The sequence below is a fragment of the Budorcas taxicolor genome, chromosome 4 (assembly GCF_023091745.1).
Source record: "Budorcas taxicolor isolate Tak-1 chromosome 4, Takin1.1, whole genome shotgun sequence".
NCBI classification, from domain to species: Eukaryota; Metazoa; Chordata; class Mammalia; order Artiodactyla; family Bovidae; genus Budorcas; species Budorcas taxicolor.
In genome coordinates this window covers 116,756,929-116,901,107 of record NC_068913.1, presented here as the reverse complement: position 1 = coordinate 116,901,107, position 144,179 = coordinate 116,756,929, and the positions used below count along the sequence as shown (strand labels likewise).

The 144,179-nt window shown below is 48.4% G+C and overlaps 2 protein-coding genes and 1 long non-coding RNA gene across 4 annotated transcripts; 1 reads left to right on the top strand and 2 right to left on the bottom strand.

Moving 5' to 3' along the window:
- Positions 1–1,807: 1,807 nt before the first annotated feature.
- LOC128046364 (histidine-rich glycoprotein-like) lies at positions 1,808–2,734 on the bottom strand. Its single transcript, XM_052638437.1, has one exon. The coding sequence runs from the start codon at positions 2,732–2,734 to the stop codon at positions 1,808–1,810; it is 927 nt and encodes a 308-aa protein (XP_052494397.1).
- Positions 2,735–65,778: 63,044 nt separating this feature from the next.
- ACTR3B (actin related protein 3B) lies at positions 65,779–135,484 on the bottom strand. Of its 2 annotated transcripts, XM_052639214.1 has the most exons (12): positions 135,363–135,478; positions 113,821–113,876; positions 102,029–102,153; positions 101,224–101,334; positions 89,244–89,339; positions 88,173–88,280; positions 84,535–84,678; positions 81,374–81,547; positions 79,834–79,926; positions 68,738–68,863; positions 67,421–67,504; positions 65,779–66,770 (listed from the first exon to the last, which is right to left on the bottom strand). In XM_052639214.1, the coding sequence occupies exons 1-12, from the start codon at positions 135,404–135,406 to the stop codon at positions 66,675–66,677; spliced, it is 1,257 nt and encodes a 418-aa protein (XP_052495174.1). In that variant the 5' UTR covers positions 135,407–135,478; the 3' UTR covers positions 65,779–66,674. The 2 variants fall into 2 exon arrangements, with proteins under 2 accessions (XP_052495174.1, XP_052495175.1); XM_052639215.1 differs by lacking the exon at positions 113,821–113,876 and having other exon boundaries at positions 135,363–135,484.
- LOC128047022 (uncharacterized) lies at positions 133,931–139,973 on the top strand. The gene is made up of 3 exons (XR_008199280.1): positions 133,931–134,049; positions 134,298–134,382; positions 139,613–139,973. It is a non-coding gene; the product is annotated as an uncharacterized LOC128047022 (long non-coding RNA).
- Positions 139,974–144,179: the final 4,206 nt, after the last annotated feature.

Below are 144,179 nucleotides of genomic sequence, written 5' to 3'. Positions count from 1 at the left end.
TTCGATAAAATTTTAAAAAATTTAAATAAAGAACTGGAGTGGGCAATCTCAAGATTCCCAATGTTCAGGTCAGACATCATGCAAAACTGGGCAGAATGAGGGTTTTGGAGCATACATGCAAAGCCAAGCATTGGTCATTTTTGAGACTTGCACACAAAAATTATAAAGATGGGTCCATGCAGGGGATTAATGTGGGGAGCTAAAGAGTCGGGAGTGTGGGGAACATACAGGAACAGGCGAGGGAGAAGGGCAGACAGGAATCAAGAAATCCCTAGCCCAACACCCAAATGCAATGTCCAGAGTCCATAAAAACCAGGCAGGAGCACACAGTCATTCACTAGAAATATTTGTTAGTATTATTATGTTCTAGACACAGAGCTAGAAGATGGTGCAATCTATAAAAGCCAATGGCAGCGATGCAGACAGCAAGCTGATAAGGGTTTGGAAACCCTAAAGATCACTCACTGTAAGTTCAGTCACTGAGAGAAATCAGTTCCCCCCAAAGACCAGCGCACAAGACCAGGCATGCCGATGGGAGAGCAAGATGGGCCCCTCATGAGTGTTTCGCTGTCACTTGTCAGGCTCTGTGGTCCTTTTCCTGCCTTGTTGCTTCCACTAGGCTTTCCTTCCAGACTGACTCTCGCTGAGCTCACATAGAGCCTGCACTCTACAGACAAACTATTGGCCCTGCATGATGGACTGGGCAATGGATGGATGGAGACGTTGAACTTGTAAACCAAAGAGTGAAATAACCCAGTCTAGGGAGTAAGATCAGAAGTCACCTACAGGTGAAGGTGAAAGTTGCTCAGTTGTGTTCAACTCTGTACAGGCCATGGAATTCTCCAGGCCAGAACACTGGACTGGGTAACCTTTCCCTTCTCCAGGGGATCTCCCCAACCCAGAGGTTTAACCTAGGTTTCCCTCATTGCAGGTGGATTCTTTACCAGCGGAGCCACAAGGGAAGCCCAAGAATACTAGAGTGGGTAGCCTATCCCTTCTGCAGCAGATCTTCCAGACCCAGGAACTGAACCAGGGTCTCCTGCATTTCAGGCAATTCTTTACCAACTGAGCTATCAGGGAAGCCCCAGCTATGGGTATCAGGATCTAGTGGAACCAGCAGGAAGACCAAAAGACTGCTGAGCTCAAGGGCAATTCCTGAGACTTCCGATTCCTCAACCTTAACCAGGAAAGAATCCTTTACTAGAGGGTTGCACAGAGGATATTAAACATGGTACTAAGGTGTTTAGCAGAGCACTTGAGTCGTAGTAAAAGCCAGATGTGGTTACGGTGGACAGGGAGTAATGGCGGTGGCAGTGATAGGGACAGCAGTAGTAATGGTGGCAAAGGTGGTGGCAACAGCAGAGGCGGGGTGGGAGTAACAGTACTAGAGGCAGTGGCATTTGTGGTGGTAATGCTGGTAGCGGCTGCAACAGTAAGAGAGGTAGTGATGGTGGTGACAGTAACGACAGCAGTGACACTAGTGGCAGCAATACTGATAGCAGCGGCGGCCATGGCGGGAGTGGTGATAGTAGTAGTAATGGAAGTATTAGTGGTAGCAGTGATAATGGTAGTGGTGGTAGTAGTAGTGACCATAGTAATGGCAGCCATGGTGGTTGCGGTAGTAATGATAGTAGCAGCGCTAGCGTCAGTAGAAGAGGTAGTAATAGTGGTGGTAACGGGGGTAATAGCAGTAATGGTAGCAATGGCACTAGCGATAGTAGTAGGTGTGCTGGTAATGGTAGTAATCGTAGCAGTGGCAGTGACGGTGATGGTAGTAATGATGGCAGCAATAGCAGTGGCCCTAGAGTCAGTGGTAGCAATACTGATGGCAGCGGCGGCCATGGCGGGAGTGGTGATAGTAGTGGTGGTAGTAACAGTACTCGTGGTAGCAGCCACGTTGGCGGCGGTGGCCGTAGTGATGGTAGTAACAGTGCTCGTGGCAGCAGCGGCGGCGGTGGTACCGGTGGCGGTAGTAACAGTGCTCGTGGCAGCAGCCGCGGCGGGGGTACCGGTGGCGGTAGTAACAGTGCTCGTGGCAGCAGCCGCGGCGGGGGTACCGGTGGCGGTAGTAACAGTGCTCGTGGCAGCAGCCGCGGCGGGGGTACCGGTGGCGGTAGTAACAGTGCTCGTGGCAGCAGCGGCGGCGGTGGTACCGGTGGCGGTAGTAACAGTGCTCGTGGCAGCAGCGGCGGCGGTGGTACCGGTGGCGGTAGTAACAGTGCTCGTGGCAGCAGCGGCGGCGGGGGTACCGGTGGCGGTAGTAACAGTGCTCGTGGCAGCAGCCGCGGCGGGGGTACCGGTGGCGGTAGTAACAGTGCTCGTGGCAGCAGCCGCGGCGGGGGTACCGGTGGCGGTAGTAACAGTGCTCGTGGCAGCAGCCGCGGCGGGGGTGGTGGCGGCGGAGGCGGTAGCAGTGATGGTAGTAACAGTACTCGTGGTAGCAGCCACGGCGGAGGCGGCGGCGGCGGTGATGGTAGTAACAGTGCTCGTGGCAGCAGCCACGTTGGCGGTGGTGGTAGCAGTGGTGGTAGTAACAGTGCTCGTGGCAGCAGCCGCGGCGGGGGTACCGGTGGCGGTAGTAACAGTGCTCGTGGCAGCAGCCACGGCGGTGGTACTGGTGGCGGTAGTAACAGTGCTCGTGGCAGCAGCCGCGGCGGGGGTGGTGGCGGCGGTGGCGGCGGCGGCGGGGGTCGTGGCGCCTTGTCTGCACCATCTGACAGCACACCATCGCCATCGCTCCCTTGGTTTGCCTGTATCGTGTTCTCCTGCAGAGCTCATCCAGTGAGAAAGAGTCCGCGAGTCGATGGCTTTCTTTCCCGGGGCTCTTTCCTCATTAGTCCTTCCTCTGCGGTCCCCACACCGTCTCAGGCTGGGCAGCTGGGCGAGACTCTTCCGCACCCTTGAGTCGCTCAGCCAAAGACCAAGAAGCTACGCGCCCGCTCCTTCCATGCAGCTTCTACGGATGTTTTTTGTCCTGCTCTGAATGTAAGCAGCAGCTCACCCTCTTTTCATCACCTTCCCACGGATAATTCTCTGCACTTCTGTTTGTCGTACTCTCCACCCGCAGCCTACAGAGTTCGGCCCGTTTATTTCCTTCATCCTCCAAGATGCCCCTCAAGTTCCACTGCTCCACTCAGAAACCTCCCGAAACACCATCTGTTCATGAGCAGTTCCATTCTCTCCGTCGAAAACTGACTCACCCTGTACCTCTCCCCCTCCTAGAACGCACAAGAAAAGACCAAGAAAGGCACAAGAGCAGGCAGGATGTCAGGTGAGTAGAAAGTTGTGATGGCGGCAGGGGTGTGTGTGTGTGTGTGTGTGTGTGTGTGTGTGTGTGTGTGTGTGTGTCAGGTGAGTAGAAAATTGTGATGGTGGCAGGAGTGTGTGAGTGTGTGTGTGTGTGTGTGTGTGTGTGTGTGTGTGTGTTGAAGTCACGTGTCAGCCCGCAGGCATCACGCATGCCCCAGTCAGCACCACCCTCCGCTGCCCATGGCAACCCCAGGCCCCTCCCAGAGCCAGGCTCCCCCGGGCTGGTCCAGCAACTGAAGAGTCCTAGAATCACATCAGAGGGGTGGAGATGCTGCTGAACAGGCTGAGCACAGCATGGCCGCGAAGGAGGGAGTCAGGAGCCAGTGGGCCAGAGTGTGTGTGTGTGTGTGTGTGTGTGTGTGTGTGTGGTGTCACGGATGTGAGTGTGTGTGTGTGTGTGGTGTCACGGATGTGAGTGTGTGTGTGTGTGTGTGTGGTGTCATGGATGTGAGTGTGTGTGTGTGTGTGTGTGTGTGGTCATGGGTGTATGTGAATGTCCAGGAAGGAAGAAGAGATAACTCCTGGCCAGAAAACAGCTGTCTGAAAGCAGAGGAACGGGTCACCTTGGTGCTGAATCCTCTCGCACTGAGTCTCACTAGTGCGCAGTCCTGCCCCCGCCTCCTTTGGAAGTGGTCTGGCCCATCTCCCCTGTCCAGAGAAGGACCCCATGGAGCAGGCTGGAGGGGAGGGAGGAGGCTCGCCCAGTGCCTGTGCCAATAGGAAGCCTGGAGGTTAAAGACACATTCAGAAAACAGAGATTAAGTTTGCCTAGAGTATGGCCTAGTGTGGGAAAGAAGGGAAACGCACACAGCACGTAAAGCGAGGTCTTTGCTCCACATCTAACACATACAGGACTAACATTTGGTCTAAGAAGTTGTATTAAATGTGGGAACACCATTAACACCGTCCACAGGAGTCATGAAGCTTTGCCAGTCAGATGAACAACGGCCTCCTGCTGTGCAATGGGGAAGAGGAGATTGCTGTAACAAGCATTTTTCCTGTTGATTCTTCTACATGAAATAATTGATAACACGTCAAGCTTTTCCTTTAAAGCATCCATCTTGTCCATGTGCCTCACAGGAAGATATTCTCAGGCTGCTCAATGTCCGCCTGCAGCAAAGCAATTATTTATTTTAACATTTGCATTTAAACCAACTGGTGTTAAAATTCATCAAGGTGCCATCGCTGATGTTACAAAATGGAGGGCGACGCTCTCCCAGCCCAGCTCTATCCTGAATAATGAGACAGCCTGTGGTCAACACAAGTTATACTGACTTTATCACATTTGCCATTTAGATATGATAACACCATTAACCAAAAAAAAAATCCAGCAGCAGAGCTTTCTATCAACAGTGAAGTCAATCTCAAGCGATAGTGGGCCGAGAACATTCCCTTTGCTTTAAGGACACTGTGTCCATTTTGTTAGATTACATTTTTTTTTTTTAATTCTAAAGAAAACAGCAATGTGCCATTTCTGCAGCATCACTTACAACATACGAGCGCTTACAACACACAAGTGCAAGAGTCTCACTCAGCACCAAGGAGCTTGAGCTCCAAGAAGCCTTCACCCTCCTTCAGCAAAGCCGCTTTCTAGGACCTGCCAGGGTCCAAGAGCTCTTTGTATTCAAAGGAACACTTCCTCGGTGAACTCTAACTAGTGGTGAAATATAATCCCCAGATAAGCCAAAGAGGATGACAATTTATTCTTCTAGGATTCAAATCAATACACCAGGAGCTCCCAGACAGCCCGGATTTGTATTTATTGTGTACTTGCTTCTATTTCATTTCAAAAGCAGAAGAGTCTTTTGGAGGAGGGAAGGCAACCGACCACACGCAGCCCCTGCTATTGAGAAGGCAGTTTGGAAATCGAGCGGCTGGTGCGCTACTTTCTCAGATTAAAAACCCTCCCCGCCTGCTTCATCGGGGGTGCTCAGGATTTGTGCATGAAGGCTCGGCATCAGAAGCTCATCAATCCCTCACCAGCTCCAGCATCTTCTGTTTGTTCTCCAGCAACATACCAGAGAGAACAAGACCAGGAGTTTCACTAAGACCGCCGGAGTGGTTTTCTGGGCCACAGTTATGACAGCCATAATGAGGAGATCCATGTGGGCAAAACAAGCCTTGAGAGCTTTAAACTGAGTTTATGCCATGAGATTTGTGTTCCTGCTTCCAAAGGTCCCTTTGGACCCTTTCCCAGTTATAGACCCAAAGGCAGCTCAATGGCCATCAGATCTGCTCAGTGTAGAGAGGAGAAATCCACCCAGAGCAGCGATCACAGGATGGAATCAGAGGTAAAGTGTTCCAGCTTCCCACCTGGAGCTCCTTTGCCAGAGCCAGAGCCAGAGCTAGAAAAAGCAGCTCTTGTTTCTCTAATCCGACTCATTTGGCATCTGTGATTGTTAACCTTAATTTCGCTTCGGTTCAGTCGCTCAGTCATGTCCGACTCTTTGCGACCCCATGAATCTCAGCACACCAGGCCTCCCTGTCCATCACCATCTCCCGGAGTTCACTCAGACTCACGTCCATCGAGTCAGTGATGCCATCCAGCCATCTCATCCTCTGTTGCCCCTTCTTCTGCCCCCAATCCCTCCCAGCATCAGAGTCTTTTCCAATGAGTCGACTCTTCACATGAAGTGGCCAAAGTACTGGAGTTTCAGCTTCAGCATCATTCCTTCCAAAGAAATCCCAGGGCTGATCTCCTTCAGAATGGATTGGTTGGGTCTCCTTGCAGTCCAAGAGACTCTCAAGAGTCTTCTCCAACACCACAGTTCAAAAGCATCAATTCTTCGGCGCTCAGCCTTCTTCACAGTCCAACTCTCACATCCATACATGACTACTGGAAAACCTTAATTTGGGCTGCTAAAATACTAACTTGAGAGTCCCTTGGACTGCAAAGAGATCCAACCAGTCCATCCTAAAGGAGATCAGTCCTGAGTGTTCATTGGAAGGACTGATGTTGAAGCTGAAACTCCAGTACTTTCGCCATCTGATGCAAAAAGCTGACTCATTTGAAAAGACCTTGGTGCTGGGAAAGATTGAGGGCAGGAGGAGAAGGGGACGACAGAGGATGAGATGGTTGGATGGCAGCACCGACACAATGGACATGGGTTTGGGTGGACTCCAGGAGTTGGTGATGGACAGGGAGGCCTGGCGTGCTGAGGTTCATGGGGTCACAAAGAGTCAGACATGACTGAGCAGCTGAACTGAACTGAACTGAAAATACTAACATTAATTTTAAAAGTAAATACAAAACTTAGTTTTGAGTTTTCTGACAATTATAAGTATAGGGCTTTGTGACCCTGTGGACTGTAGTCCACCAGGCTCCTCTGTCCATGGGATTCTCCAGGCAAGAATACTGAAATGGGTTGTCATGCCCTCCTCCAGGGGATCTTCCTGACCCAGGGATCAAACCCACATCTCTTTTCATTTCCTGCATTGGCAGACAGGTTTTTTTTACCACTAGCACCACCTGGGAAGCCATTAATACAGAAAGAAATTCGCTAAAAGATGGTCTGAGCAAGATTGCAGGATGTTATTTAATATTTTAATCAGAGTGTGTGTGTTCAGTTCCTTGGTCATGTCTGACTATTTGCAGCCCCATAGACTGTAGCCTGCCAGGCTCCTCTGTCCATGAAACTTTTCCAGGCAAGAATACTGGAACGGGTTGCCATTTTCTCCTCCAGGGGGTCTTCCTGATCCAGGGATTGAACCCATGTCTCTTGTGTTTCCTGCATCGGCAGGCAGATTTTTTACCACCTGGGAAGCCCTAATTAGAGCAATTCATATATTTATTATATGTTATATATGACATATAATGAACATATAATAACTAACATATCTAATTTAATAGGTCAGACCACCTAATTAACATATCTAATTTAATCAACATTGCCAGGAGAAATATCAACCACCTCAGATATGTAGATGATACTACTCTAATGTCAGAAAGTGAAGAGGGACTGAAGAGCCTTTTGATGAGGTTAAAGGAGGAGAGTGAAAAAGCTGGCTTAAAACTCAACTTTCAAACAACTAAGATCACAGCATCTGGTCCCATCACTTCATGGCAAATAGAAGGGGGATAAGTAGAGGTAGTGTCAGATTTTCTTTTCCTGGGCCCCAAGATCACAGCAGATGGTGACTGCAGCCACGAAATTAGAAGATGCTTGCTTCTTGGAAGGGAAGCTATGACAGACTTGCGTTGAAAAGCAGAGACATCACTTCGCCGACAGAGTCCGTCTAGTCAAAGCTATGGTTTTTCCAGTAGTCATATATGGATGTGAGAGTTGGACCATAAAGACGGCTGAGAACCAAAGAACTGATGCTTTTGGATTGTGGTGTTGGAGAAGACTCTCGAGAATCCCTTGGACTGCAAGGAGATCCAACTAACCAATCCTAATGGAAATCAACCCTGAATACTCTTTGGAAGGACTGATGCTAAAGCTGAAGCTCCAATACTTTGGCCCCCTGACTCGAAGAGCTGACTCACTGGGAAAGAGCCTGATGCTGGGAAGGACTGAAGGCGGGAGAAGAGGGTGGCAGACAATGAGATGGTTAGATAGCATCACCAATTCAATGGACATGAACTTGAGCAAACTCTGGGAGGTAGTGGAGGACAGGGAAGCCTGGCATGCTGCAGTCCATGGAGTTTTGAAGAATTGGACATGACTTTGTGACTGAACTACGACAAATTTAATAGGACAGACTATTTTTGAGTATTAAAGGAACAGTTAATATAGTATAAGCCAAAATCAAGTTCAAATCATTGCGAATGATCCATTCACTCATTAAAACAGAGCCTTGGCGTCTGTGTGAGGAACACCTGGTATTTTGCTAATCTCACTAGTGTTTTGTGCTCAGAATCACGGCCCCAGAGGAAGCAGGGAGTGAGGCTTCCAGCTGAAGAGACAGACACCAGTCCACTGGCCTCAACATTCTGGATTTACGATGATCGTGTGAAAACCACCAATTATTGGGGCTGCATGGGGCCATGACGTTGAGCAAAATGATATAGAAGAGATGGTAGAAGGATCTGACTCCCAACCTTGAGTTGCTCACGATCTGGTTGGAGACCTTACACTGCCCACCCTGGCCCATCTTCTGATCCTGAAGCTGTAGCTCATCTGCTTGACTTTCAAAATTATAAACTGCTCTCTAGTAGGTTTCCTGGAGTGGTCCCCCACCCCCACCCCCCTGCCTGTCTCTGAATCTTTGGCTCTGGGCAATAACTCCTCGTAAAGCTTCCTGTTCTGCTGAAATTACATCCATTCCTATATTTTGTGTTTATTCTCCATCTATCAGCATGCTCTTATCTACTACGCTGGCGGTTTCCCAGTTCATCTCCCCGCTGCTTTAACCATCAGCGACTCCTGCTTCTCCCCTGTCGCCTCGTTTCATAACACTTCACAGCCTTTTTCTGCGGAGGCTTGAAAGCAGTGAAATTATTCAGGCAAACGGGAAATATTCATGAGGCATCGCTTCGTGTGTGCAGAGACGCGAGGGGCCCACCCAGATCCAGGACCACCTGTCCCCCTGTGTCTGCAGCCCCTGGTGTTGCTGTCTCTTCCTCTGCCGGGTCCCGCCCCTCCCCAAGCTCCCTGTCTTCATCATCTCAGGCTGCAACGATGACAGAATTCCAGACTGGATGGTTAGAAACAACAGAAATGGGCTCCTCCTAGTCTGGAGGCTGGAAGTCCAAGATCAAGGTCCCAGCATACGTGGTTTCTAGTGAGAACCTGGATCGTGGTTCACAGACAGATATCTCCTCACTGTCTTCATGGGTAGGAGGGAGTTCGTAGGATCTCTTTTATTAGGGCATGAATCCCATTAGCGGGGGCACCACCATCAGGACCTCCAAAGGCCCCCCTCCAAATACCGTCACTCTGGGGGTTAGGTGTCAACATGAGTTTGGGTGGGCATGTCATTCAGTCCGCAGCACCCACCTCGTCCTTGACCACCTGGTGTCCGGCGGTCTGCCTCTGCCCACCTTCCTCCAGTAGAACCTGCTCTCGGGCAAATGCTGAATTCCATCCTTTTCTCCTCTCCCCGGGAACCCACAGCGGCTCTTCCCTTCTCGCTGTGTGGAGGGGCCAGGCGCCTGGACAAGGCAAGGACAGCTAGCCCAGCCTCTCGCACGGCCTGTCCTCACGCCCTGCTGTCAGGAGGGTACTGCCCAGAGACGTGGACGGCGACAAAGTGAGCCATCGTTAGCCAGAAGTGTGTGCGTACCAGACTCAGGTGGGAGTGTACTGGACTTGAATAACAAAAAGGACAGCAGAGTTGGCTTGTAAACTGAGCACAGTTCAGTTAAGTCCCCTACATATGAACCTTCAAGTCGCAAACTTTCAAAGACGCGAGAGTACGTTCACAGGTCCAACCACGTAAGTTACTCTAATGTCTGGCATAATCGTCGCCTGCGTGCGCCCTTCCTAAGCACCTGTGCTTCTGGGTACTTTACTATGTCGTACTGTATGGAGCACAAGCCCAGGATGTCTGGGGGCTAGTGTTTCAGCAGCAGTGCTGTAGCTGGTGTGTGTGCACGCTCAGTTGCTCAGTCGTGTCTGACTTTGTGCAACACTGTGGACTGTAGCCCGCCAGGCTCCTCTGTGCATGGGATTTTCCAGCCAAGAATACTGGAGTGGGTTGCCATGCCCTCCTCCAGGGGATCTTCCCTACCCAGGGATCGAACCAGCATCTCCTATGGTTCCTGCATTGCAGGCAGATTCTGTACTGCTGAGCCACCAGGGAGGCAGTGTAGCTGGTACTACTGTGCCTTTCAAGATACTGTACTGTACGATTGAAAATGTCTTCTTTTGTGTTTCTTGTTTATGTGCTATTTACATGAAACGGATTATAAACCTATTAGAGTACAATACTATATAGCCGACTCTGTTAGTTGGGTACCTAAGCTAACTTTGTTGGACTTATGAACAAATTGAACTTATGGATGCTCTCTTGTATGTAGGGGACTTACTGTACCTAAAAACCACCAATTTCCAAATGGCCCCCTAAAACCCCTTAAAGCAGCACCGTAATCAACATCAATGTGTCGGCTCCCAGAAAATACAGCACAGCCCTGCGCCCACCTTGGAAGAGGCCACACGGGAGTATTTGTTTAGAGACTTGCTTGGCAGCTGCTGCAACATATGTCTCACTGTTGTTGGTCTTCAAAACCTTTGTAGGTCACTTATCAATCAAATTCATTTGCCTACGAGACTGGTGTCACATGTCAGAGTAGAGAGAGTTCAAGTTTCTGAGATTTCTCCCACTTACGCATTTACAATTCGGTAATTCTGGTCCTGGGTGTGGGTTTTCCCCCAGGTGCCTCTGAATCTACATACACACGCACACACACACACACACACACACAGGCTTAACCAAACACCGTGCAGCTCCTGGCACTGCCAACACCTCCTGAGGCCAGGCACCAACACATCATTCCGGGTGCCATGCTGGTGACGGGTCACTGTGATCCATGGCTGACTCATGCGGCTCCTGTTAGGGGCCCTCAGCTATTGATCAAAGGCAGCTGGTCAGACAGCGAAAGGATGCAATTGATCATCACACAGAATGCCTGAGACAGAATAGACAGGGCACAAAGATGGCAACCGTCAAGATCAAACACTGTACATGGGAGGCCTGAGACAGCCCCTCACTTCCTGCCAGCGATCCCAGCAAAGCGGAAGAGCCAGCTGCCGGGTTTGTTTCCCAGGAGACTCTGTGGGACCCCAGTTGTCAACATCTGTGAGCGAGAATGGCTGTGGGCAGTAAGCACCGAGAACTGACTGTGGAGACCCCAGAAAGGCCTCCATGGAGGATCCCCCGAACCACAGGGCCAAAGAGGACCCTCCAGCAAACCTTAAATGCCCTCTGTCTCAATCTGTGTCAGAAACCACAGTCTCCCCCCGTTCTCAGTCCACTGATTGAAACACTAACCTCGTCCAGAAGCACCCTCCCAGACTCACCCAGGAAAAGCGTTTTGCCAGCTGTGTGGGAAACCCTTAGCTGGAAAGGAGCAACACTGTGTGTAACCAAAGCGTAAGACAAAAGGGGACAGTGGGGCCTGGGGTGCCATGGAGACCCTACCTGAGCAACCAAAAGTATTCCAAAAACTGCACACGCAGTCCGCAAGAAACACTCCTGGGATTTCCCGGGTGTGGCAGTGGAGGGAACACAGGTTCGATCCCTGGTCTGGGAAGGTCCCACACGTCAAGGAGCGACTAAGCCTGAGCCCGCGCTCTAGGACCCATGAGCCTCAACTACCGAGCCTGTGTGCCCAGACCCTGTGCTCCACAACTGAGAAGCCACCACAATAAGAAGCCCACACACCGCAACAAAGAGCCGCCCCTGCTGACCGCAACTGGAGAAAGCCCATGGACGGCAACGATGGCCCGGTGCAGCCAAAAATGAACAAACGCTCCTGCAGGTCAGCAAGTCTGGGGCTGCATGACCTCTGGAGCCCGCTTTCCACAACATTTCTCCGTTCTAAGGTCGATATGAGGTAAGGTCGACCATCTCCCAAGGAAACCTGTTTTAATCGGAATATATTTGGTTGTCTGGAATGTAAATCCAAGAAGGCTTGCTCCAGAAAAGAGGATTTATTGTAGGTTGTGGGTTTCAGGGATCCCAAGAATCGCTGGAGAAATGGAGTAGGGGCACCTCCAGAGACCTCAGCGCAGAGCCACACTCTCGCCGGACAGGCAACACGGCGGATGCTGTTTCTTCCCCAGCCCTCTACCCTTAGCTCCGTCTCCACGTGCCCGCTTTCAGATTCCAGAGGGAAGGTACCCAGGCCTGTCTTAGACTCAGTGTCCATCCTTGACCAAGCAGCCATAACCTGGTAGGGCCGGGTTTCATGGTCCAATCACAGTCATGCAGGCTTATCTCTTCACTAGACAATGGATGAGGATTCGCAACAGAACTTCCCCCAAAATGGAAAATACCGATGTTCCCAGTGACGCTTTTCCTGGCCAGCGGCATTTCCGATCCTTCCTTTCCAGGGGCACTCTCTGGCTAGTTTCTGTCTTCTTCCTTCTGCAAGTTCATAGATAGAACTTCTGTCCCTCTGCCCTTTCTCTAGCTTTGGTTCCTCCCCACCCACTGAGGACATGCCCGCCCTGGGTCTCCTCTCTGCTAGGTGAGAAGGGAGCATAAGAAGGTGGGTCCAAGGATAAGCTGTCCTCCCATGACCAGGAGGGTGTAGGGACACAGAGGAGCTTTGCCTCCTTGTCGTTCATTCTCGGCACATATGAGACGTTGTGGGACTTTATGAGTGCTAAATCAGTTTTATCGCCTGTATGATTTGATTGATCTTGTTAGACCTGACAAGAAATCAATTGGAAAAAAATATATGTACCTTCCCGGAATGGGCTCTCCATCTTAAGGTAAAAAGAGCAATCTAACAATCACAGAAAAAGATCCAAGAAAAAATATCACCCAGCCCATGGCCCAGGGAGGGGCCCACTTTCTGACCTCCAGAGACCAGAAGGAAGTGAAGAGGGAGACGGATGGAAGGGATCCGGTAAGTTCAAGGATATCAGCACCAAAGGGACCGCAGAGCCTCAGAAAAGGTGAACTGTGTGCCCAGGGCATCCACGAGCCTCTGACTGCAAACACTCATGAGAGTGTGTGCGCTAAGTCGCTTCAGTCGTGTCCGACTATGTGCAACCCTATAGACTGCAGCCCGCCAGGCTCCTCTGTGCAGGGAATTCTCCAGGCAAGAATACTGGAGTGGACTGCCATGCCCTCCTCCAGGGCATCTGTGAGGCTGATCCCACAGAGCACCCCACACAGCCCCAGGGAATTGCAGGTGCAGCGCAGCCTCCTCACCTCCTCCCATCACCAGTGAGAAGGGCAAGCCCAGTGCTGGCTCAACACAAAGGCAGAGTGGCTCAGTGAAAGAACCTGGGCTATAGACCAAGGTTCACCCTTGGGTTCTGACCACCTAACTAGCCGTGACATCCTTGATTCTTTGCCCATAAAACTTTGTGCAGAATCACTTGTGCTATACCAGTCAGCTCTGGCTGTTGTAAAAGAATGCCCTCAACAGGTGGCTTAAACAGAGAACTGTATTTTCTCAGCGCTCTGGAAATCGGCAGTCCAAGATCAAGGTGCTGGACAGTTTGGATTCCAGAGAGGCTCTCCTCCTGGTTTGCACACAGCAGCCTTCTGTGTCCTCACATGCTGGAGAGAAAGCAAACCCTCTCCTGTCTCTTCTTATAAGTTACTAATACCATCTGATCAGGGCCCCACCCTTCTGAAGCATTTATCCCTACTTACTTCCATAAAGGTCCTGTCTCCAAAAACAGTGGGTGATGGGGGCTTCAACATATGAGTTATGGGCGGAACCCAATTCAGTCCAAGGCAAGTGCTTAATGAAAATACAGATTCCTCTAAAAAAAATGATGTAAATGAACTTGTCTACAAAATAGAAACGAGCTCACAGACTTTGAGAAGAAGCTTGTGGTTGCTGGTAGGGGGCAGGGGAGGGATGGAGGAAGAGATGGTTAAGGAGTTTGAGATGGACAGGAACACACTGCTCTATTTAAAATGGATAACCAGCAAGGACCTACCTGTAGCACAGGGGACTCTGCTCAATGTTACGTGGCAGCCTGGATGGGAGGGGAGTTTGGGGGAGAATGGATACATGTGTAGGTATAGCTGAGTTCCGTGGCTGTTTACCTGAAACAATCACAACATTGTTAATCAGCTGTGCGTGTGTGCATGCTTAGTCGCTTCAGTCGTGTCCGACTCTCTGCAACCCTATGGACCATGGCCTGCCAGGCTCCTCTGTTCATGGGATTCTCCGGGCAAGAATACTGGAGTGGGTTGCCATTTCCTCCTCCAGTTAATCAGCTATACTCTAATAGCCGACTCTAAAAAAGAAAGTTTAAAATTTGAAAAATAAAATGGATGACCAATAAGGACCTACTTGTAGCACAGGGGACTCTGCTCAATGTTACGTGGCAGCCTGGATGGGAGGGGAGTTTGGGGGAGAATGGATACATGTGTAGGTATAGCTGAGTCCCGTGGCTGTTTACCTGAAACTGTCACAGCATCGTTAATCAGCTGTGTGTGTGTCCGTGCTTAGTCGCTGATTCTGTGACCCTATGGACCATGGCCTGCCAGGCTCCTCTGTCCATGGGATTCTCCCACTGGAGGGGGTTGCCATTTCCTTCTCCAGTTAATTGGTTATACTCTAATACAAAATAGAAAGTTTAGAGTTTGAAAAATAAAATGGATAACTAACAAAGACCTACTTATAGCACAGGAAATTGCCCTGAAAGTTACGTGGCAGCCTGGATGGGAGGGGAGTTTCGGGGAGAATGGATGCATGCACAGGTATGGCTGGGTCCCTTGTTTGTTTGCTGAAACTGTCACAGCATTGTTAACTGGTTATACTCCAATACAAAGTAAAAAGTTTTTTAAAATGCTACATGGCCAAAAAACCAAGGCATACAGATTCCTAGGCCCCCTTGAGGCCCATAGAATCAGAGCCCACGAGGGTGAGGCCCAGGAAGCTGAATGATGAGTGAGCCTCTCTTTCCCACTTCAGGTGCCGCCCTGCACAGTTTGAGAACTGCTGAGTGTGTCAGAGGCAGGCTGGGGCCACCCTGTCACTTGCTCACAAAGCAGAGGAGCCCTTTACAAGACGGACGGAACTACCCAAGAGTCCCCTGTCAGCCCCCCATTTGCCAGCAGCCATATTTTTAAAAATGGAAACTGTGACAGTTTGAGCCCATGTTTTCTTGGGCTCCAAAATCAGTGTGGACAGAGACTGAGGCCATACAATTAAAAGATGCTTGCTCCTTGGAAGAAAAGCTGTGACAAACCTGCGCTTAGTCGCTCAGTCCTGTCCGACCCTTTGCAACCCCATGGACTGTATCCCACCAAGCACCTCTGTCCACGGAGATTCTCCAGGAAAGAATATGACAAACCTAGACATCATACTAAAAAGCAGAGATATCACTTTGCCAACAAGGTTCGTATAGTCAACGCTGTGGTTTTTCCAGTAGTCGTGTACGGATGTGAGAGTGGGACCATGAAGAAGGCTGAGCGCCGAAGAATTGAGGCTTTGGAACTGGAGTGGTGCTGGAGAAAACTCTTGAGAGTCCCTTGGACTGCAAGGAGATCCAACCCATCAATCCTAGACGAAATCAGTCCTGAATATTCATTGGAAGGACTGATGCTGAAGCTGAAGCTCTAATACCGTGGCCACCTGATGCGAAGAGTCAACTCATTGGAAAAGACCCTGATGCTGGGAAAGATTGAAGGCAGGAGGAGAAGTGGACAGCAGAGGATGAGATAACTGGCTAACATCACTGACTCAATGAACGTGAGTTTGAGCCAACGCTGGAAGACAGTGAAGGACGGGGAAGTCTGGCATGCTGCAGTCCGTGGGGTTGCAAAGAGTCGGACATGACAGCAACTGGACAACAAGAGAGCAACTTATATGAAAGGGCTCCTTATGCTGCCACTGGGGAGCCTCTGTGTGTTTGAGAATAAAAGTCAAAGGGAGCTTTTAGAGACCTCATCATTTCAGAGGAGAAAGGTGGGAAGAAATTAAAAGCAAGCATGGTTCAGAGGCCAAGCCCAGGACAGCTAAACGCATCGACAGCCTGCTCTGTGGCAGACACCCGTCACCCCACCCACCCATCTGCCAAAACTCTGCCAGATTTATTCAGTGTTTTTTCACCTTTAATCACTTTGGTCAGATAAGACTTTAGAAATTCATCCTTAGAGTTCAACAGGAACTTTTTATGGGGGAGGAAGCAGAGAACTAAGAGATCTAGGAATTCTGATTTTAAATTCGTTAGGGTCTTTAGCAGCAGTATTCACACTGAACAAATGAGAGACCAAGAATGGGAATATCTAGAGAATTCGGGGTTTATCCATCCATAAACATGCCTGTGAAATGAGCACGCAGAGTCCTTTCGATTCTAACAACCCCCAAAACAGCCGTGTGGATGGAGGGAGTTTGGGCAGGGGAGCAGCTCCCTGGAGGACACCTCTCACGACCCCCAGCCTGGGCGGAGTCACCCAGGGGTCAGCAGACCCCTAAGCTGTCCCAAGGGTCCTGGGGCCGTGTTGGGTGGGGGGGGAATAGGCTGGGAGATGGGAAGAGGTGCAAGGAGAGAGGGGACAGGTTAGAGAGAGAAACTCGCTGAGATCCCTTTAAAACCGCCTCCAATGACAATGAGATGTCAGGACACATGGGATGCCAGTGGGAAGGCAGAGCGGTAGCAACTGACATCGTTGCTGGTGGGAAGGCAGCCTGGGCAGCCACCTGGGAAGGTGATACGCGAGGTCTCAGAGAGCTCAGCCCTCTCAACCTGCGACCACACCTGCCCCGCGCCCCACGGGTGCCCGGCTGCTGCCTGGGGAGCCGCCCCACCACCTGCACCCCGGGGCTGTCCCCGCGCTGAGCAGACACGGCCCGGCCCGAGAGGGGCCTGAGAGTCAGCAGCAAGGGCTCCTCCACGGACCAACGCCCGGCGGCCAAGTCAGGGCCCCCTGCCGGCAGTAGCCCTCCTGAGAATGATAACAGCCGGGCCCTCTGCGTTCCTGCCCCGCACTCCCCAGCCCCTAGTCAGCCCCAGCAGCGACCCGAACCCACCGCCTGAAGCAAGTCACACACACGCACGCAATACCATCATGCAGACCAGTGCACACACCACTACACACACCAACTCACACCCCACCTGCACACACACTAACTCACACACCACCTACACTCACACACCACCTACACATACACCCCAACTCACACACCACCTACACACACACATACCAACTCACACCCTACCTACACACACACACCCCAACTCACCACCTGCACACACACCCCAACTCACACACCACCTACACACACACCCCAACTCACACACCACCTGCACACACACCCCAACTCACACACCACCTGCACACACACCCCAACTCACACACCACCTACACACACACCCCAACTCACACACCACCTGCACACACACCCCAACTCACACACCACCTGCACACACACCCCAACTCACACACCACCTGCACACACACTAACACACACCACCTGCACACACACCCCAACTCACACACCACCTGCACACACACTAACACACACCACCTGCACACACACCCCAACTCACACACCACCTATACACACACCCCAACTCACACCCTACCTATACACACACACCAACTCACACACCAACACACCACCTACACACACAATTCATAGACCATCTATACACACACACACCAACTCACATACCAGCACATCACATACATACACACCAACTCACACACCACCTACACACACAATTCACACATGATCTATACACACACACATCAATTCACACACTACCTACACATATACATACACACCAACACACACCAATACACATTACCTACACACACACATACACACACCAACTCATACACAGCAACTGACACACACCATCTACACACACATAATAACACCCACGCACACCCCAATTCAGATACCACGTGCATGCATACAGGCACACACCAACTCATACACTCACACACCACCTGCACACACACACACACACATACCAACTCACACATACACACCAACTCACACACTGCCTACACACAAAACATCACACACATACCAATTTACATGCCACCTGCACACCCATACACACACCAACTCACACACCCACACACCCCTCACATACATACCAATTCACACACAACCTACACACACACACACACACACACACACACACAGGTGCCTGTGGGAGTTAAACTCGGTAAAATTGGACATCATGAGTGGTCTTGGGGAAGACAGACTTCTAAAAGGCAACCTTGGGGAAGCACATGGAAAGGGTGTTCCACCCCACACACAAGATGGCATTTGCAGGTTAGAGAAGGGGGGCAACATAGTTTTTTGGAGCATACACACAGACACAGCGAGGCTCATCCCTCTCTACGACCAGCCTCCTACCCCCAGGCCCTGCGGCCAGCCGGGGAGCCAGCCTCGATCCTCAGAGAGGGAGGCCGCTCCAGGGCCGCCTCCTCCGTGTCCTTGGACAGGAGCTGGCCGGGCTGGCGCTGGCCCATCGCTGAGTGACTCACCGACCAGCGCTGCTTCCTGCAGGACCAGCCTCCCGTGGGGGCCCCGGGAGCCAGGCCCGCCCCCCCAGCACAGCCCACCTGCTCGGGGCAGCCCTGCTGGCGTGGATTTCATTTTCAGTCAATCGGCACCATCACAGAGATCTTTTTCACCAGGCAACAATATATTTCAGGCCAGGGGTGGTCACCCATTTAGTGTATTAGTGCTTTGGGTCTAAATCAGTGGCCGTGGCCTGGGCTCGGTGTGTGTTCGCTCTGCTTCAGCGGGTGATGTATTTGAGTCAGGCTGATGAATCTGGTTTAGGAGGTGATCTATTTCCATTTCCAGCCAGTAATTATGTTTTAATGTGTGATATATCCCTTTCTGGATGAGGTATATTAAACCCCTGATGACTGTAGTATTTATTTCAGCGTGTTATATATGCACACAGCCATTCATACACATTTCCAAGTTTAATGCATCCGCTCTGTCATGCCATATATATTCCTGAATCCTTCTGAAGTTTTGGACTGAATGGCACCTCATAAAAATGCCACTTCATTAAGAATCAACAGGAATAAGCCAACCAGAAAAAAAAAATTTTTTTTATTGATGAAGGTTGAACAGAGAAATATCAAGTTCACGTCTCACTTCCCACAGGGGAACCAGACAATGAAATCTTTATTGGGAGATTCTGGATGTCAAGAATGCACTTCATCTTGTCAGGGGTTGTACAGCCAGGGAAAATAGATCGCCTGAGGTGAACTGTGGCCAAAGAGGCCTTCTCAGCTCAGCGGCTGGGGTGCCTTTGTGTCAAATGGCCCCGATGTTTCCATTCCTGAGTGGCCTCTTTTTGTCAGTGGGCCCTGCATTCCAGTCCCTCCCGAAGCCCTTGAACACTGAGGGTTGAGCCTTCAGAATCCTCTGCTCCCCATCGCAGCCAGCTTTCCAGGAGTGGATGCTGTGATGGCGTCCGAGGGGGGAACCTGGTGGGCATGATCACATGTGGAGGTGGATGCTGCAGTTGCCCCACAGGACCCACTGGCAGTGCCTGTACCCCCATCACTCCTGGAGGTAGGAGGTGGTACTCAGGATGGCAGCTGAGGCAGCTCTGCAGCCAAGGCAGGACCCGAAGGCCTCCTAGTATCCAGGGCTGCAGGACACCCCACACCTCGGGGCACTGGGCAGCCACCTCCCCAAGCCCCTAAACACACAAAATACACACCAGCTCCCCTCCCTCTTCCCTGGTGGCTCAGCAGTAAAGAATCTGCCGCAATGCAGGAGACCCTGGGTTGGGAAGATCCCCTGGAGAAGGAAATGGCTACCCACTCCAGTACTCTTGCCTGGAGAATCCCATGGACCAAGGAGCCTGGCAGGCTACAGCCCATGGGCTTTCAAAAGACCTGGATATGACTTTAATGAAGACTAAACCACCACCACTCCCTCTAACAAGGCTCTCTCCAGGAAGTTCTCCAGCAATCCCCACCCTGTTGGCCTTTTAACCGACAAGGAGAATGCTGCAAACACTCTCCTGGTGGGTGGGATTTTGGTCAAGGTCAGGCTGATCTTTCTCAACAAATACCATGTAATATCACTTACATGTGAAACCACAAATAAGACACAAATGGACAGATCTGTGGAGCAGAAACAGACTCACAAACATAGAGAACAGACTTGTAGTTGCCAAGGGGGTGAGGGGGTCGGGGAGGGACGGATTGGGCGTTTGGGATCAGCAGATGCTAACTTCTGTATAAAGGATGGATAAACCACAAGGTCCGACTGTAGGGCACAATATCCTATGATAAACCATCATGGAAGAGGAGATGAAAAAGAACATACATGCGGGTATAAGAGTAATTTTGCTGTACAGCAAATCGTTAATATTTAATATGTTGAAATTAACATAGCATTGTAAGTCAACTTCAAAAAAACTTTTTCAAAATTAATCTTTTTATTCATAAAATCCATTCTAGATTTTTTGAGAAGTAAACAAGCACTCCTGCTTCTTCCCTGGGGGACTCACCATTGCCAGATACCCTGGTCCTGCCTGTCACCAAAGAAAGATGCTACCTTCAGCATCTCCAGAGGAATAAGGAAGGGGCTCCCGTGAAGGCCAGGGCAACACGCAGCAGAGAGGGACTCCCGGGGGCGGGGAGCTGGCTGCACCCACGGGGGCCACCCCAGCCTTCATCTTTTCTTGAAGGTCTTGAGTTTTAACTTCCTGAGGTCGTGGGCTCCCTGAGCCGTGAGAAGGGATAGAAACCCCTCCTCCTTTACCCTCGGGCCCATGAGCCCAACAGCTCTTGGTGGTGGGGTTGCTTGTACATTTTAGAGTGTGGGCACCTGCCTAGCTTTTACCCACTAGATACCACCTCCGACCCAGTCATGACAACCAAAAACGTGGTGGCCAGGTGTCCCCAGAGGCAAGACTGTCCCCTGGATGAGCCTCACTGCTTTAGGCTTATTGTTATCAAATGGAATATAACAAAAAACTGGCTTAAAAAAAATAAACATAGTATATAGTGAATAAGTCAGAAAGAGATACGGAATCTAGGAAGATGGTCCTGATGGACCTATCTACAGGGCAGCAGTGGTAATGCAGACACAGAGAGCAGACCCGTGGACCCAGCTGGGGAGGGAGAGGGCAGGGCGAATGGGGAGAGGAGCAGGGAAACACGTACACGACCATACGTGAAACAGACGGCCGGCGGGAATTTACTGCGTGAGGCAGGGAGCTCAAACCCGGGGCTCTGTGACAACCGACCGGTGGGATGGGGTGGGGGTGGGGGGGGGGCAGGGAGGTTCAAGAGGGAGGGGTCGTCCGTATACCTGTGGCTGATTCTTATGGATGTGTGGCAGAAACCAACACAATATTACAAAGCAATTATTCTCCAATTAAAACTAATTTTTAAAAAATTTTTAAGGAGGAAAACACAGTAAGTACAGAAAAGATGAACAGCATGAAAAAACCAATCTAAAACTCCGGGTTTACATTCTAAGAACCTCATTCAAAACCTCCAAGGACTGCAGGCCACCCAAACAGCCTCCTTCAGGGACAGCTGCCTCCAGCTGCGTCGACACAGCTTCAGGGTCCCCGCCCCCAGCTGTGTCTTCTCACATAGGGCCAGCAGGTTCCACATTCCTCTTGCCTTTACCATAAAGAAATGCCCACTTCCCAGTTCCTTCAAAAGCACACTAAGGAGGAGGAAGAGGTGAAGCCAGAGGAAAAAGGAAGAAAAACTACTAGAATCATTTCAAAGATTTTAAAGACATTTCAAGGATAATTTTTCTCATTTCAGTGACTCATCTCCCACCCCATCAGTTCAGTTCATTTCAGTCGCTCAGTCGTGTCCGACTCTTTGCAACCCCATGGACTACAGCACGCCAGGCCTCCTTGTCCATCACCCACTCCTGGAGCTTGCTCAGACTCGTGTGCATCAAGTCAGTGATGCCATCCAACCATCTCATCCTCTGTCATTTCCTTTGCCTCCTGCCTTTAATTTTTCCCAGCATCAGGGTCTTTTCCAATGAGTCAGTTTTTCACAGTTCTTTCACAGGTGGCCAAAGTATTGGAGTTTCAGCCTCAGCATCAGTCCCTCCAATGAATATTCAGGACTGATTTCCTTTAGAAGGGACTGGTTGGAACTCCTTGCTGTCCAAGGGACTCTCGAGAGTCTTCTCCAACACACAGTTCAAAAGCATCAATTCTTTGGCGCTCAGCCTTCTTTATAGTGCAACTCTCACATCCATACATGACCACTGGAAAAACCAGAGCCTTGACTAGACGGACCTTTGTCGGCAACGTAATGTCTCTGCTTTTTAATATTCTGTCTAGGTTGCTCAGAACTTTTCTTCCAAGGAGCAAGATCTGCAGTGATTTTGGAGCCAAGAAAATAAAGTCTGTCACTGTTTCCAGTTTCCCCATCTATTTCCCATGAAGTGATGGGACCAGATGCCCTGATCTTAGTTTGTTTGTTTTTTTTTGTTTTTTTTTTTATTATTATTATTATTTTTTTTTTTTTTAATTTTAAAATCTTTAATTCTTACATGTGTTCCCAAACATGAACCCCCCTCCCACCTCCCTCCCCATAACATCTCTGTGGGTCATCCCCATGCACCAGCCCCAAGCATGCTGTATCCTGCGTCAGACATAGACTAGCGATTCAATTCTTACATGATAGTATACATGATAGAATGCCATTCTCCCATATCATCCCACCCTCTCCCTCTCCCTCTGAGTCCAAAAGTCCGTTATAGACAGCTGCGTCTTTTTCCTGTCTTGCATCCAGGGTCGTCATTGCCATCTTTCTAAATTCCTGATCTTAGTTTTTGAATGCTGAGTTTTAAACCAGCTTTTTCACTCTCTTCTTTAACTTTTATCAAGAGGCTTTTTAGCTCCTCTTCACTTTCTGCCATAAGGGTGGTGTCATCTGCATATCTGAGGTTATTGATATTTCTCCCGGCAATCTTGATTCCAGCTTGTGCTTCATTCAACCTGTCATTTCACATGATGTACTTTGCATAGAAGTTAAATAAGCAGGGTGACAATATACAGCCTTGACGTACTCCTTTTCCTATTTGGAACCAGTCTGTTGTTCCATGCCCAGTTCTAACTGTTGCTTCTTGACCTGCACACAGATTTCTCAGGAGGCAGGTCAGGTGGTCTGGTATTCCCATCTCTTTAAGTATGTTCCACAGTTTGTTGTGATCCACGCAGTCAAAGCCTTTGGTGTAGTTAATAAAGCAATTGGCATAAGCATTTGGCATAGTCAATAAAGCAGAAGTAGATGTTTTTCTGGAACTCTCTTGCTTTTTCTATGCTCCAACTGGAGAAGGGAATGGCAAACCATTTCAGTATCACCCCCATCACCTTCACACAAATAGTTTAACTTTTGTGCATTCGGTGTGGACTACATGTATATTCTTCAGTGACTGTATATCAACTACATGCAGATTGGTAGTCCAATTACTTTACTTCACCTTGTACTATAAGGCTACGTTAACCGCTTCAGTGGAGTGGTATCTGACTCTTTTGCGATCCCATGGACTGTACCCCACCAGGCTCCTCTGTCCATGGGCTTCTCCAGGCAAGAACACAGGAGCAGATTTCCACTCCCTTCTCCCCAAGATGCTTTATAGGTTTAGGATTATAAGCTGTTCATAGTTGAGCAATATCTCAGTGGTGGTAAAAACAGGTAGGATAGGCTCAGTTTTGCTGTGATTAGGATCAATTCCAAACCATCCCAATGAGGTCTATTCTGTGCTCACTCCAAGTCCATGAGGGTCCACGAGGGTCTGAGGACTGTCCAGCAGCTGTCCCTGTGGATGGCCTGAACATTGTGACCTCCCATGATGACAACACCAGGGGAAGAGGCCACGAAGAAGCCCCAGCAGCTTTACCTGCTGCCCCAAGTGGCCGGGATCAGTTCCTGCCACGGGGGTGGGAAACACTTCCCAGGAGGGAAGGAGGGGCTGGAAATTCTGTGCACCCGACGTACATAAGGCTCCGTAGGTGAACTCTTCACCCCCATCAGTTCAGTTCAGTTCAGTTGCTCAGTCGTGTCCGACTCTCTGCGACCCCATGAATCGCAGCACGCCAGGCCTCCCTCTCCATCACCAACTCCCGGAGTTCACTCAGACTCACGTCCATCAAGTCAGTGATGCCATCCAGCCATCTCATCCTCTGTCGTCCCCTTCTCCTCCTGCCCCCAATCCCTCCCAGCATCAGAGTCTTTTCCAATGAGTCAGCTCTTCACATGAGATGGCCAAAGTACTGGAGTTTCAGCTTGAGCATCATTCCTTCCAAAGAAATCCCAGGGCTGATCTCCTTCAGAATGGACTGGTTGGATCTCCTTGCAGTCCAAGGGACTCTCAAGAGTCTTCTCCAACACCACAGTGCAAAAGCATCAATTCTTCGGTGCTCAGCCTTCTTCACAGTCCAACTCTCACATCCATACATGACCACAGGAAAAAATGCTCACCCCCATCGCTGACCTTTATTTTCAAAATGGAAAGTCGCTCAGTCGTGTCTGACTCTTTGTGACCCCATGGACTGTAGCCCACCAGGCTTCTCTGTCCATGGAATTCTCCAAGCAAGAATGCTGGAGTGGGTTGCCATTCTCTTTTCCAGAGAATCTTCCCAACCCAGGGTTTGAACCCAGGTCTCCTGCATTACAGGCAGATTCTTTACCATTTGATCCACCAGGAAATCCCCCTTATTTCCAAGAGCAACGTTTTATGACTCAAACTGCCTAGTCTCCATAAGGAACTCTCAGTTACTTAAATCCTTGATCTCAGATTCCACTGATCATCAGAGATACCTGGGGTGCGATTCAGAAGGTATGGAGTGGGAGCCTAAGAGTCAGCATTCTGAAAGTGGTTCCCTGACAGCCAGCTTGGGGACCACAGCAGTTACAGGTAATTTTCAAGGCAGTGGTGACCAAGGCCTCAATTTCCAGTGATCTATGACAAGGCTTCCCAAGCCCAGAGCTCTGGGTCCTTGCTGGGAGCCTGGGAATTAATTACAAGAGGTCTACAAATCTGTGCTCAAACCAAGCTCTGACTGAATACTGAGTAAATAGTATTGATTGTGCATACTATTTGGGGAATGGGTGTGATGCTATTGTGATTAATAAAATACAGATGCATTAAACACACTCCTGCAGATAGAGTATATTTCTGACTTTATGAGTTGACTGAAGATCGACCGTATCAGTCAGAAGGGTCCCAAAAGGAACAGACACACAAAGCTGGTGACTGAGGAGTTTAACAAGAGGAATATTAATCCAGGGAAATCCAAGAAAAGATGGGGATGGTCCCCAGAGCTAAGATTGGTGGAGAATGAGGGGACAGGGGAGGGGCTGTCACCAGAACCCGAGGGGGAGGCCCGGGGGCAGCAGAGGGTTAGCCAGCCAGCAGCTCCACAGCGGACGGAGCTGGAGAAATCAGTACAGTGACTGCACCTCCCTCTAGGCTCCCCCGAGCCTCATGGGAAGCTAGAGAGCCGAGTGACCTCTGGCTCTGCCTGTACTGACCTGGTGAGTCAGTACAGGGCAACCTCCCAGGGCTCAGAGCAGACGGTGAAGGGCAGGGAGTGTATCCGAAAGGCAAAGGCCTTTGGCACCAATACTAAACGTACCACTGTTATTATGTGAGCACCTTTGGCTTCCCGGGTGGCGCTACTGGAAAGAACCCACCTGCCAAAGCAGGAGACTTAAGAGACACAGGTTCAATCCCTGGGTTTGGAAGATCGCCTGGAGGAGGGCATGGTAACCCACCCCAGTGTTCTTGCCTGGAGAATCCCATGGACAGAGGAGCCTGGCAGGCTACAGTCCACGGGGTCAGAGAGTCAGATTCCGCTTAGTAACTGAGCAGCCCAAGCAAAGACTCCGGTGGTTCATCATTGCCTAGAGAGCTCCATTTCCAGCCGCGATATGGTGGGGGGCGGGGGGGGGGGGGGGTCTGTGTGATACAACTGTGCCAGGGGGTCCCCAAGGCTACTTTCGAACTTGATGATTCACTCAAAGGCCCCACAAAACTCAGCAAAAGCTGTCATTCTTACGGTTATGGTTTATGACAAAGAAAAGGAACAGATTAAAACCAGCAATGAGAAAAGGTCGTGGGTGGAGGAACCAGCCACAAGCTTGCAGGTGTGTTTCCCAGAGCAGTTACAAGTGAAAGTCGCTCAGTCGTGTCCCACTCTTTGCGACCCCATGGACTATACAGTCCACGGAGTTCTCCAGGCCAGAATACTGGAGTGGGTAACTTTCCAAGGAGATCTTCCCAACCCAGGGATGGAACCCAGGTCTCCCACATTGCAGGCAGATTCTTTACCAGCTGAGCCACCAGGGAAGCCCAAGAATACTGGAGTGGGTAGCCTATCCTTTCTCCAGGGGGTGTCCCAAACCCAGGGTCTCTTGCCTTGCAGGCAGATTCTTTACCAGCTGCGAGACACACAACTCCCAGCAACAGCATGTGACAACTCAACACGCGGGAAGTGTTGCCACCCAGGGAATCTTGTCTGTGCTGTGGTGTCCAGAGACTTACCGGGGTCTGCCATGGAGTCCAGGCAGCACGTCCACAGGGAAGAGACAGCTAAGGTTGCCAGGAGCCACCACCAGCCAGGAGAGAGGCCTGGGATGGGTGATTCCTCCCAGATGCAGAGACCAGCCCTGCCCACCCCTGGATCTCCTCCATCCAGCCTGCAGACCTTGAGACTAATTTTCTTGTGTTTGCCACCCTGTTGGGAGAAGGCAATGGCAACCCACTCCAGTACTCTTGCCTGGAAAATCCCATGGATGGAGGAACCTGATAGGCTGCAGTCCATGGGGTCGCTGAGGGTCGGACACGACTGAGTGACTTCACTTTCACTTTTCACTTTCCTGCATTGGAAAAGGAAATGGCAACCCACTCCAGTGTTCTTGCCTGGAGAATCCCAGGGACAGGGGAGCCTGGTGGGCTGCCATCTATGGGGTCGCACAGAGTTGGACACGACTGAAGTGACTTAGCAGCAGCAGCAGCAGCATTCCGCCCTGTCTGCAGTGCTTTCTTTGTTCAGCAGCCCTAGCAAGCCAGTACAGCTTGAGGGTCTATTGCAGAGACCCCAGGGACAGATCCTTTTTTTCACATAACATTCTCTTCCTATACAAGTTTCCGACGAGTGCTCTAACAAATCATCACAAACCTTGAGCTAAAACAGCACACGGATCTTCTCCTACAGTTTTGGAGTCAGAAGTCAAAAACCAGGGCTGGGTTGGGACTTCCCTTGTGGTCCAGCTGTGAAGAATCTGCCGCCTTAAGAACCTGCAGGGCGTACGGATTCCATCTCTGGTCAGGGAACTCAGATCGCACGTGCCTTGGAGCCAGTAAGCCCAAGCACCACAGCCAGAGAGAAACCCAAGCGCCACAGCTAAGAACATACACCAAATAAATAAGTGAAATATTTTTTATGAAAACCAGGACTAGGTCAAATCAAGGTGCTGGGAAGGCCATGCCCCACCCAAGGCTCTAGGGGAGAATCTGCTTCCTTGCTTTTTCCAGCTTCAAGAGCGTCTTCCTTCTGGAATGTTCCACACCCCCTTCCCTCCTCTCTAAGTCAAGCAGGGTAGCACCTGGAGTGGGTAGCCTATCCCTTCTCCAGGGGGTCTCCCCAACCCAGGGTCTCTTGCCTTGCAGGCAGATTCTTTACCAGCTGCAACTCCCAGCAACAGCGTGTGACAACTCAACACGCAGGAAGCGTTGCCACCCAGGGAAGCTCATCTGTGCTGTGGTGTCCAGAGATTTACCGGGGTCTGCCATGGAGTCCAGGCAGCACGTCCACAGGCAAGAGACAGCTAAGGTTGCCAGGAGCCACCACCAGCCAGGAGAGAGGCCTGGGATGGGTGATTCCTCCCAGTCGCCACATCGCCTTCTTCTGCAGCCTGGTGATCTCCCTCTGACCCCTTCTTACAAGAGCATTTATGATTCACCCAGGGTCCGCCTAGATTATCCCGGGCTTCCCCAGTGCCTCAGATGGTAAAGAATCCACCTGCAATGCAGGAGACTTGGGTTCAATCCCTGGGTCAGGAAGATCCCCTGGAGAAGGAAATGGCAACCCACTCCAGTATTCTTTTCCTGGAGAATCCCACGGACAGGGAGCCTGGCCAGCTACAGTCTGTGGGGTTGCAAAGAGTCAAACACGACTGAGTGACTAACACACTCACACACTAGATTATCCAAGATAATCACCCCATTTTAAGGTATCAATTTAACCATATCTGTAACGTCCCTTTTGCCATATAAGGCTAACATTCACAGGTTCCAGGGATGAGGGTCTGAAGATCTCTGGGGGTCATTTTTCACCTTCCTTACTTCTCTCCTGGGTCTGCAAAGAGATTTTATTATGGATTAAACACCTAAATGTAAGACCTGAACCATAAAACTTCTAGAAGAGAGCGTGGGCAGAACACTCTGACATAAATCATAGCAATATTTTATTGGCTCTGTCTCCTACGGCAAATGAAATAAGAGCAAAAATAAACAAATGGGATTACACTGATTTTAAACGTCAGTCTCACATTCCGGGATAAATCCCTCTCGGTCATGATGTGCTACATATTTATATATATTTTTTAGATTCAGATTGCTATGTTGTGCTAAGAACATCTGCATCCACGATGGCTATTAGTTGGTGGCTTTGTATTTTCTTGAACTGTCTTTTTCTGGTTTGGATATCAACAGGATGCTGGGTTCAGAGAATGAATTGGAAAGTATCCTCCTCTTCAGTTTTCTGAAAGTCTGTGTGGAATTGATATTATGTCTTCCTTAAATATGCTGGAGTGGGTAGCCATTCCCTTCTCCAGGAGTCTTCCCAACCCCAGGATCAAATCTGGGTCTCCTGCATTGCAGGCAGATTCTTTACCGTCTGAGGCAGCAGGGAAGCCCCACAGTTTTAATAAACTTCACCAATACGTCTATAGCTCTCTTTATGTGAAGGTTTTTAACTATAAATTCAATTTTTAACAGATGCAGGGCCATTCCGTATATCTACTCCTTCTTGGGTGAGTTTTGATAGTTCGTGTTTCAAGAAATTTATCCATTTTATTTCTAAGTTGTGGAACTTTGGGGCACCATCAGTTCATAATATTCTCTCATCGTTATCAGGTAGAATACTTCCCTCTCATTCCTGACAACGGTCATTTGGGCCTTATCTCTTCATTTCCCCATCAGTATTTCAAGACATTTATCAATTTGGTTGACCTTCTCCAACCACCAACTTTCGGTGTCACTGATTTTTCTCTATTATTTATCTGCCATCTAGTTCACTGATTTCTGTTCTTGTCTTTCTTGTTCCCTTAATTCTGCTTAATTTGAGTTTCCTTTGCTTTTCCTATACTAGTAAAATGCGACTTCTATATCATGTGGAAAACAGTCTCCAGGCTGCCGCTTAGCCCTGGCTCTTTCATGTTATATACCCACATCCTTTGCAGCAGAACAAAACATATCCCTGGCCAAGGAAGACAAAATTTGCTTTAAGGTCAAATGGAACACGCTCTGTGTCTGATCATTATCAGTCTCCATCTTCAGAGAATTTGTCCTCATTCCTTACCTATAACCTCAAGTTTAGATTAACTTGAGGTTCCCTTAAATGCTTGTTAGAGGAAACTGTATGTGTTGGAGTATGTTTTTGCAGAAAATCATGCCTGTCCTCTAACAGTCAGGAACAATGTTTGCCACAGAAAATTAAATTTACTTACCAACTTGCTATACTTAACCCAGTCATTTTGACCTAACCAGTCTCTTCTGAGTAAAATTGCCTCCATATGAACTGAATCGATTCTCTTGCTAGTTTACAAAGTATCTCAGATTATGGGTCCAGATCTTTCTTCTTGTGAGCTATTCAAGTGAAATTAAAATGGAAGTGTGAGCATTCATTTCAGAAAGCTACAGGACATATACTTTCACCGCATGCACCTCGCCAATGGTCCCCCAGGAGTGGGGTCTGGGGACTGTCTGGTAAATAGTCCTCCACCAGCAGGGCAGTTTTCTTTCAAGTTTGAACTCCCCTGAAGCCCGTGGCAGGGGCCTGGTGCGGGCCCACAGGAGCAGGGAGCTTCAGGGGCTGCAGCCTTGAAGTGAAGCAAAGTGAAAGCTGCTCTGTCGAGCCTGACTCTTTGTAACCCCATGGACTGTAGTCCATGGAATTCTCCAGGCCAGAATACCGGAGTGGGTAGCCTATCCCTTCTCCAGTGGGATCTTTCCGACGCAGGAATCAAAGCGGGGTCTCCTGCATTGCAGGCGGATTCTTTACCAGCTGAGCTATCAAGGAAGCTCGCTGCAGGCTTGAGGGCTGACAGTCCTCCTTGCGTGCCCTTTGCCCCTGCGGGGCCCTCCTGCTACTGTGCCCACCACCAACCCCAGCTCCATGGGCTCTCATGTGAGATCGGCTTCTCTCCTATTGCGCTGCCTGCCTGCCAGGAAGTCAGGAAATCTGTAAAGACCTCTGGTGCCAAGAAACTACACAGGTGTCTCTGCCAGTAAATTTGGTGTGACAAAGAGATACGAGGGAGGAGGAGGGGGGTCGCATGAGGAGAAGACTGGCCTCACCTCTGCTCCTTGGGTGTGTTGGAGCTGCAGGAAGTCGTGGCACCGTCTCCTTCCATGGCACCATGTATTTAAGCATAGTGGAGTTATCCTGGCCTGTTAATTTCTAGTATATAGCAAAGCGGTTCTGTTACACATATATATATATAAACACACATTTTTTTCAGATTCCTTTCTGTTACGGTTTATCACAGGGTATTGAATAGAGCTCCCTGTGTTATGCAGTCAGCCAGTCAGTTCAGTCGCTCAGTCGTCTCCAGCTCTTTACAACCCCATGGACTGCAGCACACCAGGCCTCCCTGTCCATCACCAAGTCTACAGTAGCACAACCTTACGATATAGCAACTATTACTACCTCCATCTGACAAGTTAGAAAAATGAGGCACAGAGGTGAACTAAGTTGCTAAAGATCTTTGGACTAGAAAGAAAGAGCCAGTCTATGGCCATGCCATCCTGAACACACCTGGTCGCGTCTGATCTCTGAAGGTAAGCAGGGTCGGGCCTGGTTAGTACTTGGATGGGAAAGGGAAAACGCCAGACTGTGGCCCCATCCCCGCTCCAGATCCCCACCTCTTGGGGCCCAACTATGTGCTCTGCATTTTCATTGTCACTTAATACATGTTACTGTCACATACAAGAGTGGGAAACGTTATACTGATGTCTAGGAGAAAAACACAGATGGCCACCGCTCGGTGCCACCTCACCAGCCGTTCCTTCTGCAGGAAACTCTGTTGCAGGAGATGGTTTTCCAGGAACACGCCTGTCACATAAAGCAAGGCCTGGCTGTGCTGGAGTTTCAGGCCCACGGCCACCCTATGGGTCAGGGCCAGCCAGGGCTCTGTGACAGTGACAGGCCCAGAAACACAGGACGCTCGGAACAGCCATGGGTCAGCGGACCCAGCACACGACGATGGAAATAAAGGGAAACCAAGCCCATTCACCGTCAGGCTGGTTTACGAAGATCACCCTTCCTGTTTGTCATAATCCCAACCTCAGAAGGTCAGCGCTTCCCGAGTCTGTCAGATGGCTAACTACCTCCTGGGGCCCTTGGGGGACAGGGGATGGTAAGGTTTGGAAGAAAAGGCGATGGGGAGGGCCTGGAGCTGGTGAGCCCGCCATGGGGTCTGAGGTGGGGATGTCGAGGCCACTGTAGGCACAGGGTCCTGCTTGGCGAGCCTCCAGCTCTCCTGGTGTCATCAGCTCAGTCCAGCCGCTCAGGCGTGTCCGCCTCTTTGGGACCCCGTGGACTGCAGCACGCCAGGCCTCCCTGTCCTTCACCAGCTCCTGGAGCCCACTCAAACTCAAGTCCATTGAGTGGGTGATGCCATCCAACCATCTCATCCTCTGTCATCCCCTTCTCCTCCTGCCTTCAATCCCTCCCAGCATCAGGGTCTTTTCCAAGGAGTCAGCTCTTCGCATGAGATGGCCAAAGTATTGGAGTTTCAGCTTCAGCATCAGTCCTTCCAGTGAACACCCAGGACTGATCTCCTTTAGGAGGGACTGGTTGGATCTCCTTGCTGAACAAAGGGCTCTCATTGTCATATCGTGATTAACTCTCTTGCCATCCTAACAGGCCACAAACTCACGACACAGATGTGATTGCGCCCAGGAAGTGTGGGGAGTCACAGACTACATTTTCAGAACGGAGGTCCGTGCCTGGTTGGAACACCTGCTGGAATACAGGAGCACGTGAAGGCAGGCCGCACAGGTGGGAGACACGTGGACCAGCCTGGAGCCCGGTGCCTGCTCACCGGGGCGGGTCCAGGAGTCAGGAAGGGCCTCAAGCCCCCAGCCCCGCCCTTCTATCCCCTGCCCCACGCCTGCCCACAAAGCCCCGGGGCCCACGTCACCCCCACAGGGTGGCAGGGCTCCCCCAGTCTGCCCAGCCCCCACCACCCCCCCAGGGCTCCACTCCCACCTCCCCTGGGCACCTGCACTCCCCACAACCCCACCCCATCTTCACCTGCCCCTCCCCCCCTCACCTTCACCCCCACCATCTTCATCCCCCTCCCTCCCACTTTCACCCCCTCCCCCATCAACTTCACCCCCCTCCCCCCCACTTTCACCCTCCTCCCCTCCCCCACCCTTACTCCCCCCCACCCCATCCACTCACCCCTCCAGTTCTGTTCCACCCACCTCTTGCCTCTTGAGAGCATCACTGGCTCCCAGGACACCTCCCTGACCCACTGGGCTCCCCTGAGGCTTCTCCACCCCACACCCCCACTTTCAGGTCCACATGACAGACCGCTCCCTCCTTCCTGCTCCCCCCACCCACTCCGCTCCCCCCATCACACAGGCCCTCTCCCTCCCCAAAAGCAGAAGCCAATAGAGCAATGGAGACTCAGGGAACCTGGTGGGCATTTTCAGGGATGTAAATCAAGTAACTAACGCAGGAGAGGGGGCGGTGGCTTTGGGGGAGGGGTCTCTGCAACCACCCTCTGAGCACCAACCCCGGGGAGACCCCCACGACGACAGTGCAGTAAGCAGGTGACTTCAGCCAGACACAGGCTCAGCCCCAGATTTATTCCCAGCACACTTGCCAGGGAGAGAGGGGACATACAATCGAGAATCTTTGCACAAGGAAGCAGTGGGTTCTCAGAATCCCTTCAGAGGCTTCTGGTGGAAAATTCTAGAAGCATATAATTCTGAGGGAACTGCACAGCTGTCTGAGAGCCGGTCAAGCAGCCTCGGGTCTCGCAGTCCCTGTGAGCTCCTCTGATGATGGCGGGGGTCCCCCGGGGGCGATGGACGGGGCGGGGCCAGCACACCCAGCCCCGCCTCCCCGGCGCCCCTGGCGGCTTCTTACAGATCCAGTTCTGAGTAGATCGTCCTGAAATGCGGCTCGAAACCAACACACCTTCTGTGACTCAAAAACGGGAACGTTTGGACAGGATTTCATTTTTTAAACAGTTTAGCTTACGCTGGCAGGAGGTTTCCAACAAGAAGAGAAAATTTGCAAACGCATTCCTAAAGTCAGGCACTCCCCTTGCCTTTGGCAACAGCTGCACCTTTTGCCCACCCCTCTCTAGGAGGAAATTCCCCAGGAAGGTGCCTGCTCCTTGCTGGGTCTCCGCTAGGGAGCGGGTGGTCCGGCCCCCACCCCCTGGAGGAGTCGGGGAGGGGCTGCACGTCACTCAGCACGTGTTCAGTCCAGTTCAGTTGCTCAGTCGAGTCTGACTGTGACCCCGTGGACTGCAGCAGCCAGGCTCCCCTGTCCATCACCAACTCCCGGAGTTCACCCAAACTCATGTCCATTGAGCCAGTGATGCAATCCGACCATCTCATCCTCTGTCGTCCACTTCTCCGGCCTTCAATCTTTCCCAGCGTCAGGGTCTTTTCCAAGAAGTCAGCTCTTCGCATCAGGTGGTCAAAGTCTTGGAGTTTCAGCTTCAGCATCAGTCCTTCCAATGAGCACTCAGGACTGATCTCCTTTAGGATGGACTGGTTGGATCTCCTTGCATTCCAAGGAACTCTCAAGTGTCTTCTCCAACACCACTGTTCAAAAGCATCAATTCTTCAGCACTCAGCTTTCTTTATATTCCAACTCTCACATCCATAGGTGACTACTGGAAAAGCCATAGCTTTGACTAGATGGACCTTTGTTGGCAAAGTAATATCTCTGCTTTTTAATATGCTGTCTAGGTTGGTCACAGCTTTCCTTCCAAGGAGTGTCTTTTAATTTCATGGCTGCAGTCACCATCTGCAGTGATTTTGTTAGAAGCACTGATACCAGAGAAGATGTCCTTGACTTCAGACTTGACAGAAAAGGTTCTTTTTATTATGGAAAGGACACACAAGAGTGATCTGAGCCGTGTTTAAGGGTTTGGAGTGGTGGGGCCCCCAGCTCCGGAGAGAAATTAAGGTCCAGGGGAGGGACATCCTTTACGGGGGGTGGAGGGGGGAACTCCAGAGGTGTGTGATCTGTGGGCAGAGGCCCAGCAGTGCCAGCCACCCTGCGTTTGCTTGGCTCTTCCCGGGCTTATGAGTCACGATGCTGACCTGTTATAGTAACGAAATTCCACAGGTCGCTTACATGGTCTTGGGAAGGGTGCGCCTGCTGTTGCAAATTTTATGGATTTAGGCGTAGATATAAACAGACCAGGGCTTTCCAGGTGGCACTAGTGGTAAAGAATCCGCCTGCGATGCAGGAGACTCAGGCTCAATCCTGGGTGGGGAAGATCCCCTGGAGAAGGAAATGGCAACCCACCCCAGTATTCTTGCCTGGAGAATCCCATGGACGGAGGAGCCTGGCGGGCTACAGTTCACGGGGTTGCAAAGAGCAGGACTGACTCGAGACTTAGCACACGCGCATAAACACGCACAAATATGAATCAAGGGACTTCCCTGGTGGTCCAGTGGTTAACAGTCCTCCTTCTGATGCAAGGGGTGTGAGTTCGATCCCTGGTCAGGGAGCTAAGATCCCACGTGGCCAAAAAACAAAAACAAAACAAAACAAAACATATATATATAGAGAGAGAGAGAGAGAGAGTAACAAATTCAATAAAAAGACTTTAAACATGGCTCACATCAAAAATTTTTTTAATTTTTTTAAATTATTTAATTTTTTTAAAGAAATGAATAAACATAGACCAAGACCCTGAGATACACGGGGAAAAAAGGAGAAAGGGACCTCCTCCCCTCACCAGCTGCTGGGGATCAAACTGGGTCCTCCCCAAAATGGAGCCTGACCCCCAGGACCTCACCATGTGACCTTATCTGGAAATAGGTTCTTCACAAATCAAGATAAAATGAGCTCAGTGGGGAGCCCTCCTCCGAGATGGCTGGCGTCCTTATCGAAGGGGGAAATTTGAACAGTCAGACATGCACACAAGACACGCAGACTCACATTTCCGGGAAGATGAAGACCCACACCTGTGAGCCAAGGAGAGAGGCCTCAGGAGGAACCCACGCACCTCCACCTCGATCTGGGACTTCCTGCCCCAGGACCTGGAGATAACTCATCCGGGTCATCTGAGCCGCCCGGTCTGCACTGGTTTTTAATGAGGGGCCCAGGAGACTGATGCCTTGGAGGATAATAAGTTCTCAATAAAATCTGAAGATGAAATAGACCACATAGTGGTAGCAACGGGGGAAACCCCAACAGGGATGGACGACCGCAGCTGTTGTGTCACCCTTTCTCCTCCCTCCAGAGCCAGTGACACCAACAAGCTGGCAGCAAGGCCCACCAGGTGCCAGCCTTCGTCCAGGAGAGGAACTCCTGCTTATCTCCCAGTTCCCAGCCCCTGCGTGTTCTCTCTGATGCGTGTAGACTGGAGAAAAGAAAGCGGTATCTGGATTTCTCCAACACTGACCATCTCTGCTCTGAGAAAAGTCACAGATTAGGGAGAAATGAACCCTTGTGTTCTGGATAAGGCAGAGAGGTTGTCCTTGGTTTTCACGTCAAGTCTCCAGTTGCTGAAAACACGAGAGAAATGGAGAGACCACTCCCCGCCATATGATGTGTTGACAAGGGGCCAGGCCTCTGTCTGAGGCCCTCTGCTGTTGTTCCGTGTGCACCCTGGGGACAGCACTGTTCAGGCGACACTGGGTCCCACCCTCTGGGTCCCCACCTGGAAGCAGGGCCAAGACTCAGGACAAGCTGGAGACTTTGAAGCACTGCCCGTAACAGAGCACAGAGGGCCCTGCGGACACATGAGCCAGCTCCAAGATACACACCTTGGTGTCTGAAAATTTCTCTATTTTGTGATTAAAGAAAGGGTATGATCTGCTCCAGAGAGCAGAGGCAGCTTCAGATATGGCTCACCCTATCGCCACTGGAGATGGTGACTGCAGCTGTGAAATTAAAAGACGCTTGCTCCTTGGAAGAAAAGTTATGACCAACCGAGACAGCATATTAAAAAGCAGAGACATTACTTTGCCAACAAAGGCCCATCTAGTCAAGTGAAGTGAAGTCGCTCAGTCGTGTCTGACTCTTTGTGACCCGTGGACTGTAGCCCACCAAGCTCCTCCGTCCGTGGGATTCTCCAGGCAAGAATACTGGAGTGGGTTGCCGTTTCCATCTAGTCAAGGCTATGGTTTTTCCAGCGGTCATGTATGGATGTGAGAGTTGGACTATAAAAAAAGCTGAGCACTGAAGAATTGATGCTTTTGAACTGTGGTGTTGAAGACTCTTGAGAGTCCCTTGGACAGCAAGCAGATTCAACCAGTCAATCCTAAAGGAAATCAGTCCTGAATAGTCATTGGAAGGACTGATGCTGCAGCTGAAGCTCCAATACTTTGGCCACCTGATGCGAAGAACTGACCCATTGGAAAAGACCCTCACTCTGGGAAAGACTGAAGGCAGGAGAAGGGGATGACAGAAGATGACATGGTTGGGTGGCATCACTGACTCAATGGACATGAGTTCGAGCAAGCTCCAGGAGTTGGTGATGGACAGGGAGGCCTGGCGTGCTGCAGTCCATGGGGTCGCAAAGAGTCGGACACAACTGAGCGGCTGAACTAAACTGAACTGATAACCACTAGCACACCCTCTAGCCAGTGGTGATGAAGAACTTTCAAACAGCTCTAGATTGCCAAGAACAAAACTGCTCCCCCCAAAGGCGTAAATCAGGCAGAGCTGTGTGCACTTCAAAAGCTGCAGCTCTGTGCCTCAGACGTGTGTGTGACACCTAAGTCTAAAGAACATGGCCCACTAAATTTTCTGGCTTTGGTATTTAAAACCTGGTGTTTAGATGGATTAGATGCTCTTTGGGAAGAACTCCGGTTAAAGCTGCTGGTCAGTCTGGGACTCCTGTGAAGATAAGTGGAAAAGACAGGCGGGGTCCCAGTCCTATACCTTGGTGCCCTGGGCTGTTCTCTAGAGGAAGGTGGAGTTTGTGTTCTCAGCTCTCCCTTCAGATCAGAAGTGCTTCTTGCGGCTTCCTTGGTGGCTCAGTGGTAAAGAATCTGCCTGTGAATGCAGGAGGCACGGGTTCGATCCCCGGTCCTAGAAGATCCCGCATCCTGCAGCAGCGAAGCCCGAGGGCCACCACTCCTGAGCCTGTGCTCTCGAGCCCGGGAACCACGACTGCTGAAGCCGTCACCCCCTAAAGCCCGTGCTCAGCAGCAAGAGAAGGCACCAGGACGTGAAGCCCGCCTGCCGCAGCTAGGGAGCAGGCCACATGGCCATGAAGACCCAGCACGGCCAAACGAATCAAAGCACCAGCCACAGGTATGAACCAGATTTAAAGAGTGCCTCGTGTAAAGGAAGTCTGTCTACATCATCCTGCTGGTGGGCTGGGCGCACTGCCACTGGCCCTCAATCCCTCCAACCAAGAAGAACGCCAGCCCCAACACCCCACCTGGGCACCCCTCCAAAATGTTCCACCTGACAGTGAGCGCCCAGCCAAATACCATCTTTCCACTCTCAGGTCTCGTCTGAAACGCTGCAGCATTTGCGGATAGATCAGAGGCTTAGCCTTGGTTACATATTAACATACACAGTTTGCAAAATCTCAAGGGTCGAGAAGGCACTGAACACCACCTTCGGGGCACCTGTGTGTTCAAGGGAAGATGGGAAGGCAGCTACAGCTGGTCAGGGCGGTGGTGGGTGCCCTGGGGTGTAGCAAGGGAAGGACAGGCTTTCTGCGATCCGGGCTCACACGCTACAGTGCAAAGCAGGTGTCAGAAACACGGTTAGGACACAGCGCTTTCCCTGCCAGGGCGTGGGTTCAATCCCTGGTCAGAGAACGAAGACTCGGCAAGGTGGACAGCTCAGGAAAGACGGGAAGGAAGGAGGGAAGAGGGGAGAGGTGGAGAAGGGGGCGGACAAGGGGGCACTGCCGGCAGGCAGAGGGGACGGGCCCTCCTGCCCTCTCTGCATCCCCACCCACCACCTGTGCCCACCCCATGAGAACCGGGGGCACCACAGCAAGGTACAGAGGACCCTCGTCTTTACAAATCAACACACAGCTCCTCGGTCATGGGCCCCCGTATGTGCAAATTCCAGGTGACTCCATTAGTTTCCAGCTGGCGCTAGTGGTAAAGAAGCTGCCTGCCAATGCAGAGGACACAAAAGATGCAGGTTCGATCCCTGGGTCGGGAGGATCCCCTGGAGGAGGAATGGCAACCACTCCAGTATTCTTGCCTGGAGAATCCCATGGACAGAGGAGCCTGGCGGGCTGCAGTCCACGGGGTCACAAAGAGTCAGATGCAACTGAGTACCATCAGTTCCATTCATTCATTTACGAAACCTTCTTTTAACCGTTTTAAGCTAGAAACTTTCTTAAACTGCCGACACGCCTTTGAGTCTGCTTAGTGCGTATGGATCCTCTTTCGCCTTCCTGGCTTAGAATCGCCATCGTGTACACCAAGTCCCGTACTGAGCTGACCTCTTGCTCACCATCGGGGTCAGTCCTACCGCTGGAGGGCAGCCCCTTCCCCTACTCTGATTTGTGGCTTCTGGTGGGCAAGATGCTGGGTAATGTGTGTGTGTGTGTTTATGTGAGAGAGAGAGAGAGAGAAATTGTAACTCTGAGAGAAAGAAGCCCCCAGACCCCCTAGCACGAGGGTTTGGTGAGGTCACAGTTCTCCTGGGTTCAGGCACCTGGGCACCACGCCCCCAGGCAAATTCCACACAGTGAGGCTGCTGGGTGTGTGGCCAGCAGGGAGACGGAGCGCCCTGGACCCAAGCTTTCCCTTGGCCCTGAGTTCTTGTTCCCAAAGAGTCGAAAGGATCATATGGGCACACTCTCTCTATTCCCTAAAGCCCAGCTGATTCATTACCACTCCCTGCGGTAAGTCCCTTGGACATCAGGAGGTCACAAGTCAATCCTAAAGAAAGTCAACCCTGAATATTTATTGGAAGGACTGATGCTGAAGCTGAAAGTCCAATCCTTTGGCCACCTGATGGCAAGAGCCAACTCACTGGAAAAGACCCTGATGCAGGGAAAGATGGAGGGCAGGAGGAGAAGGGGGCAACGGAAGATGGGATGGTTAGATAGCATCACTGACTCAACGGACATGACTGTGAGCAAACTCCGGGAGATAATGGAGGACAGAGGAGCCTGGCGTGCAGTCCAGGGGGTCACAAAGAGTGGGGCACGACTGAGCCACTGAACAACTGTGATACGGTTTTTCAATAACTCGGAAGGGTTAATGCATGTAATTTGTCCTCTGTGCTCTTGGATTTCAGCTTGGAAGTGACTTCTGAGGATGGATAATGAGGTCAGCACTTGGCAGCCACATAGGGCCCACCCCCAGCCCCACTCCCCCACCCCGCACTCTCCCAGGTCAGCCTGGAGCCAGAACCCGCCAGCCAGAGCAGGACCAGAGCGGTCAGTGGTGCTGGGGCGCCCTCTGGTGCCCACTTCTGGGACAGGCGCTGGAAACCTGCTTCCAAGGGTCAGAGGAACCGTGGCCACTGGCATAAAATCACACATCTCTTACCATGACGACAGGTATCTCTTCCACTTGCCGACATCCATAAAGAGTGTCCCCTAGAGTCAGAAGAGCAGACAGGTGCCCCCTCTGGTGCCGACTGGGCACAATCAGCCCCTGCATCTTTGGGGTGATTTCTGAGGCTGAGTACAGGTCAGGAGGAAAGATCCCGGCTGGCAATTACACCGGATACCCCGGGCCCGAGAGATGACAGAGACAGAGAGGACTGGAGGTCAGGTGTGGGTCAAGGCTCTGCAGAGAGGCAGGCCCAAGAGGAGGCGAGCATGTGTATGTGGGCAGGGTTCCGGGGGGGATTTATTTTAAGGAATCTGCCCACGTGATTGAAGGGGCTTGGCACATCTGAAACTCAGAGGGTTGGCTGACCATCTGTGAAGTCAGTAGCAGATGGTGTCACAGTCTCGACTCTGAAGCCTGCAGGGCAGCTTGGCCAGCTGGCCACTCGGGCAGGACATCTGTGTTACAGTCTAGAGGCAGAATTACTTCTTCTCCAGAAACCCTCACATTTTGCTCTTGGAGCCCTCGACTGATGAGATGCGGCCCACCCACATTATGGAGGGCGATCTCCTTAATGTCAGTGCACACAGATGTGACTCACATCCACGGCACACCTTCCTGGTAACGTCTAGACTAGTGTGCGGCCAGGCAGCCGGGCCCCAGAGCCCAGCCAAGAGGACCCATGAAATGTGCTGTCGCGGGTGCCCTGAATCTCCCTTCCCTGCTTAGAAAGGGCTGCTCATCTAACCTGTCACTGACTTCATGTACCCTTAGAACAAGGCTGAGGCCGTTAGATTCTCAATGGGGCCACTTCTGAGTCAGACTTCTTCATTGGTTTTCTTTTTTTTTTTATTGAAGTATAGTTGATTTAACTGCAAAATGATTCTGTTATAATTACATACACATTCTTTCTCATGTTCTTTTCCATTACGGTTTATCCCAGGATACTGAACACAGCTCCTTGTGCTCTGCAGTAGGGTTGCTGTTTTTTCTATATATAGTAGTCTGCATCTGATAATCCCGGACTTCCAGTTCCTCCTTCTCCCTCCCCCATCACCTGGCCTTGGAAACCGCAAGTGTGCCTCCATGTCTCTGTGTCTGTTTCTGCCTCACGGATAGGCTCATGTGTGCCTTATTTTAGTTTCCACACATAATCATATAGTATTTGTCTTTCTCTCTCTGACTTACTTTGCGGAGGTTTTGACAATCTCTAGGTCCATCCAGGGAGCTACAAAGGCATTATTTCATTCTTTTATACGGCTGGGTAATATTCTTCATTGGGACCCCTTCTTAACAAACTATGGAATTAATAAAGTCGATGCTTGATTGTAGAATTTAGAAGCCTTGAGGAATTTAATAACTCCATAAGAAAGTTCTTAGAGGGCCCAAGACACGTCTGGTGAGCATCTGGTTCATTCCCCTGAGCTTGGAAGTCTCATATTCACCATTTTTAAACCCAGAAGAGACTCCTCCCCGATGCCTGAGAAAGGAGAAGCAGAAAGAGGATTTACAGGAAAAATGGAAGGTAAAATCCAATATGCACTAATAGCTTAATAAGCTAGAATAAATTGATTTTTCCATTAGAAGCCAAAAGGCAACAAGCTAAATAGGCCTCTGCCTGCTTATGGCCTGTACACATGGTGATGTGTGGAGGCAATAAGGCTTAACTGGTATTGTTGAGATGGCAGAGAAGAAAAAAGTACAGACCCCAACCGCCAGCCCGGATTAGAACCTCAGGGAAACACGCCACCCGCTCCCGCCACCGCATTCGGATCTTCGTGGTCAAATCTGTGCGCCCAGCCATCCCGGTGAGTCCTCCGACGGCCCGCCCACCAGATCTGTACGATTAGGCCCCCCCTTGCACATGGCCACGGACGCCCAGTCTGGGCTGACGGGCGGTTGGGAGCCCGTAAGGACACCTCTGTTTGCTTAGCTTTGTGTCTCCAACTCAGACTCTCACTTCCTCCCTGAAGGCTTCCCCAGCGACTCCTGGTGGTGCAAGTGGTAAGTAAAGAAACTGCCTGCCAATGCTGGAGACCCAGGTTTGATTCCTGGGTGGGGAAGATCCCCTGGAGAAGGAAATGGCAACCTGCTCCAGCATTCGTGCCTGGAGAATCCCCATGGACAGAGGAGCCTGGCGGGCTACAGTCCAGAGTCGCAAAGAGTCAGACATGACTGGAACGACAGCACACAGCAACCACTGGTGCCCCCGTGATCTCTTGTCATATTGACCCCAGAGCCCCTGACCCATAGCTGCCTCCACTTACACATGACTTACGTTATTTAGGATGTGTTGTGGACATCTCATCTCTGCATCAGAATTACGAACGTTTAGAACAGCAGTCTATCTTACCACCCGTTATTTTGGTCAGCAAATGTTCCGTGAATGATGCTTCTTATACAGACATCTGCCGAACTCTAGACACCATCACAGCAGCAGTGATTGAACAGATGGCATACCGAGCACTTCTACACATTACCTTATTTGATTCTCCCCATATGATATGTCCCTGTAACATATGTGGCTTGATTTCTCATGTTGTCAACGGGAAACTGAATCTCGTGTCTTCAGCTGCGGATCGTGAAGGTCCGCACAGAGCTTGTCCATCAGCTCCAGCCTTCTGAATCTGAATTCTGCTCTTTCACACCAAGCAGCAAGGACCTGATTTCCAGAGCTCTGGGGTGGCGGGGCGGGGGGGGGGGGGGGGGGGCGGGGGGGGGGCGGAGGGGGGAGGGGTCAGCATGAAAACGGTGGCAGCTTCCATTACATTTCGCCGATCTGGGAGAGACCAGATGGCAGCTAAGACGTGTCCCCCCCCAAGTCTTCCCCCTCAGTCTTGCTTTCCTTATCCCTCAGGGGAGAGGACAATTGTCACTTCTGACTTCTGTCCACTATTCCAATACTGGCGTGGGAAGCCTGTCCCTTCTCCAGCGGATCTTCCTGACCCAGCAATCTAACCGGGGTCTCCCGCATTACAGCGGATATTTTACCAACTGAGCCATCAGGGAAGCCCTTTCAAGAAGCTGCTGCTGCTGCTAAGTCGCTTCAGTCGTGTCCGACTCTGTGCGACCCCATAGACAGCAGCCCACCAGGCTCCCTCGTCCCCGGGATTCTCCAGGGCAAGAACACTGGAGTGGGTTGCCATTTCCTTCTCCAATGCATGAAAGTGAAAAGTGAAAGTGAAGTTGCTCAGTCGTGTCCGACTCTTCGTGACCCCATGGACTGCAGCCACCAGGCTCCTCCATCTGTGGGATTTTCCAGGCAAGAGTACTGGAGTGGGGTGCCATTGCCTTCTCCGTTTCAAGAAGCTAACTGTCTCAATAAGAAATGTGGGGGGGGGGGGAGGGGGTGTGGTGGTGATGATGTAATTTCATTTAATACTTTATTGATCATAGTCGAGTTACAATGTTGTGTTAGTTTCAGATGTGAGTCAGTTATGCACATACCTACATCCATTCTTTTTCAGACTCTTTTCTCATACAGGTCATCAGAGATGCTGGGTAGAGTTCCCTGTGCCACCCAGTGGGTCCTTATTGGTTTTCTACTTTATGTACGGTATCGTGTATATGTTGTGTTCATCCCAAACTCCTAATTTACCCCACCCCTTTCCACCACATTTCTGCTTTGGCAACCATAATTAAAACATTTGCCTCTCAAGTGAGTTTTTCTAGTTATAAAATGTAAAACTTGAATCTATCAAACTGTCATCCAAAAGTAGTGTACACCTTAAGCTTACAAACTGCTGTGTGTCATTGAAAGTGAAAGTCGTTCAGTCATGTCCAACTCTTTGTGACCCCATGGGCTGTAGCCCACCAGGCTCCTCTGTCCATGGGATTCTCCAGGCAAGAATACTGGAGGGGGTTGCCACTTCCTTCTCCAGGGGATCTTCCCGACTCAGGGATCAAACCCGGGTCTCTCACATTGCAGGCAGACGCTTTACCATCTGAGCCTCCAGGGAAGTCCCATTGTGTGTCATTACATCTCAATAAAGCTGGAAAAAAAAAAAAGGTAGCAAATTGGTGGGGGGCGGTGTCAGCTGGGTGTTGTAGAGGAAGCCCTCCTGGGCTTCTTCTTGACTCGCTGGCCCTGGCCTGGGGCACCCCGCCTCGCACACCCCCGCCCACTGCCCGGCTAGACTGCAGGGTGCGACCCACAGCCACACCGCTCTGCACCTCTTGTCGTGACCGCCCTGGTCAGGCCGATGGAGGCAAGTGCTGGGCCCCACACCCCTGCCGCAGTGAAGCCATCTTCCAGCTGGTTCTGGCTCAGTGGATAAAGAAGCTGCCTGTAGCGCAAGAGCCGCAGGAGACTCAGGTTCAATCCTTGGGTTGGGAAGATCCTCTGGAGGAGGAAATGGCCACCCACTGCAGGTTCTTGCCAGGAGAATCCCCATGGACAGAGGAGCCTGGCTGACGACTCAGGGTCTCAAAGAGTCGGACATGCCTGAAGAACCAAGCACACCTCTCGGAGAAGGGTGGGCCTTAGTCCCACATGGCAGGTGTCCTCATCAGAAGGGAAGAAGAGGGAATTCTCTCTCTGGCGGGCCAGTGCTTAGGAGTTGGCACTTTCTCCACCCCAGGTTCAATCCCTGGTTGGGGAACTAAGATCCTGCAAGCCGTGTGACACAGCCAAGAGAAGAAGGGGAAAGACATGGGAGAAGGCCGTGGGAAGTCAGACCCCAGAGGGCAGGCGGCCACTCTGCCCTCCGTCACGGCAGGGGTGACGGAGGCAGAGTTTGGAGTGATGCCGCTGCAACCAAGGAGGGCAGAGGACCCGGGGCCGCCTCCAGAGTCCAGAAGGGGAGCCTGGCCCTGCCGGCACCATGACCTTGGACTTGCGGCCTCCAGAACTGAGCAGCAGAGATGTCTGTAGTTTAAGCCGCCCGGGCTGTGACAGTCTGATGGCAGCAGGCCTAGAAGACTCATCCAGGAGCCTTGTTTTCATTTGTTTTGTTTGCTTTAAACAGCAGGGAGAGGGCAGGGGGAATAAGGAAGAGATCGATAGCCTAAGATTAAAATGAAGGGTCTTCTAGTAATTTCTGTCACCTCATTCCTACTCTCAACGGTCCAAATAAGACAATGTTAGCTGTGTTGATGGAGAATTCAAGGCCAGCAAAGAGCATCCTCCAGAAAAGTGTCCTATTTCCTTAAGTTTAGATCAAAGAAAAGAAGCATAAAGACCCACTGGTGCGCTTTTAAGCCACCGGCCTGACTGTTGGGAAATAGAACTTGATATCAGCACATGTAGCATCGCAGGGCGGGGGCAACTCTGAAATCAGACCAGGGCAGGAGGCCCTATTGTCCTTGATGTCATCGATCCTTCAACTCCGCTGTGGCAGAGACGGCTCATCACTGCCCAACGTCCACCCTCCTGCTTTTTAATCATGAAACACTGATTCTTAGCTCAGCCCACTGTCCCTCAGCCAAATGATTACATTTACCAGCATCCCTGGTAGCTGGCTGTCACCTTGTTCAAGCAAGCTCAAGAAAGTGTTGGGTGGTGCCTCTGTGTAGTACCCTGCAAAGGGGGCACTCCCTTTCTTGTCACTTTCTTCCTCCTGCTGACTGGAAAGGAGGTGTGTTAGCTGGAGCTCCAGCCACCACTTTGGGCTATGAGGACCACGGCCACACTCTAGGGACTGTAGGCCAGAACACTGGGAGGAGCGCGTCCCAGGGGCACTCAGGTAAACTGCAATGCCAGCTATGGACAGCCCGCCTACAGGAAAAAATAAAACCTTATATATTGAAACTACTTTTGCTACTCGTTTTTTGTCACAAGCAGTCAAACTAACTAGATCCTTTTATTCACAAATAAAAACTCTACTCTTTCACTAGACCAATAAGTATATTGAGGGCAAAAAATAGGCTTCTACATGAAGTGTTTTAAACCAACCTCCTCTACTTCTGAAAAGCTTGTTTGTAGATAATTAGATTCATGAAATGGGACTATTTTCTTACTTGCCTGACAGGAATCATTACTCACCCTAAAGAAGGCATAGACCTACTACCACGAGTGCAGCTTAAATTCTTTCTGTTTTTTTCACTGTTCTAACCCTTAGTACGTCTGATACGCCTGTCTAACAGTAAAATTGAGCCTCTGTCTTCAAATCACCCGGGCAATTTCTGCTTATATCTCTTAGTCACTGGATAACATTTCCATTTCTAAAATGGCTAAAAGAATCTGATCCTATTAAAAATACAATTGAACCAAATTTGAAACTAGCATTTCTGTCTCTTCTGACAAAGGGGACAATGTGTGTGTTGGGGGTGGGTGGGGGGTGGCTTTCCAGCTTTTTCCTTCCCACGTGATGGTGTCTCTGGTTCTTTCAGCTCTTTCCTTGTTCAGCCTCTTCCCACCTACTGCTTCCGGAAAGGAACTCAATTTGCTTTTATTTTAACTGCCTCACAGCCAGAGTTCAGATGCAGAGACAAAGGGCGTAAATCACCATGTTTAGGATCAGACTGGTGAGGAAGCCAGGCAGAAAAAGAGCTGGGGTCTGAGGAAGCCTGCAGTGAACCGCGCAATTCAGCTGCCTTCTCCAGCAGAGGGCAGCGTGAGCCCCCTGCCCGGGAGGGCACCTTTCCCACGTGGTCTCGCAGCCGGCGTTCCCCGTGGGACCAGGTCTGCCCCGACAGAAGTCAGCAGTGGGGAGGAGCGGCCCCACACCACGACGGCATCTTCGGCAGCACAGGCGTGCAGGCTTGTGTTTATTTTTCGGGCGGTGGCAGCAAGGATGCAGCTACGTGCTGCGGCGGGCCGGTGCGGCACTTCCGGTTGGCTTCCGGGCATTTCTCCTCGTGACTGTGCGCTGGTCCTCCTCGGTTTTCTGAAACCATCAGCCCTCTTGTTCTTGTAGAATCTAACTCGGTACAGTCATTATTTTATAATAATTTTAAGTGGAGGATGAAAGAGAGTCGTGAAAGTATTAGTCATGTCCGACTCTTAGCGACCCATGGACTGTATGTAGCCCACCAGGCCCCTCTGTCCATGAGAGTCTCCAGGCCAGAATACTGGAGTGGGTTGCCGTTCCCTTCTCCAGGGGATCTTCCCGACTCAGACACTGAACCTGGGTCTCCTGCATTTCAGGCGGATTCTGTACCATCTGAGCCACCAGGGAAGGCCCTATACTAAATTCTATACTAAACCTATATATTGGACTGGCCAAAACATTAGTTCCGGCTTTTCTATAAGATCATAAGGAAAAACCCAAATGAACTTTTTGGCCAATCCGATATTATTCTTCAAGCTTTCTGCTGCTGATTACATTATTTAAATTTGAAAGTCTCAAGAGCAGAAGCAAGTTTTGAAGCAAGTATTTCTTAAAATCCCCTCCCAACCTAATTCTGCTGAAATAACTTATTGTGTTTTCATTGTATCCTATCTGGAGATAAACCACATGCTTTGCAAACAGGAAATGAGAATAATCTGTTCTGAAGGACAACCTCAATTTGGTAAAACTCATGGCTCAGAGGGTAAAGAGTCTGCCTGCAAGGCAGGAAACCCTGGAGATGCAGGATCAATCCCTGGGACGGGAAGATCCCCTGGAGGAGGAAATGGCAACCCATTCCAGTTTCTTGCCTGAAAAAATCCCATGGACAGAGGAGCCTGGCAGGCTACAGTCCAAAGGGTCGCAAAAAGTCAGACACGACTGAGCGACTAAGTGCACACACACACAGGCACACACACACACACACATAACGTTTATTAATAGAAGACTCTTTATGGGGGAGAAAAAGACAATCTTGTGGAAGTGAAAGGTAGATAGATATTGTTTGAATAGATCGATAGTTTATAGATGCTCTTGCCTGAAATCCATGGACACGGTGGCTCTTGCTGTCCTGAGCTTGCTTTAGTTCATGGACACTCTCCCTTCGGAAGTGTTCAGTTCAGTCACTCAGTCATGTCTGAATCTTTGCAACCCCGTGGACTGCAGCACGCCAGGCCTCCCTGTCCATCACCAACTCCCGGAGCTTACTCAAACTCATGTCCATCGAGTCGATGGTGCCATCCAGCCGCCTCATCCTCTGTCTACGTTCCCTGGGCCCCTGCCAAGTGTACTGAGTGTATGATAGTCATGATGCACCCTCGCAAATGCTTTAATTCTTCACTTGCTTTTGTCTGGCACAAACACAAGTTTAAGCAGGATAATCATCTGTGCTTGACCAGGAGAACAAGATTTGGTAGAGAAGCAAACTGGGTCCATCAATAGGAGTGTCCCTGTCCCAGGGCTGAGCCACAAGCCACAGGTCTGCCCCGCCCCGCACTCAAGTTCCCCCCTAAAGCCTGAACTTGGGCCCCCCACCCCCAGCTACCCCGGAGGGAAGACCAGCGGGCCCTGCCAGGCCACTCTAGTTGACTGTCCCAGTGTGAGGGTTTACCGGGTGCCCTCAAGAGCTCAGAATGTGTTTCCTGGCCACAGTTGTTCCTTCTGTCCTCGGCTTTACAGGAAAACTCAAGAATCAGTAAACAGCACAGGCAAGCCCTGTGGCAGACTCGCCCCTGGGCGGTCTCACCCGGTGCTCCCCGCGGAGGAACGCAGCCTGGTGGTAACGCGCATCCTTACCAAGGACTGGGATTCCTCCCAGGGGCCTGCGCTCTCCCCCCAGGCGGGGCTGCCCCTCCATCAGCCCCTGCAAGGTGGGCGGGCCACGCTGCGTCCAGCTGCATCTCCGCCCTCCTGCACACGGCTGCTTCCCCAGATGTCGGTGGTCCTTTGGGCGCCTCTTCCTGGGAAACTGGTGGCTGCTTGATCACAGGGACTCCGCGCTCAGCCTGAACAGCTTGCTCCTGCCATCTTGAATTCTGAATCATTTTCACACAGGGGTCCGCGTTCTGCTTTCCCACAGTGGTCCTGTGACCACTCAACGAGGGGCCTGGTGACAAGGCACAGTGTTCCGTGTGCAGAGAAGTTTCTTCACGAGGCCCTGCCCTCAGGAACAGAGCCCCAGGGAGACGGCGAGGAGCAGCAACGTCCACGGCCCAAAATGAACTTGAGAACATTGATTGCCAACTGCTTCCGGGAGAAGCGAGGCCTGAGCTGGGCCATCCACGTCTGCAAGTGTCTGGGAACGCAGGCCGGGCCGTCAGAGGTAGAGGAAGCACTTCCTCCGCTGAGCCCAGACACCCGGTCCCTTAGTGAGACGTGCTCTTTCACTTTCCGCATGCTGATCTTTGCAGTCCTGCAGACTAAGGGCTTCTGGTCACATTTCTAACAGCTCTTCTATCCCAGAAACTGTGTTGAGCCCTTTCCTTTCCACCTATTCCCTCTTCAATCCTAAAGCACATGAGGTCTGCTGCCGGGGTCCAGCCCCCGCAGGATCCAGGGGAACCCGAAGGAAAAACGGCGTTGGCGGATGATTTAGAGAGAGATAAGGAAAGAATATTGTAGATAAGAAAATAGAGGAGAGAAAGAGGCTGATATTCCTTGGTTCACATAGAAAGCCAATAAAACTTCGAGACAAGAAGTTTGCCCTGTGCACGGAGGCCACAGGCGCCTTCCCGGTCTCCCAAGGGAGTGAAGACGCAGAAGGTCTTCCCGTTCAGGTCTTAGAAACCCGGGCAGATAAGTGAACGCAGGGAGCCGCTATGCTCCAAGGGATCAGCCTGAAAAAGAAAGTAGGAGAGAAAAAAGAAAAACACGGGGTGACCAAGCTTCTTCAAGCGAGGCCCATTGTTTTTATTTTCAAAAGGGTCTTTTATACCTTTACTTGTAAATAGAGGGAAATGAAAGGTGCAAAGTCATACAGAGTCAGCCCAAACATTGCATCTGTTTTGTCTTTATCGAAACCAGGATTTTTTCTGCAAACCTTTCCCAAAAACAATAGTGTGTACGTTATCTTCTGGCCTTGGAGGCCTGTGAACATTTTATGACCCTCTTTTGATAAAGGCTTCTCAACCAGAAAACTTATTTTCCCTTGAAATGTTTTTCCTTATATTTCTAATCTATGTCAAAAAGTATTAAACAAATTACATTTCTCACACAGCAAAGGTGCAGTAAGTTACAAGAAAGAAACAATTAGCTCAAAAGTTTGATGTGGTTAATTTCAAGGCTACACTTGTTTTTCTTACTCTCCAACTATGTTAACTAATGCACTCCCAGGTGCACAGTGGATAAGAGATATGGGAACTTAGCAACAAGCATTGGCCCAATAATGAAATCCTATGCCTAGCACTACTCTAATAACTTTTAACTCTTTAAAGGGTTCTATGTTTTAGGCTTTCCATGCCTCTCACAGTTGGGAGGATGTAAATAATCATATGCGTAGCTGCAAGAGTCTGGATATACCTGCCAAGCAAGCTATAATGCTAACAGAGAGGGTTTGATTGGAAATATTCCTCTCATGTCCAGGAGACTTATTAGCTATAGCCCTAAGTTAATTTTTTCCAGAGAAAGGTGGTCAGGAATAGCCCCCTGTTAATGTCAGAGGAATTGGTGAAAGTCATGAAATAGTAAAACAGACAGATTCTGGTTTTGGGGTAGATGCTCGAGAAAGCCTAGGGAGCCCGTTGAGTTCTGAGGCCTTGCTTAACAGTTCTTTCCCACATGACCTTGTCATGGGTGGGATCTCCCATGGTGGCTCCCAGCAGTCTGCCTCACTACCCTCCTCATACAAGTGGGGAGACTGCCTGGGTAACGTGGCAGAGTTGCCTGCGGAGACCCCAGGAGCATGGCAGACAGACACCCACCAGCCCCAAGGAACCCAAGGCTCATGTGTTCAGGGGTCTCGTTATGCATTAAATGGCCTCCCCACAAACCCATATGTCATTTTCCTAACCTCCAGTACCTCAGACCATGGTCTTACCAGGAAATAAGCAGTTTTTTGTTTTTCTCTATCTCTCTCTTTTCTTTTTTTTTTCTTTTTTTTTGGCTCACCAGCATGCAGGATCTTAGCCCCCAACCTGGGAGGGAACGCATGCCCCCTGCAGTGAAAGCACAAAGTCCCAACCACTGGACCACCTGGGAACCTCCAGGAGATACGTAGCTCTGATGATGTAACTGTCATGTTGGAGCAGGGCGGGCCGTTCACCTGAGATGACTGGTACCCTTAGAGGAAAGGTGGGCCCCGCCAGGCCAGAGGGAGAAGGCCACGGAGACCAGGCGTCCTGCGGCTCCCAGCCCAGCCCTGCCAACACCGTGATCTTGGGCCCTCGGCCTCCAGACGGTACGACAGCGCATTTCTGTGGCTTTCGGCGCCCCTGCTTGTGGTCCTGTGTCAGCACAGCCCCGGGAAATGGATGCAGGTCTCCCCAGCTGCTTCTGGGTTTCACTGTGTCATCACAAGACCCCAGAGAGACTGGGACCTCATCATACCCATCCCCAAGGCCACCAGCGGCCCAGGGATGGGCGATGCTCATGGAACCACAGAGCACAGCCGGAGCAGGGCAGGGCCAAGCACTCCGGCGCAGCAGCTACATCTGGGGGTCTTTTTGCCATCACCCAAGTCTTCTATGGGAAAATGCGGTCAGTGGTAGAAACGCTTCAAAGGCTTCATTGCCTTAAAGTGATAGCAGCACGCAGAGCAGCATGGACTCCAGATTGGGCAGCCAGTGTGCGTGCTTTGGGGAAGGGAAGAATGTAGACTGGACCATCCACACATTACTCAAAATTTCACCTTCCTATTGAAAAACTAAACACACGACCTGACGGCCATCAGACCGGATGCCACAGCCTGCCCCAGGCCCACAACCCGCAGCAGGTGAAATAAAACTCATATTTTATGGCAAGACAAGAACAATCTAAACATGAACATTCTTCTCTGCCCTTTGACCTCTTCCCTCCCCCCACTGCCCGACTGCTGTGCATGTGTATACACATTACGTATGGATCAAACCTCTCCCATTGGCAGAAGCCTGCTCAGCTGAAAAGAGCAACCCTGGGACTTCCCTGGTGGTCCAGTGGCTAAGACTCCACACTCTTAATGCAGGGGCCTGGATTCCATCCCTGAGCGGAAAACTCGATCCCACACGCCACAGCTGAAAAGATCCTGGGCACCACAACTAAGACCTCGTACAGCCAAAGCAACAACGATAACGAAAGCCCAGGACAAAAAGACCAACATTCTCCCAGCATCAGCAAGACAACTCCTAAACGTAGCATTCCTCCTTGATCCTGTAAGGGATTCCCTGGTAGCTCAGATGGTAAAGTCTGCCCACAACGTGGGAGACCCAAGTTCGACCCCTGGGTTGGGAACATCCCCTGGAGAAGGAAATGGCAGCCCACTCCAGTATTCTTGCCTGGAAAATCCCATGGATGGAGGCACCTGGTGGGCCATAGCCCATAGGGTCGCAAAGAGTCGGACACTACTGAGTTGGACATGACTGAGCGACTTTACATTCACTTTTTTGATCTTGTAAAGTGGCCACATGACCCACCCTGATGGTGCTCAAATCTGGATTATGTAAACTGTCAATAACACATCGTTTGATGTACAGCCCTCTTTCTCAAAAAACTTCTGTAAACTGTGTCTTGACTTCTAAAGGGTGGAACGGTTCTCAGAGCCTTCCAAGACACACTTCCCAGGTTATAATCTTCAAATATGGCTTGAATAAAATGTTCCAACTCTTCCTTAGATCGACTGATTCATTTTTCATCACGTGTTAGCCCAGGAGGCCAAACCTCAGGGACAGCTTGTGGCTGTGTGGTTTAGCTGCTAAGTCATGTCTGACTCTTCAACCCTGTGGATTGCAGCCCACCAGGCTCTTCTGTCCGTGGGATTTCCCAGGCAAGAATACCGGAGTGGGTTGCCATTGCCTTCTCCAGGGGATCTTCTCGGCCCAGAAATCAAACCCGGGTCTCCTGTATTGCAAGCAGATTCTTTACTATCTGAGCCCCCTGGGAAGCTCAGCAACCAGCCCCAACTGGCTAGGACTCCATCAATAACAGCTTCTCTAATCTCTGCCCTGACTTCCAACTTAGGACCAACTGGAGAAAGCCTAATACACTCCCCTAACAAGTCACATAGGGAAATCAGCTGCCCCAGGTCCCCCTCAACCACAGCCTCCACCCCAGAGCCCCCTTCCCCACGATGGAGCTGCCCTGCCAAGCACACAGGACGGTGGCGACCCCCAAGCTCCCACAGCTCTGAGTAAGCAGCCTCTTACTTACTTGGGTCTTCATTTATTTCCATATAACAAAATTTTGTCTTCTGTACTACCAATTATTTTTCCCCAAACTAAAAGGAAAGCAATTTCCATCTTTAATTTTCCTTTACCTTCTCCAGAAGTAAAACTACATTCTCACGAAGAAAAACAGCAAGAGGGCAGGGCCGGGGGACAATCAGAGACACCCCCACCCTCACATAACAGGAAGCACCTACCTAATGGAGAACTGATCACGCTCTCCAAAGTCCTGAATCAAGAAAACATCCACAAGTAAATGACCTTTAGAAACTCCTTGCACTAACCACAAATGCGATGCCCACTACAACTATTAAATTGAAAAAAAAGATTATTATCCTCTTTAAGAATATCCACCTCCCCCGGCCCCCACAAAAAAAAGAATATTCTCCAAAACACACAACTGTGACTAGAGATTAAAATAAGGAAAACTGGGACTCCCCTGGAGGTCCAGTGGTTAGGAATCCGCCCACCAATGCAGGGAACATGGGTTCAATCGCAGTCCAGGAACAAAGATCCTGCATGCCTTGGGGAAACTAAGCCCCACAACTACTGAAGCCTGCACACCCTGGAGCCCACGTTCCCCAAAAAAGCCCCCTCAATGAGAAGCCCCTGCCTGCAGCGCCTGCTCTGGGCAACTAGAGAAAGCCCACAAGCAGCAAGGAAGACCCAGGAGCCAAAAGTCAAATAAAATTTTTAAATAAAAAATAAGAAAACTGGCGATTCCTCACGCGAGAACAAAAGACGAGTGAGCACAGCATCACACGGCTCTTATTTTCAATCATGCTCATAAAAGGAGTTTGTTTCCCCTAAAAACCGGAAACTGATGTCGCGGTGAGCACCACACTGTGAGAACCACACTGTCGGTCCCCAGCCAGCTAGCACGGCAGGAACCACTAACACCTCTAGGTCCTTTCCCTCCAGGAGTTTTGCTCATATTTTAAAGCAAATTCCAATAAATGGAAATCATGTCCTCACGGGAAAACTGCACAAACGCAGCATGGAGAGGGTAACACCCTCTTCAGATAGGAGCGTGAGAAATGAAAACCCACAGGAAGGAATGCCAAACAGCCCATTCTGTGACTTAGAGTCTTTCTGCAAAATACCCTCCGTAACTTCCATTTTCCTTAAATTTTTTTTATCACCAATGACCATCAGAATCACAATTTTCACTTCTATTCAGTTCATAGTGAAAAAAAACATGATTCCAAAGGTAAAAAAAAAAAAAGAAATCCTTTTTCGAAACCTCAATTTCTCTCACCAGGTCTACCAAGAGCAAGATGAGAGACGGCCCTCCATGGACAACGGCCTCTGAACACAGCTCTCCTCGGGGGATCCCAGTAGGATGGGTTCCCCAGACTCTGTCCTCTGGACAAGTGGCGCTCAGAGGCGTTCCTATTTTAGGGATAGACACCAAACGGAATGCAATAAACAGTATCCTGCTCAGGACACTACGCATCCCAGCATGTTAAATGCTCTCATCTCCCGGGTCGGGAAGACCCCTTGGAGAAGGGAACGGCTACCCACTCCAGTATTCTGGCCTGGAGAATCCCATGGACTGTATAGTCCATGGCGTCACAAAGAGTCGGACACGACTGAGCGACTTTCACACTCCCAGCGAGTAAAGCAGCAGGCTTGGGTTTGGGGTTTGCCCTGTCTGCGCTGGGCCTTTGCTGCTGCACACACAGGCTTTCTCCAGTTGCCGTGAGCAGGCGTGACTCTCGTTGTGGCGCGTGGGCTTCTCACTGCAGTGGCTGCTCTTGCCACGGAGCACGGCCTGGTGGTCGTGGTGCACTGGCTCAGCTTCCCCGCGGCATGTGGGATCTTCCCAGACCAGGGATCGAACCCGCGTCCCCTGCACTGGCCGGCATGTTCTTAACCACTGGACCGTGAGGGAAGTCCAAAATATGCTTTCTAGAAAGAAAGAAGGAAGGAAAGAAAAGAAAGAAACATGCCTCCTCTAACACAAGGCTTCCTAAATATACTTGAGATTGGAACTTGTTTTTCATTTCTCTGTTATAACAAGCACCTCGGGAAGCCACAGGTCACTTATGAAAAGTCCTGAGTAGTTTCTGTTGGTCTCCACAGGGTCTCTAGTTCGAGTCCTGTGCAATCCAGTAAGGCCAATGCTGTGCAGTGGACACAGGCTGGAATTTTGATCACATCTATCACTTCTCATCCTTGTTAACAAGAGGATCTGGCAGTGAGGAGGGTGGGGAGAGACGAGCTGGTTGGTCTAAAGGTCTGTCACTCTGTCATCCCCACAAACCCATCTCTGATGCTGAAGTCCACTGACCATTCTGTTCATGCTGGCAACAAGCCTTCCCCGGGTAAGGAACTGAATAGGTATAATTTCAGTACGTACAGTCCAAGGCTTCCTACAGCAATCCACTGGAATGGTAGAGTTAAAGATTTAAGAAAAAATACATATGCTCAAAAATGTACAACTTTCTGTGTGAGTGTATCAGTGATGTCTTCATTGGAGTATAACTGCTTTACAGCGCTGTGTTCTTTTCTGCTATACAATGAAGCGAATCAGCCGTATGCATAGACATGTATTCCCTCCCTCTGGGACCTCCCTCCCACCCACCACCCATTCAGCACCTCAAGATCATCCCAGACCACCAAGCTGAGCTCCCTGTGCTGGGCAGCTTCCCACTCCATTCAGTCACTCAGTCGTGTCCAACTCTTTGCCTCCCCACGGACTGCAGCACGCCAGGCTTCCCCGTCCATCACCAACTCCCAGAGCTTGCTCAAACTCATGTCCGTTGAGTCGGTGATGCCATCCAACCATCTCATCCTCTGTTGTCCCCTTCTCCCACCAGCTATCTATAAACAAAACTCTTAAAAACTATTCCAGGCTGTGGTTATTAAGTCCTATGGACATCGTGATTCCATTTTCATGTAGCTAACTTCCTAACGTGACACTGTGAAACAGGGCACCTACCTTCCTGTGTCAGGAACGTAACAGCCTCTCAGGGCACTGACACAACTAACTCAGCAGATGCATCACTATCAGAGGCTTGGGAATCACCACCCAGTCACGGAGGACGCTCCCTCTTGGAAAGATCACTACTCATACCAGCTCAGCACAAGGGCCGTCAGCTCTTTAAAAGTTACTCAACTGTAAATCAACCCAGATGTGAAGGGCATATTACCGGAAAGTTCAAAATACTATTCATCTTTGCAGCAGGGACATTTAAGTTACATATACTATTGTAATAGCATTCTTAAACTGTAATTCAGAGCTCTGTAATGATATCAGGCAATAATGTTCTGATTACCTATAAAGCTTAATTTATCATGGACATAATAGTTAATGGATGAATGTTAAAACATCCTGATTCAGCTCAAGAAAATGACTGCACAATCAAACTGCAAGTTCAGTACACTATCCTTATTAAGAGGAGACATGTCAGTGGAAAACACCAGTCGTTTGTACCTTTATAGCTCACAAACTTATTTCTCTTGATAGTTTATGTTTAATGACTAGTTAGAGCACCTAACCTATACTGTGTTGTATCATAAATCCTTCTGTAAGAGCTCTCAAATGCCACCGATTGTGGACAAATCACAGAAGCTCTTTTTCTGCAAAAGGAGAAAGCACAGCGCTAAGAAGAGTGAAGAACGCCTGTTACTTTTTTTTCAATTGGAGGATAATTGCTCTACAATGTCGTGTTAGTTTCTGCTGTAGAACAACGTGAATCAGCTGAACGTGTACATATATCCCCTCCCTCCTTGAGCCTCCTCCCACGCCCTCATCCCACCCCTGGAGGTCACCCCAGAGCATGGAGCTGACTGTGCTGGGCCGCAACTTCCCGCTTTTTTCCACATGGTAGTCTGTATGTGTCAACGCTACTCTCTCAGTTTGCCCTCCTCTCCCCCTCGGCGTCCACACATCAGTTCTCTACGTCTGTGTCTCTATCCATGCCTTGGAAATAGGTTCATCTGTACCATTTTCCTATTAATATAATAAAAAACACATCCCATATACGGGTGTTAATATACAATACTCGTGAAAAACATCTACCACTTTTTAATTCAGCAGGAGAACATTTTTAGTTTTAAACATTTTTAATTTTAAGTGTGAATTTTAAATTTTCAATTTTAAAACTGAAAACTGGGCTTCCCTGGTGGCTAAGCGGCAAGGAATCGGCCGGCCAATGCAGGAGACGCGGGTTCGATCCCTGATCCGGGAAGATCCCACGTGCTGCGGAGCAACTAAGCCCGCATGCCACAACCACTGAGCCTGAGCTCTAGAGCCCAGGAGCTGCAGCTGCTAAGGCCCGAGCGCCCTGGAGGCCATGCTCCACAACGAGAGAAGCCACCGCAGTGAGAGGCCCCTGCACCTCAAGTAGAGAGTAGACCCTGCTCTCCACTAGAGAAAAGCCTGCACAGCAATGAGGACCCAGCACGGCCAGAGTAAAGAAACAGATGAACATCTTTTAAAAGACCGAAAACTAACTGCGTCCACACAGCCGTGCGGCCTACTTCCCTAGACCACCAAGAGCCCACCCTCCACCGTCCTCTGACAGCTCTGATCCCCTCCGCCTGCTTGCTGGTCTGCAGGGCGAGGCGCGAACATCCTGCAGCTCTCAGCCGGCAGCCTCTGCCAGACTCTGGTCTCATGAGTCCGCTCTCCCAAGAGAAGACTCCTGAGCAGCCCTCATGGCCGGCTGACCCCCTCTTCTTCCTCCTCTGCTCAGTCTCCAGAGAAAAGCTACAGCCCTCGGCTGCAACTTCCAGGCCCGCCTGCACCAGTCTGATCACGGGGTCTTCTGTTTACAGTCTTGTGACGTGTAAACAGAGGGCTTTGTTCTGGAGAGAAAGACCAAACTCCTGCACCCAGCCCCACCTTGAGGGCCGTTACTCCATCCACGCCAGGTTTGTGTGTCTTGAAAGTGAAGACCGCTAGTTGTGTCCGACTCTTTGTGACGCCATGGACTACACAGTCCACGGAGTGCTCCAGGCCACAGTACTGGAGTGGGTAGCCCTTCCCTTTAGGAGTCGCAGCTCCTGGGCTCTAGAGCTCAGGCTCGGTGGTTGTGGCATGCGGGCTTAGTTGCTCCGCAGCATGTGGGATCTTCCTGGATCAGGGATTGAACCCAGGTCTCTCACATTCTTTACCAGCTGAGCCACCAGGGAACCCCAAGAATACTGGAGTGGGTAGCCTATCCCTTCTCCAGCGGATCTTCCCGACCCAGGAATCGAACCAGGGTCTCCTGCACTGCAGGCGGATCCTTTACCAACTGAGCTATCAGGGAAGCCTGGCTCATGGGCACTTAGCAAACGTGTGATGACAGAATGGGGGCTTAGCACAGTACCCAGAGCGCAGCAAGCCCGCAACAAATGATGGCTTTTCCTGGTTAAAAAAAAAAAACAAAAACCTGAGGCAACTGCACAATCTGAGAGGTCCACGGAGAGCTGGACAACAGCCTGCTGTTGTTTCCTTGACAACGTCCTCATCTCATTTTTCCAGAAACTCTCATCACTGGAGTCGTCCAGTGGGATCCTGTGGTCATTGACTCCTCTGGCCCACATCACCACTTCTCAGAAGGTGAGGAGGAGACAGAAATGAACAGATGTTAACAAGGACCAGCAGCAAGCCAACAGCGATGCCAGAGTCGAGAGTCAGGATTTCAGGCGGCCGGTTCTCTGCTCCATCCCCGCGTTCAGCCACACTGTTCTGAAAAGGAACACCAAGAGCCTTCCCTCAGATCCCCTTCTCATCTGATCACCACGGCCAGACAAGCTAGAAGCATGAAGAAAGACTACTCGAGGCCAAAGTGTGCCTGATGGGAAGCCATTAAAAATTTATCTGCAGTAAGTGCTAGTGTAGCCATGACTGAATTAAATGGAGATCTGATCAATTACTGCAGCTGATCTGACCCCTTAATATTGAAAATATAACCAATGGCATATCATTTAAATTTTATTGGACACCATAAACTCTTGGGTTGGTGATTATTAATTTGTTAATAATTTATAACTGTATTTCCCTTTTATCAATTAAAATTTTTTGGAATTCTTTATGGCAAATACTATTCACACACACAGACACACACACACGTACATACGTAAATGTTGTTCAGTGGCCCAGTCGTGTCTGACTCTTTGTGACCCCATGGACTGCAGCACCCCAGGCCTCCCTATCCCTCACCAGGAGGAATATATACATATGATCCTGTGTATGTGTGTGTGTGTGTGTGTGTGTGTGTGTGAATGCTCAGTTGCTCAGTTGTGTCTGACTCTTTGGGACCCCATGGACTACCAGGCTCCTCTGTCCACGGGATCTTCCAGGCAAGAATACTGGACTGGGCAGCCATTTCCTCCTCCAAAGGATCTTCCAGACCCAGGGCTGGAACCCGGGTCTCCTGTGTCTCCTGAGTTGGCAGGTGAATCCTTTACCACTAGTGCCACCTGCATACACGCTCATAGGCAGAAATAATCTGTAGCATCCCAGGCTAAAAACAATGACTAGGCCTTCCCTGCTGGCTCAGTGGTAAAGAATGTATGGATGTGAGAGCTGGAAGGCTGAGCACCGAAGAAAACTGATGCTTTTGATCTGTGGTGTTTGCGAAGACTCCTGAGAGACCCTTGGACTGCAAGGAGATCCAACCAGTCCATCCTAAAGGAAATCAGTCCTGAATATTCATTGGAAGGACTGATGCTGAAGCTGAAGCTCCAGTACTTTGGCCACCTGATGCAAAGAACTGACTCATTGGAAAAGACCCTGATGCTGGGAAAGACTGAGGGCAAATGGAGAATGGGACGACAGAGGATGAGACAGTTGGATGGCATCACCAACTCAATGGACATGAGTTTGAGTAAACTCCAGAAGCTGGTGATGGACAGGGAGGCCTGACGTGCTGCAGTCCATGGGGTCCCAGAGAGTCGGACACAACTGAGCAACTGAACTGAACTGACTGAACTGAACAAATGCAGGAGACACAGGTTCGACCTCTGATCCAGGAAGATCCCACGTGCCTCGAAGCAACTAAACCTGTGAACCACAACCACTACATGTGCTCTGGAGGCCCGAAGCCACAACTACTGAAGCCTACGCACCCTGGAGCCCGTGCTCCACTACAAGAGAGGCCCACACTCTGCATCCAATTTTTTTCAAATGGATAAAACCTGAGAAATCAGTCTTCAAAGAATGAACAGCTGCTTACTTTTGAGACATAATACAGGGTAGAAGGAATTCATATTTTAACATTATAAAAATCCTTCCATGATACCAATATCAAACTACAGGACTTTTCCTCTTTTTAATAAACGAGATTTATTTCCCTCCAACTAAGTGAAATCGATGTAACTGCCAATCAGAACCCCACACAATTATTTTGCCATTTAAGAATCCTGACAGTTACTTTTAAAAGAAACACTATGAAATATATTTCAACTAAGTAAAGAATTATTTAACAGATAAATATTCTTAATGAGGCTCTCTTGTGATTTTAAATAAGCGACACACTCAATTAACCTCACAAGCTTGTTTGGCACAATGGTGCTTTTTACAAATGAGATAAAATGGAGGGATCATACACAATGAAATCACAAAACTCGGGGTGCATCCATTAGAGACGAGCTCATGATTCAGACTAGTTACCTTGGAGAATGAACTGGTTATCACTTCCATAAAATCTGCTTGTTTTCAAGATTCCTGGGGGGTCATTTCTTCTGCTGGGCTCTCTCCCTGACCACACTGCAGACAGTGACACGGTGGAAGGAGGTCCACTCACACGCGTGTTCCACTGCATTGCACACCTGCCTCTCAGGTTTCCAGCATATTTACTGGGGTTACACTTTAAGAGCTGGATTTTTTATTTTCTGTTAAGTTTTTATCAGCTTTACTGAGATATAATCCGCATGCTATAGAATTCACCCACTTAACGCACGTATTAGGAATTCAGTGGCTTTACTGTACTCACAGCTGTGCCACCCTCACTTCAGTCAAGCCTGCACACTTTGTGTGTGCGTTTAGTCGCTCAGTCATGGCCGACTCTTTGCAACCCCATGGACTGTACCCTGCCAGGCTCCTCCATCCATGGGATTCTCCAGGCAAGAATAATGAAGTGGGTTGCCATCTCTAGGGAATCTTCCCAACCCAGGGATCGTACCTGAGTCTCTTGTGTCTCCTGCATTGGTGGGCAGATTCTTTACCACTGAGCCGCCTGGGAAGCTCCCTTGGAGGGTTTACTCATCCCAGAAAGAAACCCCGTTCCTACTGGTAGTTACATTTCCTCTCCACCTTCCCTACCCCTGCCCACAATCCTCTCCCAAGCAATCACTGATCTGTTTGATAGAAGAGCTAGACTGGGTGGATGCAGTTACTGTAGACAACCTTATTTTCTCTTTAAAAAATGTATTGTAGTGGATTTATTCATACACATTCAGTTAGTTTCAAGTATACAACAAAGTGAATCGGTTACACACATATCCACTCTTTTTTAGATTCTTTTCTCACATAGGTCATTGCGGACTTCCCTTGTGGCTCAGCTGGTAAAGAATCTGCCTGCAATGTGGGAGATCTGGGTTCGATGCCTGAGTTGGGAAGATCCCCTGGAGAAGGAAAAGGCTACCCACTCCAGTATTCCAGCCTGGAGAATTCCATGGGCTGTATAGTCCATGGGGTCGCAGAGTCAGACACGACTGAGCGACTTTCACTTCACGCAGGTCATTGCAGAGCATCGCGTAGAGCTCGCTGTGCCACAGTCGGTCCTTCCTAGTTACCTGTATTATACACAGCAGCGTGCACATGCCAATCCCAACCTCCCAGTTTAGCCCCCCTTACCCCCTGGGAACCAGAATTCTGCTTTCCACATCTGCCACCCTCTCTGTGTTGTCAATAGGTTCATTTGTACTGCTGCTTTAGAGTCCACATGTAAAGGATATCATAGAGCGTGTGTCTCTGTTTTACTTCACTGAGTACGACAATCTCTAGGTCCATCCATATGGCTGCAAACAGCAACACTTCCTTCTTTTTTATGGCTGAGTAATATTTCATTGTATATGTACCACATCTTTATCCACTCACAAGCTAAATTTTATATTGTTAAAAAATCTTAAAATAACAATGGTTAGCACCCCACACTTCCAAAACCCAGCTTTCATCTAAGATTACCCAAACACACAATGCTTCTCACACGCAGCCCAGAAAAAGGGATAGAGTCTTCACTTGAAAAGAAACTTCATTCAATATTTACTGGGTACCCACCATGTGCCAGGCATAGTGAGGGTCCTGGGGGCACAAACGTCAGTCCCATTTTCAGGAACCTCAGTCCAGTGAGGGACAGTGGGCACAACTGGTGTCTGGGTAACTAGAGATTGACTTGGTGGGGAATGTCAGAGAAGGCTCCCCACACCGGTGATGCTGCAGCTGAGGGCAAGGGCACTCAGAAAGAAGCCCCTTCTGGGTGGATCCCTTCAGGATGCTGTGCACCAACCTGCTGCTGAAATAACGCCAAAGAGTAACTGTCAAATCCCAGCATGTTCAACTGAAGCACGTCTATGGAGCATGTACAGCCAACACTGAGCATCCTCACGGTGTCAGAGAGAGACAGCTCCCAGAACCAGGGGAGGAGACAGCCGCTGTGAAGGAACAGCATAGCTTTATCACATGGATGATGAAAATGATTCAGTTATATCAGCATCATGATTAAAAGAAAGGACCCAGCAGTATTTAGATTCTACAACTATATACTAATACCTTTTTTAAAAGAAACGCCTTTTTTAAAAATACTCGGCTGTGTTGGATCTTAGTTGCTGCACGCTGGCTTCCTTCTAGTTGTGGCACGTGGCTCAGTAGTTGTGCCGAGCAGGCTTATTAGCTGGTCTGAGGCATGTGGGGTTTTAGTTCTCCGACCAGGGATCGAATCTGTGTTTCCTGCATTGCAAGCTGGATTCTTAACCACTGGACCACCAGGGAAGTCCTGTAATATCTTTTTAAAAAGTACCTTCTTACTCAAAGTCCTAAAGGCCGTTTAGTTCATGACCCTAAAATTTTATTTTCCCCTACTCAATTACAATTTTAAAAAATTTTAATACAATTTTATTACAATTATGATGCAAAACGCAGACATCACTTTGCCCACAAAGGTCCATACAGTCAAAGCTATGGTTTTTCCGGTAGTCATGTGTGGATGTGAGAGGTGGACCATAAAGAAGGTTTAGTGCCAAAGAACTGATGCTTTCAAATTGTGATGCTGGAGAAGACTCTTGAGAGTATCCTGGACAGCATGGAGATCAAATTAGTCAATCCTAAAGGAAATCAACTCTGAATATTGACTGGAAGGACTGAAGCTGAAGCTTCAATACTTTGGTTACCTGATGTGAAGAACTGACTCATTGGAAAAGACCCTGATGCTGGGAAAGGCTGAAACAAAAGGAGAAGGGGGCAGAGGATGGATGGTTAGATAGCATCACTGACTCAATGGACATGAATTTGAGCAAACCCCAGGAGACAGTGGAGGACAGAGGAGTCTGGTGTGCTGCAGTCCACGGGGTCGAAAACAGTCAGACACGACTCAGCGACTGAACAACAATATGACGTCTCAAGACACAATAACTGCCTTATAACAATAACAAAGGCTAAGATTTACTGAACACTTACCATGGTCCCATTGTTGCTCTCTTTTATCTTACTTGCCTTATACAGTCCAGTCAATGCACATGACAAATATACAGCCACAAAGCCTTACGAACGAAAATGAAAATAATTTAACATCTAAACATCCTGGATCAGCAACTCCCTAGCACACAGTACATACCAAGGGGTTTGGATTAGAGGGGGAAATGTTCACACATCGGTTACCAACTTTTAAGTAAAGCATCCCAATAATATGCTTATCATCGTAAAGTTGAGATCATGTCTACATCTGTCAAATAGGGTAACATGATTTCTTATGCCATCTAAAAGCTTAATAGTTGTTAAAAAAAAAAAAACTATTGACATTTTAGAATATGTTCTGTGAAAGTGTGAATTCATTGAAATTTTTTTTTGTAGAAAACTGTTCACTGAGAGCTACAAGGCATTTTCATCATAGAAGGCTGATTTAACCCATCAACCAGTAATCCCTAACTCAGGATATTATGATCTTGCACTAATTCAATCTGAAAAGGTACTTATAGACTCTCTTAAAATTACCACCATAACTCTAAGCATTTATCCTCTTTATCGAACGACCAATGCACATTGCAGGTGGCTCAGCTGGTAAAGAATCCGCCTGCAATGCAGGAGACCTGGGTGATCCCTGGGTTGGGAAGATCCCCTGGAGAAGGGAACGGCTACCTACTCCAGTATTCTGACCTGGAGAATCCCATGGACTGTATATAGTCCATGGGGTCACAAAGATTCGGACGCGACTGACTTTCACTTTGACATATGGCATCTGACAGGTTGATTGAAGAAACAAAAAATGGTAACTCCAATCTACTTGGCGCCTGGCCAAATCAAGGCAAGGTGGGAATGGAAGGAGGGAGGAGACATGGCGTGTTCACAGTGAGAAGCGCAGAGACCGGGAGGCTGGGGAGGCAAAGGGCCCACATGTGAAGACGCCAACTGATATGGAGATGGGACAGGGGAGGGGCTCCCCGGGTCCCGTGGTTTCTGAGCAGAAGCAGAAGTGGTGTCAGGGGAGGTGATCCTGCCAGTATGCTGTCTGGTACACGGCGGGGGCGCTGCTGAAGGAGACACACCCACCTGGGCTTGTGACAAAGTGGTGGCTGGAAGATTCAAACAGCAGCCCTGGGGCCCTGAGCAGAGCAAACCCCAGAGGGAAAGTGGAGAAACTGTCTGGACAAAGGAAGAACCAAGTGGCCTGAGACCCTCCCCTGAAGGGCCTGGGTCACTGACCATCAGGAACAAGTGGCAGGGACCGCCTACAGCCCAGGAAACCCAGATTTTACCATACTGAGCACAAAGATTCCTTTATTATCCCCAACGTCATCTTAACCTTAAACAATAAAACGAAATGTTTCCTTACAGATTCAGATCTTTAGAGAAAAAAAAAAAAACTTCATGACCTAGAAGAAATGCCATAAAATAACAGCTTAAACAGGAACATAAGTATTATATGAAGAATGGGCTAAAACTAAATCCCTTAATTTAGCAATCTACTCAGCAGATGTCAGAGTAGTTGCTCCAGTTTTAAAGCCATGAATTCTGAATTCCTGGGAAGGGATGGTGGAAACCATCAGGATCACCCAAGTCCCCACACTCGCACAAGTTCATCCAGCACCATCCACACCACTTTGAATGACGGAGCGGTCCCTGCATCACAGGCATTCCCCGCCGTTTCAGGAAACTTCCTCCCCAAACTTCGTGTTATCATCACAGCCTCCGCTGTTGTGAAACAAATTTCGATACTCTTTGAAAGAAGCACAGGCTCCAGGAGGAAAACCCAAGGACCACCACAGCACCACAGGAAATCTTTATAAAGAGTCTAAGTGCTTTTATTACAATAGTGCAAGGTAGTATTTCACCCAACGCTCACCAACAGCACACTGGCGTCTTCTATAAAACAGTTTCAGAAAGTTCACACAGGAAAAGGAAAAGATACATTGTCTGTAATGATTCTCACATACAATACTGCTTAGTGGTTAAACTTCATGTGGCTCAATCAAGTGTAGTCGTTTTCTAGCAAACATGTGACAAAAACGTTTTGCTCTGCTTTATTCTGCTCGCCTACAAACACGTCAGAACATGCCTCATGATTAGAAACGCTTTATGACGACACTCCATGACACCAACATCTACGCGTGCTCGCGGTCAAGCCAGTTGTACCAAAGAACCATAGAATACAAAATGATAGGAAATATAAACATCAATTTTGTATTTCAAGTTTATAACATTTTATTTACAAAAATAGTCTGGGAGGAAGAGGCTTTACAGTCCCATATTCTGCCTGGGCAGGGGGGGTGGGGGGTAGCTATTGTCACGTTCTAGGGTTTTCCCTACCTATTACTCTTAAGAGCCGCAGCTGAACTCCAGAACCCAACTGTGGACTAGAAGCTCGGGTGGAGAGGAGGGCGAGGGGGCGGGCCGAAGGGCGGGGTGAAGGGGGGGCAGAGCTGTGTGAGGGGCGGGGTGGGGCGGGGGCGAGGGCAGGGTGGGGCGGGGCAATGGGTGGGGCAGGGTGAGGGGCGGGGCGAGGGGTGGGGAGCAAGGGCGGGGCGGGGCGAGGGGTGGGGAGCAAGGGTGGGGCGGGGCGAGGGGTGGGGAGCAAGGGCGGGGCGGGGCGAGGGGCAGAGCTCTGTGAGGGGCGGAGGTGGGACGATGGGTGGGGGCGGGGCGAGGGCGAGGGCGGGGTAAGGGGCAGGCACAGAGGAGCGGGGCGGGGAGATGGGCAAGGTGAGAGGGGGCGGGGGTTGGAAATGGGGTCTGGGTGGGGGGGTGGAGCGAGGGGTAGGGTCGGGCGAGTCAGAGAGGTGGGCGGGGGTGAGGGTGGGGAGATGGGTGGAGCGAGGGCGGGGAGGTGGAGCGAGGGCGAGGGGTGAGTGGGTGGAGTGGGGCGGGGCGATGGGCGGGGCGAGTGGGTGGAGTGGGGCGGGGCGAGGGCGCAGATGGCTTTGCGAGCTGTCCGGCGGGCGGCGCCGCATGCAATGGGACACCACGCTCGCGCTCTATGTACAGGGCCCGTCGTCTCCGGGTCTGAAGGACACTTGCGCTCCGATGACACCACTGCGGGAGCGGTGCCCAAGCCGCCACTAAGACATGACCCCGAAGACGGGGTTGTGACGGCAGATGCTCGGGCCGCACTCCTCGTAGTCCTTCTTGGTGTGACAGACCTGCAAGAACTCCGGCTGCGAGAGGAGCGTGTACACGCGCCGGCAAGGGAATAGCATCAGACAGATGACCAAGCAGAGGAGACAAACCCCCACCCAAACCGCCACCCTCTCTCCTACCTCCGCTGCGGACTTTGTGAGCCTGAACTGCCAAACGGGAGTTTTATTTCGTTTTTTAAAAAACTTGCCCGCATGCTCAGGCGCTCAATCGCGTCTGCCTCTTGGCAACCCCATGGACTGTCGCCCGCCAGGCTCCTCTGTCCATGGGATTTTTCAAACTTATTTAGCTTCTATTTAGGAACAACTATGCTTGTTCGCCCTAAATTAGCAATTTGTTAGCTAGTCACAAATTTGAGGAGAAAAAGCAGTAATTACTCAGAAAAATTTCTGGAATTAATGATTAATGCGACATTGTAGGTTATTTTCAGATTCATTTATCTACAATATCTGTAACCACTAATTTGCAAGGATATTTATGAATTAGTGGTACTAATTTGCACCACTAGTGGTCATTAAAGTATTTTTTTCTATCTCAGAATTACATGTGGGGCTGTTTAGAGCCACACACAATTAGAGCACACAGCATTTCATCTTGGGTAAGAGAGTATTAATTCAAACTCAACAGAGAACAGAGCTGGAAAGACAGCACAATCCAGGAAAGGACTCACAGTCGAAGCCAGCATGGAGCCTCCAAACCACACGGCATAGCGCTGCATGTGGTGCGTTATCACCTGGACCTCCACGGGCTTGGGCTGCAAGGGAAGTGATGCCAGCTGACTGTCCTGTGCAGAGGGCACCCGGGCGCCTTCCCACGGGGGGCCCTCCTCCCCCCCCGCAGGCCCCACCCCCTCCCTGAAAGGAAGGTGCTCAGCCCTCGCACGGCCAAGTCCAACGACCCCCAGCCCAGGTGGTGCAGAGAGAAAGAACACAAAGCAAGGGCAGCTTACCTCAATTTAAAGGCGTTTTCATGCAACTAACTAGCTTATTTTTTAAAACTAAGCAAATTAGATGTTTTCACATCTAGAGATGATTCTAAGAAACACTTAAGAAAGATAGTGCTAAGTGGTGTCCAACTCTTACGACGCCATGGACTGTTGCCCGCCAAGCTCCTCTATCCATGGGATTCCCCAGGCAAGAATACTGGAGTGGGTTGCCATTTCCTTCTCCAGGGCATCTTCCCAACCCAGGGATCGAACCAGGTCTCCAACATTGCACACAGATTCTTTACCAACTGAGCTACATGAGAAGCCCAAGTGAAAGTGAAAGTCACTTAGCTGTGTCTGACTCTTTGCGAGCCCATGGACTATAGAGTCCATGGAATTCTCTAGGCCAGAATACCGGAGTGGGTAGCCTTTCCCTTCTCCAGGGGATCTTCCCAACCCAGGGATCAAACCAGGGTCTCTGCATTGCAGGCAGACTCTTTACCAGCTGAGCTATCAGGGAGACCATGGGGCAGTAACATGTAGGTGTCCCCAAAACACTCTAAGAAATGATACCACCATGGGGCGATCCCAGGAGGTGAGGACACGCGGGTTTGCTCCCATGGGCCCCACACCGAACCCAACCCTGTAAACCCACCAGCTGGTTAAGGGTTATGCCCTTAAGGAACACACTGGAGTGCCATGCTCACACCAGTGATGAGAGCCTAATCAGAACGTTCCAAAGGACATTAGAGTTCCTCACTGACAAGTGATCCACCTCCTTGGGGTACTGGTCATCACAGGACACGCCTGATCTCTGACAACAGGGAAGAAACCACTGGCAGGCGCAGGGGGCAGCGGGGGGTGGCGGGGCTGGGAGAGAGTTGTGTTGCTGCATTGGGAGGTCCGCACCTGTCCTAACTGCACAGCTGGAGGGACTCCGGGCAACAGACCTCTGACTGTAACTTCACAGTGTGGCTAAGAAAGTGGCTCCAACTCATGTTTACCCCTCACGGCCCAGACCAGCGCGGTGTCCAGCCCCGCCTGGCTGCCTGGAGGCCTCACCTTTATCCTGCCGCCGCTGAGCTCCTCGCTGAGCTTCAGCCTGGCGTCCACCACCCTCTTTAAGTCTCTCTGCAGGCGACGTCCAAAATCCCTGAACATTGTCGAACCTCCCGAAAGAACGACATTCTAAAAGACACAAAACAGGTTTCCTCTCATGAAATCACCTGCCCACAACACACTCCCCACCCACCCTTCAGTGGTCTGAGTAATACACTTCAAGCTATATGAGAAGCTAATCACTGAGGCAAAGTCAGCACTATCAAGGAAGAAGTATGAATCAGGACTTCCCTGGTGGCCCAATGGTTAAGAATCCACCTTGCAATCCAAGGGACACAGGTTCAATCCCTGGTGGCGGAAGGAAGAGCCCTAGTGCCTTGGGGCAACTAAGTCCATGCCACAACTAGTGAGTCAGTGGGCCAAATGTACAGAATTTCTAGAAGAAAATACTTCCTTAAAGTTTTCATAACTATGACATAGGCAGAGGAGAGGACGCACTCTGCTGGCTGTTTTCAGCGTACCTTCTCCAGTGGTAATGGGCTGGTTTCATGGAAATAAGACTGGTTCGCTAACTAATGTTTTATGACCATAAGAATGTTACATGAACTTATTATTTTCAACTAAAGTAGCTGTTCAGAGTTATCCTGAGAGTTTAAATTTAGCTGATAGGCAGTGTTGGCTTTGGTCTATTATCACCTATGCTCGTTCCACTTTCAGAGTGGTGAAAAAAAACAAAAATAGAGAAATGAGTGAAATTACCAATACATGGATGCTGTCCATCTCATTTCAAGGGAAGCAACAATGCTTATCTTAATGATTTTGCACCTTAGAAATGGGAACATTTAGCCTCACAGGATTCTTAATCAATTTCCATACAGAAAAGTAAGCAGATATTCTTCTAAGAGAAGTCTTTCAATACAATATCACAAATAGTAAAACTTTAATACTGTAATTTAAGCCCTTCATTCACAGGAAGGAAACAGCCTCCTAAGGCAGACACCACAGATGTGTGTACAGAGAGCTCTCAGCAGAAAGCCCGGCTCAGAGAAAGCATTTCTAATGCCCTCCTTAACTAATACCGTCTTTGAAGTCATGAGAGAACACTGTAACCCCCCACCTTACTTCACTGTTTGTACAGCACAGGCCAACGCAAACTCTTAAAATAAGGTTTTTTAACTCAGCGTTTAACAGCTGAGTAAATGTGTACTGAGGCTCCCTTTGGAAATCCTCATTTCACTAAGGCTCTCGTCTTACGCTCTAATCCATACACACGCCCTTCCCATCTCACCCCAGCCCACATTCCCACCTCCTCCCTGGTCTCACCAGGTTCTTTCAGGCGCTGCTCTCCCCACGGAGACCTGTGTCTCAAAGGTCCTGGCCCCCTGCCCTCCGATCGAGGGGCCCCACCTTCCCTGAGTGTGAACAGTCAGGGGTCAGGGACTCATGAGGCACTCCGCACGCTTATCCGTTCACACGGCCCCACACGGCCTGAGAGCCGGCCGTTGCAGGCACAGAACCTGACCTATCGCAAGAGGGGAGACGCAGACCATACACCCAGATGAACGAGGAACAGAGGTGTCACCCTGGCAGGTGGCACACGCCAGGGAGGAAGCCCTGAAGCGGGAAGGGGGAACGGAGCGTGAGGGGGGCTGAGATGGACCTGGATCGGGCTGCCCGGGAAGCCTCGCTGGAAGCCGACAACCCAGCAAGGACGTGAAGGCGTAGAGGAAGTGGGTCAGGGACGCGCCTGGAAGAGCTCCCTGGCAGGGGCAGCAGGTGCAAGGGCCCTGGGGCAGAAATGTGCTCAGTCTGTCTGTGAAGCGGCCAGGAGAGAAACAAGGGAGGCTGGGGTGCGGAGAGGTGGACACGACCTCCGTGACCGTCCTGCTGGACCCTGACATGACTTCCCAGTGGGCTCCCCAGTCCTGTCTTATCTCCCCAGGCGACTCCCAGCACAGCACCTTGGTGACCAGGATAAAGCTTGTCACCCAGTCACTACTCCTGCCCTCAACCTCCTGGACAGCTTCTCGGCGCTCTCGCGCTGGGAGCTGAAGCCCTGCCATTAGCCTCCATGGCCCCGGGCCGCTGCATGGGCTGCTCACTGCACAACTCCAGGCCTGCCGAGCACTCAGGTCAGGGGCTGGCACCTCCCTCCAGGCACCAGTCTGTGCCACTGACTCCTCTAGTACAACCTGGGGGATGCGGTAGGCATGGCCTTCCCGTTTCTGAAAGGTTTTGGGGTGGCAGGGCTATCAGTGGGATTTACTGCACACTGAATAAGTGAGTAGGTTTGCTAGACCTTGCCGTGCCCACTCAGACGCCATGCTCACCTGCCCGCGTCTGCACACAGGTCTTCTTGGCCTCAGCCGCCCTGTCCTTCACCTGTCCACCTCTACCTGGACCTTCTGGGAATCAACTTCAGCTGAAGGGGACCCTCTCTCCTGTACTGCCATCATGCACAGTCTTTATGAAGGTCTTTTAAGAAGTAAAATCTCAAAATGTATTCACCTGCTGAAAGTCTTAGCAAGTCTGATTACGGATTTACTAAATTACATAATTCCTCCCTTTTCCTTAACTGAGTCAATTCAAATAATAAAAAATGCATATTTCAACAACTACTTTATCAGAATAAAATGTTTTTAAAATGTAGCATTTTCTGAACTAAACCAAAACTCAGCAGTGGCCACAGGACTGGAAAAGATGTTTTCATTCCAATCCCAAAGAAAGGCAATGCCAAAGAAAGTTCAAACTACCGCACAATTACACTCATTTCACAGGTGAGCAAAGTAATGCACAAAATTTTCCAAGCCAGGCTTCAACAGTACATGAACTTCCAGATGTTCAAGATGGACTTAGGAAAGGCAGAGGAACCAGAGATCAAATTGCCAACATCCGTTGGATCATAGAAAAAGCAAGAGAATTCCAGGAAAACATCCACTTCTGCTTCACTGACTATGCCAAAGCCTTTGACTGTATGGATCACAACAAACTGTGGAAAATTCTCAAAGAGATGGGAGTACCAGACCACCTGACCTGCCTCTTGAGAAATCTGTATGCAGGTCAAGTTAGAACCAGACATGGAACAACAGACTGGTTCCAAATTGGCGAAGGAATAGGTCAAGGCTGTATATTGTCACCCTGCTTATTTAACTTATATGCAGAGTACATCATACGAAATGCTGGGCTGGACAAAGCACAAGCTGGAATCAAGACTGTCGGAAGAAATATCAGTAACCTCAGATATGCAGATGACACCACCCTTATGGCAGAAAGCAAAGAGGAACTAAAGAGCCTCTTAATGAAAGTGAAAGAGTAGAGTGAAAAAGCTGGAATAAAACTCAACATTCAAAAACTAAGATCATGGCATCCAGTCCCATCACTTCATGGCAAATAGATGGGGAAACAATGGAAACAGTGAGGGACTTCATTTTCTTGGGCTCCAAAATTACTGCAGATGGTGACTGCAGCCATGAAATTAAAAGATGCTTGCTCCTTGGAAGAAAAGCTGTGACCCACCTAAACAGCATATTAAAAAGCCAAGACATTACTTCGCCAACAAAGATCCATCTAGTCAAAGCTTTGGTTCTTAAAGTAGTCATGTACAGATGTGAGAGTTGGACCATAAAGAAAGCTGGGTGCCGAAGAATTAATACTTTTGAACTTTGGTGTTGGAGAAGACTCTTGAACATCCCTTGGACTGCAAGGAGATCCAACCAGTCCATCCTAAAGGAAATCAGTCATGAATATTTACGGCAAGGACTGATGCTGAAGCTGAAACTCCAATACTTTGGCCACCTGATGCAAAGAACTGACTCACTGGAAAAAAGACCCTGATGCTGGGAAGGACTGAAGGCAGGAGGAGAAGTGGACGACAGAGGATGAGATGGTTGGATAGCATCAGCGACTTGACAGACATGAGTTTGACCAAGCTCTGGGAGATGGTGACGGACAGGGAAGTCTGGCGTGCTGCAGTCCATGGGGTCGCAGAGTCGGACACGACTGAGAGACTGATCTTATCTGAAGAAGTAAAAACTCAAAATGCACTAACTTGCTGGAAGTCTTAGCAAGACTGATTACTCATTTACTAAATTAAAGAATTCCTGCCTTCCCTTAACTGAGTCAAATAACAAAAATGCATATTTCAACTTTATTGGGATAAAATTTTTTAAAACACCGCAGCATTTTCTCTGAACTAAACCATAACAATTATGGTGTCATTTCAAATTTCTGGCCTCACTATGAACAGTCCTAACGGTGACCAAAAGCTTATTTAACAGGTGTCGGGTGATGGTCGCTGTCCCACATCAGTAAGCCTCACAAGGCGTTATGAAGCAGGGGTTGCCACACCATTTCACAGATAAAAGAGCAGGGCCAGCAGTCAAACCACAGCCCGGAGCCACACAGCAAGTAAGCTGCACGCCTGACCGCACAGCCCGAGCTTGTGGCCATGACGTTTAGAGAGCCTAATAAAATGGCGGCAGTTAACATTCACAAAGTGCGGCCCACAGCCAGGCCCGAGCTCTACCCTGCGCATGCGTTCCCTAAGCGAATCCTCGCGAGAGTTCTGAAGAACTGTTACGCTGATCGTACCCACCATGCTCCAGGGCAGGCGGCGGCTCTGAGAGCGCGAAGCGTCTCTGCACCAAACTGACGCCGCAGGAAGAAACCCCGCGGTCTTGCTCCGGAGCCTACACTCTTACATGTTACAATACAAAAAATGACGCTCCTCGAGAAACTTTCAACAAAAGCCTAAGTTCAATGTGATTCATTCTAAAGAAAATTTAAAAGACCAGGTGATCCTTTATCACACGGAACAAGAGCGGTGGGTAAGTTTCCAAGGTGCGGGTTTCTAGTAGTCCGCCCTCCTCAAGAAAGACGTTCCCCCAACACCCAGTTACCCCCTCCCACCACTCCCGTGGGATCCTGGCTGGAGATCCTGACGAGCTCAGAGCCCGCTGACCCACACGAGTATCTCAGCATGTCGGAAGGCGTCGGCTCCATCCCGTCAGCAAATACTCAGACCGGAACCCGCCCATCAAGAAGCATCACTAGTCAACACACCACCAAGTGTGTCCTGGGAGAGAAGGAAAGCTTGACCTGAGCTAGAAAAATATCAAAAACTTAAAACGCAGGCAAAGAAGCTGGACACTGAAGCAGATGAAGGGTGGAGCATTATACCATAAAAAAATGATGCTTCTGAAAAATGTTAATTCCTTAAGACAGTGTTCACAACACAATGCTAGGTTAATATACAAGATACTAAATATAAATACAGCATGATATATTTACCTACCTATATTTCAAGAAAAGGAGAAAGACAAAGTGATAACTGCTTTATTAAAAATTTTGCTACTTCTCAAATTTTCTAAATGTATTTTAATCTGGAAATAGTCATCTCTGCTCATCCACAGAGTCTAGGTTTTCCTCACTGTGTTTTCACAGTGCTGTCCACTGACTTGCTGAAAGGCCACAGACCCCAATCTGCACAGCACACCTTTCACTCATCTGCTGTTGAGACCCCCATAGTGGACTGGACTTTTCAACAAGTCCTTACTTTGCTACATAAATGTCTATTCCATGATGTGAAATAAAAAGTCTCAGTCATAATTACCTCTATAGAAGGACAGGCCCTGTCTTTATGCCAGTAAAAAACATCCTGGCCAACATCATCATATACCCTACCCAGACCTTTTTAAGTAGAAACACAAAGTCTGTATTAATAGTAAAGTCCACTGAATACCTTATATGGGATTAAAAATGACAAAAGTTCCACTCCTGTAACATTAAGTGTATTTTGTGCTAGAGGCTCTATCCTTATTCTTCATCCAGCTTAACAGATTTGCAGCGCCCCCACCCACCATCCTGTGTACCTCAGCCGGCTTCCTCTCTAAACTGTAGACACAAAATAGCTGCATGTTTTGTTGGGATCGCAGTATTTGGGTTCCTCTTGGCTCAGCTGGTAAAGAATCCGCCTGCAATGTGGGAGATGTGGGTTCGATCCCTGGGTTGGGAAGATCCCCTGGAGAAGGGAAAGGCTATCCACTCCAGTTTTGTGGCCTGGAGAATTATACAGTCCATGGAGTCATAAAGAGTTGGACAGGACTGAGCGACTTTCACTTCACTTCTTCACTCGTCCCTGAAGAGATCTCCATGCCAACTGCTCCCTACAGGCTGGGAAAACCTCAGAGTGACTAGCTGCTAACAGTAGTTCTCAATTCAGCTGCACATCAAAATCATCTAGGAAGCTTTTAAAATCCAGATGCCCAAAAAATTGTATCAGACTCTCAGGGTGAGACTCAGACATCTGTGTACTTTACTGCTCCTGGGATGATGCCCACAGACAGGGCCAAAAACATCTTGTTTCCAGCAGCATCTGCTGCCTGGAATGATGGCCTCGTGGGGAAGTCACAGGCCAAGAGCTCTCACATGCTAGTCCTCTCCAGACCCAACTTCATCACACTTAGAGACTAAACAGAAAAAGGGGCGTGTGAATACCCCTTTTAAAAATTAATTAATTTTAAAATTTTTCATTTTCGCACAGGCTTTCTCTAGTTGCAGCCAGCAGGGGCTAGTCTTCATTGCAGTGTGTGGGCTTCTCACCACAGTGGCTTCCCTTGTTGTGGAGCAAGGGTTCAGTAGTTGAGGCTCGCAGGCTCAGTAATTGTGGTATGTGGGCTTAGTTGCTCTGTGGCATGTGGAATCTTCTTGGACCAGGGATTGAACCCACGTCCCTTGCACTGGAGGCAGATTCTTACCCACTGGGCCATCAGGAAAGTCCCATGAATAACCTCCTTATCTACAGGACAGACTGAAATAAAAATTAGATTACGACTAATCCTTTGGTCTAAAACAACTGTTTGGCTTTTTTGAAGTTTCTCAGTTTTCAAAGGTACATTGTGTTCTCCACCAACTTCTTTTTCTTGCCTACTAGCCTTAGGAACATGTTAACTCAAGGCCCGAGGAGATCTCGGGGGTTTTCAGTAGGGCCTATAATAAGCCTTCTGCTCACTTCACATACAGTTTCTGCGACTGGGCCTGGGAAACACAAGAAATCCTGGCCCTACTGGTCCGGGTGGTGCCTTGGGAGCAGGTGAGGCAAAGGGGAGACACCCTCCTCTGAAGCCAAGGGCAGGCCTCAGGGCCCCAGGGAGCTGCCTCAGAGCCTTCCCCGCAGGTTCCCCGATGGCCCTCTCCACCACCAGAGCTGACCATCTGAGCCTGTGGGGACTGGAGGGACCAGGCACGAAAGCAGAAGTCAGGAGCCCAGCCTCCTGCAGGGCCTGGTGCCTGCGTGGGTAACCCAACAGGGCTCAGCAGACAGCAGTCATGAGTGTGTGTTGGTGCAAACCTGCTTCCTGCTTCCTGGGTGGTTTACTGAGCACTTGGCAGCCCCATGGCAGGTGCCTGGGACACTGACAAGAGTGGGCCCAGCAAGCAGGAAGAAGCAACAGAGAAGGAAATGACAGTAAGACTGGAGAGGAAAGATATGATCCCAAAGACATGCTCACTCAGCTCTCCAGAGCATGATGCCCGTGTGTTCTGCAGAAGCATTTGTATGTAGCATGTCTCTAACCAGAAGAGGGCTTTAGAGTTACTCATAAAATCCCACCAACCGTACATCCATGCATTTCATGAACACAGACGTCATGGTGGAAGGTTCTGTCCACAGCAAGCTCATGTCCACGCTCACAAGGAGGAGCTGACGACAGGAAGCAGGACCACAAGTACAGAGTGAATCCGAAGAACAAGGCTGCCTACCCGAGAGCCTATAGCCCAGCGTGACAGCCTCCGGAGACAACGGGCAGAGCAGTGGCCGGTGGAGGCCACAGGTCTCGGGGACAGAGAAGCCTGACAACCACACTAACTCAAAAGATACAAGCACACCTATGTTAACAGCAACTTTATTTACAATTGCCAAGACATGGAAGCCATCTAAGTGTCCATCAAGAGATGAATGGATAAAGATGTGGTACGCATATACAATGAAATGTTACTGAGCCGTAAAATGAATGAAATAATGCCATTTGCAGCAACATGGATGGACTCGGAGGGCAACAGGCTAGAGGGATAAGGCAGAAAAAAAAGTACTGTATGGTATCACATATATGGAACATAAAAAAATAAAACTAATGAACATAACAAGAAATACGACACAGCTACAGAAATAATCTGCTTCCCTGGTGGCTCAGCTGGTAAAGAATCCACCTGCAATGCGGGACACCTGGGTGATCCCTGGGTCGGGAAGATCCCCTGGAGAAGGGAACGGCTACCTACTCCAGTATTCTGACCTGGAGAATCCCATGGACTGTATAATGCATGGGGTCCCAAAGAGTCGGACACAACCAAGCAACTTTCACTTTCACTTTTCATAGAGAACAATCAGTGGTTACCAGTAGAATCAGGGGAAGAGGCAAGACAGGGGCAGGGGATTGAGAGATACAAACTATTCTGCATAAAATAAATAAGCTACAAAGATACTGTATAACTCAGGAAATATAGCCAGTATTTTATAATAACTACAAGTCCAAGACCAGTTTGCTCCATTTAACCTGGGTCCATCTAGTTCTGGGGCTCAGGGTCGTCCTCTGTTAAGTAAGGAAGGAGCTCAGGCTACCAGGCCATCTCTACTTCCTATAAGTCTACTGAAAGTGAACTCAACTGTCTAAAGAGAAAAATCTCACCCCATCATGAACCTTTGTAACCACTGGCACAAGTTTCACTTCCATTACAATGGAATGAAGACTAAAGAGAGCACAACTGTTGCGTGCTTTCATGGACATGAAGACACAGCTAATGCCAGGTGAGATTTAAGAAGTAAAGAGAACAAGGCATGAATTTTACTAAACTTAATACTCTCCTCTGTCTCTAGTTTCCCTTTCTTGCACATCTTATTGGAGGAGAGAGATGTTTAATTAAGCACATGTAACAATAAAAATCAAATCCCACTGGCCTCCAAAGTCAAATTCCCTGGGGTTCTCAGTCCCTTTGCTGGATCCCCAGGTTGGGAAATCTTTTGTGGGTCCTAGAACTTTCTTAACAGTGCGAGAATTTCTTTGGTATAACTGTTCTGCCTCCTGAGAAATCTGTATGCAGGTTAAGAAGCAAGAGTTAGAACTAGACATGGAACAGTGGACTGGTTCCAAGTTGGGAAAGGAGTATGTCAAGGCTGTAAACTGTCACCTTGTACATCATGCAAAATGCTGGGCTGGATGAAGCACAAGCTGAAATCAAGATTGCCGGGAGAAATATCAATAACCTCAGATATGCAGATGACATCACCCTTATGGCAGAAAGTGAAGAGGAACTGAAGAGCCTCTTAATGAAAGAGAGTGAAAAAGCTGGCTTAAAGTTCAACATTCAAAAAATGAACATCATGGTATATGGTTCCATCACTTCATAGCAAATAGATGGGGAAACAATGGAAACAGTGAGAGACTTTGTTTTCTTACAGACTTTATTTTCTTGCAAAATTACTGCGGATGGTGATTGCAGTCATGAAATTAAAAGATGCTTGCTCCTCGGAAGAAAAGCTATGACCAACCTAGACAGAATATTAAAAAGATACTACTTTGCTGACAAACATCTGTCTAGTCAAAGCTACAGTTTTTCCAATAGTCATGCGTGGATGTAAGAGGTGGACCATAAATAAAGCTGACCACTGAAGTATTGATGCTTCTGAACTGTGGTGTTGGAGAAGACTCTTGACAGTCCCTTAGACTGTAAGATCAAACCAGTCAGTCCTAAAGGAAATCAGTCCTGAATACTCATTGGAAGGACTGAAGCTGAAGCTCCAATACTTTGGCCACCTGATGCAAAGAACTGACTCACTGGAAAAGACCCTAATGCTGGGAAAGATTGAAGGCAGAAGGAGAAGGGGACAACAGAGGATGAGATGGTTGGATGGCATCACCAACTCAATGGACATGAGTTTGAGCAAGCTCTGGGAGTTGGTAATGGACAGGGAGGCCTAGTGTGCTGCAGTCCATGGGGTCGAAAATAGTTGGACATGTCTGAGCAACTGAACTGAACAATAAAAATCAAATTATAATTTGTTTTCACCCATAAAAAGCTGTCTACATAGGAAAATGTTCCTACATAGGAAATAATAAAAATAATATTTCTTAACTATAAAATTTCAAACAATTTTAAAACACAAAAAGTAGAAAGTAAAAATCCATCTCCCAACCCCAAGGTATTTTATTTTGAGTCTGGCATATATCATTCAAAACCTTTTCAAATATATATGTATGTATGTATGTATACAAACTACATTTTAAATCAAATCATAGTATATATAAATTTTACCATTTGCCTTCTCACTTAACAGATACTATAACGTCTTTTCATTTGCATTTTCATTGATTGGCCTCATTCTTTTTGAAGACTGCACAGTACTCTACTGTGTACGCCCTCACTCCTGAGCCTGATGGCCTCCTCTAAGCTCAGCCCCCCGAGCTGAGAAGGTAAGACTCGGCAGAGGCTGCAGGCCCAGAGCATGAGGCAGAGAGCAACCACAGGTGAAGAAGGGCCAGCTGACCAACACTTTCTGCTCTCAATATCCAGCTGTCAGCAACACCTCCTTTTATCCTGTAATTACAGAGACTAGCCTTTTCTCATTTCAGGTTTCAAAGCTCCCTGGTCACACAGAATCCTGGACAACATTATCACATGGGCATTTCCACCCAACGCTTCAGTCAGGATCTGACTTCTTTCTGACAAGAGCGCATGTGGGACAAACCTAAACACGCATGAAGCAAGACCAGCAAATTCATGGAGAGCAGGCGGGGAAGGGGTGCTTTTATCTTTTGGTCACTATGCAGGGTTAAAATTGTCCAATTTAAAATACAGCTGGCCAGATAAGAATAAAGATACAAGAAGACTTAAATTAAAAACTTCCGGTTAACTGAGTCCTATTTCCAAACATTTACATCATCGCCACTCCAAGAATAATATTTCACCAGTATGTTGGTGTTTAACAAATCCTACAAGACCCCGGTGAGACAGGAACGTCTGCACACTGATGTTAAGAACCTATTCTAAGAATGCTGGGCCTTAGGCTGTGGGATGAAACCCGAGCGCCTCCCCCAGGCGGCTGATACCTTATACAGTGGACGGCGAACGTCGATGGGGCAGTTCTGTATGACTTCATCAACAACCTCCGAGATGGACTCCATGAAATCCGGGTTGGCAAACTGAATTTTGTCCAAACATAAAAGAAACATTACATATTTCTCTCAATAACTTTTTTTTTAAGTGACTTTAATAAATACAGAATGTACTGTAACTTTTAAAACCATCAGGCTGCAATGACCACGTCAAATATTGGTATGTCAAACGAACCCAAGTGAGTGTGCGTGGGGTGACTGACGGTGACTCGTCCCGGCGACACGTGTGGGCTCAGTGAGGGGAAAACATCACACAGGAGCCAAGAGAGCCCGGCCCTGCATCAGGGGACACTGGGAATCCTGCTGCCCGAGACTGTAAGTCACATGTGTGTGACGTGTGTGATGTTATGGAAATACTGTGAGTACAGAACAAGTGTATCACTTATGAGTATTAATGTCATCTAAGAATCAGCCCAGGATACAAGAGAAAACACAGCCAGTGAATAGTCACACTGTAAACCTGAGCCAGAAGCCTGGTGGAGGCGCAAGGGCGATGGCTCGAAGGGGTGGCTTTTTAATGAAACTATGGTAACGGTCACCTCACTGCGTAAACAGTCTGATTCAGTTCTGTAAGTCAAATAAGGTAAAGTGTAAAAGAATTCAATTTTAAAAATTTGAACTATGCTTTAAAAATCAAGGACACCTTTAGTGAACTCAGGAAGGTAACACGGGGTGCCCTCCAGCTGTTCACTGGCCATGGTCAGGTCCGTGCCTGTTTTAAATCTATAATATCAAAAGGCACGAATGAGGGTTAAGATTGTGGTGAGGCAATACTGTGAGCCATCTCCCTGCACGAAAGGTCACACACACCTGGAAACAGGCAGCAGCGTGTAACCGACCTAGCAAAAGCAAACTGAATTAGAAAAATAAACCAAAATACGAATATAACCCATTTTATTACATCTTAAGAAGCTGTCTCTCCATTACTGTACCTGCAAGAGTTAATAATAACTCTCTGTGACTATAGTTAACACAGCGAGGCCTGTAATTCCTAAAGCCCGTCTAACTGCTGGAAAGGCTGCTGCTCAGACAGGAGCTCTAACTTTAATTTGCAGCAGGAAACACGGCAGGACCCACTGTCTGGGGTTCAAAACCGGAGTTGGGGCGGACGTTCACAAAGCATGGAAAGGTCACGTGCCCTCCTACACCCACACTGAGGGTCTGCCGGGATCAACCAATTTTCTGGTTACTGTGACAGCAACTCCATCTCCACTATCTTCTATTGCTCTTAACCTTCTGATTAAGCGTCTTCCTAATCACTTGTTATCTATCTTTTCAACAGAGAGCCAGGTCTAAAGAGGGCAGCAGTCAAGCAGGTGATCACACAGGGTGCTGTAACAGCTGCAGAGGGTGGGGCGGGCGCCCGGCGGTCCTCACGGGAAGGCGGCCCGAGGACTGCTGCCTACAGACACCAGGGGGCAGCATCGCTCCACCACACACGCGGACTTCGCTCTCCGAAAGCCCGCCTCTTTACCTCCGGGTGAAAGAAAATCTCAGGGCCCAGGAACCTTTCGTAGCCGACATCTATGACGAACTTCTTCTGGTTGATGGCGTTGATCCCCGTGTACTGTTTGATCCACTTCCGAGGATCCACGTCGTACTTGGCGAACTCCTTGACTATATCAGGGCAGATGTAGCAGTATTTCTCCTGCAGACAGACACACACACACACACAAAGTCACCAGAGTCTGCCTCTGACCAAGACCCAGTAACCCCCAGCCCTGGACACCCCGAAACCAGTCCTGCCTGCTCATCACAACTCCAGTGCGGACACGGCCAGGCCTCACAGACTTTTCATGACTCTGCTCCGGACTGTGAGTGAACCTGCTTGCTTTACAGCTCAGCTACGCATCTTAGCCTTTCCCTCGTATTCTGCTGCTGACCAGCTGAAGTACTGTCTGGCGGCATGTACTAAGTATCTCGTCTCCATCTCCTGTCTTCCCATTCCTCGTGGGCCCCACACGGCACCTGCCCGGGCACTCACGGCCGTCCACCCTGACCAGCAGACCTGCGCCGCAGCCCCACACTGAGCACGGCCGACTTCAGCCGGATGCCGAACACGGCTGATCCCGGGTCGTGAACCTGCTGTGCAGTCTGACACGGCAGGGCCACCAACTCCACAACATGGACACACTGGACTCACAACAAAACACACACACACCCCTGCCCACTGGAGCACACACTCCAGCGCAGTCAGGAGAGTAAGCAACGACCGTGGCGAATAAGCAGACCACACGGCACCTTACAAGGTGCCAGGTGCCACGGATGAAAGAAGAGGCCGATGGGCAGGACGGAGCGGCCGCGCGCTGCGGCCTGAGAACCGCTCCTGGTTTTCACCCGGAGACCAGCACCAGCCTGAGACGTGCCCAGTGTCTCCCTGGCGTCTGGTGGTGCTCCCCTGGGGATCTCTGGTCAATCACCTGTCCTGAGAGCTGACCTCAGCAGAGCAGCAGGTGGCTCTTGGGTACCAGATCCTGAAATAAAGCTCCCTGTGGGCAACGTGGGCTGTGTTCACCACCAGGCACAGAGCTCATGCTCACCGCACATTTTAGGGCCTCTGAAGGTGGTTTCACGATAGTAAGTTTGAAGTGTCCTAGAATCCGTGAAACAGACCCTAATGCCATCCTTGATATACTCTGTCAAATTATGAGCTCCACAACACTGTGCTCGTTAATATCACAGTGAGTCCACGCGACTGCCAGTCTGCAGACTGCAGAAACACGCCGCTGCCCTGGAGGCCTGCTCAGCGTCTCAGGGCACCGCAGCTGCTCCAAGCGACGGCACGAACACCTCCGTGACGCTGCACGGGGCACGGCCGTCTCTGCACTAAGCTCGGGACCCCTGGAGGCCTGCTCAGCGTCTCAGGGCACCGCAGCTGCTCCAAGCGACGGCACGAACACCTCCGTGACGCTGCACGGGGCACGGCCGTCTCTGCACTAAGCTCGGGACCCCTGGAGGCCTGCTCAGCGTCTCAGGGCACCGCAGCTGCTCCAAGCGACGGCACGAACACCTCCGTGACGCTGCACGGGGCACGGCCGTGTCTGCACTAAGCTCGGGACCCCCGCTGCCAGGCCCGTGAGTGCCAGGCCCACCAGCCTCAGGCCTGCGGAGACCACCCCCATGGGGTGCAGGGGCCGCACCACCTTTCCAGGACACCCCCACCCCGGTCTCAGGGAGGAGTAAGTGGAGGACTAACCACAGGCCAGGCAGCTGGCTGGAGGGACAAGGGTCTCTCAGCCCCCACCTCACAGCTAAGCCACACACTGTGCGGCCTCAACACACCAGACCCAGGGTCAGGGTCAGCACCAGGTTCCAGAAGGCCCGCGACGAAGGAAAGGCCACCACCACAGGGACCCGGAAAGCAGCCCCCTAGTCACCGCTCAGGGCTCTGCTCCCCCACATCCACCCCAAGGGCCGGTCACGTGCGTGACAGAGGGGGCGGGGAGGGGACGAGAAGAAAGGCGAGGAAGGGAGGGCAAATGGGGGAGGTTTCAGTCTAAAAGGACGCTTCCGTGAGCTTCCCGGGGGAGAGGGCGGATCTGGGGTTGGGCCGGGGCCATGAGTTCGGCTCTGAGGCGCCCCCTCCCTGGAAGCTCCTGTCCTGGACACCCAGGGCAGCAGGGGCCCCTCCTCGCAGGAGCCCCAGCCCCAGAACACCTGTGCTCACCGAGGGCGGGGAAACAAGGGAGTGCCCCCTTGCTCCCTTTCCTTCAAGCCCCCTACTGGGTGCTTAGTGGGGGACAGGCAGGGGAGGCTGAACTCCCCGAGGTTCAGATGCTGTGTGCTCTATGAGAAGGGGAGACGCCCAAGGCCCCCTGTCGCCCCCACACTTAAATGCTTCTCTGTAAACAAAACCCTTGCTCTTCATCTGTATGACAATCAGCCTTGTGTTATGAAGACTCTCTTGCATTTTGGCTATAATAAAAAACAGTAATTTGTCCTGATTTTCAGTAATTTGTCCTGATTTTCAACCTGGAAAGAAAGCTCCTTTAAAAAGGGTCTATCAGCTGCTACATACAGAGAAACACAAAGACCAGACTGATGAGCCCGGTCAAGCAGGCACTTTTAGAAAGGCTCGGTAGGACGTTTTTCTTCTCATCTTACTGATTTGATCTTTAAAGCCCTCTGAAACCTTTCCAGCATGGTCATTACAGTCTAGAAACGACAGGGGGCGGGGTGGGGGGGGCGCCGATCAATGACCCCACCCTGGAACAGCATTACTCTGAGCTGTAATTCACAGGGCTCAGAACCACACTCTACAGGTGCTGGAAATGCGTCTGAATGCTGGCTGACTTCACCAGACTCCTGACGTCACTGCTGCTGCTCTCTAAGCTACAGATGAACTTGGAGGGAGGGGAAGCAGACAGGCTCAGCTAACTGAAGTTCTAACCTAATTAGGCTCCTTGAAATGATGCTGGCCTGGGTCTGGGGTTCAACCCCAGCCACCAAGCTGCCCTCATTAACAGCAGGAACCCCCACAATCATAAATGGTTGGAGACACACGTTCTCTCGGGGAGGGAGGAGGAAGGAAGATGAAGCTGGGGGCAGGGGCGGGGCTGGGGGCAGTGGCAGCAAGGGAACCCTCCAAACACCATTTCTCTCTCCCCCAGACAGCCAGCCCCCGCCTGTCTCTACCTTGATGGCTTTGGCGGTCTCCAGCGACTGCTCCGGGGGGATCCCCGCCTCCCGCTCCCGCAGCAGCTGCTGGATAAAATAGGTGATGTCCCGCCCTGCGATCGGGATGTGCTTGATGCAGCTTCCAATCACGTAGCCTTCTGCCTAGGGAAGGAGGGGAAAAGCCAAGGGAGAGGCCTGTGAGCAAGTCCAGGAGGCACAGGCTCCCAGCGCTGCCCGCCCAGCACCACGGCGTTTCCTGCGGCCACACGCACTGTCTGCGGAGGGCTCGCTCGGGCCTGGAGCCGAGTGTGGTTCTGTTAGTAGAACCTGACGTTTTCATCAAGAATGTGAAGAGAAAACCCTATAAAACTGTTCATTTCCAAAAAGTACGGCTGCCAGTCAGAACAACAGATGAATCCTCCTTTCATTCTCTAACAAAAAGGAAAAAGTTTTATTTATAAGTGTTACAGCAACTAGAAATGGACCTGTAGTGAAAAGTCAGCAATCTGGTTAGCAGGCGGGACGCAGATTCCAACAACCTGGACTCAGTCCGGTTCCACAGGCGTGGGCTGAGGGACCGTGGATGCTGGTAACACGTTTCAGCCTCGACGCCCTCATCCATAATGTGGGGCAAATGGGGTGGATGTTGGTGATAAAGCCTTCATGGGTAAGTCCAGCACCTAGCCTGTCCCAGGCAGGTAGTAAGCGCCCAATAAGCGGTCCCCTCCACCGTAGAGTGAGCGGCACTGCTCAGGGATGATGACTGGTTAGCCCACCTGAGCGCTCCGCATGGGGGACCACACTGGGAGGGACTGGGCTGTCCTCTGCCAGTGCCAGCTAGGAGCTGAAGCCCGGTGCCCCTGCCCACTGCCCTGCGGGCACAGCTGCCACAGAAGCCAAGCTGGGCGCCTCCAGCTCGCTCCAGGGAGCTGACGGTTAGCGAGGAGCCCGACCCCAGCTTCCTCGAGTGAAGAAGGTACCCTCAGAATCTCCCGTGAAGCCTGGTCTCCTGGGCCACGAGCCCCTGGGACAGAGCAGACAGAGGCTGCTCCATGTTACGGCGTGTCAGCCCTAACAACTGTAAGCACAGACACCATCACAAGTTAAGCTGCAGGAACAAGTCCCTGAGCTCCCCTTGGGGTTTCTTCTGACGTAACTCCATCTAGCAGAGAAGCTGCGGCCTTTCCAAAGAGTCCAAGCCATTTATTAAATATTTTAAGATCAAGATAAAAGATATGAACAAATTATTGAAATAATAAAGATCAATATAAACACTCATAAGAGTATGAGCTCACTCTGACACAAACCACTCACAATTTTTATATTCTATGCCTTGCGTTAGTCACTCAGTCTTTGTAACCCGCCAGGCTCCTCTGTCCGTGGAATTCCCCAGGCAAGAACACTGGAGTGGGTTGCTGTTCCCTTCTCCAGGGGATCTTCCTGACACAGGGATCAAACTCAGGTCTCCCACACTGCAGGCAGGTTCTTTACCATCTATGCTTTATATATAACACGTTCTAAAATGAATTCAACCAGTGTTCAATCAGCTTCATCACAGCATTAAATATATTAAAACGCCCCACAAAACCAACAACAGGAAAATAAATGAGTGATGCTATACCCAGAGGGTGGGCTATTACATAGTGACTATTTTTTTCACAGAATATTTAACCATACATTAGGGATAAACCAATATGCAAAATGTAAATTTAGGATTACACTGCACAATCAGAATACAAAATCAGACACAAAATACTCTAATTCTGCTTAATATACATGCACGTGTGTTTAGGAGCTTAGAAAGACGTAACCAAAAGCATAATGCAGTCCTCTGGGTGGGTATTACAGGTCTTTTTTTCCCTTCTCTATTCCTCCAGATTTTGTTCAACAAATGTAATTTTTATAATCAGGAAAATAATGGAAATATAAAACAGATAAAAAGCTGAACAAAAGCTTTCTCTGTGGGCCTGAACACCATGTAGAAGTTTTCTTTTCTTCTCCTCAACCAGGTGCCAGAGGGAGGCAAAGAGCAAGGTACCGTCCAGACCCAGGTCTGCCCTGTCTCTGAGGGCGTGACCTCCTCAGCGGTAACCTCGAGGGTCTCCAACACCGGTCATGGCCCTCAAGAGCAGGGAGGGCTCAGGGCCCAGCGGAGGGTGCTCCACCGGCACAGAGAAGGCTCTGCCTCATCTCTCCTCACCCCCCGCCCCCGGGGCTGGGGCACGCTGGCAGGAGGGCAGGCAGGAAGAATGCGGCTGTATCCTCCTGACTGTGGACACAGGAATCTTCCCCTGCAGTGAACGCTGGCCTTCCAGGAATTAAAGCTTTAGCATATTAGTGTATCACTTCTCAAATGCCTGAAATGGAATGGTGACTATTTTTTCAATCAAAGTAAATGAATTACTTTTAAAGAAAACACCCAGTTTGCACTTTTAAAAGTTACACACACACACACACACACGCACCCATATATGCAGAAAACACACGTGCAGTATCCATTGATAACTAGTAACAGGGCTGAATCTGAGTCTGGAGGAGGTAGATGAGGAATCAGAGAGGGTCTGACTGTCCACCGTGCGCCCCCTGCAGGCAGCTTCAATTCATCTTTAAAAGAGCAAACCAAATAATTCGCTTCCCCGGTGGCTCAGCTGGTAAAGAATCTGCCTGCAATGCGGGAGACCTGGGCTCGATCCGGTAAAGAATCTGCCTGCAATGCGGGAGACCTGGGCTCGATCCCTGGGTCGGGAAGATCCCCTTTGGAGAAGGGAACAGATACCCGCTCCAGTATTCTGGCCTGGAGAATTTTATGGAATGTATAATCCACGGGGTCACAAACAGTTGGACACGACTGAGTGACTTTCACTTTCAAATAATTAATTTAAATAGTCCACTGGACTGAAAGAAAAAACAGATAGTGTTCTCTTAAAGCCTGAATTAAGAAATCACTTCTCTAATACTTTGAAATTTAAAACCAAAAAGTGACATTACAGGGTATTCTGCAGGCCAAAATGAACAATCATCCCCGGAAAGTGAAACTCAGTCATGTCCAACTCTGCAACTCTATGGACCGTAGCCCCTCTGTCCGTGGGAGTCTCCAAGCAAGAATACTGGAGTGCGGCGCAATTCCATCCTCCAAGGAATCTTTCCAGCCTAGGGACTGAACCTCGGTCTCCTGCACTGCAGGCAGATTCTTTACCATCTGAGCCACCAGGGAAGCTCCCTTTCTTGGCTCTTAAATAAGAAGCAAGAAGCAATTCCTCTAAAGCAGGAGCTGGGTCAAGCTACCCACCTCTTGTCACACAGCAAAGAGGTCATCCTGAGCTACTGATACCCAAGCAGACAGCTCAGAACGTGAGCCAGGAAGACCCCCTGGTAATGTACCACTGGATCACGTGGAGCCCAGGAGACCCCAAACCACCGCTGACATTCTGACTGCAGGAACCGCCCACTGCAGATCCCACACTGCCAGCACCACGGACACTGGGCGCTGTCTTCTTTCTCACATTCCTAGGTTTAAAACTCCTGCTACCTTTGCTGAGTACAGCCATGTCTTCTAAAGTGGTGTCTTAACTTCAGAAGGGTGTTTTCCCTTCGTCTCTTCCCTCCCCTCCGATCGGGTGAGGCCCACAGAGTGAAGCCCTGAAGATGCCGCTTACCACTGGGATGGCGTGGGTGACCCCGTCCCCGCTGTCGATGACAATCCCCGTTAACGTGCGTTCGCCCACCTGGCGCGACGTCCACGAAGCGGCCAGAGCCAGCACTGCCTGCACGGGAGACACGGAGACCATGAGCCTTCAGGGAGACTCTTCCCAAGGCCTTCACCTGCGGGTTCTCAGGCTCAGTCAAGCCTTCTCCTGCTCAGCAAGTCTGAGTAACTCCTTCCCTTCCCCACCCTCCATCCTCCCCCCAGAATTCAGATCCCAGTCCCATGGGGGACTAGCATGCAAATTCTGTAGGCTTCACCTGAGGAGTCAAGCCTTCCGCAAAATAAAGCAGAGTCTTGCTAAGAAAAGCTGGTGAGAACCACCAGAGGTTGGGGCATGTGCTGTCTCCCAGATTAATTTTCTATGTTAACTCCTCCTCCTCCTCTTCCTTAGAAGTGAAGGACCAGAGTATGCAGAAAATATTTTGGGAGATACGTTTTAAAAATTTATTCCCAAAAATCTCAGTTTCTTTATATAGAATAGCAGGTAAACAACAACAACCAAAACCAACAAAAAACCCACATTAAGAACAATTAGCTTCTACAAACTCATGGAGCCCAAATCCCAAAGCGGGGACCCTCTAGAGACCCTTGTTTTGTTTTTCAACAAATTCTATAGCATCTTTTCCTTTTTATGATCAGAAGTGAAAGAAGCCAAAAAAGAACCATTGTCTCAAGCTTGTCACCCACATACCTTAGATGCTAATGTATGTGAAAAGACAAAAGCTGGACAACTCCATACCAGCAATAAAAACATAATCGATCCCAGAACATGTTTGTACAGCATTTGAGTTCAAACCCAAATACTGTGTGTGTGTTTGTATGCGTGTGTTTCAGTATGTCAGGGTGTGTGTGCGCGTGTGTGTGCGTGCGTGCGTGCATGCGTGCGTGCGTGCGTGCGTGTGTGTGGAGGGTGCAGAAAAGGAAGAACACACGGCAGTCTCACAACAGGGGCCTTTAGGATCACCTCCACTATGAGACAGCCAAGGATATTTATGAATCATAAAAATCACTCTGCTTTTACCTGAACTGCAATGTAGAGTCCTGGGACATTAAACGATTCAAACATAATTTCTGCGAGATACTCTCGATTTTCCGGTGTATTCAGTGGTGGTTCTGTCTGTAAGAAAACATTCACTATATGTAGCATTCACTCAAATTTCATGTCACTACAAGAGAATCGTAAAAACGTTACCCTAAAAGCATGATAACTAGGCTGCTGTACCATTTCCTAATTTCACAGGTAAGGCACACCCAGGGAATACTCTAAAGAAATCTGTACTTTAAGAAACAGGTCTTACAGCTCCTAATGTCTTAGGAGCTTTGACACAGCAGAGCAAAAACCTCTCTAAACACTTCTGCTCTTACTAGCCACCCCCAAAACAAGAACCAGACACAGAAAAGGAAACTCTATCTTCGATAATGCAACACCCACACACCCTGAAGCTGAGGAGACCTGTGGCGAGTTGCCACGGGCAGTAACCCCACTCCCACCCCCCGAGACAAGAGAGGACACCAAGAAGGGGAAGGACCGGTGACTCCAGATGGCAGGCCAGCCACGCGGGTCTCCAGAGAAGAGCTGAAGCAGGGCGCCCCCGCGTGGAACAGACCAGTCTGAGCAGAGAAGAGCTGAGAAGCCTCCCTCCCCGGAGCCCCAGCTGCTGTGAGAGCACAGGCCACAAGGTCAGATGAGGCAGCTTTGCCATCAGCTTCGAGGCAGAAAGACCCACGCAGAAGCGGCTTCGCCCAGACCCGCTTCACCCGCGCCCGGCCCAAACTCACACGCAGAGCTGTCCAGAACTCCCTTCATTCCAAGATGAGGAAAGAACTCAAAGAAACCAGCCAAAGGCCGTGTAAAAACACCGCAAGAGAAAGGGAGGGAAGACAGAAAACTAGCAGGAAAAACAAACGGCAGACAAAAAAACATTTACCCAGAAAAACAGAGAAAAACGAAGCAGGTGAAAATCACAGTAAAGACGTTTCAGAAAATTGAAGTATCTGTTTTAAAATAGCCACCATTATCAAAGAGGAGGAAGTAAACAGGATCACAGAAAGAGAAAAAGAATAAACCTGCTTTTTGTCATTCAGCAGTATGTTGTGAACACTTTTCCATGTCAATAAATATGGACATACATCATATATTTAAGCTGCAAAAAAAGAAAAGAAAGAAAAAATAAATATATAAAAATTCTCTGGGCCTTTAGGCAAAATTCCACGTTACCCTTTGTTATAGACTGAGCTGTGTCTCCCAGAATTCCTGCGTTGAAGCCCCAACCCTTGTGTGAATGCATCTGGAGACGAAGCCTCTAGGGAGGGAAGAGGGGTACATGAGGTCATAGGGGAGCCCTAATTCCACAGGGTTAATGTCTTTGCAAGAAAAGGAAGACACACCGGAGAGCTCTCTTTCACACCAGCACAGAGGGAAGACTGTGGAGGACATGAAGAGGTCAGGAAGAAAGGTCTCACCAGACACCAACCTGATGGCACCCTGACTTCAGACCTGAAGCCTCTAGAACTCTGAGAACACTGTGGGATTTTACCACGCTTAGTCTGGAAAAGCAGCCCCTTCATGGATCACAGATCTGTCATGGTGGAGGGGCTTGCGTAACTCAATGAAGTGATGAGCCGTGCCCTGCAGGGCGACCAAAGATGGATGGGTCATGGTGGAGAGTTCTGACAAAACATGGTTCATTGGAAGAGAAAATGGCAACCTACTCCAGTATTCCTGCCAGAAGAACCTCATGAATAGTACGAAAAGGCAAAAAGATATGGCATCAGAAGATGGACCGCCCCCCCTGGTCGAAAAGTTTCCAATATGCTACTGGGGAAGAGCTGAGAAAAGCTCCAGATACTTTGGCCACCTGATAAGAAGAGCTGACTCAGTGGAAAAGACCCTGATGCTGGGAAAGCTTGAGGGCAAGAGAACGGGATGACAAAGGATGAGATGGTTGTATGGCATCATCAACTCTACAGACACGAGTTTAAGCAAACTCCAGGAGATAGTGAAGGACAGGGAAGCCTAGCGAGCTGCAGTCCACGGGGTCACAAAGAGTCAGACACGACTTAGCGACTCAACAACAACAAATGTTCAAGCACACTAGAACACCCTTAAAGCACAGAAAGTACAGCCAGCCTCGGCCATCAACACAGACATGTGTGTGCCACTGGGTCACTTACAGGGTCTTCAGGGCAGGAAGGTGTGGCCACACTGCTCACCAATTGTGTTGCAAAAACAAATCTTCCCTGAGAGCTCAGCTGATAAAGATCTGCCTGCAATGCGGGAGACCTGGGTTCGATTCCTGGGTTGGGAAGATCCCCTGGGGAAGGGAGTGGTTCCAGTATTCTGGCCTGGAGAGTTCCATGGACTGTATAGTCCAACGGGTCGCAAAGAGTCGGACATGACAGAGCAACTTTCACTTTTAAACATATAAGAACCTGGGAGAATCTCATTCCTATGAAGCTTTCCTGAATTAACTATTAGGAGATAAGCTTTAGCCAAACAATAAAAATGCAGAAAGTACAACCAATGACTCACAGTGAGCAATTAATCCATTTAAGGTGTAGAAATAAAGATTTTTCTTTTCTGAGAATTATAGCTATAGAACAGAATGTAAACACTGTAAATTAAATCAGCAGGACCAGTATTGAGTTGAGAGGTATACATGGAAAGGAGGAAAGAATAAAAAGACATTGATACCCTCGTATCATGGAATCAAAAAATAATTGTTTTATTGACAGAGTATCACATACATTAGTATACATAACGTTACAGACGTAAATATTAGACTGTTTAGTCAAAGTGTTAGTTGTGTCCAACTCTTTGCAACCCCATGGACTACAGCCAGGCTCCTTCATCTGTGGAATTCTCCAGGCAGGAATAGTGGAGTGGGTAGCCATTCCCTTCTCCAGCGGATCTTCTTGACCCAGGGATCGAACCCCAGTCTCCTGTACTGCAGGCGATTCTTTACCCTGTGAGCCACCAAGGGAAGCCCAGTGTTCAGTAACAATCAGTCCAAAGCAAGTGACAGAGGAAAGAAAGAGAAGGTAAGAAAAATGTGGAAATGTAACAACCTAGTCACTAAGCACAGGAGGAAGTAGTCACCCCTACAAATATAAGTAAATACGCAAAAGTATAGCTACATTAAATTTTTTTTTTAAATACTGAGTCTTGGGACAAAAAAAGGGAAATACCAGAAAAGTCCAAATCTGGATTGTGGATGAGTTAGCAGCATCACATCAATGTTGATTTTCTAGTTTTGATAATTACATTGCGGTTATGAAAGATGTTAACAGGGAGCTGGAGGAAGAGTATATGGAAGTAATCTGTAAAGATTTTTTTTAAACCTTCAAGTCTAACGTTCTTTCAAAATAGTTTAAACTGTACAAAGTAACTAAAACAATTTTTAAAAATCACTGAATTATCAGGAAGAACTCACCCAAGAGAAATCAAAGAGGAAAATCAAACCTGAGTTTTCAAACATGAATTCACAAACAAAACACATCAAAACCAGACACCACAGCAGGCAGCAAAACAGCTGAGCCGAGGCCACACCAGCCTGGCCAAGAGGAGAGTTCTGTGGTCCACACCCCGCCTTCAATTTTCCTAAGTTTGGAAAGTGACTTCCTCTCTCTATGCACAATTAGCACTGACCTCACAGGAGCCTAAACCGAGGCAGCACCTGGCATGTGGTGAGTTATTGTTACCAAAAGCATCAGCAAGGAGCAGTGAGAAAACGCCTACTAGTGACACAGTCTCTTGGCTGAGACCACGAAACAAAATCACATTACCCTGTCCAGGCAAAAAACAAAAAGTGCCTCAGAGAGGCACTGTTCCTAAGATCGGAAAAAACGTAAATGCCCATCACTAGTGGCACCCCACTCCAGTACTCTTGCCTGGAGAATCCCAGGGAGGGGGGAGCCTGGTGGGCTGCCGTCTCTGGGGTCGCAGTCGGACACGACTGAAGCGACTTAGCAGCAGCAGGAACTGACGCAACAGATGACACCACGTCCATAAACACAGCCTTCCGCAGCCATTAAAAAGGGTGGGCTCCATGGGTGCTGATACGAAACACTCTCTCGAATGAGCTGTTAAATGAACACTCCTAAAAGTTCTTCTGTGTCAACAACTTCAAGAAAAATAAAAGAAGGTGTGTGGTGGAGAGGAAGGGGAGCTGCTTGAAGGGCAGAGTGTCAGATTATGAGATGGGAACATTTCAGAGACCTGTCACAGCACAGGGTTAAAACAAGCAACACCGCTGGACTAAACACTAACATATGGTTAAACAGGTTCATTTCACACAATGCTTTTCATCACAATTGAGCCTAAAATAAAATTTAAAGCCCAAGATGTACAGCAGTGTGTGTATCTTGTTACCACGGTACAAACAAGCCCATGTGCAGTCCCCATGCCTGCACACTGAGCTCTCTGGTTAAGACCCAGGAAAGGGGGGGTCCTCTCAGGAATGTGTCCTCTCAGGATGCAAACCTGGGAGGCAGCGCAGAGCAGAGAGGAGACCCCATGGACTGGAAGCCCTCTGCACCTTCTGACCCCGCGCTGTGTGCTGTCTCTTCAAACAAGTCAGTCTGGCCGTCGACGGCGGGCTTTAGTTCAGACTCCTGTCTAGCAACTAAGGCAAAGCTCAAACACAGTGCCTCAAGCAAGTTTTAATCACTGTAATTAGAATCAGTATATTCCCCGGATGGGAGAGAGAACACAATCTTAAGGAAGAAATAATAGAGTCATCAAAAGCAGACTGTAAATAAGGGATCTAAAAGTCACCCAGCAACATGTAACTTATTTTAACGTGCCAACCTCAAGGTGTTTCGATTAAACCTGTTACTCCCTTAAAAAAAAAAAAAAAAGCCCCAGCACATAGTCAGCACAGTGCTACAACTCCTGTTTTACCATTTCTTTCATTTAAAGCACATGAGTAATAGCTGCAGGTTTCAACAGTACTGGCTACCAAATATCTCCTTAAAGTACTTCCTATCAACCTGAAAAACAAAGGCTGTTGGTGGGGTTAAATAACTGGGTAAATACATGCAAACGCTGAGTGGGGGAGGGGCAGGGCACAGAGGAGGGGCTGGGTAAACGCCAGCTCTACTATTGATAACCTAACTCACACCAGAAGAAATTATATATATTAACTACAGAGATCTACAAAATCTTTTCTCACCTTGAAGAGGAATGCAAGCACCTTAATAAGTACATTTTATAAACAAAGCATCTAAACTAAAGTAGAGGGGAAAAAGGATCAGGAAAAGACGAAAACTGCATGAGAAGTGTGCATGCTAACAGGGAGTGTTTCTCGTCTCCCGGCCAAGAGCTGCCTGTTTGGTCTGAAGCAAAACCTGAGCCTATGGAAGACGTCCCCAGCAAGAAAACAGATGAAGCCAGGCTCCTGGATTCTTCCTGGGTTTGAGTTCAGTGTCAACTGGTGCTCCAAATAAATCCCAGACGGATGAAAATCACGTGTCAACATCAAAGGAGAATAGGCTTACTACATAAAAATTCACAGGTATAGAAGTTCAAAACATAATGTGCAAAGGGGGGGGGAGGATGACAAAAACAAGTATGTGCTCCGGACAAAAGGTTGCTACCTATTATAAGAGTTCACAGTATGTAAGAGTTCACAGTATAAACAAAATGTGGTACATACAAACAAGAACATTTATCAGCCCTAAAAAGGACGGAAATCCTGCTATGCCACAATGTGGCTGAAGCCTGAAGACATTATACTAAGTGAAGCAAGCCAGTCACGAAAGGGCAAATACTGTTCAAGTCGGCTCGTATGAGGGCCTGGAACAGCTGCAGTCACAGAGACACAAAGGCAGGGGAGCGGGGGAGGGGAGAGGGGGGAGTCGTTCTTTCCCGGGGTCAGAGAGCCAGTCTGGAAGATGAACCAGTCCTAGAGGTGGATGGTGCCGCACAACAGTGTGAATGTATTCCATTCACCAAACCGGACAATCAAAAATGGTTAAAATGGTAAATTTTACAGTATGTACATTTTACCACAAAAGAAATTTGTGTTGTTCAGTCTATCAGTCACACCCGAATCTTTGTGACTCCACGAACTGCCCTCACCATCTCCTGGAGTTTGCTCAAACTCATGTGCACCGAGTCGGTGATGCCATCAACCATCTCATCCTCTGTCATCCCCTTCTCCCCTTGCCTTCGAGCTTTCCCAGCATCAGTCTTTTCCAATGAGTTGCATCAGGTGGCCAAAGTATTAGAGCTTCAGCTTCAGCATCAGTCCTTCCAATGAATAATCAGGGTTGATTTCTTTTAGGATGGACTGGTTGGATCTCCTTGCATTTCAAGGGACTCTCAAGAGTCTTCCCCAACACTACAGTTCAGAAGCACCAATTCTTCAGTGTTCAGCCTTCTTTATGCTCTGCCCGTCACATGTGTACATGACTACTGGAAAAACCAGAGCTTTGATTAGACGGACCTTTGTCGGCAAAATATGCTCTCTAGGTTTGTCACAGCTTTTCTTCCAAGGAGCAAGCGTCTTTTAATTTCATGGCAGCAGTCACTGTCCACTGCAATTGTGGAACCCAAGAAATAAAATCTGTTACTGTTTCCACTTTTTCCATTCATTCGTCACAAATAGGACCAGATGCGAAAATCTTTCTTCCCTGGTGGTTCAGACAGTGAAGAATTACCTGCAGTGCAGGAGACCCAGGTTCAATCCCTGGGTTGGGCAGATCCCCAGAGAAGGGAATGGCTACCCACTCGGGTGCTCTCTTGCCTGGAGAATCGCATGGATGGAGAAGCCTGGTGGGCTGGTACATGGGGTCACAAAGAGTTGGATGCGACTGAGTGACTAACACATTAAAAAAAACTTCTAAGTTAAAAAAAATTCATAGAAATCACAGCTATAGGAAAAGCAATATAACACTGATATGTAAAAACACAGCACAGAACATGAAGAGGCAATTCACAAAAGAGGATGGACAACCAACATATGAAAAAGGTTTAAGGCCCAAGTTATTAAAAATGGAGATTAATGTCAAATAATCAAAAATATTAATCCAGTTCTGCCAGGAGTTCAAATGATGTGGTCTCTTGTACACTAAAGATTTCAGTATGAAATGGTACGCTAAAGATTCAAAGTTGTTAATACTTCTGGACCCCAAAATCATATTAATACATAACTTTTATATTTTTAACATAAAAAGTATTCTAAATATAGAAAAAACTACGCAAAGATTACTTCATATTACTTCTTATAAAACCAAGAAACTGGAAGTGAGAGTAAACATCTAAAAATAGTGGAAGTGCTAAACAGACGGGAAATATTCACTGGATAGAGGATTATATAGCCACTAAACTGAGGATTACGAAAACCTCTCCCCTCATGGGGGAGAGGGATGGAAAACACAATATTGATGCAAAACATATAAAAACACAGTGAAAAGATTAAGTGAAGATATGCTAAATATTAAAATGTATGTTAATGGCATAGGGGTGTGAAAAGTCTCCCAGATATCTTCCAAATTTTCTAATTCACACTTACAGTTCTATACTAAAAAGTCTTTACAAATGTTGTGAAATCTGGGGTTACAGCTTGTGTGCAAAGTTCCACAGAAATGCCCAGTACAGCTCTCTGATGTATTTATCCAGATGGAGAGACTCACAGAGGCAGGGCAGCGAGCAGAGCCGGGAAGCGGCCTGCTGGCTCCCAGCACAGGCGACCTCGCCACACCCGGCCAGAGTGTTAAGACATTGAATGGGATCTTGCCTTGCCACTGTCTTCATACCCACGGTCACATTACTACGGCAGGCAATGCGAGTTCCCTACCCAGCACCTAGCCTCCCTTCTGCTTTAATGACAGACCACTGATCAATCATGGGCCCACAGGAAAAGCATTTCCCAGACTTCCTGAAGGACAGGGACGGCTAAGTGAGTAAGTTCTGGCCAACAAGAAGCTAAAGTTGGTGGATATGGCTTCTAGGAGAGCTCCTTACAAGGGTGAAGGGAGACTCAAGTAGCAGACTCCCTTCTGCTGCTCTTAACACCTTCCTGGAATGCAGAGGTGATGACTGGAGCTGCAGCAGTCAATCTGTGGTCATAAGGTAACCTTTGAATGGAAGCCATGTGCTAAACAGATCTCCAATGACACAAGGAAGCTGCCCTGCTTACTACAAATGTATTTAAGAAAAACAGAACCCTTAACTTGCTTACACCACTGCATTTTACACTTCAATTACTTGCTACCAAACAATTCACCATCTGGGAAGAATTTACCTTAAAATCTGTATACTTCCATTTAAGGGAATGTTTTCAATATAATTAGGTTCTCCTGGTTCCCAAATTAAATTCAGCATTATTAAGGGCAAATTCTCATGGGTTCTGAGAACCATAATCATAAATCCATTTTTTCTCAATCCTCCCTTTCCTTTATGTTTCCCACTCGTAACTGTTCCTTTAGGACACCAATCTAAATGAAGCTTTCCCAAACCATTATTTAGTATGAGATTTAAACCAGAGGTATCAAATTCTTATTTTTTTAATACTGAAACATGATTAAAACGTCACATGAACACAAGTTACACACACATTTTTATTCATTAATAATGGTGCCACAACATCTGGCATTAATTGGAAATGAATGAATTAATCAGCACCATAAAGCCAACCCACATTTCTGGATGCACATGGGCCTAATAGCGCTCCACCCCCAAGACTCTCTTTAACTGCAGTGAAGAAACCTTTCTAGAAGGATAAAGCCTCAAGGCGGGGAGAACAGGAGAGATGACAAGGCGCTGGAAGGCGGAAAGCACGTGGTCAGGGGTGGGACCGCGCGAACCTGGGGCCGTCCACCTCCGCTCTGGCCGGCGACCACCACGCTAGACGGAGTGGGTCCACATCGCTCTCAAGAGTCGGGAAGGGAACACACACGGTCACGGGCAGCGTGAGGGCCGCTGGAGAGCGGGTAGAGCATCGCTTCTGGGTGCGTCTGCGAGGTGTCTCAGGGAGAGGTGAGCAGTCAGGAGCGAGTAGAGAGACAGGCCCTCAACCACGCGGGCGGGCATCGCCCGGGCCACTGAGGACCCCGTGGCAGAAACACACGAGGGACAGGCGGCTCTCTCTGAGCCGGCACGCCCAACTCTCCTGGTGGCAGAAACACACGAGGGACGGGCGGTCCTCTCTGAGCCAGCACGCCCAGCTCTCCTGGTGGCAGAAACACACGAGGGACGGGCGGTCCTCTCTGAGCCGGCATGCCCATCTCTCCCGGTGGCAGGAACACAGGAGGGACGGGCGGTCCTCTCTGAGCCGGCACGCCCAACTCTCCTGGTGGCAGAAACACAGGAGGGACGGGCGGTCCTCTCTGAGCCGGCACGCCCAGCTCTCCTGGTGGCAGAAACACACGAGGGACGGGCGGTCCTCTCTGAGCCGGCATGCCCATCTCTCCCGGTGGCAGGAACACAGGAGGGACGGGCGGTCCTCTCTGAGCCGGCACGCCCACCTCTCCTGGTGCTCCTGATTCTCCGGCATGCACGCTGCTTGCTCCTCCTCCGTGACTCATATTCAAACAGTCTGCAAATCTCCCCAACGAGACAACTCGATTCCCACTCAAGAGCACCCCAAGGTTCTAACACACGCGATTCTGTTTTGAGCTCTGGGCAAATCAGTGTTGGGGGAAAAGGGCAGGATTCCCATTTGCTGTCTGCTCAATCCACATGACCAAGAGGAGCTGAGTCTCGGAAACGTCTTGAAAAGCACGAGCCATGATGAGTCATTCTCACGCCGTCCAGGCCCCTGGTCACCGCAGCCATAAAGAGCAGTTTGGGGGATGCCTGAGGACCTTTAATTTACCCCACTGGCTTCTCTTACCCCAAGAAGCCCTCATCTGATGCCAGAGTTTCATAAATGCCTTCAGCTGACTTTCAGACTTGACCATCCCTCTCTCTACACCAGCTTCACCCCCCGGAACTTCCCCATTAACAGGGGACTGCAGGCATGAACCTGAAAGATGCGTGCCTTCTCGTCACCTCCTCGGTCACGCTGTGCAACGCACTGATCTGGAAAGGCCAAAGCACAATACGTGGAACACAGTGTTTTCTGACCTTTAATCAACTGGATTATTTTTGAGGGTTCATTGTAGGTACTCATTTTTGGCCAATAAACTTTTCCATGTTCATATGAAACACGCCCCATCTCTTTCAAGAACGTGTTTATCTTGTGCATGTGTGTGTGCTCAGTCGTGTCCGACTCCTTGGGACCCCATGGACCACAGCCCACCAGGCTCCTCTGTTCATGGCAAGAATACTGGAGTGGGTTGCCAGGTCGCCATTTTCTTCTCCAGGGGATCCTGACGCTGCAATCGACCTCACGTGTCCTGCGTCTCCTCACTGGTGGGCGGGTTCCTTACCACTAGCACTTCCCAGGCTAATGCAGGCTCAAGCAGAAAAAAATTTCTTGGAGGAAACGTTGCCTGTGGGCTGTGTCCTAGTGGTGTGCACCTGCCCCACAGGCTGAGAGCAGGCATCCCCTGAGTGGAGGGAGAATAAACCTCTGGCAGGGAAGCTGGGGCAGACAGAAAGAAGCCGCTGGGCGGCACCTCCCCTGAAGTGCTGTCCAGCAGGCAGGTAGTTACGCGATGTGCAAGAGAAGGGGAAACACCAAATGTGACGGGTGGGAGTCTGCGGTTTGCTCTGGCTGTAAAGATAATGCCACTCAGACACACCGTCAGCCTCCCGGCTCCAACTGTTTTACATAAACCACTGTAAAGGCACAGGAGAAAACACACACATGGCCAGTAAGACATGGCACTCACCCTCGGTAATTCCTGGTTGTGGTGACATAGCCAGGAGAAAACATCAGAGCACCTTCAAGCACTTGCTCTAATAGATATTAAATATACAGATTCTATCGACCACCATAATAGTCTTTGAGGTTAACATATTTTAAGCCAGATAATTCTAAAGAACACTCCATATTTAACATTAGAGAGAACTATATAATTGGACCAGGGACCATTTGACAATGTACTTGCATGGAAAAAATCCAAAGCTAAATTATGTAGGTTTTAATGTGCAACTTATGTTGCGTGCAATTGCTCTCCATAACACAAGTGTTTTCTTTGTGCAATTAATTTTAACTTAAAAAGAACATTTCATGGAAGGGAACATGTGATGTTGAGGAGAACAATTGGGAAAGATTCCATAACGAGAGATTTCTTTTCATTTCTCTGTCAAGTTTTACATTGTTTGAACAAGATCAATTAAGCACCACACTATCAGGGCCCATAATTCAGCTCAATTTTATTTCAGAGTAAGATTTAAATCCTGGCAAAGTAACATCTTGACTCAGTTTCCTCTGCTATAAGAAGCAAAATCAGAGTCATACGCTTACTTCAGGAAGACATCTGAGTACACAGCTGGCTTCCCACCCAAATCCATTCCACCCCCATTTTCGGTGCCACTGGAGGCCCATTTATGTACCTGCCCTCCTGGGGCCAGGTGTCTGACGTGGTCCCCTCATCAGCCCCAGGGAGAATCTTGGTTAACCCACACCTATGAAGGTCACTGCACTCCCCTTGCAAGGGACCAGGTTTAGGCATGGATGGACGGCGCAAATCTACCAGGAAGGTTTCTGGGAAGGGATTCTTAATTCTTAGGAAGCACTTCTACGTCTGAAAGACAACACACCAAGGGGTGGTATAGGAACTTGGGCCGCCATCCTGGCCGGACGGGAACCAAAACGAGAGGCCAAACTACTGCCTCAGGCTGGCCGTCGCCTCCCATCTCTGAGCTGCTGAAATAACCAGCCCTGGAGCGGCCTGAATCTGGCCTTCCCATTTTGTGAGACAATAAGCCCCCTTTGGTTCTAGACATTTTTGCTGAGCCTTCTGTCATTTACCCAAAAAGTATCCCGATTCATACAAACAGTTTCAGCAGGAATTTAAAGCTCCCCAGGGAAGAATGAAACTTGGACTTAAAATCTAAGCAACTTGGAATTTACAGGGATATATTCTTCTTAGTTCCAGTCACTCACCATTAAAAAGTAATGATCCTCAGGTTCAGCTCGAAGATATTTAAAAATCACTTGTTCCATGAACCTTTCCATCAGATCCCAGTCTTCAATTATTCCATGTCTTATTGGCCACTAAAGCAAGAGAAACCAAACCACGTTCATATCAGTAAGAGTAACAGTTTAACAACCACACTGGCCCAGGAGAGATGGAAGAGACCCAGTTATTAGAGAAAACAGGGCCTTTGCATGGAGAGCATGTTAACTTACATAAAGAAGTAACAGGCATTTCACCAGAAAGACTGTATTAGATCATTGCTTATATTCTACTCCAGCCATTTCTAAGCACAGAGAATCGTCTGAACCATGGGACAGGTTAACAGATGGGAACGTACAACTAGCCTACCCCACCATTTGATCTGTGGAGTTTGTACGGTTTCTTTTTTAGAACAAATGTCTAGTTAAATAATTTTAGTGCTTCTTTTTCAACTGACCAATCTACAGCTTTCCACATCTGGCCGGGTATTTAGTCCACCTGCAGTATCCCACGGGGGCAGACCTTGGCTTCCTACGTGGTCCAGCATCCCGGGTCAGTTCTGCATCCTGGGGCTGTGTGAGTTCACCTGCTCTCCCACATCAGAAACACCTGAGTCAAACCAACAACAAAAACCTGTTTTCCAACAGAAGAACAAAACGCACTCTGCCGCTCACGGGCACCGTCCCCACACAGAGCAGCCCTCTGTATCACCTGTCCCGCTGCCCTGTCCTGGCTGTGCTCTTACAGGGGGGTTTACCCTGGCAGTGTCTGTGCGCTCACAGCGGGGTTTACCTTGGTGGCGTATGTGGGTTTATCTATGGCTTCATCCCCTATGAAGAAGTCCAGGTCATCCACGCCCCTCAGTACCCTCCTCTGGGCTTGGTCGACCACCTTCGCCGATTCTCTGATGGCGATACCTGAGGGAAGACAGCACAAAGCGTCCATCACCACACACGCTCATTCCAACCATCAAGAAAGGATGACATAGCCCCTATGCATGTACAAGCAAAATTTCAACGTTAGGGTTCTATTTGGGGTCAAGCGGCTCACAGAGGAGCACATAAAGTAATACAGAAACAAGCTGTTAGGGCCCAGCATTATTTTCAGCAAGGCACAAAGGAACTTAGCTGGTTTACTTTCAAAGCTGACAAAAGCTGTACTGCTAAATTTCTTAGTTTCATCTGAAAAAAAATCCCTCAGGATAGTAAATGAAATGCCCATGGAGTTATCAAATAGGTGCCAAAATTTAAAATATAGAAAGAGACAAAATTTTAAATATTTTAAGGAGTAAACTGAAAAATGACTATATGCTCTCAAGTCATATTCATAAAGCTCTATCTCAGATTTTAAATACATTTTTAGTATTGTTACAAAAAAACCTGACTTCTCATTAAAAGAAAAACCAAGAGTTTGCTAATATCTGACAAAAGAAAAGTACAATCAAACAACTGTATTATGTAAAAATATTAATGACTTTTTGGAAAAATTTTAGTAAGAGCTTAACCTTGATATTTAGAAATATACTTAATAGTAAATCATCATATAAAACTTAACTCCAGAATTTAACATCTAATGTGGAAAGCCTTACAAAGATTCAACTTTCCATTTCAACTCCTAGCCCCTGGTTACGTTCTGAATTCCTATAAACTCCTCTTCATCAACTTTATTCCAAAACAAATTAGTAAACACATACAGTACTTTTTAAAGGTAGACTATCTGAAATCCCCAATTTAGTTACAAATGAAGAACAGCAACAAAGCTATGAGAGTGAACTTTAATCCTTTTCCTCAGAAAGGCATCTTCAAGTAACAGCCTCAAAAGCAGAAAAAAAAGAGGACAGAAGTCACCGTGCCCGCCTCCTTTTCTCACTCCAACCCACTGCCACACTGAGCCTCGAAGCTTTCAAGTTATGAAGGGTGGCACGCATCTGAAGCACCAGAATTTTCTGCAGGACACGCTGGAGAATGAGCTAGAGAATGCATTTGGGTGAGAAGCAGTGAGCCTGTCGGGGCCGCGAGGCTGAGAAAGGGGCCAGAAGAGTCCGGAGGGCCAACGCTCACGAAGGCGCCTGCAGAAACAAGCACAGCCCACCTGTGAACACCATGCACCACCACACAGCACACGGACACGCCGTCATCCAGGCACCCGCGGCATCTCAGAGGGCCCCACGAGCGCCCTGCTGGAGACCTCAGAGCTCCTGACCGGGCGGCGCTGCCAGCGACAAACTTAACCAGGCCTGAACCTAGAATCCCACCACCAAGTCAGCATCAGAGACTGCAGACACACAAAGGCACAAAGACCCTCCAATCATGACACCATGGGCAATCTATCTAACGGAAGAAAAACCACCACCTTAAAGAAAAACACGCTAAATTTAGTGAGAATGAAGCCACCGCATTCAAAACTTTACGCAACAACAAAGTACGTCTTATCCCTCCCCAAAGCTACACGCAAGTACTCTGACCCCAAATTACAAAGGACCAATGTTTTAGTGGCCCTTTGCAACAACAACAAAACCATAAAGTGTGCTTCTAACTGTGATACAGAAGTAACCGAAGTCATGAAAGAGAGGGAAGGTGGGTACACAGAGCTTATATTCAAAATCTTTTGTTCATCCCTATGCAAAGCAAGATGGTCCAAACAGTCCTTGTGAACATGATGGAGAAAAGCGTCTGGAAGAGTGGCTATCAGTGAGAACCTCTGTGTGTTCTTGGAGTATATATACGTGACTCATCGCAGAACACAGATCTAAGTAATCCACAGCTTTCTTCAGCACACCAAAGCTCACTAAAGGACCCTGACTCGGGTGTAAACAGAGAGACAAGAAGTGTGCAGCAAACACTGAGATGTAGGACAATGAATATAACAGATAACAGGGTCAACACCTAGACCTTCCAGCTGGTTACGTGCATGTGGCATCTCCATGCGACGAAATACCATGAGGTTGTGAAGAAGAGCCAAACGGTCCTCCATGTGTTGATCCACAAGGTTCACTAAGGTGGAGGGTCATGAGAAAAAAGAGAAAAAGCAAGGTCCAAAATGGTGTCTGTGGAATGCCACCACTTGGGTACGCATGTCTGTGAATATTAATATTTGCTGGTACATGTAGGGTTAACTTGGGAAGGAAGCACAAGAAACCAGAATCATTAGCTGCCCATCTAAGAGGGCACTGGGCAGGAGAAAGTGAATTTTCACTGGACATTTTTAATACCATTTGACGTGTATGTCACATGACTGTACTGCCTATCCAGTTCAGTTCAGTTCAGTTGCTCAGTCCTGTCTGACTCTTTGTGACCCCATGGACTGCAGCACGCCAGGCTTCCCTGTCCATCACCAGCTCCCAGAGCTTGCTCAAACTCATGTCCATCAAGTCGGTGATGCTATCCAACCATCTCATCCTCTGTCGTCCCCTTTTCTTCCCGCTCTCAATCTTTCCCAGCACTGGGGTCTCTTCAGGTGAGTCAGTTCTTCGCATCAGGTGGCCAAAGTATTGGAGTTTCAGCTTCAGCATCAGTCCTTCCAATGAGTATTCAGGACTGATTTCCTTTAGGATTGACTGGTTTGATCTCCTTGCAGTCCAAGGGGCTCTCAAGACTGTTCTCCAACACCACAGTTCAAAAGCATCCAAAATTCATTAAACTTGGAGTTCTGCTTCTGGCAAGATGGAATAAACATACTTTTCCCTACTCCTCTCTCTAAGCACTGCTGGAATGACTGGACTTTATGTTTGAAAGAAACATAAAAATGCTGAGGGGTGAAGCGGCAGACTGCCTGGGGACCCCAGGACCCAAGGACCAAGACAGGGGTGACTTCCTGGGTCTCCTTTGTCCCATAGACACACTGGCTGCCAGGGAAGCCAACGACCCAGAAACACCAATGGGAGCAAACAGAATTGGTCCCCAAAAGCCTGCTATCTCGAGCCAAAGACGATGGAAGGGGCAGTGGCAACATACCACTCCCTGACTCTGAACACAACAGAAAAACAAACCCCCACATACAGTGTAGACACCACACGGGAGGCAGGGCTCAGCCCACCCCTCCGGCTCACACGGGGGTTCCATCAGAGAAGGCCCAGTGGAAGTCAGCACTGCCACCCCTGCCCTCCCAGGGCATGGTACCTGCAGAGGCCTGAGGGGGCTGGTGCCAAACTCCTGCCCTCATTCAGCAGTAGCATGCAACCCCTCCCCAAACGATTGTCAACAAAGGCCAAGAGGAAAACCTGAACTGGAACCCCAAACTAGCATTAACAAGGGGTATCCCCCTTTTCCTGCTTGAAGCACCACCAGAAATGACTTGCTAAAAGCTAAGGGTTAAGTAAGAACTGGAATCTCATAATAACCAAAACATCCAGGTTTAAAAAAAGAAAACAATTTCTCACCATAGCAGGAACCAGGAATATCTCGAGTGAAAAAAGAAAAGATGACCCATAAAGCCAACACCAAGATGGCACAGATAATAGAATCAGCAAACGACTTTAGGAGCCACCACAGAACGTTCCAGGGAGCAACTACAGACACATCTGAAACAAGCGAAAGAAAAGAAGCTCACAGCACAGACAGAAGGTGGAAAGACAAAACCACACAGAGATTTTAGAGCCAAAACACACAATACCTGAAATAAAGCCTGCATACTGGCCCGGAAGAAGAAAAGGACAGGGAACAGATCGATGAACTCGAAGACGTAACGACAGAAATGGCCCAATCTGAACAACGGAGAGAAAACACACTGAAAAACAAATGAACGGGGCCTTCGGGACGTGTGGGCTGGACAAAGGCAGATGTGACACTCATACACCCCGAGTTCCAGACAAGAGGAGAAAGGGAGGAGGGCTGGAAAAGCATCCAAAGAAAGGATCATTAAAAATTTGTCAAATCTGACCAAAAAAAAAACAGGAACCGAAAGAAACCTACAGATTCAAGGCTGAGTAAATTCCAAAGAGGATAAACCCAGAGAAATCCACACCAAGAAACATTATAGTCAAACATCTAAAACTAAGGACCAAACAGAAAACTCTGAAGACCTCCAGCAAATCTGCCATCAGAATTCAGGGAGCTCAAAAGGAAACTGCCTATTTCCAACTGCTGAGAGAAATGGCTGCTAAGAATTCTATATTCGGCAAAAACCTCCTTCAAAGATGAAGAACAAATCAAGACACTCTCGGATGAACAGAAACTAACAGAATCTGTCACTAACATATCTACTCTAAAAGAATGGCTAAAGAAAGGTCTACACAGAGGAGAGATGATAAAAGAATCCTGGGACACCAAGAAGGAAGGAAAAATGATGGAGAGTGCGAAAATACGGGCAATTACGATTACTTTCCTTCTCTTTTGTTTGCTAGACAGTGTTTGGCAGTTGAAGCAAAAATTGTTAATGCCAATGTGTTTCTCAATGTAAAATCTTTATATAACAGAAAGTAGGGAGGGAAAAGAGACCTATCTTTATAGCAGATAAGGTTTCTACATGTCACTAAACCTGGTAAACGTCAGCACAATCAGACTAAGAAAAGCCGTGTGTACATAAGAGCTAGGTGGTGGCTTCGTCACTACGTCGTATCTGACTCTTGCGATCCCGTGGACTGCAGCCTGTCAGGCTCCTCTGTCCACGGGATTCTCCAGGCAAGAATACTGGAGTGGGTTGCCGTTTCCTCCTCCAGGGAATCTTCCCAACCCAGAGAGCGAACCTGGGTCTCCTGCACTGCAGGCAGACGATTTACCAACTGAGCTATGAGGGAAGCCCATATAGGAGGCAGAGCAACCACTTAAAAACACACACACACACAGAGGAGCACTCGAAAACACCCCAGGTAAGTCAAAACGAAATTCTAAACACACTCAAAGTAATCCACACAAAGTTAGGTAAAACAAAACAAAGAAATGAAAAACAGAAAGAACAGAACAGGAAAAGCCCTAATCAATAATCACAACACATGTAAGTGGTTCTCTTTTTTTTCTTTCTTTTTTTTGGTCACACTGCACAGCTTGTGGGATCCTAGTTCCCTGATCAGAGATCAAACCCAGGCCCTTGGCAGTGAGAGCATGGAGTCCTAACCACTGGACCTCCAGGGAATTCATATAAATATAAGCTGTTTAAACACACCAGCTAAAAGACAGTTACCGGTCCAGGGGATAAAAAAAAAAAAAAAAAAAGACCGGAGCTCTCTGCTGCCTACAGCTCTCTTCGACCATAATAATATACAGGTACACCTGGTTTCGGAGAAGGCAATGGCACCCCACTCTAGTACTCTTGCCTGGAAAATCCCATGGACGGAGGAGCCTGGTGGACTGCCGTCTATGGGGTCGTACAGAGTCGGGCACAACGGAAGTGACTTAGCAGCAGCAGCAGCAGCAACACCTGGTTTCACCGCACGCTGCTTTGTTTCATTTCCCACCAGTTGAAGGTTTGGGACAACCCTGAGTCCAGCGAGCCCACCAGCGCCACCCTTCCAGCCACACTTCCTCACTTCAGGTCTCTGTGTCACATGTTGGCAATTCTCACAGCATTTGCAAACTTTGCTACAGCAGTTAACAGACAACAGTAATTTTAAAAAATAAAAATATTCAGTGTATTTCCCAAAAGAATGTCATATATTTTACTAAACCTTCAAAGGATAATTCCTAACTTACATGAACTATTCTGAAGGACAGAAAAGAAAGCTAACAAACTCATTTTATAAAGCCAGTATAATTTTGATACACAAACTAGACAAAACTAGTACAAAAAAAGGAAAATTATAGCCTAATCTCACTTTCGAACACATACAAAAATCCCAAATAAGTATTTGCAGATACAATCCATGTACTTGATATCTCATAACCATGTAGGGTTTATTTCAAGAATGATAAAATACTGTTCAACATTTAAAAATATGTCAATGTAATACGTCATATTAGAAGTTTAAATGTCAAAACCACATGATCGTCTCAACAGATACACAAAAAGCCTTACGGTCAACATCCATTCATAATTTTTCTTTTAATTTTAAAAACCTCTTTAGTAAACTAGGAATACAAGAACACTGTATTAACCTGAAAAGGCATTTCCACAAAAGCCTGCAGCAATCGTTCATGAAACACCAAAACCATTCTTTTTAAATTCAAAAAGACAAAAGTACCTGCCATCCCCTGTTGTAGTCACTGACAGGAGTTCTAGCCAGTGGAGCCAGATGAAGAAAAAAAAAAAAAAAGAAGAAGCACTCGGATTGGAAGAGACAAAATAACCATTATTTGCAGTTAATACAACAGCTTACATAAAAAACTTAAAAAGAACCTGCAGGCAATCAGAACAAACAGGACAGGACAGCAAGACTGTCGGATTAAAAAAACGACTTAAAAGATCCGGCAGCACTCCTACTGTGCCGGCACTGATTAGAAATTTTAATTTCAAAAAACATTCACAGTGAAAACATAAAGAAAGGTACCTAAAATTAAATGCAGCAAAAGCTATGTATGGGCTTTTTAATGAATACTAAAAAGCACAGGAGACAGAGATAAATAATAAAATACATATACCATATTCATGGATAGGAAAATTCAATGCACTGAGGTATCAAGTCTTCCTCCAAATTAATCTACAAATTTAATGTGTCTCTAATCAAAATCCCATCATAATTTTTCATGGACTTAAACTGATTCTAAAATGTACTGATAAAGACTAAAGTGAAAGTTGCTCAGTCATGTCTGACCGACTCTTCGTGACCCCTTGGACTATACAGTCCATGGGATTCTCCAGGCCAGAATACTGGAGCAGGTAGCCTTTCTCTTCTCCAGGGAATCTTCCCAAACCAGGAACTGAACCCAGGTCTCCCGCATTGCAGGCAGATTCTTTACCAGCTGAGCCACCAGGGAAGCCAGATAAAGAGTAAGGGTCTAAGAACAGCCGAGGGTATTTACCAAAGAAAAAGGAGGAGGAACCAGACCTACTAGATATAAAGAGACAGGCCAAAGTAACAGTATTTACAACAATTTATAAATGAATTTGGAACAGAGATAAACAAACGCACGAATGAAACGAAATAATACCAGAAGTGTTCCCCACCGTACAAGGTGCCTCAATACGGCTGAAGGGGCACTCTGCAACAAGTGGCGGTGGGGCAACTGGCCTTCCATTCAGAAAACCACCTTTCTCTCCCACACCGCATTCTTTTAAAAACTTAAGATTCCCTCAGAAGAAAACACACAAAATCTTTATGACATTGGAGTCCAAATGCATTTTTAATAGAAACAGATTATAAAAAGACTGAAAAACTGTACTACATGAAAATTTTTTAAAGTGCTAGTTGTGAACATGAATATATCAAGTTACATGTTGCTGTTTAGTTGCTAAGTCGTGCCCAACTCTTTGCGACGCTATGGACTGTAGCCCACCAGGCTCTGTCCATGGGATTCTCCAGACAAGGGTACTGCAGTGGGGTGCCTTTCCTTCTCCAGAGGATCTTCCCGACCCAGGGATCCAACGTCTCCTACCACTGGCAGGTGTCTTCCTCACCGCTGAGCCACCGGATCAAAATTCTTATTTAAATCAAATTTGATTTGACTGTATGTGTTTAAATCACATGCGCTGCATTATAAATTCCCTTTGTTTGAATAAATGTTATAGTAAAAACATAAGGTAATAACATAGGAAAATACTTTGAGGTAATCAATTTTGCAATAACATGATACATAGGAAATTATCATGCTTAAAATAGTGTCTCAAATTTCTCAATAAAGGCTTTAAAATTGTATCTTAAAGAAAATAAAAAAATAATTTTAAAAAGATGTCATAAAATAGGAGAAGATATTTGCAAGAAATTAGCATTCAAAGGTTAGGATGTGCAGAACCAGAAACTGCCGTCTGCTGCCAATGGGCACAGGTCAGCACAGGCTTCCAGTCCGTACAGAAGAGCCACCCACCTGGCAATAGGTGACAAGGCCGAGGAGGTGGCACCTGAGTGACGACATGACCCCAATTCTCATTATGACTCCTGGGAAACCGGCACGTGCCGATAAGAGACTCACTGCGGCATTTTGTGTACCGGAGAAACCCGGAAAATGCCACAACGCTGTAGATTCACGGATTAAGAATTCTCATCTAGCTCTGCACAGAGCAACACTGATACATCTTAAAATACAGAGTGCTGATGGGTTTATTTTCCCCAGAAAAAATTCAATGAAGTTATTTGCCCCATGATATCATTTTGGAAATGTTTAAACTCACAAAACAATATGAGAAACTGTCATTGCATCCTGCATCTGAGACATGAGGATGAAGCCTGGACTGGATACAGCAAACACCCAGCAAAGGAGGGACAGCGGGAGGCCTGGGGGGGGGGGGGCGGGGGGGGGCCGGGGCTGGCACTCGCTCTGATGCGCATCTGCGTTTATGTATTTACAGGACGCAACTGTGCTCACATCTGTTCTTTCTGGGTGGTGGGTAAATGGGTCTTTGTTATATAATCTTTTTTTCTTCCTTTTTTTAATGACCAAAATAAAGGTTTTAAAGACATTCAAAACACAAACACATCTCTTGGCTCTGTCTCCAGTCTAGACCTTCCCCCACAGCATCACGCCTTTTCCCAGCTGCTTACGGGACCTGTACACCTGACCTTCCACACACGGGACTGTCTGAAGTGCGCTCCGTGTCTCCTGACCCCTCCCACGCCTCTCACGCCCTCCTTCCACGGGTGGGATCAGCACGCACACACGCGTCTGCCTGAAACTTTTCAGTCAGGCTCCCCATTTCCCAACAACGTGGGGAGAAAAAAAAAACGGTAGAGAAACCTTCCTTTCTTCAAACAATCAAGTGAATTCTGCACAGAAGCTCAAATACTGATAAATGAGATTCAGCAGGCCACCCTGGTGAAACGGGACAGGGCAACCTGCCTCTCTCTCTAGGCTGGGACAAGGCCCCTGGAAAGTGAAGATTCCTGGGATGCAAAATAAAATCACAGCTCCATTCTCCAGGTTCCCAGCCAGCTCTCCGGCCACCCTCTGCCTGGGGTGTTATGACCACACATCAGGGCTTGCCTCCCCTCTGCGCCCACAGAGCCAGGAAGCCCTGCTCCGGCATCTCTACACAGCCACGCACGTATACGAGCTCCACCTTCTCTCCCTGGAAGGCACCCTGCACCTTGAACTTCCACCGTGGGAGCAAAGCCTCTGTAACCAGGAACACAGTTCAGTTCCCCAGGCTGGGAGAAGCAGCCCACCAGCTCCCCAAGGTACCTGAGGCCTGCTCTCCACCTGTCCCACCACGCTCCCTGCAACCCAAACACCTCGCGCTGCCTCCCAGCTTCTCTACCTCTTGCAACAAATTCAGCCAGTGACGTAACTCTTCCTTGCTGCCCATCTCCTTGACAGTTTTCTCTCTAGCTCCTGCCACTGCTGTTCTGACAGCACCGACCTGAGAGCTTCTGGACGGAAATCCTGCTAATAGCTGACTTCAATGCCCCTCTCTACTGGTGATGGCAGGTCAGTGAGGCAGCCAACTGCACGCTGCTGACAACCTTATTAAAGCAAAAGGCGCAAGGTCAGCCTCTTGGAGCTGCAGCACTTAAGGTAAAAGCTAAGCTGCTCTGAAAAGTCAGCAAGCCCAGTCCCAATGTATCAATCCAGCAGGCAATGGTCCAATTCTGTTGTTGCTTAGCCACTCGGTCCTGTCCCGCTCTTCACGACCCCACAGACTGTAACTTTCCAGGCTCCTCTGTCCATGGGATTCTCCAGACAAGAATACTGGACTAGGTGGCCATTTCCTCCTCCAGGGGATCTTCCCGTGTCTCCTGCATTGGCAAGGCGGATTCTTTAGCGCTGAGCCACCAGGGAAGCCCTGAACTGAACCGCGTCCCCTCAAAATTCCCATGTGGAAGCCCCCCCCAGTGAGACTGTATCTGGAGACAGGATGTCTCAGGAAGTAACACAGGGTAAATGAGGTCACAAGGGTGGGGCCTCAGTTCCATGGGACCGGTGTCCTTATGTGAAAGGAAGAGACACCAGAGGTCTCCCTCTCAGCCATTCACAGAAAAAAACGGCCACGTGAGGACACGGTCAGTGGCACCACCCGCAAGCGGAGGAGAGCGGCCTCACGGGAGACCAACCCAGACGCGCCCAGATCTGGGATTTCAGAGCCGCCCCTATGCGATCCATTTAACTTCTGCTGTCAAGACATCCAGTCTGTGGTGTTCCGTTACGGCAGCCCTGGCAAACGATCAAATCATGAATTTAGATGAGGATGCGGCAGACCCATGATGCCAATTGTCAGGGACGTCCCCTCACGGAAATCAGGGACTGAGACCTAGAAAACCAAACTCATGATCGGTAATCCAGCAAGGACGGACCTGGAGTGAGGTGAGTTAGGCCTTCTCAAGGAATCTGGGAGCACTTTCTGGTGGCGTGAATACTCATCTCCGCCAAAAAGGCCTTAGTCTCCCTCGAACGATACTCGTGACGAAGCCCCTTCCCCCCAGCTCTGCAGGGCTGTCCACACTAGCGCCAGGGCCTGCGACTCAAACGTCCTGAGCCCACAACCGCTGACCATTTCTAAGAGCACAACTTACCTGACAAGGGGCCACATTTAGGAGACAGAACCTCACTCCTGCCTGACATAACCTGACTCTTTGGTCAACAGTCTCCAAACAATAACCCAGCAGTTACACAGTTTCAGAGAAGAATTCTGCCCTGGAGACGACGACCATGCATAAAGAGTGGGCAGGGGCACGCTGGCCAAAAGGCAAGGACGTTTCTTCCCCTAGCGTGCTCTACCGACTAAAACAGAACAGGACTAAAACAGAACAGGACTCTTCCAAACACGGTAAAACAGTCACTGAGCCTCTCAGTTTAAAAAAAAAAAAAAAAGTCTTTCAATAAAGGGAACAATGTAACACAACAGATAATCCACCAAAGTGCTAAATTAGTAAAACTATACTTACTTAAAATTACAAATTAACCTTAAGGAACAGGCACACCTCTTGCAAGCAGCTCAGACATGTATGACCTAACGGACTGTGTGACTCTATTTGGAGACAGGCTGTCTCAGGAAGTAACACAGGCCAAATGAGGGCAACAAGGTTGTAAGGGCTACATTTAGGAGGCAACCACCCAAGCTGAAAAGTGAAAAGAAAGTGAAGTCGCTCAGTCCTGACCGACTTTTTGCAACCCTATGGACTGTGTAGCCCACCAGGCTCGTCCATCCATGGGATTCTCCCAGCATGAATAATGGAGTGGATGGCCATCCCCTTCTCCAGGGGATCTTCCTGACCCAGGGATCGAACCTGGGTCTCCCGCACTGCAGGCAGGCTCTTTACCGTCTGCACCACCAGGGAAGCCCACCCAAGCTGAAACGTCACTGACTGTGACAAAGGACTGTATCACAAGAAAAGCAGAGGGCTGGGGTGTATGCTGGGGGTGGGTGGGTGGCATGAGAACTAGGTGCCAGCCGTGGCCAACAGCAACTCTCGGCAGCCAGATGAGTAACTCCCCAGGAACCAGAACGACCTTCTACAAGGAGATGGCAAGGAAATTAACACACCTTGAAAACCAGAATCAGAATGCTTACAACAGTTATGAGAAACACAACCCTTTATAAACCAAGGGCGGAGCTTTACTTACATGAAGGGATAATGAACTGTGGCTCTGTGTTGCCTGCGTAGCCAAGCTTGGTATACCTAAAAGCACAAAGTCATCAACACAGGTTTAGATAATAATACTCTCCTCTGTGTTCCATTAATGTCTTTTATTACGAGCTCTCCAAGTCCTAAAATATCAAGACTCAAAATACCCCCATGAAATTAAAAATAAAAATCTTGTGGTGACTAAGAATCAAACACTAAGTTCAGATATGCAAGCAGTTAACAAAAAGGTAAAAAACATGCTTGTCTCTACTGGAAAAACTGTTGCACACATATAGTCATACATACGTCACATCTGTGTATCCCTAATGATTTTTAAGGTGCTTTCATACTCTTTTAACCTTTACAAGAATCCTACAAAGGAAATAAATATTGTCTCCGTTTGGCAGGTGAGAAAATGCGAGGCACTGGGAAGTTAACTGAGCTGCCCAAAGCCAAAGAGCCAGTGAACAGAAAAGAGAAGCCACATCTCAACATGCGGGCTCTAATTCTAGAGCTGCCTCTCGGCAAAGCGAACTTACTTCACAAACTTCGTGAACTTTTAGGGGGCTCAGGAAATTATATAATTTTCTTAAAATGTCATGGCATATGTCTAGAAAAGCTACTGCCACCTCCTGAGAATATCTGACAGAAGCGTCTCTTTATCATCTCGGTGCAGAGCGAGCCCACTTTCTGTCAAGATGCTCTGTATGATGGATTCCAAAAGTCTTAACGAAAATGAATGCCAAAATACTACTATCTGTTCCAAAAGCACTTGCTAATCTCCTAAATATATTAAAAAAAAGAAAAAAAAAAAACAAAGTGGGGAGGGGGACCACCACTCGGAACCATCTGCTGGAAATGCAACCCTGGAAACACTCCTGAGCGCCCCCTTCTCAGCAGGCCCCCAGCCCCGAGAGGTCAGGTCCAGAAAGGAGGCTTCATTCCTCAGTAATGCTTACAATGAACAGAAACACTTCCTAGCTGCGCTGAAAGTCACTTTATTAATTCATCTTATTTTATGAATTATTTCAAGATGCTTGATACCCAATTTTTTAATGTACTTTTATTCATTTATTTATTTGAAAAGTGTCAGTCGCTCAGTCATGTCTGACTCTGTGCAACCCCATGGACTGCATAGCCCGCCAGGCTCCTCTGTCCACGGGATTCTCCAGGCAAGAACACTGGAGTGGGTGGCCATTCCCTTCTCCAGGGGATCTTCCCGACCCAGGCACCGAACCTGAGTCTCCTGCACTGGAGACAGATTCTTGACCGTGCGAGCCACCAGGAAAGCGTTCATCTGGTTAGCGGGTTGTTTGGGCTGCGCCGGTCTTCGGCGCTGCGGGAGGGCCCTCCAGCTGCAGTGAGCAGAGGCAGCCCTCTCTGCCAGGGTGCGGGCTTCTGCTGCAGCGGCTTCTCCTGCTGCAGAGCACGGCCTCAGCAGCTGCAGCTCTCACGCTTAGCTGCCCTGCAGCCTGTGGGATCTTCCCGGACCAGGGATCAAACCTGCGTCCTCTGCTTTGGCAGGCAGATTCCCATCCACTGTCCCACCAGGGTAGTCCTAAATTTTCTATGTGATTAAATCACTCCACATCTTAATAAACTAATGTTATGTTTTTTCAATATATATTAACCATCTGCTAATTTTACTTTTTTTGAGCACACAGTAAATGAACAGGGTTTATGAAGACAAAAACAAAAACAAAAAAAAGCAAGTCAACCCCACTTAAATCATGCCTGACTGCTCAGTCTCCAAGGATCTAAGGTCCTGGTATCATTAGGAGGTGGGGCAGGGCCTGGCCCTGAGACCCATCAGGTCAGTTCCTAAAAGGCAAGACCCATCTGCGGGCACTCCCAGGTTCTATTCAAGGACACAAAACAAGTGGACGTGCAAGACCTCCACTCCAGGGCTTGCCAGACCCACAAGGGACATCCAGAGCCAACCCGGGGGGCAAGGACTTACTGAAAGGAAGGCAATACACACTGAGCTTCAAAAATCCCAGGCCATCCTCAACTGAACCATTTTTCTAGAAGTATATTTCAACTCACAAATATAAATAAACTAAATGATTGACCCAAGGCTAAAGAAGCCTCGAGAAGCTAACAAGCAGGCCGGGAATCACTGAAATCCCTACACCCAAGTCTGTGCTTTCAACAGGTCACATGGCCCACTGACCCCAGGCCTTCCCAAAATTATACACCTTGTTCATAAATAAGTTTGCCTTCCCACATGGATTAGAGTGTGAGTTGCAGGATGACCAGGACAGGGTCCTTTTTCTGGACTGTCTCCCACCCCTGGTATAGCCCTGACAAGCAGCAGACACTCCATAAACATCTGCTGAATGACTTCTCACCAGGTGTAAGAAGAGGTGACCACTGTCAAACTTCTGGGGAAGGAACCAACATTTGAAATGGCAGGGCAGGGGGCGGTGCTAACAGTCAGAAAAACTGTTGGAACCAGAGAAGACCAAGTTCAGTGCAGCTGCTCAGTCATGTCCAACCCTTTGCAGCCCCACAGACTGCAGCACGCCAGGCCTCCCTGTCCATCGCCAACTCCCGGAGTTTACTCAAACCCATGTCCATTGAGTTGGTGATGCCATCCAACCATCTCATCCTCTGTCATCCCCTTCTGCTCCTGCCTTCAATCTTTCCCAGCAACAGGGTCTTTCCTAATAAATCAACTCTTCACATCAGGTGGCCAAAGTACTGGAGTTTCAGCTTCAGCATCAGTCCTTCCAATGAATATTCAGGACTGATTTCCTATAGAATGGACTGACTGGTTGGATCTCCTTGCAGTTCAAGGGACTCTCAAGAGTCTTCTCCAACACCACAGTTCAAAAGCATCAATTCTTCGGTGCTCAGCTTTCTTTATGGTCCAACTCTCACATCCATACATGATGGTAGACAAGTCAAGAGATACCGGAGCAACAAGCAAATTTGGCCTTGGAGTACAATATTAAGCAAGGCAAAGGCTAACAGAGTTTTGCCAAGAGAACACATTGGTCATAGCAAACACCCTCCTCCAACAACACAAGAGACAACTCTACACATGGACATCACCAGATGGTCAATACCGAAATCAGACTGATTTTATTCTTTGCAACCAAAGATGGAGAAACTCTGTACAGTCAGCAAAACCAAGACCGGGAGGTGACTGGGGCTCAGATCATGAACTCCTTATTGCCAAATTCAGATTTAAATTGAAGAAACTAGGGAAAACCACTAGGCCATGCAGGTATGACCTAAATCAAATCCCTTATGATTATACGGTGGAAGTGAGAAATAGATTTGAGGGACTAGATCTGAGAGACAGAGGGCCTGATGAACTATGGACAGAGCTTTATAACACTGTACAGGAGGCAGTCATCAAAACCATTCCCAAGAAAAAGAAAAGCCAAAAAGCAAAATGGCTGTAAGGAGGCCTTACAAATAGCTGAGAAAAGAAGAGAAGCAAAAGGCAAAGGAGAAGAGGAAAGATATACCTATTTTAATGCAGAGTTCCAAAGAACAGCAAGGAGAGATAAGAAAGCCTTCCTCAGTGATTAATGCAAACAAATAGAGGGAAACAATAGAATGGAAAGTCTAGAGATCTCTTCAAGAAAGTTAGGTACCAAGGGAACATTTCATGCAAAGTTAGGCTCAATAAAGGACAGAAACGCTATGGACCTAACAGAAGCAGAAGATATTAAGAAGAGGTGGCAAGAATACACAGAAGAAATATACAAAAAAGATCTTCATGACCCAGATAACCATGATGGTGTGATCACTCACCTAGAGCCAGACATCCTGGAATTCGAAGTCAAGTGGGCCTTAGGAAGCATCACTGTGAACAAAGCTAGTGGAGGTGATGGAATTCCAGTTGAGCTATTTCAAACCCTAAAAGATGATGCTGTGAAAGTGCTGCACTCAGTATGCCAGTAAATTTGAAAAACTCAGAAGTGGCCACAGGATTGGAAAAGGTTAGCTTTCATTCCAATCCCAAACAATGTTCAAACTACCGCACAGTTGCACTCATCTCACACACTAGCAAAGAAATGCACAAAATTCTCCATGCAAGGCTTCAACAGTACATGAACTGAGAACTTCCAGATGTGCAAGCTGGATTTAGAAAAGGCAGAGGAACCAAAGATCAAATTGCCAACATATGTTGGATCATAGAAAAAGCAAGAGAATTCCAGAAAAACATCTACTTCTGCTTTACGGACTAGCTAACATCTTTGACTGTGTGGATCACAACAAACTATGGGAAATTCTTAAAGAGATGGGAATATCAGACCACCTTCCCTGCCTCCTGAGAAATCTGTATGCAGGTCAAGAAGCAACAGTTAGAACCAGACAGGGAACAGCAGACTGGTTCCAAATTGGGAAAGGAGTACATCAAAGCTGTATATTGTCACCCTGTTTATTTAACTTATATGCAAAGAAGACCAAAGATGTTGCTTAATATATTAGACATTGTCTAATGAAGACAAAGACATTGTTTAATCTCTCCTTTACACTTGTGTGTGTGTAACAGGGTCATTTCAGAAACCAACCAAGCTTGAAACAAATACAGCTGACTCTCATAAACACAGGTTTGAACTGGGCAGGTCCACTTAGAGGTGGATTTATTTTCAATAAATATACCTAGAAGATCGTGTGCAAGACCTGTGTTCAAGTGGAGAGCCTACCCTTACACAGCGTAAGATGACTGAAATTTAATATAAACTTAATAATGTGTTAGTTTTCTTACCCCTTGTGTTACTCCAAGGAGTCACATTATTGTACAGCATGCCTGTCCCTCCACCCCCTAGTAACTGGAGAACCTGCAGATGGGGCTATCACTACAGTCAAGTGGCGGTGTTTAACATGCAAGAGAAATTCCTATTCTCTATAGGAATAGGGCTGTAATACTGTTTGCCATAAAAATTCTGTAACGATTCATTCCCCAGTGTAGAGGCTGGGCTACCAAGAAACTGTAACAGCAATTACACCTGGCTTCCATCACACTCTCTGCCTCCACGCTATCAATGCATGAACTGCACTCTAAATAAATCTGAATTTCTTTACGTTCCATTACCTTTTCATTTTTGATGTCTACTGTTAACAACACTGTTTTAAGTAATATAATATTGATGTAGGGGCTGACAGATGATTCATCTTACGTACAGATGACGTAAACTTAGCAGTGTCGATAAATACAGTACACAACTGACCATAAAGAAAGCTGAGCACCAAAGAATTGATGCTTTTGAATTATGGTGCTGGAGAAGACTCTTGAGAGTCCCTTGGGCAGGAAGGAGATCCAACCAGTCCACCCTAAAGGAAATCAGTCCTGAAAATTCATTGGAAGGACTGAACCTGAAACTCCAATACTTTGGTCACCTGATGGGAAGAACTGACTCACTGGAAAAGACCCTGATGCTGGGAAAGATTGAAGGCAGGAGGAGAAGGGGACAACAGAGGATGAGATGGTTGGATGGCATCACCAACTCGAAGGGCATGAGTTTCAGCAAGCTCCGGGAATTGGCGATGGACAGGGAAGCCCGGCGTGCTGCAGTCCATGGGGTCACAAAGGGTCGGATGTAACTGAACTGAACTAAACTGAAGGCTTCTGGTCAGCGGAAGACTATTAGTAGTTAAGTTTTGGGAGAGGCAAAAGTTACATGTAAATTTACAAACGTGCTGGGGTCGGTGCCCCTAACCGCAGTGTTGTCCAAGCGTCAGCTGTACAGAAAAATGCTAACATTTATTAAAATTAGGTGCTAAGTATCACTCATGTCTGTTATATTACTTTTTATATTTCTGAAGGGCAACAGAGTGTACTGGACTGGTTCAGGCCATGCGCTCTGGCACCAGACTGCCTGAGCTCAAACCCCAGCTCTCTCATTTGCCAAATGGGTCTCTCTGTGCCTCAGTTTCTCCATCTGTAAAAGTGGGGTCATAACGCAGCCCACCACTTCCTAGGGGTGGTGAGCTAATGCATTAAAAGTGTAAACAGAAAGAGAACACGCGTGACAGCAGGGCTCTCTATATTTTTCATCTGCCTACTACTACTTCTATGTGTGATTCAGTTCAGTTCAGTAGTTCAGTAGTGTCCGACTCTTTGCGACCTCATGGACTGCAGCATGCCAGGCCTCCCTGTCCATCACCAACTCCCGGAGCTTGCTCAAACTCATGTCCATCGAGTTGGTGATGCCATCCAACCCTCTCATCCTCTGTCCTCCCCTTCTCCTCCTACCTTCAATCTTTCCCAGCATCAGGGTCTTTTCAAATGAGTCAGTTCTTCGCATCAGGTGGCCACAGTATTGGAGTTTCCGCTTCAGCATCAGTCCCTCCAATGAATATTCAGGATTGACTTCCTTTAGGATGGACTGAAATACTTCCTAAATTAACTTAAAAAATAAAAGTTTCCAAAGCCGTTACGCTCATGTGTCCCAAACCACAGTGCTCAGTCTTTCTGCTGTGCCCACTCTGAACACCACAGACACGCTCAAATGTGAAGTGGAGGAGATAAAATGCACCACCAGTGACACGAAAGATGCCCAGTGTCCTTCAACAGCTGTGTCTCATCCCCATCTCCAAGCTGTGTGTCCTGAAATCATGAACAGCAGCCCACCGTGGCCAAAGGTCGGGCTGGACAAATGGACACGGCCCTTTTGGAGCCCACAGCTCTAACATTCCACCCTCTACGGATGATGCCACCACCGCGTGCCGCCCGGCAACAGTTGCCAGGGTGTTCGGGGTCTGAAGTCACCGCACTGAGATGGCACAGCCCTCACAGGAGGCCTCTGTCACAGAGTCACATGGGTACCGGGCGGCAGTAACATGCTGCAAGCAATGATCTCCAAAACCAACACAGAGAGACGATTAACAGGTGCGGGGATTAACCACTATGAGGTCTTCCCTCCTCACCTTCCCGGCAAAACCAAAACCTTTATTTAAAAAAAACAACACTGGCAAGAGCACAAATTACTCAGATCCCTTTACGGTACTTCAACATCTTTATAAACTCTCCTGTGCTAATTTTGGCACAGCATCAAACACAGTTGAGGTTTTCTTACTTTGAACACTCACAATGTAAGGAACATAAGATTTTTTAAGAGACCTTCAGATTTTACATTTCAACAAAATCTTCATCAATGCAGGTCCATGTGGAACCTCAATGAGACCCTATTCAATAGAATGTCTGTACATGTAACTAACACGTGGTCCTCGTACAGTTCTCTCCTAGAAGGACAACCCAGCGTCGGACTGGCATGCCCCGTTAGAGATGATCTGACAACAACTCAGCTTCACAAAAATCATCGAGCAGAACACAACTCTTATAATAGGGAAGGTGTTCTAGACACCATCATGCAAAGATACATTCCAACCAGCCTGCTAGCTAGAAGCTATGTAGTAGGCACATATGAGGATATGGCGGGGGCGGCGGGGAGGGAAGCACGGTCCTGGTCCTCAAAATGCTCCCCAAAATGCTCACCCGTTAGACGCAGACATAGAAAACACACTTACGACGGTCAAAGGGGAGAGGGAAAGGAGGATAAATCAGGAGCTTGGGATTCTCAGACACACACGACTATGCACGAAACAGTAACAGCAAGATCCTACTGTACAGCATGGGGAACTATATTCAACATCTTGTAATAATGTACAAGAGAAAAGAATCTGAAAAACAACGTGTGTGTAACCGAATCACTTTGCTGTACACCAGAAACTAACACAACATTGTAAATCAACTATGCTCCGCACGCTCAGTCGCGTCCGGCTCTGCGACCCCGTGGACTGTAGCCCCCAGGCTCCTCTGTCCATGGGACTCGCCAGGCAGGAATACTGCAGTGGGTTGCCATTTCCTTCTCCAGGGGATCTTCCTGACCCGGGGATCAAACCCAAGTCTCTCGCATCTCCTGCTTCGGCAGGCAGGTTCTTCACCACTAGCGCCACCTGAGAAGCCCTATATTTCAATTTTAAAAAAGAAAAATGTCATGTAAAAATAAATAAATTTTTTAAAAACCATGCAATAAACGATGACAATTAAGTTTTTTTAAAAAAGGTCACCTGTCAGAAACACGACTTCGATTGTGCTTCTCACAGTAGCATGGCCTACATTATCTGGCAGGTTGAATTTCAGATTATCTGGGAAGGCTTCTGGAAAGAAAGTACCAACCCTGACTGACCGGATCACCTGGGAAGCTTCTGAAAAATGCAGATTCCCAGGGCCTGTCCCAGAGCCACAGAGAAGGCACCTGGATTTTTGTATTTTAAACATCCCCATCCTTCCTCCCCACCACCCTCAGCCACGGTTCTGAAGAGCAACCAGGGCAGGAATCACTGACTCAACTATGTATTATTACACGCAGTCATCTCTGCATTTTTATAAAATGCAAGCTCCCCAGCCTCATGCCCACGTCCTAGCAAAAAAAGAGACAAGAATCAGCAACTTTCCTACCAGTAACAAGTAAGACTATATGCTGGGTGGAAAGATGCTATTCAAAACAGCAACAACACAGAATAACATTACCCCTGAGAATAAGACATATGATGGGAAGAACACTCCATATACAAGGAGACAGAGACAGACCTCACTCACATAGCAAGAGTCAACAGGTTTAAAAGGAGCATCACATATTATCACTAAACTCACCTATAAATTTAATGTGAAACCATTCAAAATCTGGGCCAATACTGAAGAAGGTGGTAGTAAATTTTACACTGAAAATTACACTTAACTTTACAATTAAAAAGTTGAAGTCTCATTATAAGGAGAAGTTTCATCTTATTTATCAATACTGTAAATGCATACACCATTTTATCCAAACAGTTTTAAATGCATCTAAACTAATGTCCAAATAGCACATTTCTAGGAATTTACCCCACTGAAGCACTCTTACATGTATTAAAAGAAATGCACAAAAAATGTTCTCTGCAGCAGTATAACAGGAAAACAGCAACAACAAAAACTGGAAACACTCAAATGCCATCAACAGAGGATAAATTAAATAAATATATTGCAATCATTCAATAAAATGCTACACAATCACCAAAAATGAAGCAGACATGTTACTGGTCATATATAAATATACTTCGAAAATAGTTGACCCAAAAAACGAATCGGTCAACAGACAAATCGAAGAGGAAATTTAAAAAATACCTTGAGACAAATGACAAGGAAAGCACAGTCACCCACAACCTGTGGGATGCAGCGAAAGCGGTTCTTAGAGGGAGGCTCACAGTGAGAACAGCTGCAAGGCAGCATGCACTCACACCGCAGGGAGTTAAACAGGGCCCGCAGTGCCGGGTTCAAAGCGCAGCCCTAGCTCTGGGACTTCAGGAAGTGAAGGAATCCCTCCAGCTTCTGCTTCTTCATTAGTGCAAGGTAATAACAAGCCCCTGGTGTTGCCGTTTAGCTGCTCAGTCACATCTGACTCTCCGTGACCTCGTACCCTGTAGCCCACCAGGCTCTCTGTCCCTGGGATTTCCCAGGCAGGAATACTGGAGCCGGCAGCCATTCCCTTCTCCACAGATCATCCTGACTCGGGGACTGAACCGGCATCTCCTGACTTGCAGGTGGATTCTTTACCACTGAGCCCCCAGGGAAGCCCAATATCAGTCCCTACCTCAACGCTAAATATGACTGACCGTTTCTAGAAAATATCTCCTAATCCAAAAAGTAAAAGGATCTCATAGTCAATAATTTCATTCAACTGCTGAATTATTTAACATATAGTCAACAACTGTATTTCTTCCATGAACTGCCCATAGATAAGTTTTCTATTGGACTTTTGGTATCATCAATTTGTGTAAACTTTTACACACTGAGGGCTCCCTGGTGGCTCAGATGGTAAAGTGTCTGCCTGCAACGTGGAAGGCCTGGGTTCAATCCCTGGGTGTGAAGATCCCCTGGAGAAAGGGAATGGCAACCCACTCCAGTATTCCTGCCTGGAGAATCCCATGGACAGAGGAACCTGGTGGGTTACAGGCCAAGCGGTCACAGAGTCGGACACGACTGAGCGACTTCACCTTACACACTGAGGATATAATGTTTGCTCACATATATTACTAATTTTTCTGAATTTGTGGTTTACCTGCAATTATACATTTTCTGAAAGATAATCATTTAAACAATTTAGATGATCAAATTTACCAATTATTTTCCTGAACAATTTCCTTTGCAGTTTCTACTTTGAAAGTCTCTCCCTACACTCATCTCCCTTCCAGTTCTGTGAACATCCGATATACCCATACATGAAGAGATACAGCAGTCAGATTTCCCCAAGCATGTGTACATGAAGAATTAAGATTGACAACTTTCACATTAAAAGGCTTTGTTTAATGTTTATCAGAAAACTATCTTCCCAAAGGAAGCAGCCAAGCATCAATCTCAAAACACATAAACCCTGCTTACAGACAGCAGTCTTCCCAAACACAGAGCCACCTTCGAGCACCCCGGACCCGAAGCCTCTTCTCATTCAGAAACCTGAACAGACCAAAGATACAGAAACAGAGCCAAGGGCTGCATAACGCAGGACCAAGAGAGACAACTCCGCCTGCTAACCCAGTACGTTCTTGCACTTCAAACTTCCAAACACGCTCACAAGGTGCCTTGAGAAGTCTCACTCCCACTCCGACACCCACCCACCCATTTCGCCTTCCATTCTATTCTCGTGTAGCCTCCAATGTCCCTGTCTGCAAACACAACACATCCTTATTCGCCCCGAACATTTTAAAAAGTCCTTGTGCAAAGCTTCTTCCTCTCCCCGCGTTACAGGCCCCTCTCCACACAGCAGTGACTGCCTGCAGTGAGGAGGCCTGCAGTGAGGAGGGCTGACCTGCCCAGTGTCAGCTCAACGCACTCACACACATTCCTCCCACAGCCCTGCATCTAGAGCAGAAGGTGAGTGTCAGCTCTACCGACTGATGTTTGAAAGCGGAAATGTCACATCTTAAAACAGCGTTTTTAAAACTGTATCCAGGACGGAGACTCTTTTGTGTGAGACTCCTTATGAGGTCCAGTCTCAAACCCCTAATTCAACCAGAATAGCCCTACCCACTCCTAAGATGTTCTGTTTAAAAAAAAAAAGTGACTACATTGCCTCAGAGCATGACTTCGATAAAACTAAAATTGTTCCCAGATCTTAATGCTGGTGTTCTAGATAATACACACTCCACACACTGTATACTGCAAAAATTAATATATAATCATAATCAAGTTCTTCAAACATTCCTTGGGTTGTCATAAAGAAAATGGTAGTTTCTGTTTACAGCACATAGTTAAATATGTAAGTTCAAATTGATTATTTTATCTAAATCCAATAGTCTTTGTTTTTCTTTTTCTCTATTTGGTCTGTAAATTTTACATTACCCAATATATACGCCCACTTCTTCTACGTGCTAAGCCGCTTCAGTCGTGTCCGACTCTTTGTGAGCCCAGGGACTGTACCCGCCAGGCTCCTCCGTCCATGGGACTCTCCAGGCAGGAACGCTGCAGTGGGTTGCTGTGCCCTCCTCCAGGGGATCTCCCAACCCAGGGATGGAACTCACATCTCTCACGTCTCCCGCGTCGGCAGGCAGGTTCTTTACCGCAAGCACCACCTTTGCTCCATGTCTGGTAAATGTAATATCGTGACCTGTGGCCTCTTTATGGGTATGGGGCATTATCAAGTGAATTCTGACTTCCAGGGTAAAACAGTAGACTAAACACGTGATCTAATTTCACTCTGTCCCAAAGCCCCACTAAAATCAAAACAAAAGGATTCTTTCTAAGACGAAGAAACCACAACAACAGGGAGAAAAGAAGAGGCAGCACCTGCAGGAATCGGGCCCTGGAGAGCTGAGGACCAGCCTAACTGCCCTGGGGACGTCCGAAAACCGGCCCCACACCCCGGGGACCCTGAAGAAAGGCCCCACGATGGGCGGCTGCACAGGGCCCTGTGGATCCAGGACTGAAGGGCCCAAAACACGGGCCAAGATGAGCGTGCCCCCCACCCCGCACCAGCGGGGGCTGCCCTTCCCCAACCCCCGAGTCCCCACAAGCTGACTCTGGGCATGCAAAGCGAGACTCGGAGCGTGAAGCAAGGTCACCTGCCTGGGCAAGTCCGGGAACCGCTCTGAGAATTACCCAACTGAACACAGAAAACCCTGACAGCTGAGACGTGCTCCCTGCCCCCAACCCGGCTCCCACAACACAGACCCGGCCCTCCAGGCAGAGGGTCAGCAGTGTACTCTCTGGGGAAACCGACCAGCTCAAGAGGAAAGACCCAAAGACCATTAAGACAGAAACTATTCCAACAACAATCCACCTGTGGTGGTGAGGGTGGCGGCTTAGCAGCCAAGTTGTGTCCAACTCTTGTGACCCCATGGACTGCAGCCCGCCAGGCTCCTCTGTCCTTGGGATTCTCCAGGCAAGAAGACTGGAGTGAGCTGCCATTTCCTCCTCCAGGGGATCTTCTCAACCCAGGGATCGAACCCAGTCTCCTGAATTGGAAAGGCAGATGATTTACTGAGCTATTTACTGAGGGAAGCCACCTGTATCACCCGCCAGATCTACAGACCTGATCTATGCCATAAGGCAGGGCTTCCCTGGTGGTGCAGTGGATAAGATCCTGCCTGCCAATGCAGGGGACACGGGTTAGATACCTGGCCCGGGAAGATCCCACAAGCTGTGGAGCAACTAAAACCTGTGTGCCATGACTACTGAGCACACGCACTCAGTGCTGAGAGCTGGTGCTCCGCAACAAGCGAGGCCACTGCCACGAGAAGCCCTCGTACCGCAACCAGAGAGCAGCCCCCAGAGCAGCAAAGACCCAGCACAGCCAAAAGTAAATACACAAACCTTTAATTAATTAAAAAATAAGGCAGCAGTAACTTTCACAGAACAAGAAGAAATAAACAAGAAACACACTAAAGACAGGAACACCTAAGACATCATTCTCAGTTAAAGACGAGTAAGTGGACCCTGATGCTGGGGAAGAGCGAAGGCGGGAGGAGAAGGGGACGGCAGAGGATGAGACGGCTGGATGGCATCACCGATTCTATGGACTTAGGTTTGAGCAAGCTCTGGGAGTTGGTAACGGACAGGGAGGAGGGCGTGCTGCAGTCCATGGGGTCGCAAAGAGTCGGACACAGCTGAGCGACTGAACTGAGGTGGACAAAAATAAGCAGAAGGCCTCAACAACATCATTAATAAGATAGCTCATACAGATATACTCAGAACTCAGAACACAGCAACAGGGAATATACCTCTTCTGAAGTACATAGAGAACAGTCACAAAACTGCCCATATCTGAGGCTCAGTGAAGTCTAAAGAACAGAATATAAATAGCACTCTGACCATAATGTAATTAAACTAGAATCAAAAACAAAATTTGAAAAGGCCCTTTTACTTGAAAATTTTCAAACGTACTAGTATAGAAATACTGAGTTAAGAGGGAAATTCAAAAGAAAAACGCAGAAATTTCTTGAAAATGGTAACGATAAACTATACCCAAATCCCAGTAAGGGACACACAGGTAAAGACGGCAGAGCCGGGGGCTCTCCCGGCGGTCCAGTGCTAACGGTTCGCCTTCCAACGCAGGGGGTGCGGGCTCCATGCCTGGTCAGAAAGCTAAGATCCTACAAACCCCCCAGCAAAAACACCAAGATGAGAAACAGACACAATACTGTAACAAATTCAACACTTTAGAAAATGGTTCACATCCAGAATAAATCTTAAAGACTTAACAGCCAAATCGTCACAGCATCAAATGCCTTTTCAATACACAGGGAAAATTAAAATGAATTTAATATCCAACTCAAAACAAAGAAAAGGGAAGCAGAGGAGATAAAAGTAGAAATAAATGAATCAAAAAAACAGAAAAATAACAGAATCTGTGAACCCCAAAGCTTATCCTTAAAAAATAAAAAAATGATCCACAACACAGCCGTATTATTAGCTAAGCCCTGAGGGAAAATGGGTGAAGACAGGACAGATAAATTTGAGTGACAAGGGGAAAGCATAACCATAAAAACAGAGATTTTTGAAAATCATGGCTACTCTATACATAAATTTGAAAAATTTAGATAAAACAGAATTGTTTTTAGACAAATACAACATAACCAAAATTGATTCGACTCGAGATGGGGCATCTAACCAGCCTCAGAAGAACTACAAAGAGGAGCAGTGAAATTCTACCAAGACCTTAAAACTCAGATAATCCCAAAATTACTTAAACTACCCCAGAGCACAGAAAAAGAAAGAAAACTTCTTCCTTTGTTTCAGGAAGACAGTGTAACACTGACCCCACACTCTGACAAAGAACTCACCAGAAAACTAAGCTATAATACATGCTAAGTTCCAAAGGGAAAACCTAAATAAAGTATTAACAGAGCCTACCCACACATCAAAAAATAAGGCATCATGGTCAAGGAGGGATTCTTACGAAATGCAGGAGTGCTTCAACATCAAGAAATCCACTATGTGAACTAAGAAAGAAAAGCGCACATCCCATTTACGATAAAGACATCGTGTAACACGCAACACGCATTCGTGCTTTAACATTCCGAAACACAGCAGTTGAGAGACACTTCCTAACCTATTTGGATAGCTTTCTTAACGTGTATTTGTACAGGTGTACATATACACACAAACAGCAGCCCAAAAGCCTGCATCTTACTTATTAGCCCAAAAGCCTGCATCTTACTTATTGTACAAACACCAGAAACGACCCCACTAAAATAAGAACGAAAGGATGGCACGCACCAACTCCGCTCCCAGTTAACGCTGTTCGGAGGCAGTGGCCACTGCAGCGTGTCAGAGTGAGCAGAGCTCCTAAAAATGGGAAGGAAGAACAACCTCTCTAAGCCCGTGACAAAATTCTCTATCTGGAAAACCCTAAAGATGAAGGGAAAAAATTCACTCAAACAATAAGAATCATTTAGTATTTTAGTAAAGAAGCAGATAAAATGAATGCCTTTAGTATAGTGAAGAAAAACAGAAAACAGAATGGAAGAGAAAACATCATCCACAATAACCAAAAAGAAAATCATGTAACTGGGTGACTAACAAGAAAGCTACCTGAGGTAAACACAATATTCCTACAAGGCACAAAACAGACTTGCACTGACGGAGAGAATACACCATATTCTCTGATGGGAACACAGTGTCAGAAATACAATAGCCCTCACTAACATATGAGTGTAACGCAACCCAAGTCAAAATACCATCAGCAGTTTCCCCCGGAATGAAAAGAAGAAACTGCATGTAAAGTCCATCTGGAGAAATAATAAGGAAGACTAGACTGGAAAACACTTTTTACAAAATGAGGTGGAGAAACTTGCCTGGTGCTCCAGTGCTTACGGCTGTGTGCTCACACAGCAGGGGCCCTGGGCTTGATTCCTGTTCAGGGACCAGCCCACATGCTCCAACTGACCCCAAGGGAAGCAACTAAGACCCAGCACAGCCAAATATTTTTTTTTATATGAGGTGAATACATGTATATGTATATGTACGGTTAAATCCCTTCACTGTTCACCTGAAACTACAGCAACACGATTAACTGGCTATACCTCCACACAAAATAAAAAGTTCAAAAAAAAAAAAAAAAGACTACAAAGTCCAAACGATATTATCTGACAATAATAATTTTTTACAGTGAACACAGTGATTTATTTCTCTGGATGATTTACTATCAAATAAAGTAAGTCATTTATACTCTTAAAAACGAGGTGGCTGGGACACCGACCTCCTCAGATATGACGTCATAAAGCCTCAGGAGTTAAACTCAGTGATGCTGCCATATAAGCAGACAGGTTCAGGCACCCAAAACGAGCCCAGAAATAAACAACTGCACAGACCAATGCAGTACGCAATGAAAGCGGTATCTTCAAGCAGTGCTTTGTTACGCTTTTTGTTTTTCATAAATGAGGCTGAGATAAACGGGGCAGCCAGAAGGAAAGAAGACAGAATCGGCTCCGACGAGGTCCATTCCTCATACCCCATCCCAGGATAAATTTCAAGTGGAACAGAGATTTATATAAAATCCGGGAATGGGGAGGGGGAACACCCATCTTAACTATGATTCAAAATCTAGCAACAATAAGGGAAAGATAAATAAACCTACTGCTTTAAAAAAAAAAATCTTCGTATGGCAAAAGACAAGTGAAACATAGGGAAAATGTATTTGCAACTTGTATCACAAAGGGCTGATGCCTCTGTATGCAGGAAAGAGGCCTCTCAGACTGCTCTCCCTACCAAGGTGAAGGTGAAGGTGAAGGTTTGCTTGAAAGTTTGGCTTCTAAAAAGCCTCTTGATGAAAGTGAAAGAGGAGAGTGAAAAAGCTGTCTTAAAACTCAACATTCAGAAAACGAAGATGATGGCATCTGGTCCCATCACTTCATGGCAAATAGATGGGGCAACAGTGGAAACAGTGTCAGACTATTTTGGGGTGCTCCAAAATCACTGCAGATGGTGATTGCAGCCATGAAATTAAAAGACGCTTACTCCTTGGAAGGAAAGTTATGACCAACCTAGATAGCATATTCAAAAGCAGAGACGTTACTTTGCCAACAAAGGTCCGTCTAGTCAAGGCTATGGTTTTTCCAGTGGTCATGTATGGATGTGAGAGTTGGACTGTGAAGAAAGCTGAGCGCCAAAGAATTGATGCTTTTGAACTGTGGTGTTGAGGAAGACTCTTGAGAGTCCCTTGGACTGCAAGGAGATCCAACCAGTCCATTCTAAAGGAGACCAGTCCTGGGTGTTCACTGGAAGGACTGATGCTAAAGCTGAAACTCCAATACTTTGGCCACCTCATGGGAAGAGTTGACTCATTGGAAAAGACCCTGATGCTGGGAGGGATTGGGGGCAGGAGGAGAAGGGGATGACAGAGGATGAGATGGCTGGATGGCATCACCGACTCGATGGACATGAGTTTGAGTGAACTCCGGGAGTTGGTGATGGACAGGGAGGCCTGGCGTGCTGCGATTCATGGGGTTGCAGAGTCAGACACGACTGAGCGACTGAACTGAACTTGGCCTCGGGCTGGCATCTGGGAACTTAAGATTTCAGAAGATTTCCCACCATGCCCCAAATACAGCGGATGCTGAACACCTGCTTTCCCCTGGGGCTGGAATTTTGGTTTGCGCCAGGCAGAAGGTGCCACGACCAGCCCCCCAAGAGAAACTCTGGGCACTGAGCGTCTAATGAGCTTCCCCAGTGAACAGGGTCTCACACACGTCACACTGGATGTCGGTGACTCCACTGAGAAAGGACTCAGGATGCCTGCAGCTGGCTCCCTCAGACTCCGCCCCACGCACCTTTCTTCTTGGCTGTTTTTGCGCTTACCTTTTCACTGTCATCCTGGGATTGTTCTCAGCAAATCTCTGAACCTGGCAGTGGCCTGTGAGACCCTCAACACACCCTAATCCACAAAGAGCTTCCAAAACTAAAGCAGCAAAAGGCCAAAGGCCTGCAGAAAAACGGGCTAGAGAAATGAAGACAGAAAACGGAAATGCAGATGCCACTTCATCACGTGGAAGGACGCTCATCTTCCCACATAAAAAGAAATTCAAATTAAAACGATATCATTTCCCACCTTCCAGATTGGTTAAAAAATTAAAAAAAAAAAAACTTCTTTAATTCGGCAATTACAGAGATGAGTCTGTAAGAAGACGTAAGCACTGTCACATGTCGCTGGGCAAGACACACACTCCGGGTGGGATCTGACACGATCCAGCAAAAGTACCTTATGACTCAGAAGTCCCACTTCTAGAAACCTGTCTCAGAGATGCTCCAGGAAAAAAAAGTGAAAAAAGACAAGTGCACAGCACTGACTCCACTGCAGTCTTTGATAAAAACTAAATGCCCAAAAATTGATGGGGACATGTCTCAAGATGACCAGAAATAGCCTGAATGGGGCTTCTACTCCTGGACAGCTAAAGCACGGAAACAAGGGATGGCAGTGAGAAGTCATGAACCATCGAATGTAGTAAGAACCACATAAGGAACTCCGAAAATCGTAACCCATACAGATGATAAGTAAAAGGGAGTTACTGCAAAGGGCACCCGTTTTGTAAAAATGTTAACTAAAAAATGTAGATAATACGCGAGTTTAAAACACACACAGTTTTGCCATCGCTGTAGAACAAGAATACCACCAATGGACACTAAAACTAATGGGTAAACTTTTAAGGCAGAACAAGGTATTTACACAATCTCCTAACCTCTCTCCACAAAAGACGTGAATTACAAAGGAGAAAACGGTGACCACAGAGTGAGAAATCTAGTGGACGGCACTGTATCCAATGATCCAAGTGAACTTCATCAACTGCCTTAAGCCCCCTGATAAGAGGAGTTAAGTTCTAGGGAGATGGCAGACTGCACAGAGATGATATTAGCAACACTGTATTGTTATATACTTGAAAGTTGCCAAGACAAGTGGATCTCAGATTACAAGAAAAGGGTATTTACAATGACAGGATGGAGGTGTTAGTAATGGAATATGACAATCTTTCCGCAATATACAAACACACCAAATCAACACGTTGTAACCTTAAACTTATGCAATGCAATATGTCAATTACTTCTCAATAAAACTGGCTGTGGGGAGGGGGTGGGGAGCTTCTGATTTGATGCACTGAGAAGCTCTGGCATAACTTCTCTGGTACCCCTGACAAAAACGCACACCCTGTGTCTACGTAAGGAAACACCAGACGAGTGTAAACTGAGCAGCATTACCCGTTTAACAACTGGCTGCCAAAAATACCACCATCCTGAAAGACTAGAAAAAGGCTAAGGAGCTGGCCCAGGGAAACGAGACTAAAAAGACATGGTGAGAAGCAAACACAGTGCACGGTGCTGGATGAGGGCGGAGAGCTGAGCGTCCAGAGGCACAGAGAGACCACTCATGGCGTCCAGACTGCAGAGCAGGCAACACTCCAGCATAAACGCTAGTTTCTGGTTCTGATCACCGGTCTGTGAATGCATGTTCTCATTAAGGATATACTGCAGCTCCCTGGTGCAAACAGCAGGATGGCTGCAACTCACGAACAGCTCAGAAAGACAATAACGTATGAAGTATACAGAGAACAATGAAGCAAATGTTAGTGGTTAGAATGCTGGATGGAGACTATACGGCATTTTTTTGGTACTCTTCTTGCAGCTTTTCAGTAGATTTGAACTTTCTCAAAATAAGTTTAAAGAATACAAAAATCTGCAGAACTACAAGTTCAGTTAAGAAAAGTGAGGCTATTCTCTGAACGCTCTGCAGCCCAGTAACTCACTTAAGTGGACGAAGCTTCATCTGTGGAGCAGGCAGAGCTGTGGTCCATGTCATCTCACCCCCAAAAACACGTGTGCTCACCAAGCTGGTCTCAGGGTTTACTAGATGAGGCCAGGCTCCCAGGATGAAATTTATTTGCTATTTTTAAAAAGCACCATTGAGTATACTGTCTACTCAATCATAAATGCCCACTATCAGTGTGAATCTTCCTTTTAGAACTTAGTACTAGAGAAAGCTCTTTCACCTGAGAAACAGGTATTTCTCTTCTTCCCTGATGACAGGAATTACATAACTGACGATGACTCTCTCATAATCTTGTCATACAGGAAGGCCAAGCTTGAGACCAAACCAGCTGCACTATGGGCCTACAGTTTAAGGTGATTTTCCAGGCCTGTTCTTTTCTTCGGTCCTAGTTATATTTATCTGCATTTTATCCCTTTTTATCCCATTGTGAGTTAAAGGTCAATCCAAAGTCACTTGGCTCTGCAGGAAATATAAGAAGCAGTAATATGCTTAAATAAACTTGGGCTCTTCCAGGCTCCTCCTCCTGGCCACACACTGGACACTGGAAATTCCTGACTGACCATCACCGTTCCCACAAAAGACTATGTCCATGTGAAACCCACTGGCAGGATCCCTGGCCACTATTTCTAGTCCTGACACAACGCCTACAACAGCCTGAAGACGATACATAACTTGGGGCCAGAAGACAAAGATATCCTGAACTTATACTGCCACGTGAGATACCACCTACCTCAGACGGTCATAACTGAGCACCACACTTTTGATATTTATAGCAAGAATGATGAGTAAGGCTCCCAGCTTACTAATATTAAAGGTATGACAAACCCTGTGGGCAGATTTTGTTGCTTCTACCAAGAAATACTTTGTCTTTCAACAGTTTTATAAGACCAAAACCACAAAAACCTCACGTACAAATGTGGGGATGAAAGATTCTTTGACCAGCTGCCTTCTCTCCTGACACAACCAGACCTCAGGTGGGTGTGGGGTGAATACCAGATGGTGGGAGAAGGAGATGCATAAGGAAGCCAGTATTTGGGGTGGGGGGGGGGGGGGGGGGGGGCGGGTTCCTGTCAACACTGCTTTTGGCTCAGGTTCTGGGTAGCAAAACAACTACTGAAATTAAGAGCCCCAAAACTTCTGGTACAATGTGTATCTCTGAAAGGAAAATTAATACATGCAAAGAAGCAGTTTTTCCAGCTTGTAACCACTCCTTTTTCTGCAGCAAAAGGAAAGAACAATCCGTAGGAGATGGACTGTAGCAAATTAAGGAAGACACCCCCACAAGGTTGTCAAGGAAACTAAACCAAGTGCGTTTCTCTACAGAGAAGAATCAAGGCTACGGTGAACGTGCCATGGAATATTCTGTGGCAAAAAATGACTAAAATCCCCTCTTGAAAAATCTTTTTAAGAGGCTAAACTTACTTCTAGGCTATTTTATTAAGCACTTCACCTACAGTGCAAGCAGGCAAGCTTGACTTTCTAAACCAAAACCTAAATGGATTCAGCGAGCACCTTCCTAAAAATGATCCGAGCCTGGGCCACTGGAAAGGACCGGGAGATCTCCGAAGGGTCTCTTTGGCATATCTCAACATCAAAAGAAGCAATCACGGCCCACAAGTAACGGGCTGGGGGCGGGGGGCAGACATAGAAACTATACTACCACCAACAGCCTTTCCCACATTTTAGATTTTTCTGTTTTTCAAAATGGAGCCTTTTTTAACATTTTTAAGTGCAAAGGCAACTCTAGGCAAACTAAAGCAAGACCTTAGCCTGACTGAACCATTCAATACTGGAAGAGGACAGAGTAGGCTGCAAACACACGCGCGCGCGCACACACACACACACACACACACACACACACACTTTTTTTTAAAGATGTCAACCTGGGAGACGGTTGTAAAAACCTCCCACAAGTAAGTGATAAAGAAGCCCTATCAGGGAGCAGAAATGGCATGCGCTTGGGGACCCAGGACGAGGGCCACTTTTGAAGAGAAGGCAGGGGCGCCGTGAGGCAGGCGGAAGGCGAGGGAACGGCAGCGGGGTGCGCAGCCCGCACCTCCGGGAGGCATACGGGTCCCGGGGAGCCCCGGCCGAGCGCAAGGAGGAGGCGGGGAGGCCACGTCTCCCCTCGGCTCCCTCCCCAGCAAGGTGAGTGAGTCAGGGGGCGCCTGGACAGGTGAGGGCCGCGACCCGGGCCCGGGGCACCCCAGGTGAGACCAGGGGGCCGGGCCGCGGGGCAGGCAGGGGCAGGCGCGCCGGGGCCGGAGCGGGCGCCCGCGGCTCTTACCCGGTGCCGCAGTCCACCACGCAGGGAGGCAGGGAGCCCGCCATGCTCGGCCCACGCGGCCGGCTCCGGCGGCTCCCCGGATCGCCGGCCCGCTCGCCGCCCCGCGCCGCCGCCGGGCTCCCGGGAGCCTCCGCAGCGCCGCCGCCGGGAGCCCGGATGCTCGCCGCCGGCACACGTGACGCCCCGCCCACCCCCGCCTGACCAATCACTACGATGACACGCCCTGTCCCCGCCCCCGGCCGCCCGCCATCTTTAGTGCTGGCAGCGGGGCCTCGTTGCCTGTACTTCCCACCTTGCTGCGGGAGAGGCTTTGAGCTCTTCTGACTTACCGTGGACTTGACCCCGAAGCCTGACTCCTCATCCTTTTAAGTCTCCTCTCAGATGTCACCTTCTCAGGGAAGCTGTCCCTGCTCATCTGCTAGGTGCCCCCTCCCCCCCCTGCACCTTACTCACTATCTCAACAATCTATTGCTTTGCTTCACAACATTTGGAGCAAATTTATACCGTGTGTATATATTTATTTGTACTCCTATAGCAGGCTATAGGCTCTGCTAGATGCGGCTCCTGAATGTCTTCCCACTGATGACAAGGATGCGCAGCACAGTATTTGGTGCATTCATGCTGCTGCTGCTGCTGCTGCTGCTGCTAAGTCGCGTCAGTCGTGTCCGACTCTGTGCGACCCCATAGACGGCAGCCCACCAGGCTCCCCCATCCCTGGGATTCTCCAGGCAAGAACCCTGGAGTGGGTTGCCATTTCCTTCTCCAATGCATGAAAGTGAAAGGTGAAAGTGAAGTCGCTCAGTCGTGTCCGACTCTTAGCGACCCCATGGACTGAAGCCTACCAGGCTCCTCCGTCCATGGGATTTTCCAGGCAAGAGTACTGGAGTGGGGTGCCATTGCCTTCTCCGGGAAACACCCAAATGTTTTCTGAATAAAGAAAAAAAAACCTTGACGTTAGAATTCTTACACCTGTCAGAACACTGCATGCTTTCCTCTATAGAAGAAAAACCTGTGCAACAAATGCACGGACAGCTTTAAGGGGTGATTGACCTTCGATCAGGTTAACACTACACCAGGATCATTATGGAACATATTCTCAAGTGTCAAAGGTGAAGTGATGTCCAAAAGATCTTCCTGGAACCCGGACCAAAGTTCGCATCACATACCAGCTATGTTATGATGGTTGAGAAGATTCCACTTGCTTCCTCCTCCCTCCCTATCATATATTCCTGACCTTACTTTTTAGGACTCTTCTGGAGATGTAGTTCCAGGCAGTTTAACTGGTATTAAAAGCATTTTTAAACTGTTTTTCCGTATGAGAAGTAGTGGTAGATTACTTGATTGTGTTAGATAACCCATGATGATTCCTTTTTTGTTTTTTGGGGGTTTTTTTTCCTACACTGGAGAAGGAAATGGCAACCCACTCCAGTATTCTTGCCTGGAGAATCCCATGGGCGGAGGAGCCTGGTGGGCTACAGTTCACGGGGTCGCAAAGAGTCGGACACGACTGAACCACTTCACTTTCATTCAGGTTAAATAAGGCCCAGATCTAGGAAATTTTTGAGGAACCTAGAAAGAAAAGTAGAAGGTGGGAAGAAAAGAAAGGTGAGGAGTATGGAGGAAAGCCTGTATAGCGCCCCGAAATAAGCAAGTGAAGCTGCTCAGTCATGTCTGACTCTTTGCGACCCCGTGGACTGTAGCCCACAAGCCTCCTGGGTCCATGGAATTCTCCAGGCAACAATACTGGAGTGGGTTGCCATTTCCTTCTGCAGGGGATCCTCCTGACCCAGGGATCGAGCCCAGGCCTGCCACATTTCGGGCAAACGCTTTAACCTCTGAGCCACCAGGGAAGCACAGGACCCCAAGGCTGGGGGCAAAGGCTCACTTGCCTCCTTTGTCTTTTGCCAAAGCCCTGGCCAACCCCACTGTGCCACGGCCCTCATCAGAATTCTGTGGATAAACTCTAGGTTGCAGACAGTCAGCACTGCCACCTCTTTCATTCCCTTAGCACATAGTTATCAAGTGCCTACTATGGGACAGGCCTTGCATTAGACGGGGCATGAAACAGTAAGTGGGACATTCGTAGTCTTTGCCCCTAAGACTTTTATTTTTTTTACTATTTATTTATTTATTTACTTGGCTGCACCAGGTCTTCATTGTAGCACGCAGGATCTTTAGTTGCACAGAGTTTTAGACCCTGGGCCACCAGGGAAGTCCCTCTGCCCACTAGACTTTAGAGTCTTGTGAGAGATAGCAGAAGTCTGAGCATCACAACTAGAGAGTAACCCTTGCCCTCCGCTAGAGAAAAGCCCTCACAGCAAAGAAAGCACAGCGTGGCCAACAATAAATCTTTTTTTTTTTTTTAAGCCAAACAGGGCACCTATACCTGTCTTAGGAGTCAGTGAAGCCTTCTCAGAGCAACGGTGCCTAAGCTGAAACCCAGAGGGTGGATGGAGAAACACTCGATGGTGGAGGGGGTGGGGCAGGAGAGGGTTTCTGGGCCTAGGAGGGCAGAGGACCTCAAGACTCATAGACGACCCTGTCACCTTCACCAGGGAAGAAGCCTTAGTGGGATTTGGAACTGGCTACTAATAAAGGCGGTCCCTTTTCAGGGAGTGTCCCTTCTGCAAAGGACTTCCTGGAAATGGCAACCAGGTTGACCAGCAGCTGGTAGCAAGCAAAAGACTTCCTGACTTCAAATGTGTCCTCTCGACCCCACTAACCCTTGACGTTTGAGTGAAGGCGTTTTCGCATGCGGGGAGCAGAGATCTCTTACGGGGGCACAGGAGCAACTTTTATTATTCCATATAAAGAAAATCCAGAAATTCCAGGGTAATCCAACCGTTGGATGATATCACTGTGGAAGTACTAGAAACTTGATGGCCTAAAACAACAGATATTTATCGTCTCACGATAGGGCAGAAGGTCAAAATCGAGATGTCAGCAGGACCAGTCCTTGCCGAAGCCTCGAGGAGGAGCCCCAGTGTTCCCACAAATCCCTGGTGCTCTCGGCTTACAGAGGCATCACCCCAGTCTCTGCCTCCGTCTCAACGCCACGCTCTCCCTCGGCTTCTGCCCCGTCACCTTGCATTCTCTTCCTTTTTAATATTTATTTATGTGGCTGCGCCAGGCTTCCCAGGTGGCTCAGTGGTAAAGAATCCACCTCCCAATGCAGGAGATGCAGGAGACGCGGGTTCGGTTCCTAGGTCAGGAAAATCCCCCAGAGGAGGCAATGGCAGCAACCCACTCCAGTATTCCTGCCTGGGTAATTCCGAGGAGGCTTGTGGGCTCTAGTCCGTAGGGTGGCAGAGAGTCAGAGGTGACTGAGCGCACATGCGTGTGGCTGCACAGAGGCTTAGTCCCTGCGTGTGAGATCTAGCTCCCTGATGAGGAATCGAACCAAGGCCCCCGGCACTGGGAGCGTGGAATCTTAACCAGTGCGCCACCAGGAAAGTCCCTGGTGTTCTCTTCTTATAAGGACCAGTCACATTGGATTAAGACTTGCCCTAATGACCTCATCTCACCTTGATCTCATCTGCAAAGGCCTTGTTTTCAGATAAGATCCCTTTTACAGGTACTGGGCTAACTACTCCAGCATGTCTTTGGGGAAGACAGTTTAGCTCGTAATAACACCAGCTTATACCAAAAGCAGTCACTGGTGAGGGTGATTGATGCATTTGATTAGCTTAGACAATTAAAACCGCACCCCTGGGCTAGTGAGGAGCCTCATCATGTCTTCAGAAGCATCTGGTACCCATACCTGAGGTGAATGGGGTTTGACGAGCATAAGGGAAATGACTTTCCAGGTGGCACTAGTGGTAAAGAACCCACCTGCCAATGCAAGAGACAAAAGAGACGCAGGTTCGATCTGTGGGTCGGGAAGATCCCCTGGAGGGGGGCATGGCAACCGACTTCATTATTCTTGCCTGAAGCATCCGTGAACAGAGGAGCCTGGTGGGCTACAGTCTACAGTAGTGAAAATGTTAGTCACTCAGTCATGTCCGACTCTTTGTGACCCCACGGACTATAGCCCACCAGGCTCTTCTGTCCATGGGATTCTCCAGGCAAGAGTACTGGAGTGGGTTGCAGTTTCCTTCTCTGGGTCTACAGTAGAGTAGTCCACAAAGGGTCGGACGCAACTGAAGCAATTTAGCCCGCACCTGGGGAATGACAACAGTTTCCGCCTCACTCGTAATTTTTTTGATGAAACCACACATGGTTGCTCATTCCGTGTCTTCTCACTCCTCTAGCCTCTTCCTTGCTGACCCAGCTGGAGCTCTGCCCCATCTCTGAAGCTCTCCCTCAGCTTCCAGAAAGAGTCGCCGCACTCTCTTTTGGACTCTGAGAGCCTCCTACATCCATCCACGTGTTCGCTTATCTGATGGCATCACAACGGTTGCGCTTCCATCGCCCCTGGTACACCAGTCTGAGAGTAGAATTATGTCTCCGATAATTTTATGTCTTTGGGTTATCAGGCACTCCTGACATTTTGTGGCCACTCAGTGAAAGGTTCTTAAATAAATGGAAGTCATCAGCAGTTGTTAAGCCTCTCAATTACACATTTGTTTTTACTTGCTTTCTTATCATCAAAAGCAAATAAAAGCGAACCTTCCATGTGATTTCTATGTGTTTTCACTGTTTTTTTCTATATATCAAAGCATATTCTCTGTTATTCTTCTGAGGTCATAAACTCCTATGGATCAGAGACTGATGGCATCCCTTTTGGCAAAGGCCGAAACACCCACAGAGAAACAAACCTCCCATTCTATAAGAGGCCCTTCAAGTACAATCTCTGTTAACTGCATTGCTAAGGTTTGCTCCTTCCAATATACTTTGCAAAATTCTACTCTCTCCTTATAGTGAGAGGACTTTTTAGTTGACTTCCCGTGGCAGAAAGAGGCTTCTCTTTACTATGTTTCTACCCAACAATGACCTCCTACTCCACCATCCCCCAACTCCTAAAGGGCCAGAAACGTGGGAACAGGAAGTCTTCCTGTATAGAATTCAGCATCTCTCCCATGGCAGACGACAGGACTGTCTCGTAACTACTCTCCTGAGGTCTGGATAAGCCAGCATCACTCTCCAATGAACCTTTAATAAACATGTTTGGTGCTGGTTACAATGCATTTTTATGCATACGAAGACAACTTAAAATAATTAGGGCTTACAGAGCGGTCAATCTAATAGAATTTAGTCAGGGCACACTCAGACAACGTGATCTTCATTTCCTGCATTTAACTAGTCTTGCTGGGCCAAGAAGGAAAAAGAAAACAAAAACGAAAGGCTATCCTGAAACGCTGCCCAGCCAGTGGCTCTGTGAATCTTAAGTTGCAAAGCTGTGGGCAGAAGCAATCAGTGTGTTCTCTGTTGCCATGAGCATGCAAATAGAGAAAGGAGTGCCCCAAAAGTAGGGCCCATTCCTTTGAAAGTGGCTGGCACCCTCCTTCAAGAGGAAGGGCCTGTCATTGCACTCAATGGACCTCCCAGAGGGCTTGGCAACAGTGGGAGAAAATGGTCCAAGCTAGAGCTGATTGGCCGGTGTGCACTGAGTTGATAACCAACCTAAAACCACAAGACTGGGAAGGAAATCACCAGGGGCTTCCCTGGAGGCTCAGATGGTAAAGAATCTGCCTGCAATGCAGGAGACTCTGGTTTGATCCCTGGGTTGAGAAGAGCCCCTGGAGAAGGGCATAGCAACCCACTCCTGTATTTTTGCCTGGAGAATCCCATGGACAGAGGAGCCTGGTGGGTTATGGCCCATGGGGTCGCAAAGAGTCGGACACAACTGAGCGACTAACACTGACTTTATTCAGATCAATTCTGCCGCTTCTGCCTGCCCCCACGGCAGCGACCTCGACCGGAAGACTGGTCCTCCACCGCCTCCCCTCTTGCACTGTCCATTCAGTCTCTTCACATCCCTGATACCTACCCCTCTGCTTTTCTCCTGCTGTCACTCTTGCTAAACTACTCCGTAGCTACCCACCGGCCAGCCTATCTCCATGTTTTCCCCACCCAAGACATCTCTGAGGTGAGTTGTGCTGCTAGGAGAAGCAACCTGGCCAAACCCAGGACCTCTGTCCCTCACGTCTGTCTCCTTTCCCCACGATCTTCCGCGACTCCCTCTTGTTGGAGAAGCTGATCCCAGCCCTCAGGTGGCGTTCAAGGTCCTCCGTGATCTGCTCCCGAGTCACCTGCTTTGTTTTTTTCAGTTAGGCTGCACGGTCCTAGTTGTGGCACTGGGGATCTTTGTGACATCAGGCAGGGTCTTTGAGTTGTAGCATTCGAACTCTTAGCTGCAGCGCGTGGGATCTAGTTTCCTGAGCAGGAATTGAACCCAGGCCGCCTGCACCGGGAGTCTTAGCCAATGGGCCAGCAGTCACCTGGCCCAAGTCCCCAGTGGTCCCCCAAGTCACCTTTCTAATCTCATCTCATGAGACATCCTTGACACATCTGGGCATGACAGACGACAGACCAAACCCTCTCTATCGTCTGGTCTTCACACAGGCTCTGCAGTCTAGAACATTCTTCTTTGCCTAGCCCATGCTCTCCACCCTTCCTGATTCCGTTCAGAGCTCACTCATCCTTCCAATTTCAGCGCAAATCCACCTCATCTTCTCCTGCAGGACAGGTGCGTCTTCATGCCTCTCAGCAGAATCAAGCACCTACTCTGTCAGCCTCTACAGCTGAGGTCTGGAGAGATGCACTCTAATGAGGTCTTCTGTTCTGCCAAACCGTATTACAGTTTTATCTGGAACTATTTCCCAGCTACTTCTTAGGGAGAAGACTGGATGACCGCAGTAGCTCACAAAAGCATTTTCAGTCCATCACACATTAAATTGTCATAATACCAAGAGGGAGGTACTATGAAAACCTCTCCTAATCAAATAAGGAAACCAAGGCTTGTACTTTTCAACTAAGATATGTGCTTAGTCACTCAGTCCTGTCCAACTCTTTGCAACCCCACTGACTGTAGCCCACCAGGCTCCTCTGTCCATGGGATTCTCCAGGCAAGAATACTGGAGTGGGTTGCCATGCCCTCCTCCAGGGGATCTTCCCGACCCAGGGATCAAATCCAGGTCTCCTGCATTGCAGGCAGATTCTTTACCAACTGAGCCACCAGAGAAGCCAGTAAAAGTTTAATTTTGTTCTGGGCACTTTCTTTAGGCCCCCTCGAGAAAACAGGCAGATGCTGAAGTGTTCGAAGCCAGCATCTGGTAAGCAGAGGTTCAGTGTATCTTAGAGCCAGAAGGAATCTCAACATTCAGTCCTTCAGAACAACCCTGTCCTTTGAGAATTTCAAATCCACTTTGAAATTTTTTGAGCTCTTCGCCTTGAAGGTCTTCTGTTTCCAGTAACAAATGCCCGAGGACTCCCATTAGGCAATCACTATATGTTCTCGAGACTGAGCAGCATCCAGTAAAAATCGAATTCTTCTGCCAATGGGAATGAAACTGCTGAGGAGTAGAACTGGACGCCAGCAATCTGGACAGGACGTTCTGCCAAGAGCTTGGCCCAAATGCTTCTTGCCATTGTGCAATCTCACAAGCAACAGGTTTTGGAGGAGTTGCCTTCCCAGGGCCTCCCCTTTCCTTATTGATGTTCATTCTAGAACATTTTTTAGAAGCATCACAGCACACACTCAGTTTTTAGAAGCATCACAGCACACACTTATTAATATAAGAGAATAAAGGCAGCAAGACTCTACCATTTCAACTTATCTTCACTGGATATTGACTTGGTCCCTTTGGGCAGGAGAAGATGTGCAGGGAAACTTATAGGATTTCCACCTGAGGGGCTTCCCTGGCAGCCCAGTCCAGTCCAGTCCAGCTCAGTCGCTCGGTTGTGTCCAACTCTTTGCGACCCCATGGACTGCTGCACGCCAGGCCTCCATGTCCATCACCAACTCCCAGAGCTTGCTCAAACTCATGTCCATCAAGTTAGTGATTCCATCCAGCCATCTCATCCTCTGTCATCCCCTTCTCCTTCCTTCAATCTTTCCCAGCATCAGGGTCTTTTCCAATGAGTCAGCTCTTCACATCAGGTGCCCAAAGTATTGGAGTTTCAGCTTCAACATCAGTCCTTCCAACAAATATTCAGGACTGATCTCCTTTAGGATGGACTGGTTGGATCTCCTTGCAGTCCAAGGGACTCTCAAGAGTCCTTCTCCAACTCCACAGTTCAAAAGCATCGATTCTTTGGCACTCAGCCGGCAGTCCAGTGGTTAAGAATCCATGCTTCCTGGGCTCGATCCCTGGTCCGGGATGATTCCACAGGCCAGGGAGCAACTAAGCCCGTGCACCGCCACTGCTGAGCCCATTCTCCTAGACCCTGTGCTGCCCAAGGGAAGCCACCGCAAAGAGAAGCCCAAACACCAAAACTGGAGAATAGGTCCTGCTTGCAACTAGAGAAAGTCCGTACAAAGCGACAATGACTCAGTGCAGCCAAAATAAATAAACAAAAATAAACTAAATTAAAAAAAAATTAAAAAAGAATCCATGCTTCCATTGCAGGAGGCACGGGTTCAATCCCTGGTCAGGGAACTAAGATCCCACATGCAGGGAAGCCTAAAAATAAATTTTAAACAAAAAGAGTTTCTATCTTAACAGTAACAGATAAGAAGGTGCAAAGTGAGAACCCGTGCCTGCTGAATTTGTCTTTTCATCTGGCTGAAACTCTGGTTGCAGCAATGTGTACCTGAAAACTGGACACAGCATCACAGTGTTTCCAGTCTTATCTCACTGGTTTTTGTGCTTCTTACTTATCAAGCTGCAAGATGAATTCAAAGCAGGAGTAGTTTGCAGAAAAACATTTGCTCTC

Excerpts from the sequence above, each read along its gene's own strand:
- ACTR3B (XM_052639214.1), bottom strand. The coding sequence starts at position 135,406 with ATGGCGGGCTCCCTGCCTCCCTGCGTGGTGGACTGCGGCACCGG. Across the intron at positions 113,877-135,362 it reads GTGGTGGACTGCGGCACCGG|GTATACCAAGCTTGGCTACG; the intron begins GTAAGAGCCGCG and ends TTGTGCTTTTAG. Across the intron at positions 101,335-102,028 it reads AACCCACATACGCCACCAAG|TGGCCAATAAGACATGGAAT; the intron begins GTAAACCCCGCT and ends CTCTTGCTTTAG.
- LOC128046364 (XM_052638437.1), bottom strand. The coding sequence starts at position 2,734 with ATGGCGATGGTGTGCTGTCAGATGGTGCAGACAAGGCGCCACGACCCC.